This window comes from Apodemus sylvaticus, chromosome 14 (genome assembly GCF_947179515.1).
Source record: "Apodemus sylvaticus chromosome 14, mApoSyl1.1, whole genome shotgun sequence".
NCBI classification, from domain to species: Eukaryota; Metazoa; Chordata; class Mammalia; order Rodentia; family Muridae; genus Apodemus; species Apodemus sylvaticus.
Window position 1 is genome coordinate 82545518 of NC_067485.1, and position 144179 is coordinate 82689696.

The 144179-nt window shown below is 38.4% G+C and overlaps 2 protein-coding genes across 2 annotated transcripts; one reads left to right on the top strand and one right to left on the bottom strand.

The window, feature by feature from the left end:
• Positions 1-31522: 31522 nt before the first annotated feature.
• On the top strand, positions 31523-52743 carry LOC127665262 (estradiol 17 beta-dehydrogenase 5). The gene is made up of 9 exons (XM_052157724.1): positions 31523-31606; positions 33452-33619; positions 36288-36404; positions 37716-37793; positions 44318-44440; positions 46289-46398; positions 46655-46820; positions 49796-49878; positions 52601-52743. The coding sequence occupies exons 1-9, from the start codon at positions 31523-31525 to the stop codon at positions 52641-52643; spliced, it is 972 nt and encodes a 323-aa protein (XP_052013684.1). The 3' UTR covers positions 52644-52743.
• Positions 52744-94018: 41275 nt separating this feature from the next.
• Positions 94019-136805, bottom strand: LOC127664764 (estradiol 17 beta-dehydrogenase 5-like). The gene is made up of 9 exons (XM_052156923.1): positions 136722-136805; positions 118480-118647; positions 118034-118150; positions 116661-116738; positions 115951-116073; positions 111988-112097; positions 111584-111749; positions 97240-97322; positions 94019-94061 (listed from the first exon to the last, which is right to left on the bottom strand). The coding sequence occupies exons 1-9, from the start codon at positions 136803-136805 to the stop codon at positions 94019-94021; spliced, it is 972 nt and encodes a 323-aa protein (XP_052012883.1).
• Positions 136806-144179: the final 7374 nt, after the last annotated feature.

Here is a 144179-nt window from a genome sequence, read left to right on the forward strand (position 1 = left end):
TGCCTCACTTAGTATGATGTTCTCCAGATCCATCCATTTGTCTAAAATTTCATGAATTCATTGTTTCTAATGGCTGAATAGTACTCCATTGTGTAAATATACCACATTTTTTGTATCCATTCCTCCATTGAGGGACACCTGTGTTCTTTCCAACTTCTGGCTATTACAAACAGGGCTGCTATGAACATAGTGGAACATGTGTCCTTGTTGCATGCGGGGGAATCCTCTGGGTATATGCCCAGGAGTGGTATAGCAGGGTCTTCCTGAATTTATAAAGGCAAAAAATTACTTATGGCTATGTATTTCTTGCCTTTGTGTAATCAGGGACAAAGCACACATACTTTAATCAGGCATACATCCTGTCCATATGCAGTCAAGGGCAAATAAGCTTGTTTACAGAAGTGAAAACATAGGCAATTAGAAGAAAACCTCACAGTATTCTGGGATGTCATCTTAAGTGGGGCTTACAAGTCAGACATTTTCATTTTTATAGTTCTTTGAGACAGTATTTTAAAGCTTTTGAATATGATGTTCACTATCACAGTAGAACAATATATCTCCTTATCTCATTAATACTTTTAGTTAGGGCTTCTACTGGTGCAATGCAACATCATGACCAAAAGAGCAAGTTGGGGAGAAAAGGGTTTATTTAGCTTACACTTCCATATTTGTATTCATTGAAGGAAGTCAGGGCAGAAATGAAAACAGGGGAGAATCCTGCAGGCAGGAGCTGATGCAGAAGACATGAATGGGTGTCTTCACCTGGCCTGTTCAGCCTGTTTTTTTTTAATAGAACCCAGGACTTCCAGACCAGGGATGGTGATGATCACCATTGCCTGGGCATTCCTGATTGATCACTAAAAAAAAAAAAAAAAAAGAGAAAATTCCTTACAGCTGGGTCTCAGGGAGGCATTTCCTCAATGAAGGCTGCTTCCCCTCTTATGACTCTAACTTGTAAAGTTGAAACAAAAAACAGGTAAGTATAATACCCTATGACAATTCCCAGTGGAAAACAAACCAACCAACTTTAGGAGCATACTAAAAGACTTTTTTTTATAGTAGAAATACGTTTTTTCTTTTTCTTTTTTTCTAAATTCTTTGTTTACATTCCAAAACGCTTTCCCCTTTCCCAGTTCCCCCCTCCCCATATATCCCATAAGCCTTCTCTACACCCATACTCCAATCACCTCCCTCCTTTTTCTCTGTCCTGGTACTCCCCCACAATGCTGGATCAGGTCTTTTTATGATCAGGACTCTCTCCTTACTTCTTCATGGGAGTCATTTGATATGCTACTTGTGTCTTGGGTATTCAGAGCTTCTGGGCTAGTTAATATCCACTTATCAGTGATTGCATTCCATGTGTATTCTTTTGTGATTGGGTTACCTCACTTAGGATGATATTTTCCAGTTCCAACCATTTGCCTACAAATTTCATGAATTCATTGTTTTTAATTGCTGAGTAGTATTCCATTGTGTAAATATATCACATTTTCTGTATCCATTCCTCCATTGAGGGACATCTGGGTTCTTTCCAGCTTATGGCTATTATAAATAAGGCTGCTATGAACATAGTGGAGCATTGTTCAATGAAGTGAAATTTATTATTAGAATTCAAATCTCATTCAATGTACAAAGTTCTACCTATCAAAATATACTGCACTGGGGGGAAAAGTGGGAAGAACAAGTAATATCTCAATGCTGAAACCTCAACCACTGGATAAAATTTATCATTCTCTCATAATGAAAGAAATCATTCAGAATGCAGGAGTAGCTAGATCTTATCTGAATATACCCATCTTCACAAATGGAAAACCCACAATTGACATTATGCATACTGAATCCGTGTTTGATATTTTTACAAGTACTCAGCATGATATGGTGAGTTCTAGAAAGAACTGTTAGATAGCAAAAATATATTAAACGTGTTATGGGATGCCTACTAAAAAAGACCATTCAGACATACAGTTGAAAAACTCATTAAGACAGCTGGGATGCTACTTGGGCATTTTGGACTCAAATGTTGCATCGAGCACTTAAGGTGAAGTTTTTCTTTTGTTTTTTGTTTTTTGTTTTTGTTTTTGTTTTTTTTTTTTTACCGAAAGATCCAGATCATGGTATCTTAGTTGACTGTTACAAGAGATTTTACAAAGATAAGCAGCTGAAGTAAGAGGTGTGAAAAAGCAGGCAGTTTAACAGAAACTTAGTTGGGGCATCTTGATCTAAGGTTCTTAGAAGAAAGTTGGGTCATTTCCCAGGGGATTTTCCATCAAGGGAATTAAATTCTAGTTGAACCTGAAACTGTATCAGCAGCAATATGAGATGGGGATGAATGAAACAATCCCTTTCCTGTCCCGTCCCTGTTAAAAAAAATACTCAATGTGGAGAAAAACACATTTTATTTTGTCACAAAGAGCATGATCTTATATGTAGAAAACCTTGCAGATTCCACAAACAATTTTTTTTTCAGGATATTAAAGCTAATCTCTAAAGTTAAAAAAAAGTCAAGAAACAACAATCACCATCAAGTATTCATTCTTTAGAGTCACTGGAAACAAGCCAGTGACATCACAATGTAGGTCATATAGATTTGTTGTCACTCTACTTGTCAGCATCGATTGAAAACAGGCCAGCAGAGCACCCAGGCATGGGAAGTCATGGGGAAGCAGGGAAGGTGCCAATAGTGACCTAAATTGTTTTGATCAAAACAATCACCTTTACTTTCTTTCCTAATGTTTTCTTGGTTGATTTCTCATTCATTCTTGAACTGAAGGATTTTCCCTGAGTCTCCAGTTAGGGTGTATATGATGCTTTAAATCAGAAATGTTCCCTATAGATTCTGATATTTGAACACTTGCTCTTCTTGGCCATGGAGTTCAGAGAGGTAACAGGACCTTTATCATCTAAAGCTTTGCTGGAAGAAGAATGCTACTAGGGGAAAATGGAAAGCTCTGAGCTCTCTCTCTCTCTCTCAATCTCTCTCTCTCTCCTCTCTAGTTGTAGTTTTAAAATTTACACCCCAATAACACTGCATCTTCACTTCCCTCCTCTCCTTCCAGTTGCTCCCATCCCCGCACCCATCATTCCACCCTCTTTTTCTCCTCAGGAAAGGGGAGGCCTTTCATGCATATCAACCAACTTTTGCACATTAACTTGCAGTGGGACTAGGTGCTTCTTCTCTTATTGTGGCTATTCAAGACAGTCCGGTTAGCGGAAGGGATCTGAAGACAGACACCAGAGTCAGATACAGCCCCTATATTTGGAGTCCCACATGAAGACTGAATTGCACATCTGCTACATATGTTCAAAGGGCCTAAGTCTGTTTCATGCAAGCTCTCTGTTTGACAGTTCAGTCTTTGCGGGCCACTATGGGTCAAGCTTAGTTCCAGGTTAGTTTATTCTTTGTTTTCTTGTGGTGTCCTTGACCTCTCTGGCTCCTCTATTCTTCTTCCCTCTTTGAATAGGATTCTCCAAGCTTTACCTAATGTTTGGCCATGGGTCTTTACATCTGTTTCCATCAGTTGCTATGTGGAGCCTCTCAAATTACAGTTATGCTATCATCTAGGTGCCTGCCCACATGTTTAGCAGAATATCATTAATAGTGTCAGTGGTGGGCTCTCTCTGATGGTATGAGTCTCAAGCTGGGCCAGTCATTATTTGGTCATTCCATCAAATTCTGCTCCATCTTGTTCCCTGTAGATCTTGTAGTCAGAGCAAATTGTGGATCTAAAGTTTCATAGCTGGCTTGGTGTTCAAGTCACTCTATTGGTATTCATTTCTGGTTGCAAGAGATAGCTATTTTAGATTCTACATGTCTCAATTGCTAGGAGTCTTAGCTAGGGTTATCCTCATAGAGATCTGGGACATATCATTGTTGTAGTTTCTAGCTAATCCCAGAGTTTCTCTCCTCCATTCCAGTTTTCTCTCCCTGTATTCTTAAACTAAAGATCTTTTGTAAGGTGATTAATAGGATAAAACAGCAGCCTACAAAATGGGAATAGATCTTCAGCAATACTACATCTGACAGTAGGCTATCAAATATATGAAGAACTCAAGAAACTATATGTCAACATGAAAAATAATCCAAATAAAAACGGGGTATAGTTCTGAACAAAGAATTCTCATTGGAGGAACATGTAATGGTCAAAAATCATGAGGCGGGACCAGGAAGAGAACGCTTTTGGGATGTAAATAAATAAAATAATTAATTAATTATAAAAGAAAAATTCAACAACTTTTGTCAACAGGGGAATACAAATCAAAATGACTTTGAGATTACATCTTATATCCATCAGAATGGCCCAGATAAAAAACTCAAGTGTCTACACATGCTAGCAAAGATGTGGAACAAGGATAACATTTATCCATTGTTAGTGGGAGGACAAACTTATACAAGTACTTTGGGAATCAATTTGGTAGTATCTCAGAAAAGTAGGATAGTTCTACCTCAAAACCTAGCTATAGCACTCCTGAACATATATCCAAAAGATACTTTACCATACCACAAAGACACTTGCTTATCTATGGTCATAGCAGGTTTACTCATAATAGCCAGAAACTAACAACAACCTAGATAGCCCTACACAGAAGAATGGATAAAGAAAATGTGACACATTTCCAAAATGTAATATTACTCAGCCACTAAAGACAACATCGTGAAGTTTTTGCTGTTAAGTTCTTATTTGCAATTACAATCTCTCTTTATATTATTATTCTTTAATCTATTTTATAGTCCAGACTTTATCCCTCTTCTGGTACACCTACCAACTGTTCCACATCCCACATCTTCCCCCATCCCTGTCTCTAAGAGGATGTCTCCTGTCCCCACCAGACTTTCCCACACCCTGGTATCCCAAGTCTCTAAATGGTTATGTGCATCTTCTCTGACTGAGGCCAGACCAGGTAGCCCTCTGCTGTATATGTGTTGGGGGCCTCATATCAGCTTGTATATGCTGCCTGGTTGGTGACTCAGTGCCTGAGAGATCCTGGGGATCCAGGTTAATTGAGACTGCTGCTGTTTCTATGCTTACAAACAGGTACCTATCATGACTACCCTAAGAAAGGACTAACAAGCAGCAGCTGAAAGAGTCAGATGTAGATTTTTACACCAATGGACAGAAGCTGGTGATCCCTGTGAATGAGTTAGGGAAACATTGGAAGAAGATGAGGAGGAGGACACTCCTATAGGAAGACCAGCAATTATAATCTTTTTCATAATTTTATTATATATTTGCTTTATGTATATTTCAAATGTTTTCCCCCTTCCTCATTACCCCTCTGAAACCCCCCCTATCTCATCCCTTTCCCCCTGCTTACAATCCCCCTCCCACTTTCCTGACCTGGCATTTTCCTTTACTGGGGCATCAAGTCTTCACAGGACCTCCTCTCATTGATGTCTGAAAAGGCCATCCTCTGCTACATATGTAGCTGGAGCCATGGGATCCTCCATGTGGACTCTTTGGTTGGTTGTTTAGTCCCTGGGAGCTCTGGGAGTACTGGTTAGCCCAAAAGCTTAGAGTACACAAGATGCAATTCACAGACCACATGAAGCTCAAGAAGAAGGAAGATCAAAGTGTGGATTCTTTGGCTCTTCCTAGAAGGGGGATCAAAATACCCATGGTTCACAGCCAACCAAAGAACTGAAAATAGGAGGAGGAGCTAGAGAAAGGACCCAAGGAGCTAAAGAGGTTTGCAGGCCCATAGGAGAATCAATAATATGTACCAAGCAAGTATAATCTTTTTTTAATTTTTTATTTGATATATTCTGTATTTACATTTCAAATGATTTCTTCATTCCTTGCTCCCTGCTCCCTGAAAGTTCCATAACCCCTCTTCTTTTCCCCTGTACCCCCATCCACCCCTTCCCACTTCCCTGTTTTGGTATTCTTCTACACTGCTGAACTGAGTCTTTCCAGAACCAGGGGCCCCTCCTTCCTTCTTCTTGGACAACATTTGATATATGGATTATGTCTTGGGTATTCCAAGTTTCTAGGCTAATATGTACTTATCAGTGAGTGCATACCATTAGTGTTCTTTGAGACTGGGCTACTTCACTTAGGATGATGTTCTCCAACTCCATCTATTTGTCTAAGAATTTCATGAATTCATTGTTTCTAATGGCTGAATAGTACTCCATTGTTTATATATACCACATTTTTTTTTTATCCATTCCTCCATTGAGGGACATCTGGGTTCTTTCCAGCTTCTGGCTATTATAAATAGGGCTGCTATGAACATTGTGGAGCATGTATCCTTATTACATGCTGGGGAATCCTCTGGGTATATGTCCAGGAGTGGTATAGCAGGGTTCTCCAGAAGTGTTGTGCCCAGTTTTCTGAGGGACTGTCAGACTGATTTCCAGAGTGGTTGTACCAGTTTGCAATCCCACCAGCAGTGGAAATGAACCCACACACCTATTTCCATTTGATCTTGACAAAGGAGCTGAAAACATCCAGTGGAAAAAATATAGCCTTTTCAACAAATGGTGCTAACTCAATTGGAGATCAGCATGCAGAAGAATGAGAATTGATCCATTTTTAGCTCCCTGTACTAAGCTTAACTCCAAGTGGATCAAGGACCTCCACATAAAGTCAGATACACTGAAACTAATAGAAATGAAACTGGGGAAGATCCTTGAGGACATGGGCACAGGGGAAAAGTTCCTCAACAGAATACCACTAGCTTATGCTCTAAGATCAAGAATTGACAAATGGGACCTCATAAAATTACAAAGTTTGTGTAAGGCAAAGGACACCGTCAAAAGGACAAATCGGCAACCAACAAATTGGGAAAAGATCTTCCCCAACCCTACATATGAGAGAGGGCTAATATCCAATATATACAAAAAACTCAAGAACTTAGACCCTGTCTTAGTTAGGGTCTCTGTTCCTGCACAAACATCATGACCAAGAAACAAGTTGGGGAGGAAAGGGTTTATTGAGCTTACACTTCCACATTGTAGTTCATCACTAAAGGAAGTCAGGACTGGAACTCAAGCAGGTTAGGAAGCAGGAGCTGATGCAGACACCATGGAGGGATGTTTCTTACTGGTTTGCTTCCCCTGGCTTGCTCAGCCTGCTCTCTTATAGAACCCAAGAATCCCAGACTAAAGGTGGTACCACCCACAAGGGGCCCTCCCCACTTGATCACTAATTGAGAAAATGCCCCACAGCTGGATCTCATGGAGGCACTTCCCCAACTGAAACTCCTTTCTCTGTGATAACTCCAGCCTGTGTCAAGTTGACACACAATACTAGCCAGTACAATTGACTCCTTGTCAACTTGACACACAAACACATCACTATTAAGCCTCAACCCTTACTTTCTTATTCATCCTCAAGATCTAAATTACTTTAAAAGTCCCACAGTCTTTACATATTAAAAGTTCAATCACTTTAAAATGTCCAATATCTTTAAAATTCAGTCTTTTAAAAATTCAGTCTCAACTGTGGGCTCCACTAAAATACCTTCTTATTTCAAGAGGGAAACACATCAGGGCACAGTCACAACCAAAAGCAAAACTCAAACTCCAATAATTCAATGTCTGGGATCCAACTCACGATCTTCTGTGTTCCCCCAAGGCCTTGGATCACTTCTTTAGTACTGCCCTTTGTAGCACACAGCTTGTCTTCTAGGCTCCAGCTGCCTGTACTCCACTGCTGCTGCTGTTCTTGGTGGTCATAGCATGGTACTGGCATCTCCAAAATACCGCTATCTTCAACTGTAATTAGGCTTCACCAATGGCCTCTCATAGGCTCTCATCAGGGTGACAAGCCTCTGCTCCTATGCATGACTCCTTAATGTCCTGGGCCATCAATTGCAACTGAGGCTGCACCTTCACCAATGGCCTTCTATGGCCTCTCACTGTGCCAAGAGCCTCAGCTGCTCTTCATGACCCCTTCATGCCTTCAAAACCAGTACCATCTAGGTGACTCTTAGACAGTACCAAGTCCAGCCACAGCACAAAATACAACTGTGGCTATCTCTGGAACACACTCTCTGTGCTCTCAGAAAACATTGCCAAGAAGATTTCATCTCAGTGATGCTGGTCTCTTCTTAATCACCGCTAATTTCTTAGGTCCAGCTAACCAGCATCAATAGTCCCAGTAACACAAAGGTTTGCTTTAGTGGTCCTGGTATCTTGTTACTCACAGCTGATTCTTCAGCCCCAGCTAACCAAAACCACAGACTCTTCACAATCAAAATATGGCCACTGTAAGAGTCTTTAATCTTCCCTCTGAAATTTCACAAGCCCGGCCTCCATCTTTTGCACTACTCTTAACATTGTCTTCCAAGCTCCTACAGAACTTTCCACCAAGCTCTTAATATTTTAATGGCTTTTCTAGTTCAAAGTTCCAAAGTCCTTCCACAGTCCTCCCCAAAACATGATCAGGTTGTCGCAGGAATAGCCCACTACGCTGGTACCAATTGTCTTAGTCAGGGTTTCTATTCCTGCACAAACATCATGACCAAGAAGCAAGTTGGGGAGGAAAGGGTTTATTGAGCTTACACTTCCACATTGCAGTTGATCACTAAAGGAAGTCAGGACTGGAACTCAAGCAGGTCAGGAAGCAGGAGCTGATGCAGAGGCCATGGAGGGATGTTTCTTACTGGCTTGCTTCCCCTGGCTTGCTCAGCCTGCTCTCTTATAGAACCCAAGAACCCCAGCCCAAAGGTGGTACCACCCACAAGGGGCCCTCCCCACTTGATCACTAATTGAGAAAATGCCCCACAGCTGGATCTCATGGAGGTACTTCTCCAACGGAAATTCCTTTCTCTGTGATAACTCCAGCCTGTGTCAAGTTGACACACAAAACTAGCCAGTACAGACCCCAAAGAACCAGCTCCTACTCTTGTTGATTCTTTGTATAGTTCTTTTTGTTTCAACTTGTCCGATTTCAGCCCTGATTTTCATGATTTCCTGCCTTCTACTCCTCTTGGGTGTATTAGCTTCTTTTTGTTCTAAAGCTTTCAGGTGTTCTGTTGATCTGCTAGTGTATGCTCTCTCTCTCCAGCTTCTTTTTGTAGGCACTCAGAGCTATGAGCTTTCCTCTTAGCACTGCTTTCATTGTGTCCCATAAATTTGGGTATGTTGTGCCTTATTTTCATTAAATTCTAAAAAGTCTTTGATTTCTTTTCTTATTTCTTCCTTGACCAAGATATCATTGAGTAGAGAATTGTTAAGCTTCCATGTCTATGTGGGCTTTTTATTATTTTTGTTGCTATCGAAGTTGACCCTTATTCTATAGTGATCTGATAGGAGGCATGGAATTAGTTCAATCATCTTATATCTGTTGAGGTCTGTTTTGTGACCAATTATATGGTTGATTTTGGAGAAGGCACCATGAGGTGTTGAGAAGACGTTATATCCTTTTCATTTAGGATGAAATGTTCTATAGATATTTATTAAGTGCATTTAGTCCAAAACTTCTGTTAGTTTCACTGTGACTCTGTTTAGTTTGAGTTTTCCTGATCTGTCCATTGAAGAGTGTGGGGTGTTTAAGTCCCCCACAATTATTGTGTGGGGTGCAATGTATGCTTTAAGCTTTAGTAAGGTTTCCATTATGAATGCAGGTGCCCTTGTATTTGGGGCATAGATGTTTAAAATTGAGAGTTCTTCCTGGTAGATTTTTCCTTTGGTGAGTATAAAGTGGCCTTCTGTGTCTTTTTTGATGATTTTTGGTTTACAGTCTATTTTATCTGATATTAGAATGGCTGCTCCAGCTTGTTTCCTGGGATGATTTGCTTGGAGAACTGTTTTCCAGTCTTTTACTTTTAGGTAGTGTTTGTCTTTGACACTGAGATGCATTTCCTCTATGCAACAAAATGTTGGGTCTTGTTTACAAATCCATTCTGTTAGTCTATGTCTTTTTATTTGGGAATTGAGTCCATTGCTGTTAAGAGATATTAAGGAATAGTGATTGTTGCTTCCTGGTGGTTTTGATGCAATTTTTATGTTTGGGAGATTATCTTCTTTTGGATTTGGTGAAAGAAGATACCTTTAGCCAGACTAATTGGAAGGCACGGAGACAGTAACCAAATTAACAAAACTAGAAATGAAAACAGTGATATAACAGCAGAAACTGAGGAAATCCAAAAAATTATCATATCCTACTACAAAAGCCTATACTCAACAAAACTGGAAAATCTGGATGAAATGGACAATTTCCTACATATATACCAATTACCAAAATTTAATCAGGATCAGATAGACCATCTAAATGGATGCATAACCCCTAAAGAAATAGAAGGAGTAATAGAAAGTCTCCCAACCAAAAAAAGCACAGGACCAGATGGCTTTAGTGCAGAATTCTACCAGACATTCAAAGGAGACCTAATGCCAATACTCTTCAAACTATTCTACAAAATAGAAACAAAAGGAACATTACTGAACTCCTTCTATGAAGCCACAATTTTGCTGATACCAAAACCACACAAAGATCCAACAAAAAAAGAGAACCTTAGACCAATTTTCCTTATGAATATTGTTGCAAAAATCCTCAATAAAATTCTTGCCAACCGAATCCAAGAACATATCAAAACATTTATTCACCTCAATTAAGTAGGGAGGCAGGGATTGTTCAATATTCAGAAATCCATCAATGTAATCCGCTACATAAACAAACTTGAAGAAAAAAACACATGGTCATTTCATCAGATACTGAAAAAGCATTTGATAAAATTCAGCATCCTTTCATGTTAAAGGTCTTTGAAAAAACAGCAATTCAAGGCCAGAACCTAAACATAATAAAAGCAATGTACACCAAACCAGTAGCCAACATCAAACTAAATAGAGAGAAACTTGAAGTAATCCCACTAAAATCAGGAACTAGACAATTCTTCCATCTCTCTCCATATTTATTCAATATAGTACTCGAAGTTCTAGCTAGACCAATTAGACAACATAAGGAGTTCAAAGGGATACAAATTGGAAAGGAAGTGATCAAACTATCACTATTTGCAGATGATATGATAGTATACTTATGTGGTGAAAAAAACTCCACCAGAGAATTCCTACAGCTGATAAACAACTTCAGCAAGGTGTCTGCTTATAAAATTAACTCAAGCAAATCAGTAGCAATCCTATACTCAAAGGGTAAACAGGCTGCGAAGAAATTAGGGAAATGACACCCTTCACAATAGCCACAAACAATATAAAGTATCTTGGTGTGACTCTAACCAAACAACTGAAAGATCTGTATGACAGAAACTTCAATTTTTTGAAGAAAGAAATTGAAGAAGACCTCAGAAGATGGGAAAAATCTTCCTTGCTCTTAGATTGGCAGGATTAATATAGTAAAAATGGCCATCTTGCCAAAAGCAATCTACAGATTCAATACAATCCCCATCAAAAACCCAAGTCAATTCTTCATAGACTTAGAAAAAGCAATTCTCAAATTCATCTGGAATAACAAAAAACCCAGGATAGCTAAAACTATTCTCAACAGTAAAAGAACTTCTGGGAAAATCAGTATCTCTGACCTCAAGCAGTACTACAGAGCAATTGTGTTAAAAACTACATGGTATGTGTACAGTGACAGGCAAGCAGATCAATGGAATAGATTGCTGGAAAACTGAAGATGGAAAACTGAAGATTTGGAAATGAATCCACAGAATTATGGTCATTTGATCTTTGATAAAAGAGCTACAACCATGCAGTAGAAAAAAAGATAGCCTCTTCAACAAATGGTGCTGGTTCAACTGGAGGTCAGCATGCAAAAGAATGCAAATTGATCCACTCTTATCTCTTTGTACTAAGCTCAAGTCCTAGTGGATCAAGAACCTCCACATAAGATCAGACACACTGAAACTAATAGAAAAGAAAGTGGGGAAGACCCTTGAGGACATGGGCACAGGGGAAAAGTTCCTCAACAGAACACCATTTGCTTATGCTCTAAGTTCAAGAATTGATAAATGAGACCTCATAAAACTACAAAGTTTCTGTAAGGCAAAGGACATTGTCAAAAGGACAAAATGGCAACCAACAAATTGGGAAAAGATCTTTACCAACACTATATCCAACAGAGGGCTTATATCCAAGATATACAAACAACTCAAGAAGGTAGACTCCAGAGAGCCAAATATCCCCCTTAAAAATGGGGTATAGATCTAAACAAAGAATTTTCACCTGAGGAATACCAAATGGCTGAGAAGCACTTAGAGAAATGTTCAACATCCTTAGTCATCAGGGAAATGCAAATCAAAACACCCTGAGATTTCACCTCACACCAGTCAGAATGACTAAGATCAAAAAGTCAGGAGAAAACAGGTGCTGTGGAGGATGTGGAGAAAGAGGAACACTCCTCCACTGCTGATGGGTTTGTAAGCTGGTACTACACTCTGGAAGTCAGTCTTATGGTTCCTCAGAATACTAGCAATGACACTTCCAGAGGAACCCACTATACCACTCCTGGGCATATACCCAGAGGATTCCTCAGTAATAAGGACACATGCTCCACTATGTTCATATCAGCACTATTTATAATAGCCAGAAGCTGGAAAGATCCCAGATGTCCCTCAATGGAGGAATGGATACAGAGAATGTGGTATATATACACAATAGAGTATTCAGCCATTAGAAACAATGAATTTGTGAAATTCTTAGACAGATGGATGGAACTGGAGAACATCATCCTAAATGAAGTAACCCAGTCTCAAAAGAACATTCATGGTATGCAGTCACTGATAAGCAGATATTAGCCTAGAAGCTTGGACTCCCCAAGACACAATGCACAAATGGTGCCCAAGAAGAAGGAAGTAGTGGCCCCCGGTTCTGGAAAAGCTCAGTACAGCAGTGTCTGGGAATACCAGGACAGGGAAGTGGGAAGGGGTTGATTGGGGAACAGTGAGAGGGAAGAGGGCTTATGGGACTTTTGGGGAGGGGGGATCCAGGAAAGGGAAAATCACTTGAAATGTAAGTAAAGAATATATGGAATAATATATATATGTATATATATATATGTATATGTGTATATATATATATATGTATATATGTATATGTGTGTATATATATACATAAGTTAGGCCCCAGAAAACCAAATAACCCTATTAAAAATGGTATACAGAGATAAACAGAGAATTTTCACCTGAAGAACTTCAGATGGCTGATAAGCACCTTAAGAAATGTTCAACATCATTAGTCATTAGGGAAATGCAAATCAAAACAACCCTGAGATTTCACCTCACACCAGTCAGAATGGTTAAGATTAAAAACTCAGGAGACAGCAGGTGTTGGAGAGGATGTATAGAAAGAAGCAATTATAATCTTAATGACAATGACAACTTACCAATCAGGAAATGGGTAAAGAAATAGCACCACCTTCTGGAAGGAGATATGCATGGAGATATGAAAATCAGTTGAGAATGGAAGATGGCTAATACTGTGAATGTACATTTTATAATCAATTTATCATATATATGTACACTTATACATGTATATATTCCTAGAATATTTTCTACCAAATTCCATTTATATTTTTGTCTTTCCTTGTTTTATTTTTATGATTAACTCTGCCTCCCACCAGAGAGTAAAACAATTAACTTTGATTTTTATTATCAATTCCAGAGATGTCACATTTTATGTGTTTGCTGTCAGTTCTCCATTTTCTGATGAATATTAAATGGGGTGTTGTCATGAATTCTGACCAAAGTCCCTAAATGTGGACATAGATGAGGGCAGTGACATCCCAAACATGACATATTGAGTGGACATATTCCTTTTCATTAATGCATCATTTAAACTCACTAAAATGTGGCTACTTTCACTAACCTGGATGAGAAGGTCTTCTACTCTCACTATACTTTACAATAAATAAAACAGACTTTTCTTCGATCTAAGGTCTGTTGGTTACTTCTCTGCTTTTAATTTTCCCTCTTTTGAATCACTATTCCCTAAGCATATTTTGGTGGAATTTATGGTCAGGGCTTGGGAGAAGGTAATTCCCATTTTACAGGTTTTTCAGGGATGAAGTGCTTGGAGTCAACAAACTCCAGGAAAATGACATTCCAGTGGTGCTTATGTGGCAGTATACCAATAATCCAGCAAACAATAGTTGTTTTTTTTTTGTCACATGTATATGCAAGGTATAATTCTACATTTCTTAATAAGGTGCTCCTGTTTGATGGTGTTATTTTGTGTACCTTATAAATTATTTGCCATGTAATACTTATATAACATAGAAGAAAGCACACCTAATGGGTAGATAAGAGATGAGAAAATTGGAGGCCCATTTTCTTTCTTCCTTTCTTTCTTTCTTTCTTTCTTTCTTTCTTTCTTTCTTTCTTTCTTTCTTTCTTTCTTTCTTTCTTTCTTTCTTTCTTTCTTTCTTCCTTCCTTTCTTTCTTTCTTTCTTCCTTCCTTCCTTCCTTTCTTCCTTCCTTTCTTCCTCCTTTCCTTCCTTCCTTCCTTCCTCCTTTCCTTCCTTCCTTCCTTCCTTCCTTCCTTCCTTCCTTCCTCCCTCCCTCCCTCCCTCCCTCCCTCCCTCCCTCCCTCCCTCCCTCCCTCCCTCCTTTCTTTCTTTCTTTCTTTCTTTCTTTCTTTCTTTCTTTCTTTCTTTCTTTCTTTCTTTCTTTCTTTCTTTCTTTCCCCTCATTTCTTTTTTGTATAAGCTAAGATAGGTATGTAGCTTTAAGTAAACACATTGGCTGATGTGTTGATCTTTCTCCAATATATAATTTTGGCATATTTATTGAGAATCAAGTGATTGAAATTCCAAAAAATTCATGCCTGTTTCCAATGCTGGTTTATTCAGCTAGTATGATGCTTCAAAAATATTACTGCTCTTGGTCAGTATTAGCAGTTCTGAGTCTTCAGTGCTTCCATAATAATAGGATTGATTTTTTTAGTTGACTATTGAGGGTATAGATTGGGTTTCTATTGCTGTGAAGAGACCCTATGTTCAAGGCAACTCTTACCAAGGAAAAACACTTAATTTGAGCTGCCTTACAGCTTGAAAGATAAGTCCATTATCATCATGGTGGGAAGCATGGTGGCATACAGGCAGAGGCAGCTGAGAGGTTTACATCTGAATCTGCAGGATGTAGGAAACGAACTATGAGCCACTAGGCCTAGTGTGAGTTTATGAGACTGCAAAGTGTATCATCCCATAGTGATGCTCTTCCTCCAACAAAATCATGCCTATTCCAACATGATGACACTCCTGAATACTGCCACTATTCATGACCTGTAAGGGCCCTTTTAATCCAAACCAGCACAGGAACTTACTGTTTTCTATGCTAATTTTCATCCTACATTATCACTGAATTTATGAGTTCTAGTAGATGTTTTTTTTGACAAAAATGTTAGGATTTTCAACATATTGAATTATGTCAACAAATAGAGATAGTTGGACTTTTTATTTCCTCCCTATTTATAATTTCATTTCTTTCTCTTTCCTTACGGAATCTTGCTGAAATTTCTAGTACTGTTTTAATACTCATGAAAAGAGGCAAAGACATTATTCTTGCTTTTAGAGACATGAGTCCAGTCACTTTTGCCATTTGATGTGATTCTGGCCTTTGAATCAAGTGAAATATGTATCCCATAGAATGAGTTTGAAAGGTTTCCTTTTGCATTGATATTCATAAAGAAATTGTTCTGAAGTTCTCTTTCTTTGTTGGATCTTTGTGTGGTTTATGTATAAGTGTAATTCTGGCTTCATAGAAAGAGTTGGGAAGTGTTCCTTCTATTTCTGTTTCATGAAATAGTGTGAAGAGTATTGGTATTAGGTCTTCTTTGAAGGTCTGATAAAATTCTGCATGAAAACCATCTGGTCCTGGAAATTTTTTGGTTAGGAGACCTTTAATGACTGCTTCTATTTGCTTTGTAGTTATGTGACTGTTTAGATGGTTTATCTGATCCTGATTTGAGTTTGGTACCTTGTATCTGTCTAGAAAAATTTCCATTTCATCCAGATTTTCTAGTTTTGTTGAGTATAGGCTTTTGTAATAGGACCTGATCATTTTTTAAATTTCCTCAGTTTCTGTTGTTATATCATCCTTTTCATTTCTGATCTTGCTAATGTGGATACTGTATCTGTGCTCTCTGGTTAGTCTAGCTAAGGATTTATCTATCCTATTGATTTTCTCAAAGAGCCAGCTCTTGGTTTGATTGATATTTTGTATAATATTTTTTGTTTCTACTTGGTTGATTTCAGCCATGAATTTGATTATTTCCTGCCATCTTCTCCTCTTGGGTGTATTTGCTTCTTCTTGTTCTAGTGGTTTCAGGTGTGCTGCTAAGCTGCTAGTGTGTGTTCTCTCCAGTTTCTTTATGGAGGCACTTAGAGCTTTGAGTTTTCCTCTTAGCACTGCTTTCATTGTGTCCCACATGAAATTCTTAGGAAAATGTATGGAACTAGAAAATATCATCCTGAGTGAGGTAACTCAATTATAAAAGAACACACATGGCATACACTCACTGATAAGTGTATATTAGCCTCAAAGCTTGGAATTTGCAAGATAACAATTGACAGATTATGTGAAGCTCAAGAAGAAGGAAGACCAGTATATGGATGCTGCAGGCCTTTTAAGAAAGGGGAAAAATACTCACAGGAGGAAACACAGGGACAAAGTATGGTGAAGAGACAGAAGGAGAGGCCATCTAGAGACTGCCCCACCTGGGGTTCCATCTCATATACAGACACTAAACCTAGATACTATTGCTGATACCAAGAAGTGCTTGCTGACAGGACATGATATAGCTGTCTCCTGAGAGGTTCTGTCAGAACTGACCAATACAGATACAGATGCTCCCAGCCAACCATTGGACAGAGCACGGAACCTTTAGAGAAGGGACTGAAGGAGCTGAAGGGGATTGCAAACCCATAGGACAAACAACAGCATCAACTAACTAGACACCCCAGCATTCCCAGGGACTAAACCATGAACCAAAAGTACACATGAAGGGACCTGTGGATCCAGCTGCAAATATAGCAGAGGATGGTCTTATCTGGCATCATTATACACTGAAGAGGCCCTTGGACTTGTGAAGGCTCTATGCCCTAGTGTATGTGAATGCCAGGGTGGTGAGGTAGAAGTGCGTGGGTGAATGGGGAGAAGCAGGGTGAGAGGGGATGGGTTAGGGTGTTTGTGGAGTGGAAATCAGGAAATGGAATAACATTTGAAATGTAAATAAATAAAATATCCAATTAAAATGCAAAAATGTATTTACTTGGCATTTTTTAATTTTCATAACAACTTTAGGAATATTTAATCTCACATTGTCTGTATAACTGCAAATAACATAAAAAACGAATAGGGCTTCCTTTCTTTGTCATTTTGTTTTCTCCAAGTATTTGCATTGATGTGTGCTCATTTTCTATTGTGTTGTATCATATACACAATTTCAAGTAAATACACTATTAAGATAATATTATCTCCGCTTTGGCCCTCCCAAGTTTAGAGTTTTTATTCTATATGTCATATAATATTTTGTAAGTACAGATATTATTAGACTTTTCAGACTTTTACTTTACACATTAAAACTCTCATGTATTTAAATGCTTTTGATTAACATTAAATGTATTTCTTTTTTAATTGCTTCATAGTATTTCATTTTCCCAGTGTATCAAAGATTATCCATCTATTTAAACATTTGAAAACATATTTTTCAGTTTTTTCTTTCAGGAACATAAAGTAGTAGGTGGATCATATTAAATATTTATCAGTACTGTAAATGTTATTTTTAATATAAATGTAGTAAATTAATACAGAAGTGTATTTTTTTATCCTAGATTTTTCCCAATAATACCATAGAGAGACAATTATTTATTTTAAAGCTTCATTTCAATACATGGGCAGTCTATTAGTTTACATTAAATTTCCTAAGCTAATATGGCTACCTCCCAGCCAAGAATCCCAATAATATTTGCAATTACGGCTTTTCATGCTTTTGCTAAATTCTCAGGGACTCTTTCCTCCTCCTCCTGATGGCTAATCTGCCTCTCACTTCTATTCATTTCTTCCCCTGACTGGTGGACATCCTACCTTATTCTTTCTTCTGCCCAGCCATTAGGTGATCAACATTTATTGACAAGGCAGAAAATAAATTGTAAGAATTGAAACAGGAGATTCTTGACAATGCTATATTCAGATGGAAACAAGATGTAAGAAGAGAGAAATATGCATTTGAATAATTCAAGGATAACCTTTACCCAAATGCACAAACACATTATGCCTACACTGCATTGTTGTTCTTTAGTTATTGGAAATATATATGTTTTAACCACTGAAGATATAATAAACTCCAGTTTTCTGATTGTGCTTTCAAAACAGTTCCCTGCTCTCCACAGCCTGCTGTGTTGCCCTTTGGCAGCCCAATTATTCTTACTGTGCCTTATCTGAGTGTAGTACTTACAAAGCAAGAAAGAAAGTCAACTTTTTCTGCAATGGGAATGTTAAAAATGTTTTCTCTCAAAAAGTTTAGCTCTTGAATTCCAATTTATAGTAAAATTTTTGAGAAATACCCAATGATCATTACTTATTACTGTGTGCACTACAGGGCACTAATAGGTTCAAATAATGCAATATTAAAAACCTTTCTAATAAAAAAATGCAAAAGTCAAGAAAATGGGAGTTTGAGTGGTTTTAATTTAATGCCATGTGAGTAATTAATCTCCAGAATATTTATGACAATTTTCAGGAAAGTAAATAGCAAATTTTGCTTACCTACTATTTTCTGTGTCATTATAAAATTATGTTACAGGACTTCATTTATAGAAAGGAACAGATTGATTTTTATTTGTTCACTATCCTCACACTGTTCCCAAAAGTTGAATGTCAAACAGTTAATAGGAATCTCAATTTCTTGTTATTCTTGGGCTGCATGAAGGGCAAAAGGAAGGAGATTGTATTAACCCATATGAATGACAAGCAATGAATTTCACAAATCAGCATATGGAACTAAATATTATACTCTTTAGTTTTATCAAGCTTAAGCTTGTAAGAACCTAGACTGGTAATGACAGAAGTGATATGAATGAGGATTAAAAGAAAATAAATTAAAATTAAAGATGAATGTAGTTAATATATCAACAAAAATAGTCAATAAAAATTCAAGAACCAGGGGTCTCTCCTCCATTCTTCTTGTACATCATTTGATGTGTGGATTATGTTTTGGGTATTCCAATTTTCTAGGCTAATATGCAGTTATTAGTGAGTGCATACAATGATTGATGTTTTGAGACTGGGTTACCTCACTTGTGTAGCAGTATAGGGCAATACCAGAACAGTGAACTAGGAAGGGGTGGAAGGTGTGAACAGGGGAAGGGAAGAGGGCTTATGGGACTTTCGGGGAGTGGGGGGGGGCAGAAAAGGGAAATCATTTAAAATGTAAATAAAAAATATATCGAATAAAAAAAGTCAAGAAAATGGGATTCTGAGTGGTTTTTAATTTAACACAATGTCAGTAATTAATCTCCTAATTAATGTCCAGTCAACAACTGTGTGAATCTTGAGGCCTTGCTTGGTTCCTAGTTATTCTGCTGGCTACAACTGTTTCATATTAAGAGAGAAAACAAATCATCCTGTGTCTGGCATCACTGTTATACCATCGCCTGTTGTAGAGAAATTGAGCAGGGCCTGCTTATTCATATAGGGATGGTGGACACCTCAGTACCTGCAGAGGGAGGCTGTCTGGCTAATGGGAAGGTCCTTTCCCAGAATGTGTGGCCGTTCTGTGCGGGCCCCATGTCCCTGTAGAGGAATCCTGGCCAGGCAGGGAAGTTCTAGGTCCTTTCTGGCCACTGGAGACACTGAGGACTGTTCTATTGCTCCTAGGGCAGGTTTTGATAAGAAGAGGCTGTCCATGGTTTTAAAGCTTTATTTTGGGAAAGGAAAAGGAAAAGATAGAGAAGTAAAGAGAGAAAGAAAAGATTGAGAGGTGAGAGCTGGCCATGATCACATGGAAAGAGGGGAGAAAATGGGGAGAGAATGGGAATGGGGCAAGAGAGAGAGAGGGGAGTAAAAGAGAAGGGGCAAGAGAGAAGGGGCAAGAGAGCTAGGAGGAGCCAAGAATCTCCCTTTTATAGTGGGCTGGGTTACCTGGCTATTGCCAGGTAATTGTGGGCAGGGAAAACCTGACTCTAACCAGGTGGCTATGGGGGCAGAGTCCAGCCAGAATACTATTGACCTGGCCCTACATGGCTGATGGCCACAGGATTATGAAGTTGAGGAGTCAAGATAAAAAAAAAGAAAAGAATATGGAGTTGGAGTCAGGAGCCTAGGTATCTGGAAGCATTGCTCATGTTCCGCCCCCTTGTAGAATATTCTATTGGGTCTCCAGAGTAAGTCTTGCTCAACCAGGCCTTTCACGGTCCCACAACATGTTGCTTGCTCTGAGCAGTGAGCTTCCCCTGTTCCAGAGTGCTAAACAGGCTGGTCGGAAAAAAAGTGAACATGGGCTGTCAAGAACACTTTCTGTCATCTTCTTCACATGGATTTTACTTGTAGTGGGAATGTCTTCTCTGTTTCTAAAGTTCAAGAAGTCTTTCTTACTTATAAAGAGATAAAAACACAGAAATCATTGTGTCCAAGGTTACTAGAAACTAGAGTTAAGTTGCTGTTTTGTTCTAACATTACCTTCAGTGTCTCAAAACAAACAAACCAAACCAACCAAACAAAACCAAAACCAAATAATCCTACCTACAAGAAATGCAGGGATGGGGGATGAAACAAAGACTGAGAGACTGAGACAAGCAACAACTTGCCATCCCACAGGCAAGCACCATTCCATGACACTATTAATGAGACTCTGATACACTTTCAGACAGGAACCTAACATGGCTGTCCTCTGAGAGTCTCTACTCACCAGCTGATCTCACAGATGCAGAGACCCATAGCCAAGCATTGGACTGGACTGTTGGACTGAGCTCTAGGACTCTCCTCCTCCTCCTCCTCCTCCTCCTCCTCCTCCTCCTCCTCCTCCTCCTCCTCCTCCTCCTCCTCTTCTTCTCCTCCTCCTCCTCTTCCTCCTCCTCCTCCTCCTCCTCTTCTTCTTCTCCTCCTCCTCCTCCTCTTCCTCCTCCTCCTCCTCCTCTTCCTCCTCCTCCTCCTCTTCCTCCTCCTCCTTCTCCTCCTCCTCCTGCTCTTCCTCCACTCCCTCCTCCCCCCTCCTCCTCCCCCTCACCTCCTCTTCCTCCTCCTCCTTCTTCTCCTCCTTCTCCTCCTTCTCATCCTCTTTCTACTCCCCCCTTCTTCATATCCAATGGTCACAAACTGATGAATATATATTATCAGGGAATTGTTTTCTTTTTATTAGATTTTTTATTTACATTTCAGATGTTAACCATTTTCCTAGTTTCCCCTCCCCAAAACACCCTATCCCACCCCCTCCTCCTCCTGCTCAACAACCCACCCACTCCTGCTTCCCTGTCCTGCCATTCCCCTATACTGGAGCATCTATCCTTCTCAGGACCAAGATATCTCTCCTCCCTTTGAAGGCCATCCACTGCTACATATGTAGCTGGAGCCATGGGTCTCTCCATGTGTACTCTTTGGCTGGTGGTTTAGTCCCTGTGAGCTCTGGGGCTACTGGTTATTTCAAATAGATCTTCCTCCTAAGGGACTGCAAAATCCTTCAGCTCCTTGGGTCCTTTCTCTAGCTCCTCCTTTGGGGACCTTGTGTTCAGTCAAATGGCTGACTGAGAGTACACACCTTTGTATTTGTCAGGTACTGGCAGATCCTTCCAGGTTATAGCTATATCAGGCTCCAGTAAGCAAGCGCTTGTTGGCATCCATGGTAGTGTCTGGGTTTGGTGACTGTATATGAGATGGATTCCCAGGTGTGGCAGTCTCTGGATGGCCTTTCCTTCAGTCTCTGCTCCACACATTTTTTCTGTATCTGCTCCCATGTGTATTTTGTTCTCTCTTCTAAGAAGGACCAAAGTATTCATAGTATTCATACTTTGGTCTTTCTTCTTGTGGTGGTACTTGCCTTTTAATCCCAGCACTTGGAAGGCAGAGACAGGCAGATTTCTGATTTCAAGGCCAGCTTGGTCTACAGAGTGAGTTCCAGGAGAGCCAGGGGCTACACAGAGAAATCCTGTCTTGAAAACAACAACAACAACAACACAAAAAAACAAAAATATAAAAAGCTCTACTACTCTTTTGAAAGAGCTGTTGGAAAGGATTGAAGGCCCCATCGCTGATAGGAACTGGAAGACCATAGTCAACCCTTGGGGACTTTCAGAGACTGAATCACCAACCAAAGAGCATATATAGGCTAGACTTAGGCTCCTGCACTCATGTAGTAGATGTACAGCTTGGCCTTCATGTGGGTCTGGAACAACTGGAGCAGGGTTGTTCTGAAAGCTGTTGTCTATCTGCGGACTCTGTTCCCCTAACTGAGGTGTCTTGTCTGGACCCAGTGGGAGAAGATCCCAGCCTTGCAAAGACTTGATGTGCTACAGTGAGGGGGAAGCTGGGGGCCTCCACTCTCTCAGAAAAGAAGAGGAGGGGGGATGAGGGTAGGGTCTTGGGAAGGAGGTCCAGGAGTAAGGAACATCAATCAGCATGTAAAGTGAATAATAATAAAAAAGACATGAAACTGGAAGGGGAATGCCTTGAGGGAGATACAAGAAGAGTTGTAGGGGAGAATGGTAGATAATTTTGCTTATATTTCAGTATACATATGTATGAACTTTTCAAGAATAAAGAAATATTATTTAAATTACTATAGTTACGTAATCATATATGAACTAGAACAAGGAAATCTGCCTTTAATGTGATTACTCATTGAAAAACTCTTACATAAAATGGATATTTCTTACTTACAAATCAATAATACTGTGCATGTATCTTTACAGCCGGTATTCAATTCTTTCAAGTGGAGTTAATGATTATTACGAAGAGAGTTAATCTAGCTAGCTCTTCTGTCTGTTCAAGGTCTTGTCATTCATGTAACTGATTTGGTATGCAGAAACTTTGACCTTTCATCATTTCAAATCAGATAAGGACAGTGGCTGGGCCTGAATGGTTTGCATAGTTTAATTTGTGCAGTGTTATTTTTACCTTCCATTGCAAGAGCAGAATTTTAGTGTGTTCTTGAAATCTCCAATGAAAACCTCAGAAAAAAATATTTCAATAGCTTTCCTTGTAGATTTCAATTTCCATGAGCTTTAAAACCCACTTGCACTGGCTGGTTTTCTGTGTCAACTTGACACAGGCTGGAGTTATCACAGAGAAAGGAGCTTCAGTTGGGGACGTGCCTCCATGAGATACAGTTGTGGGGCATTTTCTCAATTAGTGATCAAGGGAGGAGGGCCCCTTGTGAGTGGCACCATCTCTGGGCTGGTATTCTTGGGTTCTATAAGAGAGCAGGCTAAGCAAGCCAGGGAAATCAAGCCAGTAAGAAAAATCCCTCCATGGCCTTTACATCAGCTCCTGCTTCCTGACCTGCTTGTGTTCCATTCCTGACTTCCTTTAGTAATGAACAGAAGCATGGAAGTATAAGCTTAGTAAACCCTTTCCTCTCCAACTTGCTTCTTGGTCATGATGCTTGTACGGGAATAGAAACCCTGACTAAGACACCACTATAAGGCGACATTAGTGTACCCTCTGTGTCTTTCTTAAATAATACTCGTGAAAGCATTCTCTTTTACTTCTTGCTTTTAATTTCTATTTTTTAAAAGTTGAGATTATAATTACAATATTTTCCCTTCCCTTGTATTCCTTTAAACCAAATGGCAGTCAACCTCCTCAATGTTGTGACATTTAAGTAGAGTTCTCTATGTTGTGGTGACCCCCCCCCCAGTCATAACATTACTTTTGTTGCTTTCCCTGTAGATTACAATTTCCATGTGCTTTAAAACCCACTGTAGGGAGATATTAGTGTGCTCTCTGTGTCTTTCCTGGATAGGACTTATGAAAACATTCTCATTCACTTTTTATTTTTAATTTCTATTTTTAAAAAATGTTGGGATTATAATTACAATATTTCTCCCTTCCCTTTTCTTCTTTTAAACCAAATGGAGGTCAACCTCATTAATGTTGTGTCTCTTTAACAGAGTTCTCCATGTTGTGGTGATCCCCAACCATAACATATTTGTTGCTACTTCATAACCATAATTTTTCTACTATCATGAAAATATCTGTGTTTTCTCATGGTTTTAGGCAACTCCCGCGAAAGCGTCATTTGACTCACAAAAATGTCATGACCCACAGGTTGAAAGCAGCTGCTCTACACCCTTTAATATACCCCTTTCAACTCTCCTTTAAATTCATGTCTTCTCTGTAAACTAATTGCTATTGCATGCATATATGAATATATACAAATATTCTTTAAGATAATTCAACATGTATGCATGTGTATATATTCAAGTGTATATACAGGTTGTCATTGGACAACTGTTTGGTGTGTTCTTCTTTGGGAAAGGCAAACTCACTCTCCCGGCTTTCCTAAGTTGCCTCTTTGTGTATAGTTGAGACCCCATGAACCTTTTCCTGTTCAATGTAGCATGCTTATTGCTGTGATTTTTGTTCAGCTTATCTTTAGGCAGTCCTGTTGGTGACACCTTATAGATAAATAGCTTCTGACATAACTAGGGACAGAAGGTCACAGTAAACTACCTGATTCTCTGGTTCTTAAAATATCTTTTGCAGTGTTTTTTGAGCCTTAGGTACAGATGTGTTTTGTAGATGTATCCACTGGGACTCCTATCCACAATTGTTGGTTTTGTTTGGAGTTTTCTGTCATGGTCTCTGTAGCAAAGAGAATTTTCTTTGAGTAGGGGATCAAAAACAGACACAAAAGAATACTAAAATTTTCTCTTGAGAGCATATCCCTTATGCTGAAATTATAAGCTATTATCTGAATGAACAAATCAAACTTGTGCCCAGCTAGAAATTTCACCCCTAATGACTAGCATTCTTGGAACTGGAAAGTAGTTTGTATGTTCCTAGATTGGAAAAGTAATCATTAACATCACACAGCTACAAAACAGTGACCTTCAACAGTGACCTGCCTGCAAAATATATTGATGGAGCAGAGATTAATTACTCATTCGAATTTGGACTTAAGGTCCACTCCATCAAGTGGAGCTTACACCTGACTTTATGAAAGTAGGTAAGAACCTGTGACTAGAGAGGCAATAGACCCTAGAGGGAAATTTACTCTTATTCTGATAAAGAAACAGCAACAAAAAGACTCCTAATCACATATTGCTATACTAGTAGATCAGTGCATCACTGAACCTTTACCTGACAAGGTTATCCTGTCAGTAGATTGAAATTAACACATAGACCTGTAATTTGACAATGTACAGAGTTGAAGATAAGGGAGCACTAATCTTAAACAGGATTTGTTCATCAAGTCCCACTCATCAAGGTTTAATGATATATGTAAAAGAGAAGATACAAAGATTACAGCATCCACTAGTGACAAATGACTCCAAGGAAACAGTGTTTCCCTAATACACTTACAGAGAGTATGACAACTCACACAAGACCTGGACAGGCTCTTGCCAAACTTCCAGCACTAACAAGTGAAAGTTAAAACAGCTCTATACCTAACCAAGTGGCTATTTACAATTGCTATTTGTTGGTTAAGGGAAATAAAACTTCTCCAATGGAGTATCACTGGTACATAAACCACATGCCAAGGCTGAAGGTGTAGTTAGCCAACCCCAAACAGATTCTATCTCTTGTTTCTGTATCTGTCTCTCTGTCTCTTTCTGTCTCAATATCTGTCTTTCTCTGTCTCTTTTTGTTTCTCTGTTTCTGTCTCTCTGTCTCTGTCTCTCTCCCTCTCTCTCTCCCCCCCCTCTCTCTCTGTGTGTGTGTGTTTGTGTGTGTTTGTGTGTTCCTTTTTTGTTTTTTATTTTTATGGTTTTATTTTTTCCAGGGGCAGGGGAGAGAGGAGAACATGAAGTTGGATTGGTAGATACATGGGGAGGATCTAAGTAGAGTTGCAGAAGGAATACCATAATAAAAATTTGTATGAAAAAATAATTAAAAGAAACTGGCTCTTCTCCCTCCAGAGACCAGTTACTAACAGCCTTTATATCCTTGGTGAGGAAAGAATCTCCTAAGGTCCTCCTTACCTATGAACTGAATGTTATAGGGCCCAGTGTAGCTCTGTATTTTTACAGCTGACCACAATTGCTGTATGTTGAGGGAGCATTGATCTTGGCATTCCCAGACAACAGCAGGGTCTACATCATTTATTCCCTCCAATTAACATTATATAAAGGTTCCCTTTTCCCCATATCCTAAGTCAGCATTTACTGTTATTTCTGTTATTCATGATAGCCATTCTGACTGGGGTAAGAAGGAACCTGAATGTATTTTTAATCAACATTTCCATGGTAGATGATGAAGTTGATACTTTAAAAATGTTTACTAGCAAATTGCAATTGCAGTTCTCCTGAGAAACTTTTCAGTTTCATAACCCAGTTTCAAAATTGGAAGTTTGTTTTCTTGGTCTTCAGTTCTTTTATCTATATTGTAGATACCAAATCTCAGTCATATCTCTATCTCTATCTCTTCTATCTCTATCTCTGTCTCTATCTCTATCTCTATCTCTATCTGTCTGTCTGTCTGTCTATCTATATCTATATATCTACACACATACCACAGATTTTCTCTTTTTCTGTGAACTGTTAATTCATTTGACTGCTTCCTTAGTATAGAAAGGTTTTAGTTTCATAAGATACCATTTGTTAACTGTTGGTCTTTCCCCCTAAGACAATTGGTGTCCTATTCAGAAAACTGTTACCAGTGCCTGTAATTTGACATTTAATACCTGTTCTCTTTCTCAAACAGTTTCAATGTATCTCGTGATGTATTGGGGGTCTGTAGGACCTCCTTTTGGGGAGACCCCTACTCCATTCTCAGGATAGCATACACCGAAGGAAGTGCGAGAGACAGACTTGATGCAAACACATGAGGCAGTTTATTCTCAGAGCTCCGGACCGACACTTATCTCACATAGGAGACAGAGGAGTCAACCCTGAGGCTCAAAAGTTAGGGGTTTATATAGGAAAAGTCAGGGGGTTTTGGCATGGTTACACATGATTTGCTGATTTAAACATTGGCGGGGGGATTCTGGCACGCAGGGTGGGCTTTTTGGCATACGTGCAGATCGGGCCATCAGCAATGTAGGAGGGCAGTTTATTTTTGTTAACAGGAAGCTCACTTTGACATTAGTAAATTGCATCCAAGGGACAGGAGACAGAAGACTCCAGTCCAGATGGTGTATGACCCATAGGAGATTGGCCAGGCATGCCCCTTATCCTTTATCTGTTTGTGCAATGATTCAACCACAACCTTGCTTCAAGCTTGTCTGGTGTGCCCAGGCTCTAAGTCTGCTTGCTGCCTCAACTATATATTCTGAAAGGTCCTAACTCCCTTCATTTCCCCTCTTCTTTTCTTATTAGGAGATCTAATCTTAGAACTATAGAACTAAATCTCTGACTCTATATATTCTGGATTGTCCTGCCCTAATCTCTGATATTGTTGGCATAGCATAAGAATCTGCACAGCACTTATATATTCTCTAATAAAAACTATTAACCGGTTAATCACACAGGTTCCAATTGTAAGCAAAAGGAGTAAAATTACAAAAGGGTCTCATCAAAGCAGAAAGCATGGTGGTCAAGAGTATAAGATAAGGGCTTTTCCACCCCGTCTCAAGGTATACTGTGCAGTGGCGTCTAATGTAGACTGAATCTTGAACTTGGAAATGGTGTGGGACTACCAAGTCTCCTCCTGAGTAGGCTATCTTTTTTCCACTGGATGTTTTCAGCTCCTTTGTCTAAGATCAAGTGACCATAGTTGTGTGAATTCATTTCTGGGTCTTCAATTCTATTCCATTGGTCCAGTTGCCTGTCCCTGTGCCAATACCATGCAGTTTTTTAACACTATTGCTCTGTAGTATTGCTTGAGGTCAGGGATGCTGATTTCCCCAGAATTACAGCAGGTGTTGGCAAGGATGTGGAGAAAGAGGAACACTCCTCCACTGCTGGTGGGATTGTAAGATAGTACAACCACTATGGAAAACAGTCTGGTGGTTCCTAAGACAACTGGACATGACACTTACGAAGGACCATGCTATACCTCTCCTGGGCATATACCCAGAGGACTCCCCAGCATGCAATAAGGACACATGCTCCACTATGTTTATAGCAGCCTTATTTATAATAGCCAGAAACTGGAAAGAACCTAGATATCCCTCAATGGAGGAATGGATACAGAAAATGTTGTATATATACACAATGGAGTACTATTCAGCAATTAAAAACAATGAATTCATGAATTTTCAGGCAAATGGATGGAACTGGAAAATATCCTAAGCAAGGTAACGCAATCACAAAAGAATACACATAAAATGCAATCATTGATAAGTGGATATTAATTAGCCCGGAAGCTCTGAATACTGAAGATACAATTAGCATATCAAATGATTCCCATGAAGAAGGAAGAAGAGGGCCCTAATCCTGGAAAGGCTTGATCCAGCCTTGTAGGGGAGTAGCAGGACAGAGAAAAGGGAGGGGGAAAAGATAGGAGAATGGATGGAGAGAAGAGGACTTATGGGACATATGGGGAGGGGGGAACTGGGAAAGAGGAAAGCTTTTGGATTGTAAACAAAGAATATAGAAAACAAAAATATATAAAAAAAAAATAGAGAAAACCCCCCCAAAAATGCTGCATAATCTCTCTCACAGGTGATTCTTATATTCAAATCTAGTTTTGTGTGGCTAAAATAGAGTTCACTTGGAAGCTGGAAAACAAGAAAGGTCATTAGAAGTAGTAAGTACCTAGGCAAGGCAAATGGTAAAATATCAGAGAAAATAGAAGGGAAAATATTGGGGACAGGATGGTATGAACATGTAGTACAAAAATGGGGAAGGAGAAATAAGGTTCCAGGGGAAGGGTCAAGTAGAATACAATGTGCATAAAGAAGATATTTGGGTCTTAAAATTGTGCAGCGCAAATAAACATATAAATGGTATAGTCAAACATGAGATATGAAAGAATTGGAGGGGATACAGGAAGTTGAAGGTTTAATTAGGAAAGGAGGAAGGTAGCTGATAAAAAAGACAGGTAGAAAGAATATTAACAAATATTAAGTGTGTTAAAAGGTCTTATGATGCCCCTAGTCTGTATGCTAATTAAAGGTAAAATTAAAAAAGTAAAAAAGAACTTGACAAGTCATAACCCATGTAGTTAGCTCTAAACTCACTACAGGTTATTAAATGAAAATCTCATTGCTTATCACTGTTTATGTGCATATGAATTATTTTTCAGGAAATTCCCAGAAGCAGTCTATTGCCATTGTGCTTCATGTGAACTACAGCTAGATGGTAAGGCTCTATTACTGAGTACACCATATACTTTTGCTGCAAGACACAGAGAAATTATATTTCAACTGTTGAGGAAACTTTGTACCCACTAGCTAGCTTTAACAGTACTGGAAGATGCGAGGCAAAGGAAAATGGGGTTTTTAAGTCCTAGAAAGTCATCAGACCTAGAGGAACATCAACTGATTTTGGTTTTCTAAATGGTTATGTTGTAAAACTACCTTCTTAATATTTATGCTTATATCAATGAGCATGGGAGATCATTCTCTCTTCTGATATTTTCAATTTATTTAAAGACTTGAACCTTTTTGTCATATCAATCTTTTATTTTTTTGGTTAGGGCTAGCTCAAGATATTTGATATTATTGTGGCTATTGTGAAAGGTGGAGTTGAAACAGGAAAGTGTTCATGAGTTAGAGTTTAGCTTGAGTTACAGAGTGGAGCCTTGCCCTCATATAACAAAAGAAAACTTTCTCACAGGACACTATAATTCTGGTCTTTAGAATTTATACATAGAGAAGTTTTTGATTGTGTACTTTGTAATTTTCTTGTTATGGTTGTAACCACAACTTTATGACCAAGTTCAAAGGCCTATGATCAAACAAGGAAAGATCAATAACATTGAACCTTCATTAAGTTGAGCAATATTTCTTAATTATTTTATTTGGGTAATGATAATATTCTGCACTTTTATGTAAAAATATCTTCAGGACCCTGTTTGAATGGGAAATTTTTTTTTTCATCTTGGAAGCTTGATTGCCCTAACAATGTTACAGTAAATCATCATTTATTCTTAAATTCTTAGTCAATTGTAGGGAAACCTTTGTACATTTCTTTTTATTCTCCATTCACTTTCTGATGTTAAAATCTCCAGGATGGTTCATGTTGTTGCCTACCATGACACTAATGTAAAATGTAGGACTGACAGCTACAGGCCTGTAGATTAGGTAGATCTGCATGGACCTAAAAACTTGGGTCATTAGATGTGCAGTAGAAATCAATTGTTAACTAGGAGACTTAGATGTATTCTGTGACACAGCAGATTCCTCTCCTAATATACTCCACAAATTAGTAAGCTTGAAGTCATTCCAATCTAGGTCATTATGAAGCTATGAGCATTCAGATTTATTTACTGAGTTTCAAGAACATTATTAATAGGTTTATGGTTCTTTTCTTTTTGTTAAAAATTGTCCTTGGTAAAAAGTACTTTGGAGATTTTCAGTAATGTGATGATTTGCACTGCATATTTGTAAGAACTACACCTGTATCACTAGGTATTCTAATAAGATACAGAGAAGGAAGATACAGGATGTACTTCACTAATGGGCATGTTCTATTCCCTATCTTTTTCAGTTCTAACATTTGTTGATAATTCATTTTAATGTTTAGTACTATTTAAATTCTCTGCGTATATTCATATGAACAAGTGTGTTTCATAAGATAGGTAATTGCTTTCATAAGAAGAATCTTTGTAACAACTGCCACCACAACAAAGATAATAAGGAAACAGGTATGTGGCATTTCATAGTCTGAGATATCATCAGCATAGTTCACTGATTTTTAATAATTTAAAAGAATACATAGGAGATTCTAATACAGATGTAGTATAAAATATTAGTGTTTTGGAATCATCAGTAGCCTCCTTCCTTCCATTCTCTTTGACCCCCCCCCCACACACACACACTTATTCTCTGCTCTCATTCCCTTCTCTTCTGCTTTCTCTGTGGTGTTTGGAAAGAACTCAGCATTATGCACATGATCGGCAAGGCTTTTGCCACTGAGCTGTATTCTAGCTTTTTAATTATCTTAAGACATTGTCATTCATGAAAAGTTGGGGCTGGATGGCTCAGAGATTAAGAGCACTGGCTGCTATTCCAGAGCTCCTGGGTTTGGTCATCAATACCCACATGGCAGTTAATAACTATCAGTAACTCCAGCTTAGAAGACTGTATGCACTTCTCTGACCTCCATAAGAATCAGTCATGCATGTAGTGCATGACACAGATGTAGAAAAAGTACATATAAATATAAAATTAGTATAAATATATCACAGAAATTTAAAACAGAATTGGTTCCAGTTTCCCCTTTATCTGTGCAAAACTGCTTTCTTATCTTTTGCCAAATACATTGGTTACTCATTACAAGGACAGGTGGAACAAGGCCAATCGTTTATTAGCTGTCCTGTGAATGAAGCCAGAGCAGTATCTTCTCAGTTGGAGGATTGAGAAGCCATGACTTCTAAGCAGCAGACAGTGCGATTGAATGATGGTCACTTCATTCCTGTACTGGGGTTTGGTACCTATGCACCTAAAGAGGTAACGGTAGCAGTTGGGGTTGAGGGGGTAGGGGGGCTAATATAGTAGGTACACACAGTGAATTCTGATGTGATTCTTCAGGGCTAACCTGGTTCTCTGTTTTAGCCATCTATAGTTATTACTTGTGCAAGTAAAAGGCAGATAACATTAAGCATCAGGGATTGATCCAAGAGCCTAGCCCCAGATTATTGTGGGCACCAGTTTTTCCCTTCCATTTCTCTCCATCTCAGTTAGGTAAGAAAAATGAAGTTAAGCCAGCAAGAGTACTGCATGATGAACACTGTTACTGAGCATATTTTTAAAAGGAGCTTGCTGATCAATTGCAGTTCTTTTGTTGAGATGTATATTTACATATTCACCTGTTTTAAAACTGTGAAGTTCTTGTATATGTGCTGGGTAATTTTTCATCTACTTGACTTAACCTAAAGTCATTTGAAAGGAGGATATTTAAATTAAGGAAATACCTCCATAAGATCAGGCTGTAGAGAATTTTCTAAATTCCTGGGAAAGCCCAGTCTATTGTGGGTAATACCATCACTGGGCTGGTGGCCCTGAGTTCCATAAGAAAGCACAGTGAACAAGACAAAAAGAGGAAACTGGTAAGCACTCCCCTCCATCACCTTTTCATTAGCTCCTTCCTCCAAGAGGAATTTATTGAGTTTCTGCCTTGACTTCCCTAAGAGATGGAGTGTGACATGAGTGTTGTAAGAAGAAATGAACTCTGTACTCTACCATTGCTTTTGGTCATGCTGTTTTATCATAGGAATAGAAACTCAAATACAATAAACACTGGAGAAAAAATTCCACTTTTTTTCTAAATTGCCTTCAGTTTTATAGAAGAAAGTAAAAATTCTTATGTGCTTACAACATTACTATTTTATTTTCATCCTTTAATGCAATTCTGTATTTTTAATTAAAATTTAGCAAGTAGACAAAAAAAACCCTTAATTTTACTCCAATCACAATTTGTACAAAATAAGGAATTGTAGCTGAATAGAGGGCATATGTATAGATAACTTTTTTTGTGTATGATGTTCTTAATTTCCTAGATATAGATCTCACCTTTTGACAATACATCTTGTTGAAAGCCTTAGTATTTATTATGCATATAAAGACGCTGTGTAAAAACTTTATAGCATACCACTATCTCCTCAAGTTCCTTTTGACAACTTTAGATGATCCCTAGGCATCTTCTAATTTTATAACATTGTCTTGTTATGATATTGTTGACATCTTCTTCATCCATAACAGAAGGATGGAAGTTTTTCATGAACTGCCTGTGCAAACACTAGGTGTTGTTTGTATGTGCTTTTATCTAGGATGCAAAATGTCAGGGTACTTAGGTAAAAGTAATAAATGAACATCTTAGAAATGAAGAATTGTAGCCAATGTAAATTGGTTCTATTTAAACACCAGAATTTTTACAAATTCAGTTTTAGAGCCTTTGATATAGTCTCTGTGACTTCCCTGGGAGAAGGTTCATAGAGCATTCTACAGTGTTTCTTCTTTATGTGGTACCATGTTCTTTTTTCATGTACAAATTTCAGGGCTTAATTCACCTAGGTATTCTTCTAGCAAATGTCAGTTCCTGGGGTACAAGTGGGAACCCTGAATGCCAGTGACTAATCTGTAATTGGCTGTACTAAAGTGGTTCCTGGGATGCTTTACTCTTGTGACTCAGTAGGAAATGTCCAGACAAACTTGGTTGCCTTCTTTACTGCAAATGAACACCTCACTGAAGATATGGGGAAATTTGATGCCAAAAAAGATGTTTCTTTTGTTCGTGTGCCCTAAACATTCTAAGTCATATCTATTTCTAAATGCTGCTTTTTGTTGCCTTTTTAGGTACCTAAAAGTAAGGCTACAGAAGCCACCAAAATAGCTATAGATGCTGGCTTCCGCCATATTGATTCTGCTGCTCTGTATCAAAATGAAAAGGAGGTTGGACTAGCCATCCAAAGCAAGATTGCAGATGGCACTGTGAAGAGGGAAGATATATTTTATACATCAAAGGTATTGGGAATATGGTATACAAGTGAATGTACCATGATGCATTGAAATAATCTTTATATGATTAGGTCAGTGAAGGTTGGTGAATTAAACATAGACAAAATTGTGAGCTTCATCTTTCTTGACTTTAAATTCATCAATGGATTGGTAACTACCTTCTTCTCGGAGTCTCAGTTCACCAGTGTATGATTTAGAATGGGCAAGAAAACTGGCTTTTTTAAAATTTTCTGAATAACTATACACATTTCTCATTACTCTGAAAACTATTTCTCTTTCACCAATAAGATACTATATTATAAGAAAGCACTTTCTTTGTTAAAAAAGATATAAGTAATTAATGTTCCTTCTATATCTAGGGAGTAATGGATGTTCAATATATTTTCCATTCAGACATATAAATGAGACATGAATTCTTCCAGTTTTGATTGACTAATCCACTAGACTCTTATTTTCTTCAGTAAAAATATTTTTTACAATTAGAACAAAAATAGTAGAAAAATTAAGAATTATATAAAAGTACACTCATAAGTCACTAGCAGAATCATTATTTATTATTATGTTCTCTATATAATTGTGAATGTCATATTTTTTCTGAGACTGCAACCATCACCACAGAACACTGAAAAATATATTGTGTTATAATATTATGATGACTATGAAGTTGGTGCATAATTTTAAAATTCATGCTTGCTCCTTGACCAGTGCTGACAATGGCCATGTCATCCAATTCCCAGAGCTATCTTTGACAACCATATAATGACTGTCTCATGACTGGTCTGTGTCCTTTCTCCTGCCCACCTGAGTCCCATTGGATGGAAAATACCAGGCAGCCTCAATATTTTAAAACCAGTCAGATAACACAAGTGCTGGGTGAAGAATTTCCTATTATAATCTATTAATAGCCTTTTCCATGCTCTTTGGCTTCTTCCTGTGGGAGATGCCTCTTACTATAGGTACCCTGAGAGACCTACATGTCTGATGCTTCCTATCTGCTCCATAGCCTGATCCAAGTTCTCTGTTTCCTTCTCTCTCCTCCTCCTCCTTCTCTTTCTCCAGTGCTTGGAAATCCCACCTTATCTTTTGCCCAGCGATTAGCTTCTGCTGTCTTTATTTACCAATTAAAATGAGAAGGTTCACATTGAATCCCTTGAGTAAATGATCCACTACTCATCAGAGAAGCCCCTCTTGAGTCAGCAGAATTAGCACCAATATGTAAGCCACACCAGGGTAATCCAAACAATGGGAAAATTCAGCTCAATAAATGTCTGATTGGCCACCATTGTAAGCATGGTTCTTTGCTAAACTATACTTTGTTATGGAGCACATAGCTATGTGCTCTAGAATTATATTTTAGTGTTTGTTTCCTAAGTAATTTTCTATACACCAAAATTGCATATTTTCTTCATTTTTGAATTTTTGTAATTACAAAAAGGCATGATTTCAATGTGAAAGGTCACGCCATGTCTATATTTTAATATTTTTCTTAAATAACTTTAGTGATGACAATGTTCATTCTGCCACTTTTTATTAAGGAGTTCAACTATAGAGATGGGAAATATCTACATCTCAGTATTAGCCTAAATAATATTTTACAATCTTCCTAAATGCATGTTCTCTGACTAATAAAACTGTACGTTATCTTTCTTCCTCTATGTGTGATTTTAAAAATATTTATTTATTGTAAGTGCATTTGTTTCTTGACTACATGGGTGTATGTGTACGATGAGTTATCCTGCAGAGGTACCTGCAGAGACCAGAACAGGCATCAGATCCCCTCTGAGTATCAGATCCCCTATAACTAGAGTGAAAGAAGATTATGAGCTAACAGTGAATGCTGGGAAATAAATCCAGGTTGTCTACAAATGGAGCAAGTGCTCTCTTACTAACACTTCTCTCTAGCCCCCCCCCCCATGAATTATTTTGAGTTTGCATAGTTTTATTCAGTTTCTTTTTTTTTCTAGAGAGAGCAGCATTGCTGTCTGTTCAGGTAAAGGTTAGAGATGCTCGAAAGCACGCATGACAATTAATCATTTCATCATCAGCCATTTTCCTAAAGAGACTTGGGACTCAAAATTAACCCCAACTAACAATACAGAGAAAGCAAATGCAGGACACCCAGTTTTACTACTGCTAACAAAATCTGTCATTTTTCAAGGATTTAAAATGGCTATTTTCACCTAGAAGAGCACAAAGCACTATGTTCTACAGAACAATTGCTTCCTTATTGCTGCTTTTCTATAAAGTAACTGACCCATAGTGTTCTTGGGCAGCTTGGGACTTCCCCAAGACATTTACACAAAGATTATTTATATCAAAAACAGTAGTTATAGGTGAGGTGAGAGTTCCTTCATTTAGGTTAACCAAACACAGTACATCATAATGCATATTCAAGAACAGTTATCATGTTCTAGTTTCTTAAAGTCTTTTATAAATTCAGTGAAATACAAGTTTGAGGATAAATTATCATTACTTGAAAGCTCTGGGGACTTGAGTAACTTTCTAGATTAACTAATAATAAATAAACATTGAAAAGAGTTTTGTGGCTTGTTCAGGTGGAAAAATTCAAGAACATTTTCTCCTATGGTTGTCAATGTCTTTATTTAGTAAAGAGATTGAGCAGACTCTGAAAATTCTATAACTCGATGTAAGATCCATTCTTCAACTTTTGCAGGTTTGGTGTACTTTTCTTCGTCCAGAACTGGTGCGGGTCTGCTTGGAACAGTCATTGAAGCAGCTCCAGTTGAACTATGTGGACTTGTACCTCATTCATTTCCCAATGGCCATGAAGGTATGCAGGTTGGATCACCAACTCATTTCAGTTCTAATTTAGATGTTTTCTGGTTGGCTGAGTTATATAAAGTTTAAAAACATAGTGCAGTTAATTTTAGAAAACTTTCCAAATGTTTTATGCAAGGAGTTGATAAGATTACATAACTGAAGTGTCTAAATCATTAATAGGTTGGTATTCTAAGTAGTCTTTAAAATGTCTCTGCTTTTCCATTCCTGTATTACTATAAAATTGCTAAAGTTTTTTAAAAGTTTTTTTTTTATTTTATTTCATTAGTGTGGTTTGTGCATGTATATCTTACTTGTATTTTTACTTGTACCCAGTACCCAGTGAGTTGAAAAGATGGTATTAACTCCCCTGGTCTAAGAGTTACAAATAGTTATGAAATGCCTCATGGGTGCTAGAAATTGAACCTTTATCCTCTGGAAGAACAAGTGCTCTTAATCATTGAGTCATCCAGCTCCATATTTGCTTAGTTTTTATTGCAGTAAATTCCACTGGTGACAAATTTAGCCTTGAGGTAGTTTGAAGTTCTAGTTCTTTGACATCTGTTGGATTCACTGTATATTAAATCAAAAATTTTAAATGTACAACCAGAGAGATGGCTCAGTGGTTAAGGTCACTTGCTGGTCTCACCAAGGACCTTAGCTCAGTTCCCAGCTCCCACTTCAGGCAGTTCCTAAGTGCCTGTAAGTTCAGCTCCAAGGGACCTCACTTTTCATGGCCTTTATCAGCACCTTCACAGTTGTGTCATACACATACAGGCACATACACACACACACACACACACACACAGAAACACAGACACAGACACACACACACACACACACACACACACACACACACACACACACACACCCCAAACAAAGATAGAAGGAAAAGAACACAAAAGCCAACAGCCCTGTCTTCTCATCTTTTGTTCATCTACCAGGCTTGAATCTCCCTTAAGCATGAGAAAAACTTATTATTATTTACTGTGGGTCAGTAGTGGAATATATTGTTGGTGGAAATCTCAGACATGTTCTTGCCAAGTTTCTAAGTGAAGGCACTGAACAGAAACATAAGTCAAGCAAGATAGTCTAAGTACCCAGTAATAGTTTCTTTATTAAAACAAACTTATGTTAAAAAGAGAGAACTGTGGTTCTCCAGAACATTCTTTAAAACTCTACACCCAGTTCACGTGACACATGTTACATGAAATACAATACCACGTGATAGAAGGTCTAGGCATTGACCTCTCTTTGGACCAGCTTTGTTATTGTGGGGAAATGCATTTGTTGAGAGATTACTTGACATTTGTCTCTATTCCAGCCTGGAGATGATTATCTTCCAGTAGATGAGAATGGGAAACTTATAACTGATGAAGTGGATATCTGTGACACCTGGGAAGTGAGTATTGGGGTTAGAGAGCACAGCAGGAAGTAGAGTGAGGGAATGGAGAGTCAGAACTTGTGAGAGTGAGGTGTGCATGCTGCTATAAAAACTAATGCTCTTTATGAGATCTGGTTTACTTTAGATGGGGGGACCATGTGTCACTCTGCTATAATAGAAGTGAAAGGATAGGTTTGCCTAAAATGATGATAAAGAATCTAATTGACTAGGGATAGCCCAGGGTCTTCTTAATAATTGATAGTGTCATTTTCTTTACTTTTTATTTTTCCTAAAATGCAATGCCAAGAGTTTTAATTTTTATTTCTTTATAGTATTCTTTCTAACATTATGATTTTTCCTTTAATAATTTTTAGTAGATACTTGGTTTAATAATATTTCAAATGGTATCCCCTTTCCACATTACCCATCAGAAAATCCCCTATCCCAATTCCCCTTCCCCTTCTCACCCCACCACCCCAATTTCCTGAATGCATTCCCCTATTCTGTGGAATTGAGCCTTCACAGCACCCATGTTCTCTCCTCTCATTGATGTCTGAAATGCATCTACATACATAGTTGGAGCCATGGGTCCTTCCATGTGTACTCTTTGGTTGGTGGTTTAGCCCTGGGAGCTCTGGGGATACTGGTTGGTACATATTATTGTTCTGCCTGCAGGTCTGCAAACCTCTCCAGCTCTTTGGGTCCTTTCTCTAGCTGCTCTATTGGGGACCTATGGTCATTTTATCAGTTGGCTGTGAGCCATGGTTATTTTGATCCACTTTCTTTTCTTTTTATTTATTTTTTACATTTTCTGCCAATGTTTTTTTAATTATTTATTTCTTTATTTATTTTCTATATTCTTTATTTACATTCCAAATGCAATCCCCTTTCATGGTTCCCCCTTCCCCATCAGTCTCATAAGCCCTCCTTCCTCCACCCATTTCCCAATTACCTCCACCCATTTCTCTGTCCTGGTACTCCCCTACAATGCTGAATCAAGTCTTTTCAGAATCAGGACCCTTTCCTTCCCTCTTCTTGGGTATTATTTGATAGGCTATTTGTGTCTTAAGAATTCAGAGCTTCTGGGCTAATTAATATCCACTTATCAGTGATTACATTCCATGTGTATTCTTTTGTGGGTGGGTTACCTCACTTAGGATGATATTTTCTAGTTCCAACCATTTGCCAAGAATTTCACAAATTCATTGTTTTTAATTGCTGAGTAGTATTCCATTGTGTAAATATACCACATTTTCTGTATCCATTCCTCCATTGAGGGACATCTGGGTTCTTTCCAGCTTCTGGCTATTATAAATAAGGCTGCTATGAACATAGTGGAGCATGTGTCCTTATTGCATGCTGGAGAATCTTCTGGATATATGCCCAGGAGAGGTATAGCAGGGCCCTCCAGAAGTGTCATGTCCAGTGTTCTGAGGAACTGCCAGGCTAATTTCCAAAGTGGTTGTACCATCTTGCAATCCCACCAGCAGTGGAGGAATGTTCCTCTTTCTCCACATCATCACCAACACCTGCTGTATCCTGAGTTTTTAATCTTAGCCATTCTCACTGGTGTGAGGTGAAATCTCAGGGTTATTTTGATTTGCATTTCCCTAATAATCAATCATTTTTAACATTTCTTAAGGTGCTTCTCAGCCATCCAGAAGTTCTTCAGGGGAAAATTCTTTGTTTAACTCTTTACCCTATTTTTTAATAGGGTTATTAGGTTCTCTGGGGTCTAACTTCTTGAGTTCTTTGTATATATTGGATATTAGCCCTCTGTCAGATTTAGGACTGCTGACGATCCTTTCCCAATTTGTTGGTTGTTGTTTTGTCCTTTTGACGGTGTCCTTTGCCTTACAAAAACTTTGTAATTTTATGAGGTTTCATTTGTCAATTCTTGATCTTAGAGCATAAGCTATTGGTGTTCTGTTCAGGAAATTTTCCCCTGTGCCCATATCCTCAAGGGTCTACCCCAGTTACTTTTCTATTACTTTCAGTGTGTCAGGTTTTATGTGGAGGTCCTTGATCCACTTGGAGTTGAGCTTAGTACAAGGGATAAGAATGGATCAATTCGCATTCTTCTGCATGCTGACCTCCAATTGAACCAGCACCATTTGTTGAAAAGGCAACGTTTTATCCACTGGATGTAGTAACAAAAACAACCCAGATTAGCTAAAACTATTCTCAACAGTAAAAGAACTTCTGGGGGAATCAGTTTCCTAGAACTCAAACATTACTACAGAGCAATAGTGTTAAAAACTGCATGGCATTCGTACAATGACAGGCAAGTGGATCAATGGAATAGGATTGAAGACCCAGAAATGAACCCACACACAGTCACTAGGTCCAATTTCTAATAAGAATCAAATTATCCACACTTTAGTCTTCCATCTTCTTAAGCTTCATTGTGGTCTGTGAGTTGTATCTTGGATGCTACAAGGTTTGGGGCTAGTATCCAATTATCATTAAGTGCATACCATATGTGTTCACTTGTGATTCAGTTACCTCACTCAGGATGATATTTTATAGCTTTATCCATTTGCCTAAGAATTTCATGAATTCATTGTTTTTAATAGCTGATTAGTACTCCATTGTGAAAATGTACCACATTTTCTGTATCCATTCCTCGTTTGAGGGACATCTGGGTTCTTTCCAGCTTCAGGCTATTATAAATAAAGTCACTATGAACATAGTGGAGCATGTGTCCTTATGACATATTGGAACATCTTCTGAGTATATGCCCAGGAGTGGTATAGCTGGGTCCTCAGGTAGTGTTATGTCCAATTTTCTGAGGAACTGCTAAACTTATTTCCAGAGTGGTTTTACCAGCTTATTTCCCACTAGCAATGGAAGAATGTTCCTCTTTCTTCATATCCTCTCCAGCATTTGCTGTCCCCTGAGTTTTTGATCCTGGCCTTTCTGACTGGTGTGAGGTGGAATCTCAGGGTTGTTTTTATTTGCATTTCCTTGATGACTAAGGATGTTGAACATTTCTTTAGGTTCTCAGCTATCCGCTATTCCTCAATTGAAATTGTTTGTTTAGTTCTGTACACAAATTTTTAATAGGATTCTTTGTTTCTCTAAAGTCTAACTTATTAAGTTCTTTGGATATCTTGGATTTTACCTGTCTATCAGATGTAGGATTGGAAAAGATTTTTCCCAATATGTTGGTTGCCATTTTGTCCTATTGACAGTGTCCTTTGCCTTATAGAAGCTTTGCAATTTTATGAGGTCCCATTTGTCAAATCTTGATCTTAGAGCATAAGCCATTAGTGTTTTATTTCAGAAAATTTCCCCTGTGCCCATGTGCCCCAAGTCCTTCCCCACTTTCTCTTTTGTTAGATTCAGTGTATTTGATTTTATGTGGAGGTCCTTTATACACTTGGACTTGAGCTTTGTGCAAGGAGATAAGAATGGATCAATTTGCATCCTTCTACATGTTGACTGCCAGTTGACCCAGCATCATTTGTTGAAAATGCTGTCTTTTTTCCACTGGATGGCTTTAGCTTTTTTGTCAAAGATCAAGTGACCATAGGTGTGTGAGTTCATTTTTGGGTCTTCAATTCTATTCCATTTATCTTCCTGCCAGTCTGTACTAATATCTTACAGTTTTGTATCACTATTATTCTGTAGTAGAGCTTGAGGTTGGGGATGATGATTCCACCAGAAGTTCGTTTATTGTTGAGAATAGTTTTCACTTGCCTAGGTTTTTTGTTATTCCAGATAAATTTGGAAATTGTTCTTCTACCTCTATGAAGAATTGAGTTGAATTTTGATGGGGATTGCATTGAATCTGTAGATTGCTTTAGACAAGATGGCCATTTTTACTATATTATCCCTGCCAATCCATGACCATGGGAGATATTTTCATCTTCTGAGATCTTATTCAATTTCTTTCTCCAGAGATGTGAAGTTCTTGTTATACAGATTTTTCACTTGCTTGATTAGAGTCACACCAAGGTATTTTATATTATTTGTGATTATTGTGAAGGGTGTCATTTCCCTAATTTCTTTCTCAGCTTCTTTATCCTTTGCATATAGAATGTCTACTTATTTTTTTGAGTTAATATTATATCCAGCCACTTTGCTGAAGTTGTATCAGGATTAGGAGTTCTCTGGTGGAATTTTTGGGATCACTTAAGTATACTATCATATCATCTGCAAATAGTGATACTTTGGCTTCTTTCTTTCCCATTTGAATCCCTTTGACCTTTTGTTGTCTAATTGTTCTGGCTAGGACTTCAAGTTCTATATTGAACAGGTAGGGAGAGAGTGTAGTCCTTGTGTAGTCCTTGATTTTAGTGGTATTACTTCAAGTTTCTCCCCACTTAGTTTGAAGCTGGCTACTGGATTACTGTGTATTGCTTTTACTATGATTAGAAAAGGGCCTTGAATTCCTGACCTTTCCAAGGTTTTTATCATGTAAAGGTGTTAGATTTTGTCAAATGCTTTCTCAGAATCTAATGAAATGATCATGTGGGTTTTTTTTCTTTGAGTTTGTATATGTAGTGGATTACATTGATGGATTTCTGTATATTTGACCATCCCTATATCCCTGGAATGAAGCCTACTTGATCATGATGGGTGATCATTTTGATGGTTCTTGGATTCAGTTGGCAAACATTTTATTGAGTATTTTTGCATCAATATTCATAAGGGAAAGTGGTCTAAAATTCTCTTTCTTTGTTGGGTATTTGTGTGGTTTAGCTATCAGAGTAATTGTTGCTTCATAAAATGAGTTGGGTAGTGTTTCTTCTGTTTCTATTTTGTGGAATAGTTTGAAGAGTATTGGTGTTAAGTCTTCTTTGAAGGCCTGGTACAATTTTGCATTGAACCCATCTGGTCCTGGGCTTTTCTTGGTTGGGTGACTATTATTATTATTATTGACTGCTTCTATTTCTTTAGGGGTTGTTTAGATAATTTCTCTGAGCCTGATTTAACTTTGGTACCTGGTATCTGTCTAGAAAATTGTCCATTTTATCTATATTTTCCACTTTTGTTAAGTATAGACTTTTGTAGTAGGATCTGATAATTTATTTTGGATTTCCTTAGTATCTGTTGTTATGTCTCCCTTTTCTTTTCTGATTTTGCTGATTTTGCCACTGTCTCTCTGCCCTCTGGTTAGATTGGCTAAGGGTTAATCTATCTTGTTGGTTTTTTCAATGAACCAGCTCCTGGTTTTGTTGATTCTTTGTATGGTTCATTTCAGCCCAGAGTTTGATTATTTCCTGCTGTCTAATCGTCTTGGGTGTATTTGGTTCTTTTTGTTCTAGAGTCTTCAGCTGTGCTGTTAAGCTGTTGATGTATGCTCTCTTCACTTTTGTTTTGGAGACACTCAGAGCTCTAAGTTTTCCACTTAGCACAGCTTTCATTGTGTTCTGTAAGTTTGGGTATGTTGTGCCTTTGTTTTCATTAAATTCTAAAAAGTCCTTAATTTTTTTTTTATTTTTTCCTTGTCCATGTTATTGTTGAATAGAGTATTATTCAGTTTCCATGTGTTTGTGGGCTTTCTTGTGTTTTAGTTGTTATTGAAGACCTGCCTGAGTCTTTGGTGATTTGATAGGGTGCGTTGAATTATTTCAGTCTTCTTATATCTGTTGAGTTCTGTTTTGTGATTGAGTATATGGTCAGTTTTGGAAAAGGTACCATGAGTTGCTGAGAAGAAGGTATATTCTTTTGTTTTAGGATGAAATGTTCTATAGGTATCTGTTAAATCCATTTGCTCCATAACTTCTGTTAGTTACACTGTGCCTGTGCTTAGTTTGGGTTTACCTGATCTGTCCATTGATGAGAGTGGGGTGTTGGATTCACCCATAATCATTGTGTAAGATGCAATGTGTGCTTTGAGCTTTATTAAAGTTTATTTTATGAATGTTGGTGCCCTTGTATTTGGAGAATATATGTTCAGAATTGAGAGTTCATCTTTCTAGATTTTTCCTTTGATGAGTATGAAATGTCCTTCCTTATCTTTTTTGATTACTTTAGGTTGAGAGTTGATTTTATTTGATCTTAGCATGGCTACACCATCTTGTTTCTTGGGACAATTTTGTTAGAAAATTGCTTTCCAGCCTTTTATTCTCAGGTAGTGTCTGTCTTTGTGCCTGAGGTGGGTTTCCTGTGTGCAGCAAAATGTTGGGTCCTGGTTAAGTATCCTGTCTGTTAGTTTATGCCTTTTTATTGGAGAATTGAGTCCATTGATATTAAGAGATTTTAAGGGAAGTGATTGTTGCTTTCTGTTATTTTTATTATTAGAGGTGGAGTTATGTTTGTCTGGCTCTCTTCCTTTTGGTTTGTTAAAAGATAATTTTTTTTTTACTTTTTCTAATGTGTATTTTCCCTCCTTTTGTTGGTGTTTTCCATTTAGTATCATTTGAAGGGCTGGATTTGTGGAAAGATATTATGTAGGTTTGTTTTTGTCATGAATACCTTGATTTCTCCATCTATTGTAATTGAGAGATTTGCTGGGTATAGTAACCTGGGTTGGCATTTGTGATTCCTTTTCATTTAAATTAATTTACATTTTGGCATATTTTCCTCTCTAGGCCATGGAGAAGTGTAAGGATGCAGGATTGGCCAAGTCCATCGGGGTGTCCAACTTTAACCGCAGGCAGCTGGAGAAGATCCTGAACAAGCCGGGGCTCAAGCACAAGCCTGTGTGCAATCAGGTGGGGATGCTCAGGCTCCCTTCTTCCTGTTCATTCGTTTCTTCCTTTCCTGCTGCCAGGTGCCAGCTGGGTGGAAGATATAACTCTAGAAACTGAGTGATGCTTTGAGATGATCCGTTCCTTAGCATCATTGAATTTCTCTGGTTCCTGCCATCAGAAGCCGTTTATTGTGTCAATGCCTTGTCCCTACAATTATTTTTTGACACATTAAGGGAAATATGCCACACTGTGACCTAAATCACACTTTACATTTGGAATATGTTTCATATACAATTCTCTTGTTGTATTTGGGAATCCATCAATGATTTTGCCTGAGTCAATCTCTGTAGTTTGGAAAACATTTCATTTTTAACTACTTTGTTAACATTTCTTACCTGAGACTTCCTTCAAAAATTTTAGTCTAGTAAAATTATTTCTGCAAGACAGAGTAATCTTTAACAATTTTCCTAATTGTTGTTTTGAGAAAGAAAGCTACTATAGTGATTACTACTGACTGGGGACTATGAGTCTCCTTTATGTGTGTTCATGTCTCATTTCTTCTCTATCATTTCTTCCCTACAAATCCTCACAGATGCCCATTTTTTCCTCATTCAATTTCAGTTTGTATCCCCTTATTTGTCACATATGTTCGTGTCTTTGTACATGACTATATACCTATATGTAAATCCATGAATACAACCTGCTTGGTCTGCATATGTATGTGATTTAAGGATAGATCATTCGGTATGACATAACTGATTGGTATGCCTTTCATTGGGCAAGAATAGTTCTATTTTCAGAATTCCTTAGTTGCCTATTGTTCTTTTTGCATTTTAATAAGAAATCATATATTGTTATTTTTGCATGCACTTGGATAGATTTATCTTTTCCTTTTAATATGGAGATATACATAAATTACACTATTGGGTACTCCACGTAAGTGTTTTTTGCTTTCCCTTATGAATGATTATCAGTATTTGTTTTAGTTTTTTATTTAATAATCAAAATTCAGTGAGTGCATTCCCTACCCCATATCTGAAATCAGTCATGACTCACCATAGAAAAAGCAGGTCATTGTATCTTTCAAGTAGGATATGGACCTCATTCACTTCTTCAGCTGTTTTGTCCAGTGCAAATCCTAATTTAATTATGTAAATTTGGAGCAATTAATAGCAGGGAACATTAAGAATGTGAACATGCTCAAAATGTGGCATGCTTTATTTTTAAAATGGATCTGAAATTTGTCAATATGTGCAGTGACTATAAGCTAATTATAGTGATTATTATAGCTAATTATTAGTAATTATAATTAGATAGTGAATTATCTAATTATAAACCTGCCAAGTTGGCTCAATAGGTAAAGAAAGGGTTTTTGTCCCCAAGCCTTTTGATTCGTGGGACCCACATGGTAGAAGGAAAGAACCGATTCCACAAGTTATCTTCTGACCACCACATGTTCACTATAACATGCACACAAACATCTACCATGCCACAAAAATACATAAATAAAGGCAAAATATATAGTATTGTGAAGTTGTTCATATTTCCTTTTTTTCTATTTTACACTCCTCCTTCTCTAGCTTCTTCATAATCTATTTTTCTCCTTTGTTTGATTTATGGAACATAGTCTCTATGTGTAGAGCAAGTTCATCTGAAATTATTATAGCCTAGAATGACCTCAAGTTCATTGAAATTTTCATAATTCAGCATTCCAATAGGCTGTGCTATGGGCATGGTTGACCACACCAGGCCTGAGAGTGATATACTCATTTCAAACTCCATGAAATAAGCTGTATAATATTTTTAATTTTTTATATTAAATGTAGAACTTTGTATACATTGGCAGATTTCTATTTCCTCCATCTACAGGTAGAATGTCATCCTTATCTCAATCAGAGAAAACTTCTGGATTTCTGCAAGTCTAAGGACATTGTTCTGGTTGCTTATAGTGCTTTGGGAACTCAACGTGAAAAACAATGGTAATATGGACAATGAAAGTCAAACAGAAGGGAAATATTGTTGAATAAACATTTTTTATCTTATAATTTCTCATAGCTTTTCCTAAAATGAACCAAAAGCATGAAGAAATTTAATTTAGATGAGAATAAAATCCACAATGGCTTTATAATTCCCTGCACTGGAAACCTGGGCCTATATACCAGCCTTCCTATGTATAAGAAGTCTTCTAACAAATCAAAGAGGAAAGGCAATTTAACATTTTTGCCTCTCTTCCAGGGTGGACCAGAGATCTCCTGTTCTTTTGGATGATCCAGTTCTTGGTTCCATGGCAAAAAAGTACAATCGAACTCCTGCCTTGATTGCTCTTCGCTACCAGCTGCAACGTGGGGTTGTGGTCCTGGCCAAGAGTTTCACTGAGAAGAGGATAAAAGAGAATATGCAGGTGAACTGCTGCTGGTGTTTAGACACCTACACAGAACTGTCCTATGTACTTTCTTGATAGCCCTATAAACATAGAGAGTCTTTTTACATTTCCTGTGCATCTGCACTTTAAGGGCATCTCCAGGATCCTTAAATCATGTTCCACAGAAAGACCACTATCTATAGTAAGATTTTATCTTAGCATTACATTGAAAATTTACCCTTAAGTGATTGGCATGTTTTCTTCTTCATTTTCTGAAATGAAGCCACTAAGACTAGGTCACGATCATTTTTTATATGTGGTACATTTTATATTTTCCTATACACACTCATAATTTATTTAATATTCAGATCTTTAGTCACTTCCTAGGGAGTTTTTATCAACTCTTTTTCACCTCTTGCCTCATTTTAGGGTACTTGTATGATCATTGCAAGTAAGGCATCAAATATTCCACTAATACCAGTAGTGCTAAAATCAACCCATTCCTATGGATAGGATCTTTTTGAAAAGTTACTAATGTAGCTTACCAGTTTATGGATAGAGACTTGTGTGGGATAGTCTGATCCCAGTCAGGCTATTCTAATCTTGGCCAGGCTCTCTCTTGTTCTACAGTGAAGTTGCTCACACATGTGATGAGCAGTCAGGTGTCAGCTCTAGGATACAGACTTTACTGAGTTTACTTGAGCTACTCTCTCCTCTGTACTGCTATCATCTTCTCAGCCAGTGCCCTCACACAACAAAATATCAAGTATTTAATGAATTCTATACAATGTTTTCATGTGTAATCTCATATCAGGCACACCATTCATTCCTTTTCATAATACAACTGAGGATATGCCTACAATTCTTCCACATCAGTTCATTAATTACAGAGTAAACCCTGGAAAATATAAATAAGAGGAATTGTTCCTGTAGTCTGTTTCATTTTTTCATTCTGTAAATTCACTGCTCTTACATTCTGTTTTTGCTGAAATACCCCATGACACAATATACCATTTCCCCATTACATTAAATATTGTAAATAGGAGTTCCTTCTCTACATATTCCAATTCTTCATGGCTTCTTCCTTCCTTCCTTGTTTCCTTCCTTCCTTGTTTCCTTCCTTCCTTGTTTTCTTCTTCCTTTCTTCCTTTCTCAATCTCTCTCTCTCTCTCTCTCTCTCTCTCTCTCTCTCTCTCTCTCTCTCTCTCTCTCTCTCTCTCCTTATTTTCTTCTTTTTGTGGTTGACTGGTGTTAAGCTCTCCTGTATGAAGCATACCCAAATTCTTCTCCATTACCTTAAAAAACTTCACTCTCTGTACTTGCCAGGTTATTTTTATGTTTGACCAGAATCTCTGATTATTATTTCACATATTGACTAAAGCACCCTTATAATTTAAAAATGGATCAACAATTTGTTATCACTTTCTACACATTGTAGAACTCTCAGTAAGCACGTTAATTAGTATCAACTTCATGAATCCTCTCTTATGATGCTTTGATCCATGGGTGTAGAAATATATCATTTGGAGTCATTTTATTGAGATATTCCAGCCACAAAAGGACTAAAGTACATATAAATTCACAGAGACTTATAAATTCATATAAATCTCAATACATATAAATTCAGAAAACTGGACATGACACTTCCGGAGGACCCTGCTATAACTCTACTGGGCATATAGCCAAAGGATTCCCCGGCATGCAATAAAGACACATGCTCCATTATGTTCATAGCAGCCTTATTTATAATAGCCAGAAGCTGGAAAGAACCCAGATGCCCCACAAAGGAGGAATGGATACAGAAAATGTGGTATATTCACACAATGGAATACTACTCAGCAATTAGAAACAATGAATTTACAAAATTTTTAGGCAAATGGTTTGATCTGGAAAATATCATCCTAAGTGAGGTAACCCAGTCACAAAAGAATACACATGGAATGCAATCTCTGATAAGTGGATATTAATTAGCCCAGAAGCCCTGAATACACAAGGCACAAAAGATTTTCAGTTTCATGAGGTCCAATTTGTCAATTGTTGTTCTTCGAGCCTGAGTCATTGGTATTCTGTTCAGGAAAATTTCCCGTGACCATGTGTCCAAGGGTATGTCTCACTTTCTCTTCTATTAGATTCAGTGTATCTGGTTTTATGTGGATGTCCTTGATCTACTTGGACTTGAGCCCCGTACAAGGAACTAAGTATGGATCAATTTGAATTCTTCTACAGGCAGACTGAGTTAGAACAGCACAAAGACAAAACAATACAGAGAAGAAAAGAAAGCACCATTTGTTGAAGATGCTTGTTTTTCTTCTCTGTATTTTGTGTTTGTCAAAGATTTGTCCATAGATGTGTGAGTATATTCCTTGGCCTTCAGTCTCATTCCATTGATCGAACTGTTTGTCTCTGTACCAATAAGATTTGATTTTTCAAACACTGTTACTCTATAGAACAGCTTGAAGTCACGATGTTGATTTCCCCAGAAGTTTTCTTATTGTTGAGAATTAGTCTTGCAATCTTGGATTTTTTCATTATTCCTCATGAAGTTGAAAATTTCTAACTCTGAGAAGAATTTAGTTGGAATTTTGATAGGGATTGCATTGAAGCTATAGATTACCTTTGGTAAGATGGCAATTTTCACTATATTAATCCTATGGATCCATTACTATGGAAGTTCTTTCCATCTTCTGAGGTCTTCTTCAATTTCTTTCTTCAGAGACTTGAAGTTCTTTTCATACAGATCTTTCACTTGCTGGGTTAGAACTACACCAAAATATTTCATATTATCTGTGACTATTGTGAAGGGTGTTTTTTCCCTAATTTCTGTTTGCCCTCTGTATAGAGGAAGACTAGTGTCATAAGTGGTATCCATTACTTGATGCTTTGTTGTATATGTGTTTGCTTTCTTGAATATATGAAAACAGTTTATTTGCACCATTAATGTGGTACATTTGTAATAGACAAACTGACAAAAAATGCAGTATGAATGTAATAATAAAGTTTCTTTTGTATGATAGGTTTTTGAATTTCAGTTGACTTCAGAGGACATGAAAGTGCTGGATGGCCTGAATAAAAATATGCGATACATAAATATTTCTGGGTAAGTAATTTCTTTTTTAAATTAATTTTTATTATTTAATTATTTTATTTATTTACATGCCAAATGTTGCCCCCTTCCTGGTCTCTGCTTGAAGAGTTCTTCCTCCCTTCCTGCCAGTCATAATTTCTGAGTAAATTCCTCCCTATACTCCCATCCTGGGCTATCAAGTCTCTACAGGATTAGGTACATCCTCTCTCACTGAGGCCAAACAAGGCAGTCTTCTGCTAGATAGTGCTGGGGGCTTGGATACGGCCAGTATATGTTCTTTGACTGGTAACTTACACCTGGGACTTTCCACGGGCCCAGGTTATTTGTCACTGTTTGCCTTCCTATGAGGTTGCTAACTGCTTCAATTCCTTCAGTCCTCCAAACTATTCCACTGGGATCCCAACTTCCAACCAATACTTTGCTATGAGTATCTGAATCTTTCTCCATCAGCTGTTCCATAGATCCTCTCAAAGGGCAGTCATGCTAGTTTCCTGTCTGCAAGAACAACACAGGATCAGTAGTAGTGGTAGGCTTTGGTGCTTGTTCATCAGATCGATATCAAATTGGGCTGATATCTCTGCTCCAGATTGTTCCCTGTATTTCTTTTAGATGGAACAATTTGGGATCAAAAGCTTTGTAGGTGGGTTGCTGTCCCATTCCCTTCACTGGTGTCCTATCTAAATACTGAAGGTGGTCACTTCAGGTTCCATATCCCCAATGTTGGATATTTCAGGCAAGGTCACCCATTCTGAGCCTTGGAGGCTTCCCCATGCCAGGTCTCTGGGATTTCCTCAAGGTTCCCCCCAAACCCCACTCCAGTAACTATATATTTCCATTCATTCTCCTGGACCTTAGTAAACATATTTTACTCCAATTTTTTTCCTGAGGTGAGTATAACGTGTTAGTAGTTTCCTTAATTTGAAGAAGTCCAGAGACAACGTTAGTCAGAAAAGAGCCAAAAGCTTTAGCAACTCTTTCTACCTCCTGTAAATTCTGTCTTCTGTGACCTGAGTAGGAGGTGTGGAGCCTGGCTTAGGCTGACCTACTGAACTTACTGTTTTCCTCCAGTTTTCCAGAAAGTTCTGTGCTATCAGTGGTGAAGGATCTGTATCCTTCATTTAGGCTTCTGAATTGGTGTGTCCTAGGATTTACACTTAAGGCAATTCAGCAAGCCTGTTGAAACATTTTCATTTTAACATCATGTTATTTGCCCTATCACCTGCTCAATCCCTAATTATTTTTATATCTGTGACCATCCATTCTGTGGTTTGTGATATTTTCTCCTGGTGAAACTCTTCATTTAATTCAGGTAATTTAATGTTTGCAATGGACTGCAATTTCTCCTTTTTCATATTACATTCCCAGGCCTGATCAGTGTGTTTGTGATAATAATCATGGGCTTAATGATTTCTGTAGCTCATTTGGTATTGGAATAAGATTATAGCCAACACTATATCATGTAGAATACAGACACACCTGTTGAAGAACTTGCAGAAAAGAAGAAATTTTACTCTTCTTTGATACCCCATATATTTTATGAATTTGAGATAGAAAATGAATATGAATAACAGTTTATATATACATACTTCCTATATAATATTATACACACATATATGTATGTTTGCAAAGTCAATAAAGAAAGAATATAATGTATAATTCTTGTCATATTGGAAAATTAATTTTAAATCACCTAAATATGAGAAAAGCTTAATGAATAATAGTATATAACAAATATTTCTAGTAAATTTTTATCATTATTGATACGTTTATTGTTATGAAGAAGGTGAATATTATAGACCAAGCACCAAGAAATCACTTATATCATTATTGTGTAAAATTAACAAGTAAACAAATTTTATTCCTTTATAGCTTGAATGATTATTACTCAGTGGTGATCTTCTATAGTTATCTTATTGGATATAGCATTTCTTATTATACACTCATCTTTTAGTTACTTTCTGTGGGTTGCCTTGTATGATATGGTATTTATTTATTGGTCTGTGTGAATAAGAGCACATGCGTCTACATACCAATCCACGCATCTGGTGGTCAGAGGGCAACCTTGGGTGTCTTTTTCACCTTCCATTTTGTTTGGGGCAGAACATTTTGTTTCCACTGTGAATCCCAGACTGCCTGTGGGTTTTCAGGAAAATGCCTGTCTGCACTTCCGATTCCACCATGGAGATCTGTAATAGAGGCATCCATGCTACCTACCATGCCCAGCTTTTGCGGGTACTGAGCATACAAACTCATACCACATATTTGTATCAAAGGCATTGATTTCCTCTTAACCATGTCTCGAGTCCAGTTTTCTACTTCTGAATTACAACTACTATATTAGAATTAGTAGACAGATAGCAATTAATTGATCAATTAGAAAAATGAAATAAAAATAATACCATTGGTCTGTATCTCACTGAAGTGTTTCTTAGTAAGAAATGTGCAACTTGGTTTCTTCTTTTCATACCTAGGTAATCAGTTTCTATTTTCATTAAGAAATTGCAGTTAAGAGAACTGATTACCTTTTTTTGATAGATGTGCATTTGACTTTCTATTTTTTGTGTAAGTCTCAGGAGGAGCAGCATGGTATGAATTTAATCTTTGTTCAACCATTTATAAAATAATGCTTAAGGTAGATGGTATGAATTACTAGAAAATATTTTTGTGTATTTTAACACTAATAACAATTTCAAAGTAGTCACTATAACCTAATATGATTTACTTGTCTTTCTAGGAGTGAGGACCACCCTGAGTTTCCATTTTTGGATGAATATTAATGTGGGGGGTCCATATTCTGCCTTATGCCAGAAGTCAATTCCTGGGAAGAGTATATAGGAAAGGGTATGTTCAAGAAACAATGATTACATAGCACCCTAATCCAAGCATCTGGGCAATTCTGGCTCTGCTGAATCTACAATCTTATGCAAGAAAGCAAAAACTATGTATATTTCCCTTTTCTAAGAAATAAAAGAATCTTCTTTGCTAGTTTATATAATTAACATGTTTGAACTTATTCTGAGCCATTTGCATCCTGTAATGATTTTCTTAGAAATGTGTGTGTAGAAGAGGGGCTTCTGGGCGGCCAGCGGGGAGAAGTCGGTGTGCTCCAGTGAATCCAGCGGGCGCCAGCAGGAGCCTTCATGTGCCTGCTTTGGGATCTGAACAGCCTGGGCCACAGCACTCGGTCTCCAGGAAGTGCGGGAGACGTGGTGTGCACCCAGAGGCAGTCTGGGAGCTCATAGCACAGCTTGCTCCTGTGGCACAGAGCTTAGGTTCCAGTCCTGAGGCCTCTGGCGGAAGCCCTCAGACTTCTCCACTTCCGGATCCAGATCAGCCTGGGCTGCAACACCACATCTCCAGATCCTACAAGAGGCAAGAGGGGCTTCCGGACGGCCAGCGGGGAGAAGTCTGTGTGGTCCGGGGAATCCAGCAGGCCCCAGCGGGAGCCTTCAGGTGTCTGCTTCAGGATCTGAACAGCCTGGGCAACAGCACCCTGTCTCCAGGCAGTGCAGGAGGTAAGCTGTGCACCAGAGGCCACCTGGGAAGGAGCAGCTTGCACTGGTGAGTCCAGCATTGATAAGACCAACTAACACCAGTGAGAACTAGATGGCAAAAGGCAAACGTAGGAACGTCACTAACAGAAATCAAGACAATATGGCAACATCTGAACCCAATTCTCCTTTACCAGCATGTCCTGGATACCCCATCACACCAGTAAAACAAGATTTAGATTTAAAATCACTGGTCATGATGCTAGTACAGGAACACATGAAGGACATACTTAAAGAAATTCAGGAGAAAATGGATCAAAAGTTAGAAGCCCTTGCAAGGGAAACACAAAAATCATTGAAAGAAATCCAGGAGAATACTAAAGCCAATAATGAGGAAACGCAAAAAACACTTAAAGAAATACAGGAGAACTTTGGTCAACAGGCTGAGGTCGTGAAAGAGGAAACACAAAAAGCTCTTAAAGAATTACAGGAGAGCACAAACAAGCAAGTGAAGGAGCTAAGCAAAACCATCCAGGATCTAAAATCAGAAGTAGAAACAACTAAGAAAACTCAAAGGGAGACAACTTTGGAGATAGAAAGCCTTGGGAAGAAATCAGGGGACATAGGTGCAAATATCAACAACAGAATACAAGAGATAGAAGAAAGAATCTCAGATGCTGAAGATACCATAGAAACCATGGATTCAACAGTTAAAGAAAATGCAAAATGCAAAAAGCTTGTAACCCAAAATATCCAGGAAATCCAGGGCGCAATGAGAAGACCAAACCTAAGGATTATAGGCATAGATGAGAGTGAAGATTTACCACTTAAAGGGCCAGCAAATATCTTCAATAAAATTATGGAAGAAAACTTTCCTAACCTAAAGAGAGAGATGTCCATGAATATACAAGAAGCCTACAGAACTCCAAACAGACTGGACCAGAACAGAAATACCTCCCGTCACATAATAATCAAAACACCAAATGTACTAAAAAGAAAGAATATTAAAGGCAGTAAGAGAAAAAGGCCAAGTAACATATAAAGGAAGACCTATCAGAATCACAGCAGACTTTTCACCTGAGACTATGAAGGCTAGAAGATCCTGGGCAGATCTCATGCAGACTCTAAGAGAACACAAATGCCAACCAAAACTACTATATCCAGCAAAACTCTCAATCACCGTAGATGGAGAAACTAAGATATTCCATGACAAAACCAAGTTTACCCAATATCTATCCACAAACCCAGTTCTACAAAGGATAATAGGAGGAAAACACCAATACAAGGAGGGAAACTTCACCCTGGAAAAAGCAAGATAGTAACCTTTCATCAAACCCAAAAGAAGTTAAGCAATCAAATTAGAAAATAGCGTCAAAAATGACAGGAAGTAACAATCACTATTCCTTAATATCTCTTAACATCAATGGACTCAATGCCCCAATAAAAAGACATAGACTAACTGACTGGATACGTAAACAGGACCCTACATTTTGCTGCTTACAGGAAACACACCTCAGGGTCAAAGACAAACACTACCTTAGAGTAAAGGCTGGAAGACAATTTTACAAGCAAATGGTCTCAGGAAACAAGCTGGAGTAGCCATTTTAATATCAGATAAAATTGACTTTCAACCCAAAGTCATCAAAAGAGACTCTGAGGGACACTTCTTGCTGGTCAAAGGTAAAATTCAACAAGAAGAACTCTCAATCCTGAACATCTATGCTCCAAATGCAAGGGCACCCTCTTTAGTAAAAGAAACTTCATTAAAGCTCAAAGCACACATTGCACCTAACACAATAATTGTGGGTGACTTCAACACTGCACTTTCCTCAATGGACTGATCAGGAAAACAGAAACTAAACAGGGACACAATGAAACTAACTGAAGCTTTGGACCAATTAGATTTAACAGATATATATAGAACATTCTATCCTAAAGCAAAAGAATATACTTTTTTCTCAGCACCTCATGGTACCTTCTCCAAAATCGACCATATAATTGGTCACAAGACAGACCTCAACAAATATAAGAAGATCGAACTAATCCCATGCCTCCTATCAGATCACTATGGAGTAAAAGTGGTCTTCAATAGCAACAAAAGCAACAGAAAACCCACATACACGTGGAAACTGAACAATATTCTACTCAATGATACCTTGGTAAAGGAAGAAATAAAGAAAGAAATTAAAGACTTTTTAGAACACAATGAAAATGAAGACACAACGTACCCAAATCTATGGGACATAATGAAAGCAGTGCTAAGGGGAAAACTCCTAGCCCTGAGTGCCTCCAAAAAGAAAATGGAGAGAGCATACATTACCAGCTTAATGACACACCTGAAAGCCCTGGAACAAAAAGAAGCTATTTCACCCAGGAGGAGTAGAAGGCAGGAAATCATCAAACTCAGGGCTGAAATCAATAAAGTAGAAACAAAGAGAACCATACAAAGAATCAGCAAAACCAGGAGGTGGTTCTTTGAGAAAATCAACAAGATAGATAAACCCTTAGCCAGACTGACCAAAGGGCACAGAGAAAGTATCCAAATTAACAAACTTAGAAATGAAAAGGGAGATAAAACAACGGAAACAGAGGAAATCCAAAAAATCACCAGAACCTACTACAAGAGCCTCTACTCAACACAACTGGAGAATCTGGAGGAAATGGACAATTTCCTTGACAGATACCAAATACCAAAATTAAATCAGGACCAACTAGACTATCTAAACATTCCCATAATGCCTAAAGAAATAGATGGAGTCATAGAAAGTCTTCCAACCAAAAAAAGCACAGGACCAGATGGTTTCAGTGCAGAATTCTATCATACCTTCAAAGAAGAGTTAACACCAATACTCTTCAAACTATTCCACAAAATAGAAACCAAAGGAACACCACCCAATTCCTTCTACGAAGCCACAATTACGCTGATACCAAAGCCACACAAAGATCCAACAAAGAAAGAGAACTTCAGACCAATTTCCCTTATGAACATCGATGCAAAAATACTCAATAAAATTCTTGCCAACCGAATCCAAGAACACATCAAAACGATCATCCACCATGATCAAGTAGGCTTTATCCCGGGAATGCAGGGTTGGTTCAATATACGGAAATCCATCAATGCAATCCACTACATAAACAATCTCAAAGAACAAAATCACATGGTCATTTCATTGGATGCTGAAAAAGCATTTGACAAAAATCAGCATCCTTTCATGCTTAAAGTCTTGGAAAGAACAGGAATTCAAGGCCCATACCTAAACATAGTAAAAGCAATATACAGCAAACTGGTAGCCAGCATCAAACTAAATGGAGAGAGAGTCACCAGGGCGGCGGCGGCGGCGGCGGCGGCGGCGGCGGTAGCAGTGGCTGCTCCAGCTGAAGGGCCATCAGCGGTGGAACCAAGGTGACACAGGGTCCAGTTAGGCCCTGCGCCCACGACCACTGACCTTCGCTGACCAGCCGGGCGGCAAGCAACTGCGGTTCTGCGGAGCCTTTCGCTGCACGGAAGCCACTTCAGAACTCGGCTTCCCGCCAGTCAGGAGAGACTCACCTCCATCTTGATCCCGGGCTCCAGAGATCGGTCAGACTGAGGTACACAAACATAATCCTAGGCCCAACACCGCAGGGGTCTGAGCCAGACGGGCGTTGGCCTGCACCCAGGCCCTGGGCTGTTCGAGTGGCCATCGGGGCGCCAACCCAGCCAGGAGTTTTTTTTTTTTTGCCCCGGCCGGTGCATGCGCCGCCATTTTGCCTACAGGAGCCAGAGTGCTCGGGAGGGCAGAGACTGCTAACAAGCGTAGCCTGAGGCTAACAAAACGGGGGTCTAGGCCCCAAAAGGCACAGGACTGACCCCAAGAACTGGGCGACTTGGTGGGCCATCTGTGTGTCAACCCGCCCAGGAGGTTATTAGCACAACAGACTCTCCCGGTGCTTTCGGGGAGCGCGGACGCGCACGCCCGCCATCCGGGTCACCTGGCGGACCCAAATAACAGACATAGCCCTAGGGGAACTTTGCTCGGACCTTGGCCTCCCAGGCGTTTGCCTGGACTCAGGGCCCGGGCGACAAGGCTAACCTAGTGTGCGCCAGCCTGGTTGGGGAAATCGGCTGCCCAGCGGAGTGAGAGGAGCACAGGGGAGGTCACAGCAACATTCACCTTCGGAGCTCCCTGGGGGTGCACACGGGTTCCACCTGGTCCACAGACACAATCTGGGGCAAGGCCTCAGGCAGAAGCCCCCAGCTCAACTGTCTCCGCTTCAGATCAGCCTGGGTGGCCGCCACATCTCCAGGTCCCTCAAGAGGCTAGTGGGGGCTTCCGGGCGGCCAGCTGGGAGAAGTCGGTGTGCTCCAATAAATCCTGCGGGCCCCAGCGGGAGCCTTCAGGTGCCTGCTTCGGGATCTGAACAGCCTGGACAACAGCACCCTGTCTACAGGCAGTGCAGAGTGTAAGCTGTGCACCAGAGGCCAACGGGGAAGGGGCAGCTTGCACTGGTGAGTCCAGCACTGACAAGACCAAGTAACACCAGTGAGAGCTAGATGGCAAAAGGCAAACGCAGGAACGTCACTAACAGAAATCAAGGCAATATGGCAACATCTGAACCAAATTCTCCTCTACCAGCAAGTCCTGGATACCCCATCACACCAGTAAAACAAGATTTGGATTTAAAATCACTGGTCATGATGCTGGTACAGGAACACATGAAGGACATTCAGGAGAAAATGGATCAAAAGTTAGAAGCCCTTGCAAGGGAAACACAAAAATCATTGAAAGAAATCCAGGAGAATACAAAAGCCAACAAGGAGGAAATGCAAAAAACACTTAAAGAAATACAGGAGAACTTTGGTCAACAGGCTGAGGTCATGAAAGACGAAACACAAAAATCTCTTAAAGAAATACAGGAGAACTTTGGTCAACAGGCTGAGGTCATGAAAGAAAAAACACAAAAATCTCTTAAAGAATTACAGGAAAGCACAAACAAGCAAGTGAAGGAGCTAAGCAAAACCATCCAGGATCTAAAAACAGAAGTAGAAACAACTAAGAAAACTCAAAAGGAGACAACTTTGGAGATAGAAAGCCTTGGGAAGAAATCAGGGGACAGAGATGCAAATATCAACAACAGAATACAAGAAATAGAAGAAAGAATCTCAGATGCTGAAGATTCCATAGAAACCATGGACTCAACAGTTAAAGAAAATGCAAAATGCAAAAAGCTTGTAACCCAAAATATCCAGGAAATCCAGGACACAATGAGAAGACCAAACCTAAGGATTATAGGCATAGATGAGAGTGAAGATTTACAACTTAAAGGGCCAGCAAATATCTTCAATAAAATTATGGAAGAAAACTTCCCTAACCTAAAGAGAGAGATGCCCATGAATATACAAGAAGCCTACAGAACTCCAAACAGACTGGACCAGAACAGAAATACTTCCCGTCACATAATAATCAAAACACCAAATGTTCTAAACAAAGAAAGAATATTAAAGGCAGTAAGAGAAAAAGGCCAAGTAACATATAAAGGAAGACCTATCAGAATCACAGCAGACTTTTCACCTGAGACTATGAAGGCTAGAAGGTCCTGGGCAGATCTCATGCAGACTCTAAGAGAACACAAATGCCAACCAAAACTACTATATCCAGCAAAACTCTCAATCACCATAGATGGAGAAACTAAGATATTTCACGACAAAACCAAGTTCACCCAATATCTATCCACAAACCCAGCCCTAAAAAGGATAATAGGAGGACAACACCAATACAAGGAGGGAAACTTCACCCTGAAAAAAGCAAGATAGTAACCTTTCATCAAACCCAAAAGAAGTTAAGCAATCAAATTTAAAAAATAACGTCAAAAATGATAGGAAGTAACAATCACTATTCCTTAATATCTCTTAACATCAATGGACTCAATGCCCCAATAAAAAGACACAGACTAACTGACTGGTTACGTAAACAGGACCCTACATTTTGCTGCTTACAGGAAACACACCTCAGGGTCAAAGACAAACACTACCTTAGAGTAAAAGGCTGGAAGACAATTTTACAAGCAAATGGTCTCAGGAAACAAGCTGGAGTAGCCATTTTAATATCAGATAAAATTGACTTTCAACCCAAAGTCATCAAAAGAGACTCTGAGGGACACTTCTTGCTGGTCAAAGGAAAAATACAACAAGAAGAACTCTCAATCCTGAACATCTATGCTCCAAATGCAAGGGCACCCTCTTTCATAAAAGAAACTTTATTAAAACTCAAAGCACACATTGCACCTAACACAATAATTGTGGGTGACTTCAACACTGCACTTTCCTCAATGGACCGATCAGGAAAACAGAAACTAAACAAGGACACAATGAAACTAATTGAAGCTTTGGACCAATTAGATTTAACTGATATATATAGAACATTCTATCCTAAAACAAAAGAATATACCTTTTTTTCAGCACCTCATGGTACCTTCTCCAAAATCGACCATATAATTGGTCACAAGACAGACCTCAACAAATATAAGAAGATAGAACTAATCCCATGCCTCCTATCTGATCACTATGGAATAAAAGTGGTCTTCAATAGCAACAGAAACAACAGAAAACCCACATACACGTGGAAATTGAACAATACTCTACTCAATGACACCTTGGTCAAGGAAGAAATAAAGAAAGAAATTAAAGACTTTTTAGAACACAATGAAAATGAAAACACAACATACCCAAATCTATGGGACACAGTGAAAGCAGTGCTAAGAGGAAAACTCATAGCCCTGAGTGCCTCCAAAAAGAAAATGGAGAGAGCATACATTACCAACTTAATGACACACCTGAAAGCCCTAGAACAAAAAGAAGCTATTTCACCCAGGAGGAGTAGAAGGCAGGAAATCATCAAACTCAGGGCCGAAATCAATCAAGTAGAAACAAAGAGAACCATACAAAAAATCAACAAAACCAGGAGCTGGTTCTTTGAGAAAATCAACAAGATAGATAAACCCTTAGCCAGACTGACCAAAGGGCACAGAGAAAGTATCCAAATTAACAAACTTAGAAATGAAAAGGGAGACATAACAACGGAAACTGTGGAAATCCAAAAAATCATCAGATCCTACTACAAGAGCCTGTACTCAACACAACTGTAGAATCTGGAGGAAATGGACAATTTCCTTGACAGATACCAAATACCAAAATTAAATCAGGACCAACTAGACCATCTAAACAGTCCCATAAAGCCTAAAGAAATAGAAGGAGTCATAGAAAGTCTTCCAACCAAAAAAAGCACAGGACCAGATGGTTTCAGTGCAGAATTCTACCAGACCTTCAAAGAAGAGTTAACACCAATACTCTTCAAACTATTCCACAAAATAGAAACAGAAGGAACACTACCCAATTCCTTCTACGAAGCCACAATTACGCTGATACCAAAGCCACACAAAGATCCAACAAAGAAAGAGAACTTCAGACCAATTTCCCTTATGAACATCGATGCAAAAATACTCAATAAAATTCTTGCCAACCGAATCCAAGAACACATCAAAACGATCATCCACCATGATCAAGTAGGCTTTATCCCGGGAATGCAGGGTTGGTTCAATATACGGAAATCCATCAATACAATCCACTACATAAACAAACTCAAAGAACAAAACCACATGGTCATTTCATTGGATGCTGAAAAAGCATTTGACAAAATTCAGCATCCTTTCATGCTTAAAGTCTTGGAGAGAACAGGAATTCAAGGCCCATACCTAAACATAGTAAAAGCAATATACAGCAAACCGGTAGCCAGCATCAAACTAAACGGAGAGAAACTTGAAGCAATCCCACTGAAATCAGGGACCAGACAAGGCTGCCCCCTTTCTCCTTATCTTTTCAATATTGTACTTGAGGTACTAGCTCGGGCAATTCGACAACATAAGGAGGTCAAAGGGATACAAATTGGAAAGGAGGAAGTCAAACTATCATTATTTGCAGACGACATGATCGTCTACCTAAGTGACCCAAAGAACTCCACTAGAGAGCTCCTACAGCTGATAAACAACTTCAGCAAAGTGGCAGGTTACAAAATCAACTCAAGCAAATCAGTGGCCTTCCTATACTCAAAGGATAAGCAGGCTGAGAAAGAAATTAGGGAAATGACCCCCTTCACAATAGCCACAAACAGTATAAAGTATCTTGGGGTGACTCTTACCAAACATGCGAAAGATCTGTACGACAAGAACTTCAAGACTCTGAAGAAGGAAATGGAAGAAGACCTCAAAAAATGGGATAACCTCCCATGCTCATGGATCGGTAGAATCAATATAGTTAAAATGGCCATTTTGCCTAAAGCACTATACAGATTCAATGCAATACCCATCAAAATCCCAACTCAATTCTTCACAGAGTTAGAAAGAGCAATTATCAAATTCATCTGGAACAACAAAAAACCCAGGATAGCTAAAACTATTCTCAGCAACAAAAGAAAATCTGGGGGAATCAGTATCCCTGACCTCAAGCAATACTACAGAGCAATAGTGTTAAAAACGGCATGGTATTGGTACAGTGACAGGCAGGAGGATCAAGGGAACAGGATTGAAGATCCAGAAATGAACCCACACACCTATGGCCACTTGATCCTCGACAAAGAGGCTGAAAACATCCAATGGAAAAAAGATAGCCTTTTCAACAAATGGTGCTGGTTCAACTGGAGGTCAGCATGCAGAAGAATGCGAATTGATCCATCCTTGTCTCCTTGTACTAAGCTCAAATCCAAATGGATCAAGGACCTCCACATAAAGCCAGACACTCTGAAGCTAATAGAAAAGAAACTGGGGAAGACCCTTGAGGACATCGGTACAGGGAGAAAGTTTCTGAACAGAACACCAATAGCGTATGCTCTAAGAGCAAGAATTGACAAATGGGACCTCATAAGGTTACAGAGTTTCTGTAAGGCAAAGGACACCATCAAGAGGACAGATCGGCAACCAACAAATTGGGAAAAGATCTTCACCAATCCTACATCAGATAGAGGGCTAATATCCAATATATATAAAGAACTCAAGAAGTTAGACTCCAGAAAACCGAACAACCCTATTAAAAAATGGGGTACAGAGTTAAACAAAGAATTCTCACCTGAAGAACTTCGGATGGCGGAGAAGCATCTTAAAAAATGCTCAACTTCATTAGTCATTAGGGAAATGCAAATCAAAACAACCCTAAGATTTCATCTTACACCAGTCAGAATGTCTAAGATTAAAAATTCAGGAAGCAGCAGGTGTTGGAGAGGGTGCGGAGAAAGAGGAACACTCCTCCACTGCTGGTGGGGTTGCAAATTGGTACAACCACTCTGGAAAGCAGTCTGGCGGTTCCTCCGAAAACTGGGCACCTCACTTCCAGAAGATCCTGCTATACCACTCCTGGGCATATACCCAGAGGATTCCCCACCATGTAATAAGGATACATGCTCTACTATGTTCATAGCAGCCCTATTTCCAGATGCTGGAAAGAACCCAGGTATCCCTCAACAGAAGAGTGGATACAAAAAATGTGGTATATCTACACAATGGAGTACTATTCAGCCATTAGAAACAATGAATTCATGAAATTCTTAGGCAAATGGATGGAGCTAGAGAACATCATACTAAGTGAGGTAACCCAGACTCAAAAGGTGAATCATGGTATGCACTCACTAATAAGTGGTTATTAACCTAGAAAACTGGAATACCCAAAACATAATCCACACATCAAATGAGATACAAGAAGAAAGCAGGACTGGTCCCTGGTTCTGGAAAGACTCAGTGAAACTGTATTTGGCAAAACCAGAACGGGGAACTGGGAAGGGGTGGGAGGGAGGACAGGGGAAGAGAAGGGGGCTTACGGGACTTTCGGGGAGTGGGGGGGGCTAGAAAAGGGGAAATCATTTGAAATGTAAATAAATTATATCGAATAAAAAAAAAAAGAAAAAATAATAATAATAAATAAATCTGGAGCAAGCGGGGACCGAGCGAGCAAGGTTAACTGGAGTGAGTGGGGCTGACTGGAGCGAGCAGAGGTCCTAAAATTCAATCCCCAGCAACCACAGGAAGGCTCACAAGCATCTGTACAGCTACAGTGTACTCATATACATAAAATAAATAAATCTTTAAAAAAAAAAAAAACTAAATGGAGAGAAACTTGAAGCAATCCCACTGAAATCAGGGACCAGACAAGGCTGCCCCTTTCTCCTTATCTTTTCAATATTGTGCTTGAGGTACTAGCTCGGGCAATTCGACAACATAAGGAGGTCAAAGGGATACAAATTGGAAAGGAAGAAGTCAAACTGTCATTATTTGCAGATGACATGATAGTCTACCTGAGTGACCCAAAAAACTCCACTAGAGAGCTCCTACAGCTGATAAACAACTTCAGCAAAGTGGCAGGTTATAAAATCAACACAAGCAAATCAGTGGCCTTCCTTTACTCAAAGGATAAGCAGGCTGAGAAAGAAATTAGGGAAATGACCCCCTTCACAATAGCCACAAACAGTATAAAGTATCTTGGGGTGAATCTTACCAAACATGTGAAAGATCTGTATGACAAGAACTTAAAGACTCTGAAGAAGGAAATGGAAGAAGACCTCAAAAAATAGGAAAACCTCCCATGCTCATGGACCGGTAGAATCAATATAGTTAAAATGGCCATTTTGCCAAAAGCAATATACAGATTCAATGCAATCCCCATCTAAATCCCAACTCAATTCTTCAAAGAGTTAGAAAGAGCAATTACCAAATTCATCTGGATTAACAAAAAACCCAGGATAGCTAAAACTATTCTCAGCAACAAAAGAAAATCTGGGGGAATCAGTATCCCTGACCTCAAGCAATACTACAGAGCAATAGTGTTAAAAACTGCATGGTATTGGTACAGTGACAGGCAGGAGGATCAATGGAACAGGATTGAAGATCCAGAAATGAACCCACACACCTATGGCCAGTTGATCCTCGACAAAGAGGCTGAAAACATCCAATGGAAAAAAGATAGCCTTTTCAACAAATTGTGCTGGTTCAACTGGAGGTCAGCATGCAGAAGAATGCGAATTGATCCATCCTTGTCTCCTTGTACTAAGCTCAAATCCAAATGGATCAAGGACCTCCACATAAAGCCAGACACTCTGAAGCTAATAGAAAAGAAACTGGGGAAGATCCTTGAGGATATCGGTACAGGGAGAAAGTTTCTGAACAGAACACCAATAGTGTATGCTCTAAGAGCAAGAATTGACAAATGGGACCTCATAAAATTTCAAAGTTTCTGTAAGGCAAAGGACACCATCAAGAAGACAAATCGGCAACCAACAAATTGGGAAAAGATCTTCACCAATCCTACATCAGATAGAGGGCTAATATCCAATATATATAAAGAAATCAAGAAGTTAGAATCCAGAAAACCGAACAACCCTATTAAAAAATGGAGTACAGAGTTAAACAAAGAATTCTCACCTGAAGAACTTTGGATGGCGGAGAAGCATCTTAAAAAATGCTCAACCTCATTAGTCATTATGGAAATGCAAATCAAAACAATCCTGAGATTTCACCTTACACAAGTCAGAATGGCTAAGATTAAAAATTCAGGAGACAGCAGGTGTTGGAGAGGGTATGGAGAAAGAGGAACACTCCTCCACTGCTGGTGGGGTTGCAAATTGGTACAACCACTCTGGAAATCAGTCTGGCGGTTCCTCCGATCACTTCCAGAAGATCCTGCTATACCACTCCTGGGCATATACCCAGAGGATTCCCCACCATGTAATAAGGATACATGCTCTACTATGTTCATAGCAGCCCTATTTATAATTGCCAGATGCTGGAAAGAACCCAGGTATCCCTCAACAGAAGAGTGGATGCAAAAAATGTGGTATATCTACACAATGGAGTACTATTCAGCCATTAGAAACAATGAATTCATGAAATTCATAGGCAAATGGAGGATCTAGAGAACATCATACTAAGTGAGGTAACCCAGACTCAAAAGGTGAATCATGGTATGCACTCACTAATAAGTGGATATTAACCTAGAAAATGGAATACCCAAAACATAATCCACACATCAAATGAGGTACAAGAAGAAAGGAGGAGTGGCCCCTGGTTCTGGAAAGACTCAGTGAAGCAGTATTCGGCAAAACCAGAACAGGGAATTGGGAAGGGGTGGGTGGGAGGACAGGGGGAGAGAAGGAGGTTTACAGGACCTTCGGGGAATGGGGGGCTAGAAAAGGAGAAATCATTTGAAATGTAAATAAAAATATATGAAATAATAAAAAAGAAATGTGTGTGTAGGGATTGAAATAATAACGACATTTTACTAACATATGTGATATAATGATGAACAGAATTATTATCTTCCGAGAAATAGTAGTTGGGAAGAATTTAATAATAGTTTTTTCTCTAGTATTTCAAGAAAAAATAAGCATATCATGTATAGTCTAGAAAGTGAGCCATACATTTGAAAGGTAACCTTGAGTCCCAATGTTTCTCCAGGAACTCAGACTGAAGTATCCCTTTGGAAGTATTGACAGGAGGTGAGGGGAAACCAACCATCAAAACACATGAAAATTCTGATGAAGTAAAAGTTAGGAGATACATGCCCAGCATTTCTCTTGTTGGAAAACATGGACCAATATAGTTAATTACGTATACCCAACTAACAACCTTTTGTTTGCACACAGAACTCCCTCAATCTAGTAATGTGCATCAATTGTGGAGATTAGAATGTGCCCAGGAAAAGCAATGCATTGTTCATGATTAAGGACCCCAATTCAAACTCTTTAATATCTTTTTAAAATAATTGTTATAAGTATTTTTATTTATTATTTCTGTTTTATTATCCTCCTCACATCCTGCTCACTGCCCTACTTCCAGTCATCCCCTCCTATAATCCCTCCACCATTCTTCTACTTGTCCTTCGAGCCAGTGGGAGCCCCTTTTGTATCCTTCCACCTTATCACACCAAGTCCTAGTGGAGCTAGGGACATCCTCTCCCACTGAGGTCACACAAGGCAACCTTGCTTGAATAACATTTCCTACTGAGAGGCAGTAGCTTTTGAGACAGGCCAATTGTTTGGAACCCACAAGATGACCAAGCTTCACATCTGCTACATATGTGTAGGGAGGCCTAGGAACAGCCTGTGCATGTTCTTTGGTTTGTGGTTCAGTCTCTGAGATTCCTCAGGGTCCAGCTTGGCTGACTCTGTTGGTCTTCCTATGGAGTTCCTATCCACTTAGAAGCCACAGTGCTACCTATCCTATACTTCTAATAATCCCCTAATCTTGGTCTACTGTTTGGCTGTGGGTATCTGAATCTGGCTGAGTCAGCTGCTGGACAGAGATTTTCAGAGGCCATCCATGATAGTACTGCAAACATAACAGAGTATCATTAAGTGTCAGGGATTGGGGCTTGAACATGGTTCTCAAGTTGAGTAAAGTATACATTGGCTGTTCCCTCAGTCTCTGCTTTATCACTTATTACTGCATTTCTTTTAGAAAGAAAAAATTGGGATGAAAAGTTTTGTGGGTAGGTTGGTGGGCCTATCACTCCTTTGGGGTTTTTGCCTGGCTACAGGAGGACGATTCTTCAGGTTCCATATCTCCAGTTATGAGTCACACTTAAGGACAACCCTATTTATTCTTGGTTTTTATCATTATCTCATATCTCTACGTCTTCCTGGAGATGGAACTTACCTCCACACCTCATCATCTGTTGTAGATTTCCATTAATTATCATAGTTATCTAGTTATCCCTCCTGTCCATCCCAACACATGATCCTGAACCTCCCCCCACCAATTCCATTCCTCATCCCCTCTGCCTCCAAGTTCCCTCTCTGAATCTTCATCTTATGACTTTTCTATTCCATTTTTAAGTGATATTCAAATCTCTTGTACCCTATTTCCTGCTTAGCTTCCTTGGTTCCTTGGTGTATAGCATGGCTATCTTGTAGTTTATGCTTAATATCCTCTTATAAGTTAGTACATACCATGCATGTCCCTTTGGAAGTTGGTTATCTCACTCAGGATGATGTTCACTAGTTCCATCCATTTGCCTGCAGAAGAAAAAACACTACATTTTTGTTTTCAGTAGCTAAATAGAATCTCATTGTGTAGATACACCACATTTTCTTTATCCATTCTTCAGTTGAGGGACATCTGGGTTGTTTCCAGCTGTTACGAATAAAGCTGCTATGAGCATAGTTGAGTCAGTGTCTTTGTGGATGAAAAGATGGTGGGGCATCTTTTGGTTATATGCCCAGGTCTGCTCTTAGCTGGGTCTTGAGGTAGAACTATTGCCAGTTTTTGAAGTAAATACCAAATTGATTTCCAATGTGGTTGTATAAGTTTGTGGTCCCACCAGCAATAGAGGAACACATTGCTCAGCATACTTGCCAGCATGTGCTATCACTTGAGTGTTTGATCTTATTGATTCTGATAGGTGTAAGATGGAATCTCAGAACTGTTTGGATTTGCATTTCTCTGAGGACTAAAGACTGAACATTTCTTTGAGTGCTTATCAGCCATTTGCGATTCAACAGTTGAGAATTCTCTGTTTAGGTCTGTGCTCCATTTTCTAGTTGGGTTATTTGTCCCCCCCCCCACCCCCACTGGATTCAATCACCTTACATGAGTAAAGGGAAACTTCTACTAAACTTAAGAGGATAAATGATGTGCTGAGATAATAAGAAAAATAATTAAAGGTTCAAGAGATACATAATTTAGCTAATTTAGAGTTGTTCACAAATTATTTCCAATTTTAAATCTGACAGTTAAGTGGGATTTTACCACCTATTGGCTCACATTGAAGAAGGTAACAAACCAATGCAAGTTCTTAAAACACCAGGCCTTGTGTCAAATTCCTTGCCTGAAAATCAAGGAGAACAGAAGCATTGAACTCATGGCATTCATATATTTTTCTTCATGTCCTTAATAAGAAAGCTAATACAGTAAGTAATGATTTAAGATTTTTAAGGCTTACTGTACCTGAAAGAATGGGAAGATGTATCCCATCATCTCTCTTGACTTTTTTATTTTTATTTTTTTATTCCACATATTCTTTATTTACATTTCTAATGATTTCCCCTTTCCTAGATTCCCCCTCCTCCAAAGTCCTATAAGCCCTCTTCCCTTCCCTTGTTCCCCAATCCACCCCTTCCTGTTTCCCTGTCCTGGTATTTCCCCTACACTGCTGCACTGAGCCTTTCCAGGTCAAGGGGCCTTTCCTTCTTTCTTTTTGGGCTATATTTGATATGTGAATTGTGTCTTGGGTATTCCAAGCTTCTAGGCTAATATCCACTAATCAATGAGTGCATACCATGCGTGTTCTTTTGTGATTCAGTTACATTACTTAGGATGATATACTCCAGTTCCATCCATTTGTTTAAGAATTTCATGAATTCATTGTTTTTTTATGGCTGAATTGTACTCCATTGTGTATATGTATCACATTTTCTGTATTCATTCCTCTGCTGAGGGACATCTGGGTTCTTCCCAGCTTCTCGCTAATATAAATAGGGCTGTGATGAACATAGTGGAACATGTATCCTTATTACATGCTGGGGAATTCTCTGAGTATATGCCCAAGAGTGGTATAGCAGGATCCTCCAGTAGTATCATACCCAGTTTTCTGAGGAACTGCCAGACTGATTTCCAGAGTGGTTTTAACAACTTGCAATCCCACCAGCAGTGGAGTAGTGTTCCTCTTTCTCCACATCCTCTCTAGCACCTGTTTTCTCCTGACATTTTTATCTTAGCACTTCTGACTGGTGTGAGGTGAAATCTCAGGGTAGCTTTGATTTGCATTTTCCTGATGACTAAGGTTGTTGAACATTTCTTTGGGCATTTCTCCATGATTTGATATTCCTTAGGTGAAAATTCTTTGTTTAGCTCTGTACCCCATTTGTTAGTGGGGTTATTTGATTCTGGTGTCTGCCTTCTTGAGTTCTTTGAATATCATGGATATACGCCCTCTGTTGCATGTAGGGTTGGTAAACATCTTTTCCCAATTTGTTAGTTGCCATTTTGTTCTTTTTGACAATGTCCTTTGCCTTACAGAAACTTTGTAATTTTGTGAAGTCCCATTTGTCAATTCTTGATCTTAGAGCATAAGCTATTGGTGTTTTGTTCAGGAATTTTTTCCCTGTGCCCATGTGCTCAAGGCTCTTCCCGAGTTTCTTTTCTATTAGGTTCAGTGTGTCTGGTTTTATGTGGTGGTCTTTGACCCACTTGGACTTTAGTGTAGTACAAGGAGATAAGAATAGACCAATTTTCATTCTTCTGCATGCTGACCTCCAGTTGAAACATCACCATTTGTTGGAAAGGCTTCCTTTTTTTCAACTGGATGGTTGTAGCTCCTTTGTCAAAGATCAAGTGACTATAGGTGTGTGGGTTCATTTGCAGGTCATCAATTGTATTCCATTGGTGTACGAATACCATGCAATTATTAAAGACAATTGCTCTGTAGTAATACTTGAGATCAGGGATACTGATTCCCCCAGAAATTCTTTTACAGTTGAGGATAGTTTGAGCTATCCTGGGTTTTTTGTTATTCCAGATGAATTTGAGAATTGATCTTTCTAACTCTATGAAGAAAAGAGTTGGGATTTTGATGGGGATTGCATTAAATCTGTATATTTCTTTTGACAGGATGGCCATTTTTTTTTTAAACTTTTTTTCCAGGGCCAGGTAAGTGCCTTTTTTTTTTCTTTTTTCTTTTTTTTTTATTCGATATAATTTATTTACATTTCAAATGATTTCCCCTTTTCTAGCCCCCCCCCCCACTCCCCGAAAGTCCCGTAAGCCCCCTTCTCTTCCCCTGTCCTCCCTCCCACCCCTTTCCAGTTCCCCGTTCTGGTTTTGCCAAATACTGTTTCACTGAGTCTTTCCAGAACCAGGGACCACTCCTGCTTTCTTCTTGTATCTCATTTGATGTGTGGATTATGTTTTGGGTATTCCATTTTTCTAGGTTAATAACCACTTATTAGTGAGTGCATACCATGATTCACCTTTTGAGTCTGGGTTACCTCACTTAGTATGATGTTCTCTAGCTCCATCCATTTGCCTAAGAATTTCATGAATTCATTGTTTCTAATGGCTGAATAGTACTCCATTGTGTAGATATACCACATTTTTTGCATCCACTCTTCTGTTGAGGGATACCTGGGTTCTTTCCAGCATCTGGCAATTATAAATAGGGCTGCTATGAACATAGTAGAGCATGTATCCTTATTACATGGTGGGGAATCCTCTGGGTATATGCCCAGGAGTGGTATAGCAGGATCTTCTGGAAGTGAGGTGCCCACTTTTCGGAGGAACCGCGAGACTGCTTTCCAGAGTGGTTGTACCAATTTGCAACCCCACCAGCAGTGGAGGAGTGTTCCTCTTTCTCCGCACCCTCTCCAACACCTGCTGTCTCCTGAATTTTTAATCTTAGCCATTCTGACTGGTGTAAGATGAAATCTTAGGGTTGTTTTGATTTGCATTTCCCTAATGACTAATGAAGTTGAGCATTTTTTAAGATGCTTCTCCAGGATGGCCATTTTTAATATATTAATCCTGCAAATCCAAGAGCATGGAAGGTTTTTCCATCTACTGACGTCTTTGATTTCTTTCTTTAAAGACTTGAAGTTCCTGTCAGACATATATTTCACTTGTTTGGTTAGATACTTTAGATTGTTTGTGGCTATTGTGAAGGGTGACATTTCCCTAATTTCTTTCTCCTCCTGTTTATCCTTTGAGTATATGAAGGCTACTGATTTGCCTGAGTTAATATTATATCCAGCCACTTTTCTGAGTTAATTTTATATCCAGCCACTTTGCTGAAGTTGTTTATCAGCTATAGGAGATCTCTGGTGCAGTTTTTTGGGTCACTTAAGTATACTATCATATAATCTGCAAATAGTAATAATTTGACTCCTTTGTATACCCAGTTTGTATCTCTTTGACTTCCTTATGTTGTCTAATTGCTCTAGCTAGAACTTCAAGTGCTATATTGAATAAATATGGAGAGAGAGGTCAGCCTTGTCTAGTACTTGATTTTAGTGGGATTGCTTCAAGTTTCTCTCCATTTAGTTTGATGTTGGTTACTGGTTTGCTGTATATTGCTTTTATTATGTTTAGGTGTGGAGCTTGAATTCCTGTTCTTTCCAAGACCTTTAACATGAAAGGATGCTGAATTTTGTCAAATGATTTCTCAGCATCTAGTAAAATGACCATGAGGTTTTTTTCTTTGGCTATGTTTATGTAGTGGATTACATTAAGGGATTTCTGTATATTGAACCATCCCTTCATCCTGGGATGAAGCCTACTTGATAATGGTGAATTATCATTTTTATGTGTTCTAGGATTCCATTGGCAAGAATTTTATTGAGTATTTTTCCATCAATATTCATAAGGGATATTGGTCTAAAGTTCTCTTTCTTTGTTGGATCTTTATGAGGTTGTTGGTATCAGTGAAATTGTGGCTTCATAGAGTTGGGTAATGTCCCTTCTGTTTCTATTTGTGGAATAGTATTGAAGAGTATTGGTATTAAGTCTCCTTTGAAAGTCTGGTAGAATTCTGTACTAAAACCATCAGGCCCTGTGATTTTTTTGGTTGGGAGACTGTCAATGACCACTTCTATTTCTTTAGGGGTTAGGGTACCATTTAGATGGTCTATCTGATCCTGATTAAATTTTGGTAGTTGGTATCGGTGTAGGAAATTGTCAATTTCATCCAGATTTTCCAGTTGTGTTGAGTATAGGCTTTTGTGGTAGTATATGGTAAATTTTTGAGTTTCCTTGGTTTGTGTTGTTATTTCTCCCTTTTCATTTCTGGTTTTGTTAATTTGGATACTGTTTCTGTGCCCTCTGGTTAGTCTGGCTAAAGGTTTACTTATCTTGATTTTCTCAAAGAACCAGCTCCTGGTTTTGTTGATTCTTTATATAGTTCTTTCTGATTCTACTTGGTTGATTTCAGCCCTGAGTTTGATGATTTCCTTCCTTCTACTCCTCTTGGGTGTATTATCTTCTTTATGTTATAAAGCTTTCAGGTGTGCTGTTAAGCTGCTAGTGTATGCTCTCTCCAGCTCCTTTTTGGAGGCACTCAGAGCGGTGCGTTTTCCTCTTAGCACTGCTTTCATTGTGTCCCATAAATTTGGGTATGTTGTGCCTTCATTTTCATTAAATTCTAAAAAGGTTTGATTTCTTTCCTTATTTGTTCCTTGACCAAGCTATCATTGAGTAGAGCCTTGTTCAGTTTCCTTGTGTATGTGGGCTTTCTGTTGTTTTTGTTGCTATTGAAAACAACCCTTACTCCATAGTGATCTGACTGGAGGCAAGGAATTAGTGCAATCTTCTTATATCTCTTGAGGTCTGTTTTGTGGCCAATTATATGGTCAGTTTTGAAGAAAGTACCATGATGTACTAAGAGGAAGGCATATTCTTTTGATTTAGAATGAGTGGGGTGTTAAAACCACCCACAATTTTTGTGGGGGTTGCAATGTGTGCTTTAAGCTTTAGTAAAGTTTCCTTTACAAATGAGGGTTTCCTTGTATTTGGTGCATAGCTGTTTAAAATTGAGAGTTCTTTCTGGTAGATTTTTCCTTTGATGGGTATAAAGTGTCCTTCTGTGTCTTTTTTGATGACTTTTGGTTGAAAGTCTATTTTACTGAATATTAGAATGTCTACTCCAGCTTGTTTCCTGGGACCATTTTCTTCGAAAACTGTTTCCTAGTCTTTTACTCTAAGGTATTGTTTGTCTTTAACTCTGAGATGTGTTTCTTGTATGCAGCAAAATGTTGGGTCTTGTTTATGAATCCAGTCTGTTAGTCTATGTCTTTTTATTGGGGAATTGAGTCTATTGATGTTAAGAGATATTAAAGAATAGTGATGGGTGCTTCCTGCTAATTTTGATGTAATTTTTATGTTCATGTGGTTATCTTCTTTTAGGTTTGTTGAGAGAAAATTAATTTATTGCTTTTTCTAGTGTGTAATTTCCCTCCTTTTGTTGGTGTTTTCCATTCATTATCCTTTGAAGGGCTGGATTTGTGGAAAGATACTGTGTAAATTTGTTTTTGTCATGGAATACTTTGGTTTCTCCATATAGGGTAATTGAGAAATTTTCTGGATATAGCAGTCTGGGTTGGCATTTCTCTTCCCTTAGGGGCTGCATTGCATCAGCCCAGACTCTACTGGCTTTCATTGTCTCTGGTGAGAAGTCCTGTGTAATTATGATAGGCCTACCTTTATATGTTACTTGACCTTTTCCCCTTCTTTTAATATTCTTTGTTTAATACATTTGTTGTTTTAATTTTTATGTGACAGGAGGAATTTCTTTTCTGATCAAATCTATTTGGAATTCTGTATGCTTCTTGCATGTTCAAGGGCATTTCTTTCTTTAGATTAGGGAACTTTTCTTCTATAATTTTGTTGAAGACATTTACTGGTCCTTTAAGTTGGAAATCTTAACTCTCTTCTACACCTATAATCCTTAGGTTTGGTCTTCTCCTTTTGTTCTGGATTTCGTGGATGTTTTGGTTCAGGAGCTTCTCACATTTTTCATTTTCTTTGACTGATCTATCAATGCATTATGTGGTATCTTCTCCATCTGAGATTCTCTCTTCTATCTCTTGTATTCTGTTTTTGATGCTTGGATCCATGACTCCTGACTTCTTTCCTAGGTTTTCTATGTCTTGAGTTGTTTCCCTTTGTGATTTCATTATTGTTTCTACCTCCTTCTTTAGATACTGGATGGCTTTGCTTAATTCCTTCATCTGTTTTGTTGTGTTTTCCCTTAATTCTTCAAGGGCTTTACCCTGTTTGCTTGTGTTCTCCTGTATTTCTTTAAGGGAGTTGTGTCCTTCTTGAAGCTCTCCATGAAGCCCTCCATCAGCATCATGACCTGCGATTTTAAATCCAAATCTTGTTTTCCTGGTATGTTGGGTTATCCATGGCGTGCTGTTTTGGGAAAATTGGGTTCAGATGCTGCAATATTGCCTTGATTACTGTTAGCAACTTTCCTACATTTGCCTTTTGCCATCTGGTTATCTCTGGTATTAGTTGGTCCTGCTGTCACTGGCTGGTGTTTGCCCCTCCTGTGTGCCTGCAGGCCTATCTCAGCAACCCTGGGTGACCTCCTTCCCCCTGACACAAATTGCTGTGGTGCTGCTGAGTTCCTGGGTGCAGTTCAAATCCTGGTTGAGTGTGTCCCAAGAGATACTCTACTCTGGTGATCCCTGCCTACCAATCTGTTACACAGTCACACGAGCAAAGATGGCAACTGAGTCCCACTCTCTTGTAGTTGTATGTGGGTATGTAGCTCTGTGGCCCAGATCAACTTTGGATGCAGGCTGTTCTGGCTGTCTCCTCTACACAGCTGGGTGTATAGCTGGCTGCCTGAGCCACTTGGAGATGGCTTGCTGTGGCAGAGGATGTTCCCAATGTGTAGGAGGAAACTGGAAGGCTTCTGCCAGAGGTCTTCTGGCAGGATCCTCAGATCTGCAGGTCTGGTCTCACCTGTGCAGGCTGCCTCCTCTGCGCTGGCTGCTGGGTGGATCATAGCTTTTGGTTTCAATGGTCAGGAGATAATACACATAACAATTCTCCCACCAGTCTTCCAGACAGGTTATTTTGCATGGTACTAGGAGGTTTATAGGACAGCCAATGGGTACAACAGCACTGACTCCTTGTTGGACTGCAGGACACTTACTCTGCCTTCTACTTTAATATTCAGCAGAAGGGTGCAACAAGACCACAGACGATTGAGGCTGAAACAGCTGACTCTTGCATTATTAATGGATTAGAAGGCTCTAGGATGAACCAATGGAAGTGAGAAGACAGACCAAAAACATACAAGGAGAAACATTATATTCTTAAATTTGTAGATGCAGTAATTAGGAAGTACATACCACATCTCAAACATATTTACCAACAAAGCACACCCATGACCTATATTCTTTCATCATTATTGTGTCTTGCATATTCTACACTTAGCAAAAAAGCTCACAATATGCAAGAAAGTCTTAATAGTTAAAGCAAATATAACACCCCAGAAGATATTCTAGAGGTTTTGGGACAATGTGACTGAAATTAAATGGCTATTGACTCTAGTTAAAAAAGCATAATAAGGGATCAAAATAAGTACAAAGTAACTGTAGAGGTTGAAATCTTAAGGAAGGTCAGAGAGACTAAACTTCAAAAACAGTGACAGATGTTCAGACTATTTGACAGGATGTTATAATTTTTTTGGTGTGGGGGATAGATAAACAAATGTTCACTTACTAAATAAAGTACACCAAAGGCAGGCCAGAAGAATAATGCCTTCTAAGTTCTGCCTTGCAAGATAGTCCCACTTCAGGAGAGAGGATGGTCTTCAAAAGCAGCTTGGATGGAATGTTCCCTTCAGTTAACCTTTTTCTTCCTATAGAGTAACTTCCAAGGCCCAAAGGCTGGAGAAGAATCACATGCATCACATATGGGGGATGTGGAGATAAGCTTTTTGAAGGAAAAAGTGGAATTGAGATTGAGGTGCCACAGGATTCTGCAATTCCTCAAAGAGTACTGATCTTCTGTATACTGGCATTAGATCAAAGGTGAATACCAAGGCCAGGGAGGAGGCTGCTTCTCTCAATTTGGAAGTTGTAACAGGTGAGGATACTCCCTCCTCCTCTGCTCATCTATAACCTCATCAGGAAGGGCTTTAATTGTGGCACAGTGACAGTGTGGCAAGATACAATTGGCGAAAGAGATTGGGGTTTGGGATTGAGCCAAAAACTGTATTTAAGCTCTGTTGCACAATAAATATAGATCTGCACCCTGATGCTGGTCTCCGGAATCTGATTTTCCTATAACACCCATTATCATTATTTTCTAAAAGGACTCATGAGACTTTTTAAATTAGGCTGTAGTTATTTTATACAACAATATGAAAGCATGACATTTATACTGAAAAAAAATGTACAAAAGATGGCCACAAGAGGAATCAATGTACAATCTTGTCTGAACCTTCCCAATGAAATGCGCTGTATTCCCCAAACACTGTCATTATAGAATCTGTGCTGAGCTTGTTTAAAGCCTCTACACCAAGTCTTTAATTGACAAGTTATAATGTCAAATGCTTGACTTAACACATCCCCACATCTCTCAAAAGAAAACATGTACAAATGACCTTCATTGTATGGCATGTCTATATACTGCTGCAGTCCTTATGTTATGGAATGGGAAGAACTCCACAGTCCCAAGTCCTAAGATTCAGTCTGTTATTATAAACTGCAGTACACAGCCTGTATGATGTCAACTTTCCAATGACACCATTCTCTCTACATAATAGACTTTAATGCCATGCAGTGTGTTTTCAAAGGCATAGGACAATAAATAATTTGGTAATCCCTCCTACATGTTGGAGCCAGCCTTTAAGCAAAGGTAAATTTTTCACGGAAACTATGAATACATTGAAATTTGTAATTGCTGTCTTATACATCAAAATTTAAGACAAACTGTACTGCTTAGCGGAGGTATAAATAGTCTGTTAAAAAAAGTGGATTATAAAACTATAATCCAGTGAGTGCAGTGGACCCCACCTCCCAATTTAATTTCTGAAAACCTCTGAACTTTGAGCTGCAAATAAAACATCATTTCCACATATACATGTCCCTTTGGTACCAGCTCCAGGAAGATTATAGATGAGGTGAGCATCAAAGAGAACGTTCAGGTGATGGCTGAGGCTGTGGGTTTCCCTCACCCACACAAATTTGCCATACATAGTACATATTCAGCTCAAGACACTTTTCTAATTAGTCTTTCTATTTTATATTTTCCAGTATGTATACTTTTTAAGAGTTTCTATTCTTAATAAATTGCCCTTGTTTGCATGGTTACCTTGAGTGAAGATTGGGTTGAAGATTAGACCTTGGTCTTAGCATTGCATTGAACTCTTCTGCTTAGTTTTAACCCAACTTAGTTTAAGTAACCCAAACTAGAATTGCCTAGAAAGGGAATCTTAATGAGGAGTTATCTAGACTATTTATAACAGTAGCAGCAATGAAATGAGAAGAGGAATGTTAGCAGTATTCCCATGTAAACAGCATGTCCCTTTCTTCACATTAAAGATGAGACACCTGGACTAAGTGATTTCTAATTAGTTGTGCTTTACTTTGCAGTTTCTTGCACACGTGTCTAGGAACACTCAACAACTTTGCATTTATCTTATGTCAAGCATCCATTCAACTCCTGTCGCTATAGGGACTTAATTGCCTTTTCATCTAAAATAGATATTTTTTTAACCAACAATAAAAATTTTTAGTTAAATGTGATAACCTAGGCCTTTGCAGAGACTCCAAATAAAACTTATCCATATAGGTTATTGTTCGAATAATAGAAATTTTACCCTGGCATATCAGGTCCAGTAATGTCAGTCTGTTCATGGCTAGTTCTCTTATACCAGCAGTGATATATCTCAAGCACTGGAGGATTATACAGGCCCCTTTTGTAGAGGAGTAGAATACATTGTTTTCTGAACAGCTACTATATTTTCTGTTGTCTCTGAATTTCTTAACTCCCTTGACAATTGGCCTCAGCTTTGTCACACCACATTGCACAATTTCAAGATAATTTCTGATTTCATGGAAACTGCTTTCACATTTAATTTTAGATCAGGAACATCATCCTTTTTGGAAAATTCAGCTGGCCAACTGGACTGCCAGCCAGGGAGGTATCAAAACATAAAAACTAACTTTTCCACATTTGAGTGTAAGCAGCCTTGCATTCACAAATCACTGTGGACATGCTTCCCTTTTGTCAATCCATTAAATACTCTTTTGTACTCTAGGAAATCAATGATCTAAACTTCTGATATGTTTGCTGAAATATCTCCTTACAAACTCTGTTTATTTTTTATTAATTATTGTCATGCTAAAGAATTCCTTTTCCACATGTTCAAGTTCTCTGTGTCTTTGGTTGTTAATTGCTGCTACTTCTTCCTTTGTGGAACATACCAACAGTCTTTGCCATTTCCAAATCATTGTTTTTCTTTCCTGTTTCTATGAAGGTGCTCCTCCACTCACCCACCCACTCCCTTCTAACTGCGCTGGTGTTCCCCTATGCAGGGGGAACAAGCCTTCACAGGACCAAGGGCCTGCCCTCTCAGCCAGATACATATGCATCTGGAGCTATGGGTCCCTCCATGTGTACTCTTTGGTTGGTGGTTTAGTCCCTAGGAGCTCTGGAGAAGTCTGGTTGTTTGATATTGTTGTTCTTCCTTTGTGGTTGAAAATTCCTTCAGCTCTTTCAGTCCTTCCCCTATCTCCTCTGTCAGGACCTGCATTTTCTTTAGACAGGAGCAATTCTTGGTTAAATTTGGTGAATGGTTGGTGGCAATACCCTCAACTTTGGGCAGTGGTTAACGTCTGGATATGGTCTCTGTATGTTGCTTCTCTGCGTTTTTGAGTATTTCAGCTAATGTCATCTCCCATTGTGTCCTTTGAGCCTTTTACTTTGCTAGCATCTGGGACTTTCTGTTAGTTAACCCCTGTTCCCAACCTCATTGCTACACACCTCTGTTCAATTTTCTGATCCATCTGTATATCTCCCCATCTCCTCACACAGCTGATCTTGCCCCCATTTTTCCTCACCTGATTTTCTCTTCCTCCAAAGTCCCTCCCACCCTCTTTCTCCCATGATTATTTTTCCCATTTCTAAGTAGGCCAGAAGGATTCACACTTTGTTCTTCCTTCTTTCTGAGCTTCATATGTTCCATAAACTGTACCTTGTGTATTCTGAGGGCTTTTTTGTCTAATATACACTGATCAGTGAGTACATACCATGTGTGTTATTTTGTGATTGGGTTACCACACCCAGGATGATATTTTCTAGTTCGATACATTGGCCTGCAAATTTCATGAAGGCGTTGTTTTAAATGGCTGAGTAGTACTCCATTGTGTGAATGTACCATGTTTTCGGTATCCATTCCTCCATTGAGGAACATCTCAGTTGTTTCCCGATTTTGACTTTTATAAATAAGACTGCTATGAACATGGTGAAGCATGTGTCCTTGTTATAAGTTGGAGCATCATTTGGGTATATGCCTGAGAGTGGCATAGCTGGGTCGTCAGGTAAGACTATGTCTTATTTTCTGAGAAGCTGCCGGAGTGATTTCCAGAATGGTTGGACAGGCTTTGAATCCCATCAGAAAGGGAGGAGTGTTACTCTTTCTCCACATTCTTGCCAGTGTCTACTGTCACCTAAGTTTTTGATCTTAGCCTTTCTGACTGATGTGAGGTGGAATCTCAGGCTTATTTTGATTTGCATTTCTCTGATAACTAAAGATGTTGAACATTTCTTTAGGTCATTCTCAGCACTTTGAGTTTCCTCAGTTGAAAATTCTTAGTTTATGTCTCTTCCCCATTTTAATAAGGTTATTTATTCCTCTGGATTCTAACTTCTTGAGTTCTTTGTATATTTTGGATATTAGCACTTATTTATAAGAGCCAAATGGTGGAAAGAACCCAGATTTCCTTCAACAGTGGAATGCATACAGAAAATGTGGTACATTTACACAACTGAGTACTATAGGTCTTAAAAACAATGACTTCATGAAATTCTTAGGCAAATGGATGGAAGTAGACAATACCATCCGGAGTGAGGTAACCAAATCACAAAAGAACATATATGGTATGGACTCACTGATAAGTAGATATTAGCTCAAATGCTCAGAATACCCAAGATACAATTCACAGACCACAAGAAGCACACTTAGAAGGATGACCAAAGTATGGGTGTTTAGGTCCTTCTTATAAGGGATAATAAAGTATTCATGGGAGCAAATTCAGAGACAAAGTGTGGAACAGAGACTGAAGGAAAGGCCATACAGAGACTGTCTCACCTGAGGACCCATCCTGCATTTAGCCAACAAACCCAGATACTATTGTTGATGCCATGAAGTACTTATTGACAGGAGCCAGATATAGCTGTCTCCTGTGAGGTTCGCCCAGAACCTGACAAATACAGAGACGGTTGCTCACAGTCAACCACTGAACTGAGCACATGGTCCCCAATGGAGGAGTTAGAGAAAAAAACTGAAGGAACTGAATGGGTTTGCAACCCCATGGGAGGAACAAAAATATCAAACAACCAGACACCCTAGAACTCCCAGGGACTACAACACCAACCAATGAGTACACATGGAAGGAAACATTGCTCCAGCCACATATGTAGCAGAAGATGGACTTTTCCGTCATCAATGGGAAGGGAGGCCCTTGGTTCTCTGAAGGCCCAATATAGGGGAAAGTGAGTATGGGGAGGAGGCAGGAGTGTGTGGGTGAGTGGAGGAACGCCCTTATAGAAGCAGGGGGACAATATTGGGTGTTACTGGGTAGGGGGTATGAAGGAAAGGGGGTTAACATTTGAAATGTAAATAGCAAAAATATCCAATAAAAAAGAAGCAAATACATCCAAGAGAAGTAGACAGCAGGAAATAAAGTCAGGGCTGAAACTAGGCAAGTAGAAACCTAAAGAATTATACAACAAATCAAGAAAAACAGGAGCTGAATATTGATGCAAAAAATCCTCAATAAAATTCTTGCAAACTGAATCCAAGAAAACATCAAAATAATCATTCACCACAATCAAGTAGGCTTCATCCCAGGGATGCAGGGATGGTTCAATATATGGAAATCCATCAACATAATCTACTACCTTAACAAACTCAAAGAGAAAACCCCACATGATCATTTCATTAGATGCTGAAAAAGCATTTGACAAAATTCAACAGCACTTCATGGTAAAAGTCTTGAAATGATCAGGAAATCAAGGCCCATACCTAAACATAGTAAAAACAACATAAAGCAATCCAGTAGCCAACGTCAAACAAAATGGAGAGGAACTTGAAGGAATCACACTAAAATCAGAGACTAGATAAGGCTGCCCTCTCTCTCCCTATCTATTCAATATAATAACTGAAAGTCTAGCTAGAGCAATTAGACAACAAAAGGAGATCAAAGGCATATTAATTGGAAAGGAACAAGTCAAAATATCACTATTTGCAGTTGATAATATATTATAATTATGTGTTCCCAAAAATTCCACCTGAAAATTCCTACAACTGATAAACTACTTCAGCAAATTGCATGGTTATAAAAGTAATGGAAACAAATCAATATCCTTCCCATACTCAAAGGATAAACAGGATGAGAAAGAACTTAGGGAAATGGCATCCTTCACAATATTCATAAGCAATATAAAATACCTTGGTGTGACTCAAACCAAACAAGAGAAAGGTTTTAACAAGAATGTCAGGTCTCTAAAGACAGAGATCAAAGCTTTCAGAAATATAAAGATTTCCCATGCCAGTGTATTGGCAGGATTAATATGGTAAAAATGATCATCTCATTGAAAGATATACAGATGCAATGCAATCCCCATTTAAATTCCAACTCAATTCTTCATAGAGCTGGAAAGAGTAATTCTCAAATTCATTTGAAATAACAATAAACAAAGATAGGGAAAACTAGACAACAAAAGAACCTCTGCTGAAATCTCAATTACTGACCTCAAGCTGTAATCCAAAACAATAATGACAAATGACTGCATAGTATCGGTACAGTGACAATCAGGTAAATCAATGGAATAGAACTGAAGACCCAGAAATGAAGCCATACACCTATGGTCACTCGATCTTTGACAAAGTAGCTAAAAGCATCCAGCAGGGGAAAAAACAGCATTTTTTATTCGATATATTTTTATTTACATTTCAAATGATTTCCCATTTTATAGATCCCCACTCCCCAAAAGCCCCATCAGCCCCCTACCCTCCCCCTGTTTTCCCACCAACCCTTCCCACTTCCCTGTTCTAGTTTTGCCCTATACTGCTTCACTGAGTCTTTCCAGAACAAGGGGCCACTCCTCCGATCTTCTTGTACCTCATTTTTTTTGATTTTTTTTATTCGATATATTTTTTATTTACATTTCAAATGATTTCCCCTTTCCTAGCCCACCCACTCCCAGAAAGTCCCGTAAGTCCCCTTCTCTCCCCCTGTCCTCCCACCCACCCCTTCCCACTTCCCCGTTCTGGTTTTGCTGAATACTGCTTCACTGAGTCTTTCCAGAACAGGGTGCCACTCTTCCTTTCTTCTTGTACCTCATTTGATGTGTGGATTATGTTTTGGGTATTCCAGGTTTCTAGGTTAATATCCACTTATTAGTGAGTGCATACCAAGATTCACCTTTTGAGTCTGGGTTACCTCACTTAGTATGATGTTCTCTAGCTCCATCCATTTGCCTAAGAATTTCATGAATTCATTGTTTCTTTTTTTTTTCTTTTGCAGTCTTTTTTTAAATTTTTTTTATTCGATATAATTTATTTACATTTCAAATGATTTCCCCTTTCTAGCCCCCCACTCCCTGAAAGTCCCTTAAGCCCCCTTCTCTTCCCCTGTCCTTCCACCCACCCCTTCCCACTTCCCCGTTCTGGTTTTGTCGAATACTGCTTCACTGAGTCTTTCCAGAACCAGGGGCCACTCCTCCTTTCTTCTTGTACCTCATTTGATGTGTGGATTATGTTTTGGGTATTCCAGTTTTCTAGGTTAATATCCAATTATTAGTGAGTGCATACCATGATTCACCTTTTGAGTCTGGGTTACCTCACTTAGTATGATGTTCTCTAGCTCCATCCATTTGCCTAAGAATTTCATGAATTCATTGTTTCTAATGGCTGAATAGTACTGCATTGTGTAGATATACCACATTTTTTGCATCCACTCTTCTGTTGAGGGATACCTGGGTCCTTTCCAGCATCTGGCAATTATAAATAGGGCTGCTATGAACATAATAGAGCATGTGTACTTATTACATGGTGGGGAATCCTCTGGATATATGTCCAGGAGTGGTATAGCAGGATCTTCTGGAAGTGAGGTGCCCAGTTTTCAGAGGAACTGCCAGACTGATTTCCAGAGTGGTTGTACCAAATTGCAACCTCACCAGCAGTGGAGGAGTGTTCCTCTTTCTCCACATCCTCGCCAACACCTGCTGTCTCCTGATTTTTAATCTTAGTCATTCTGACAAGTGTAAGGTGAAATCTCAGGGTTGTTTTGATTTGCATTTCCCTAATGACTAATGAAGGTGAGCATTTTTTTTAAGATCCTTTCATGCTTAAAGTCTTGGAAAGAACAGGAATTCAAGACCCATACCTAAACATAGTAAAAGCAATATACAGCAAACCGGTAGCCAGCATCAAACCATCAAAATGGAGAGAAACTTGAAGCAATCCCTCTAAAATCAGGGACTAGACAGGGTTGCCCCCTTTCTCCTTATCTTTTCAATATTGTACTTGAGGTACTAGCTCAGGCAATTCGACAACATAAAGAGGTCAAAGGGATACAAATTGGAAAGGAAGAAGTCAAACTATCATTATTTGCAGATGATATGATAGTCCACCTAAGTGACCCAAAAAACTCCACTAGAGAACTCCTACAGCTGATAAACAACTTCAGCAAAGTGGCAGGTTATAAAATCAACTCAAGCAAATCAGTAGCCTTCCTATACTCAAAGGAAAAGCAGGCTGAGAAAGAAATTAGGGAAATGACCCCCTTCACAATAGCCACAAACAGCATAAAGTATCTTGGGGTGACTCTTACCAAACATGTGAAAGATCTGTATGACAAGAACTTCAAGACTATGAGGAAGGAAATGGAAGAAGACCTCAAAAAATTGAAAAAGCTCCCATGCTCATGGATCAGCAGGATTAATATAGTTAAAATGGCCATTTTGCCAAAAGCAATATACAGATTCAACACAATATCCATCAAAATCCCAACTCAATTCTTCACAGAGTTAGAAAAAACAGCATTTTTAACACATGGTTCTGGTTCAACTGGCAGTCAACATACAGAAGAATGCAAATTGATCCTACTTATCTCCCTGTACAAAGCTCAAATCCAAGTGGATCAAGGACTTCCATATATAACCAGATACACTGAATCTAATAGAATGGAATGTGGTGAAGTTCCTGGAACACAGGGTAACAGAGGTAATGTACCTTAAAGGAATACCAATGGCTCAGGCTCTAAGATCCACAATTGACAAATGGGATCTCATGAAACTGAAAATCTTTTGCAAGTCAAAGGAAACTGTTAATAGGATAAAATGACAACCTACAGATTGGAAAAAGGTCTTTACCAATCCCACATCCTATAGATGGCTAATATTTAATATATTCAAAGAACTCAAGAAGTTCCACTCCAGAGAACCAAATAACCCTATTAAAAATGGGGAACAGACTTAAACAGAGAATTCCCAAGTGAGGAAACTCGAATGGCCAAGAAACACCTAAAGAAATGCTCAACATCTTTAGTAATCAGGGAAATGCAAATAAAAACAATCCTGAGATTCTGGCTCACATTAGTCAGAATGGCTCAGATCAAAAATTTAGGTGACAGCTGATGCTAGCAAGAATGTGGAGAAAGTAGAATACCTTATTGCTGGCGGGATTACATGCTGTTACAACTACTCTGGAAATCAGTCCAGCAGTTCCTCAGAACACTGGACATATTACTACCTGAGGACCCAGCTATACCACGCATGGGCATATACACAGAAGATGCTCCAACATGTTATAAGGACACATATTCCATTATATTCAGAGCATCCACATTTATATTAATCAGAAGCTGGAAACAACCCAGATTTTCCTCAACAGAAGAATGGATACAGAAAATGTGGTACATTTATACAAAGAATACTACTCAGCTATTAAAGATAATGACTTCATGAAATTCGTAGGCAATTGGATCAAACTTCAAAATATTATCCTGAGTGAGATATCTCAGTTACAAAGGAAACACATGATATCCACTCACTGATAAGTGGTTATTAGCCCCAAAGTTTAGAATACCCAAGATTCAATTTACAGACCATATGAAACCTAAGAAGAAGGAAGAACAAAGTCTGGATGCCTCAGTGCATCCTGGAAGAGGGGACAAAATACTCACAGGAGGACACGTGAAGACTAAGTGTGGAGTAGAGTCTAATGGAAAGGCCTTCCAGAGACTGTAGCACCTGGAGATCCATCCCATATACAGTCACCAAACCCCAAAAGTGTATGCTATTGTGGAGTCCAGTACTTGTTGACACGAAACTGATATAGCTGTCTGCAGAAAGGCCCCACCAGAGCCTGACAAATACATATGTGTATGCTTGCAGCCAACCATTGGACCATTGGACTGAGTGAGTGGTGCCCAATGTAGGAGTAGGAGAATGGACTGAAGGAGCTGAAGGGGTTTCAATCCCATAGAGGGAGCAACAGTGTCAACTGTCCAGATTCCTGGAGCTCCTGGGCATTGTACCACCAATTAAAGAGGGTCCCATGACTCTGGCTGCATATGTGGCAGAGGATGGCTTTGTTGGACACTAGTGTGCTCGATGCCCTAGTATAGAGAAATATCAGGGCAGGAAGTTGATAGTGGGTGGGTGGGGAGGTGGGGAAGGGAGAATGGGATATGGGGTTTCTGAAGGGGAGAGCTGGTGAAGGGGAAACATTTGAAATGTAAATAAAGAAAATATCCAATAAAAACATACCAATAAAAACATAAAATGTATCATTAAATAAATACTTATAAATAATATATTTTTAAAAGATATTAAAGAGTTTTAAATAAGGATCCTTAATCAGGAACAATGCATTGGTTTTCTTGGGCACATTCTGATCTCCAGAACTGATGCACATCACTAAATTGAAGGAGTTCTTTGTGCAAAAGAAACTTTATTTATTAGATACATATTGCAAAGTATATTGATCCATATATTGCAAGAAGAGGCATTCTTGGCATGTATCTCCTAAATTTCCCTTCACCAGAATCTTCATGTATTTTGATGGTTAATTTCCCCTCTCATCCTATCAAATTACCCACAAGGATACCTTAGTCTGAATTCCTGGAGAAATATTGGGACTAAGGTTACCTTTCATATAGATGGCTTACTTTCTAGACTAAACATCCTTATTCTTTAAATACTAGAGAAAAAATACTTCACTAACTGCTACTTCCCAAAAGATGATAACTCTGTTCACCATTATATCAGGTATGTCTGTAAAATGACTTTTATTATTTCAATACCTACACACATATTTAGATAAACCCTTAGCCAGACTGACCAAAGGGCACAGAGAAAGTATCCAAATTAACAAACTTAGAAATGAAAAGGGAGATATAACAACAGAAACTGAGGAAATCCAAAAAATCATCAGATCCTACTACAAGAGCCTATACTCAACACAACTGGAGAATCTGGAGGAAATGGACAATTTCCTTGACAGATACCAAATACCAAAATTAAATCAGGTCCAAATAGATCATCTAAACAGTCCCATAATGCCTAAAGAAATAGAAGGAGTCATAGAAAGTCTTCCAACCAAAAAAAAAGCACAGGACCAGATGGTTTCAGTGCAGAATTCTATCAGACCTTCAAAGAAGAGTTAACACCAATACTCTTCAAACTATTCCACAAAATAGAAACAGAAGGAACACTACCCAATTCCTTCTATGAAGCCACAATTACGCTGATACCAAAACCACACAAAGATCGAACAAAGAAAGAGAACTTCAGACCAATTTCCCTTATGAACATCGATGCAAAATATTCAATAAAATTCTTGCCAAGAACACATCAAAACGATCATCCACCATGATCAAGTAGGCTTTTTTTTAAGAAATCATTAGTTCACTTTTCTTTTACATTATAAAATATAAAGTTTTTATTCATATATGGCTTAATTATCAGACTAAATTTTTTCAACTCAGAAGAATGACTTTTTTTTCTTTTCTTTTTTTTTATTCGATATAATTTATTTACATTTCAAATGATTTCCCCTTTTCTAGCCCCCCCACTCCCCGAAAGTCCCGTAAGCCCCCTTCTCTTCCCCTGTCCTCCCACCCACCCCTTCCCACTTCCTCGTTCTGGTTTTGCTGAATACTGTTTCACTGAGTCTTTCCAGAACCAGGGACCACTCCTCCTTTCTTCTTGTACCTCATTTGATGTGTGGATTATGTTTTGGGTATTCCAGTTTTCTAGGTTAATATCCACTTATTAGTGAGTGCATACCATGATTCACCTTTTGAGTCTGGGTTACCTCACTTAGTATGATATTCTCTAGCTCCATCCATTTGCCTAAGAATTTCATGAATTCATTGTTTCTAATGGCTGAATAGTACTCCATTGTGTAGATATACCACATTTTTTGCATCCACTCTTCTGTTGAGGGATACCTGGGTTCTTTCCAGCATCTGGCATCAAGTAGGCTTTATCCCGGGAATGCGGGGCTGGTTCAATATACGGAAATCCATCAATGCAATCCACTACATAAACAAACTCAAAGAAAAAAACCACATGGTCCTTTCATTGGATGCTGAAAAAGCATTTGACAAAATTCAGCATCCTTTCATGCTTAAAGTCTTGGAAAGAACAGGAATTCAAGGCCCATACCTAAGCATAGTAAAAGCAATATACAGCAAACCGAGAGCCAGCATTAAACTAAATGGAGAGGTACTTGAAGCAATCCCACTGAAATCAGGGACTAGACAGGGCTGCCCCCTCTCTCCTTATCTTTTCAATATTGTACTTGAGGTACTAGCTCGGGCAATTCGACAACATAAGGAGGTCAAAGGGATACAAATTGGAAAGGAAGAAGTCAAACTATCATTATTTGCAGACGACATGATCGTCTACCTAAGTGACCCAAAGAACTCCACTAGAGAGCTCCTACAGCTGATAAACAACTTCAGCAAAGTGGCAGGTTATAAAATCAACACAAGCAAATCAGTGGCCTTACTATACTCAAAGGATAAGCAGGCTGAGAAAGAAATTAGGGAAATGACCCCCTTCACAGTAGCCACAAACAGTATAAAGTATCTTGGGGTGACTCTTACCAAACATGTGAAAGATCTGTATGACAACAACTTCAAGACTCTGAAGAAGGAAATGGAAGAAGACCTCAAAAAATGGGAAAACCTCCCATGCTCATGGATCGGCAGAAACAATATAGTTATAATGGCCATTTTGCCAAAAGCAATATACAGATTCAATGCAATCCCCATCAAAATCCCAACTCAATTCTTCACAGAGTTAGAAAGAGCAATTAACAAATTCATCTGGAATAACAAAAAACCCAGGATAGCTAAAACTATTCTCAGCAACAAAAGAAAATCTGAGGGAATCAGTATCCCTGACCTGAAGCAAAACTACAGAGCAATAGTGTTAAAAACTGCATGGTATTGGTACAGTGACAGGCAGGCAGATCAATGGAACAGGATTGAAGATCCAGAAATGAACCTACACACCTATGACCACTTGATCCTCGACAAAGAGGCTGAAAACATCCAATGGAAAAAAGATAGCCTTTTCAACAAATGGTGCTGGTTCAACTGGAGGTCAGCATGCAGAAGAATGGGAATTGATCCATCCTTGTCTCCTTGTACTAAGCTCAAATCCAAATGGATCAAGGACCTCCACATAAAGCCAGACACTCTGAAGCTAATAGAAAAGAAACTGGGGAAGACCCTTGAGGACATTGGTACAGGGAGAAAATTTCTGAACAGAACACTAATAGCATATGCTCTAAGATCAAGAATTGACAAATGGGAGCTCATAAAATTACAAAGTTTCTGTACGGCAAAGGACACCATCAAAAGGACAAATCGGCAACCAACAAATTTGCTAAAGATCTTCACCAATCCTACATCAGATAGAGAGCTAATATCCAATATATATAAAGAACTCAAGAAGTTAGACTGCAGAAAATCAAACAACCCTATTAAAAAATGGGGTACAGAGTTAAACAAAGAATTCTCACCTGAAGAACTTCGGATGGCAGAGAAGCATCTTAAAAAATGCTCAACTTCATTAGTCATTAGGGAAATGCAAATCAAAACAACCCTGAGATTTCACCTTACACCAGTCAGAATGGCTAAGATTAAAAATTCAGGAGACAGCAGGTGTTCGAGAGGGTGTGGAAAAAAAGGAACACTCCTCCACTGCTGGTGGGGTTGCAAATTGGTACAACCACTCTGGAAATCAGTCTGGTGGTTCCTCAAAAACTGGGAACCTCTCTTCCAGAAGATCCTGCTATACCACTCCTGGGCATATACCCAGAGGATTCCCCACCATGTAATAAGGATACATGCTCTACTATGTTCATAGCAGCCCTATTTATAATTGCCAGATGCTGGAAAGAACCCAGGTATACCTCAACAGAAGAGTGGATGCCAAAAATGTGGTATATCTACATAATGGAGTACTATTCAGCCATTAGAAATAATGAATTCATGAAATTCTTAGGCAAATGGATGGAGCTAGAAAACATCATACTAAGTGAGGTAACCCAGACTCAAAAGGTGACTCATGGTATGCACTCACTAATAAGTGGATATTAACCTAGAAAATTGGAATACCCCAAACATAATCCATACATCAAATGAGGTACAAGAAGAAAGGAGGAGTGGTCCCTTGTTCTGGAAAGACTCAGTGAAGCAGTATAGGACAAAACCAGAATGGGTAAGTGGGAAGGAGTGGGTAGGAGGACAGGGGGAGAGAAGGGGGCTTGTGGGACTTTCGGGGAGTGGGGGGCTAGAAAAGGGGAAATCATTTGAATTGTAAATAAAAAATATATCGAATAAAAAACATGTAACAAAAAAAGAATATTTGGTATGTGTCAAGGAAATTGTCCATTTCCTCCAGATTCTCCAGTTGTGTTGAGTACAGGCTCTTGTAGTAGGATCTGATGATTTTTTGGATTTCCTCAGTTTCCGTTGTTATATCTCCCTTTTCAGTTCTAAGTTTGTTAATTTGGATACTTTCTCTGTGCCCTTTGGTCAGTCTGGCTAAGGGTTTATCTATCTTGTTGATTTTCTCAAAGAACCAGCTCCTGGTTTTGTTGATTTTTTGTATGGTTCTCTTTTTTTCTACTTGATTGATTTCAGCCCTGAGTTTGATGATTTCCTGCCTTCTACTCCTCCTGGGCGAAATAGCTTCTTTTTGTTCTAGGGCTTTCAGGTGTGTCATTAAGCTGGTAATGTATGCTCTCTCCATTTTCTTTTTGGAGGCACTCAGGGCTATGAGTTTTCCCCTTAGCACTGCTTTCATTGTGTCCCATAGATTTGGGTATGTTGTGTTTTCATTTTCATTATGCTCTAAAAAGTCTTTAATTTCTTTCTTTATTTCTTCCTTGACCAAGGTATCATTGAGTAGAGTATTGTTCAGTTTCCACGTGTATGTGGGTTTTCTGTTGTTTCTGTTGCTATTGAAGACCACTTTTACTCCATAGTGATCAGATAGGAGGCATGGGATTAGTTCTATCTTCTTATATTTGTTGAGGTCTGTCTTGTGACCAATTATATGGTCGATTTTGGAGAAGGTACCATGAGGTGCTGAGAAAAAGGTATATTCTTTTGTTTTAGGATAGAATGTTCTATATATATCTGTTAAATCTAATTGGTCCAAAGCTTCAATTAGTTTCATTGTGTCCCTGTTTAGTTTCTGAAATCAGGACCAACTAGACCATCTAAACAGTCCCATAATGCCTAAAGAAATAGAAGGAGTCATAGAAAGTCTTCCAACCAAAAAAAGCACAGGACCAGATGGCTTCAGTTCAGAATTCTACCAGACCTTCAAAGAAGAGTTAACACCAATACTCTTCAAACTATTCCACAAAATAGAAACAGAAGGAACACTACCCAATTCCTTCTACGAAGCCACAATTACGCTGATACCAAAGCCACAAAAAGATCCAACAAAGAAAGAGAACTTCAGACCAATTTCCCTTATGAACATAGATGCAAAAATACTCAATAGAATTCTTGCCAACCGAATCCAAGAACACATCAAAACGATCATCCACCATGATCAAGTAGGCTTTATCCCGGGAATGCAGGGTTGGTTCAATATAGGGAAATCCATCAATACAATCCACTACATAAACAAACTCAAAGAACAAAACCACATGGTCATTTCATTGGATGCTGAAAAAGCATTTGACAAAATTCAGCATCCCTTCATGCTTAAAGTCTTGGAGAGAACAGGAATTCAAGGCCCATACCTAAACATAGTAAAAGCAATATACAGCAAACCGGTAGCCAGCATCAAACTAAATGGAGAGAAACTTGAAGCAATCCCACTGAAATCAGGGACCAGACAAGGCTGCCCCCTTTCTCCTTATCGTTTCAATATTGTACTTGAGGTACTAGCTTGGACAATTCGACAACATAAGGAGGTCAAAGGGATACAAATTGGAAAGGAGGAAGTCAAACTATCATTATTTGCAGACGACATGATCGTCTACCTAAGTGACCCAAAGAACTCCACTAGAGAGCTCCTACAGCTGATAAACAACTTCAGCAAAGTGGCAGGTTATAAAATCAACTCCAGCAAATCAGTGGCCTTCCTATACTCAAAGGATAAGCAGGCTGAGAAAGAAATTAGGGAAATGACCCCCTTCACAATAGCCACAAACAGTATAAAGTATCTTGCGGTGACTCTTACCAAACATGTGAAAGATCTGTATGACAAGAACTTCAAGACTCTGAAGAAGGAAATGGAAGAAGACCTCAAAAAATGGGAAACCTCCCATGCTCATGGATCGGTAGAATCAATATAGTTAAAATGGCCTTTTTGCCTAAAGCACTATACAGATTCAATGCAATACCCATCAAAATCCCAACTCAATTCTTCACAGAGTTAGAAAGAGCAATTATCAAATTCATCTGGAACAACAAAAAACCCAGGATAGCTAAAACTATTCTCAGCAACAAAAGAAAAGCTGGGGGAATCAGTATCCCTGACCAATACTACAGAGCAATAGTGTTAAAAACTGCATGGTATTGGTACAGTGACAGGCAGGAGGATCAATGGAACAGGATTGAAGATCCAGAAATGAACCCACACACCTATGGCCACTTGATCCTCGACAAAGAGGCTGAAAACATCCAATGGAAAAAAGATAGCCTTTTCAACAAATGGTGCTGGTTCAACTGGAGGTCAGCATGCAGAAGAATGCGAATTGATCCATCCTTGTCTCCTTGTACTAAGCTCAAATCCAAATGGATCAAGGACCTCCACATAAAGCCAGACACTCTGAAGCTAATAGAAAAGAAACTGGGGAAGACCCTTGAGGACATCGGTACAGGGAGAAAGTTTCTGAACAGAACACCAATAGCGTATGCTCTAAGAGCAAGAATTGACAAATGGGACCTCATAAGGTTACAGAGTTTCTGTAAGGCAAAGGACACCATCAAGAGGACAAATCGGCAACCAACAAATTGGGAAAAGATCTTCACCAATCCTACATCAGATAGAGGGCTAATATTCAATATATATAAAGAACTCAAGAAGTTAGACTCCAGAAAACCGAACAACCCTATTAAAAAATGGGGTACAGAGTTAAACAAAGAATTCTCCCCTGAAGAACTTCGGATGGCAGAGAAGCATCATAAAAAATGCTCAACTTCATTAGTCATTAGGGAAATTCAAATCAAAACAACCCTAAGATTTCATCTTACACCAGTCAGAATGGCTAAGATTAAAAATTCAGGAGACAGCAGGTGTTGGAGAGGGTGTGGAGAAAGAGGAACACTCCTCCACTGCTGGTGGGGTTGCAAATTGGTACAACCACTCTGGAAATCAGTCTGGCGGTTCCTCCGAAAACTGGGCACCTCACTTCCAGAAGATCCTGCTATACCACTCCTGGGCATATATCCAGAGGATTCCCCACCATGTAATAAGGATACATGCTCTACTATGTTCATAGCAGCCCTATATATAATTGCCAGATGCTGGAAAGAACCCAGGTATCCCTCAACAGAAGAGTGGATGCAAAAAATGTGGTATATCTACACAATGGAGTACTATTCAGCCATTAGAAACAATGAATTCATGAAATTCTTAGGCAAATGGATGGAGCTAGAGAACATCATACTAAGTGAGGTAACCCAGACTCAAAAGGTGACTCATGGTATGCACTCACTAATAAGTGGTTATTAACCTAGAAAACTGGAATACCCAAAACATAATCCACACATCAAATGAGATACAAGAAGAAAGGAGGAGTGGCCCCTGGTTCTGGAAAGACTCAGTGAAACAGTATTCGGCAAAACCAGAACGGGGAAGTGGGAAGGGGTGGGAGGGAGGACAGGGGAAGAGAAGGGACTATCGGGGAGTGGGGGGGCTAGAAAAGGGGAAATCATTTGAAATGTAAATAAATTATATCGAATAAAAAAAAGAATATATCTAATAAAAAAAAGAAAAGATGTAGTTTCATATTTTAAAAAAAAAACTAGAGAAAAAATATTAAAAAATACTTGGCTAACTGCTACTTCCCAAAAGATGATAACTCTGTTCACCATTATATCAGGTATGTATGTAAAATGACTTTTATTATTTCAATACCTACACACATATTTCTAAGTAAATCCTTCCAGGATGCGAATGGCTCAGGACAATAAGTGAATTATGCAAACTGGCCAAGATCAATGCTAAAGAAAATAATTCTTTTATTTCTTAGAGGAATATACATAGTTTTGCTTTCATGCTTAAGATTATAGATTCAGCAGAGCCAGAAGTGCTCCAAAGCTTTGATTAGGGTGATAGGTAAATATCAGTTTTTGAAAGTACCATTCCTCTATACTCTTCCCATGCAGTGAATTCTGGCACAAGGCACGACATGGACATCCACGTTAGTATTCATCCAAAAATGGAAAATCAGGGTGGTCATCAAACCTAGAAAGACAAGTAAATCATATTAGATCTTAGTGACTACTTTGAAATTGTTATTAGTGTGAAAATAAACAAAAATATTTTCAAGTAATTCATCCCATCTGTCTTAAGTATTATTGTATAAATGGTCGAACAAAAACTAAATTCATATCATGCTGCTTTTTCTGGGACTTTCACAGAAAATATAAAGTCAAATGCACATCTATCAAAAAAGGTAGTCATTCTCTTAATTACAATTTCATAAAGAAATTGAACCTGATCACCTTGGTTTGAAAAGAAGAAGTCAAGTTGCTCATTCCTTACTAAGAAAGTCTTCAGGGAGATACAGATAAATGGTGTCATTTTCATTTCATTTTACAAACTGGTCAATTAATTGCTAGCTGACTACTTCATATACTATACTAGTTGTGAGTCAGAAGTAGAAAAATGGACTGGAGACATGGTTGAGTTGAAAAACTGCTTTTGGTACATATATGTGGTATGAGTTTTTATCCTCAGTCCACACATAAAGCTAGATATGGTAGCATGCATGGAGATCTGTAATAGATCTCCACATTGGAATGGGAGGCAGAGAAAGGAATTTTCCTGAAAACCCACAGGGAGCCTGTAATATGAAGTGGAAACAAAATGTTCTGCCCCAAACAAGATGGATGGTGAAGAAGACACCAAAGATGGTGAAGAGACGCCAAATGTATGCAATGGGAAACTCAAGTGCTCTCATTCACTTATACACATACATACGTACAATATCATACAAAGTATTGCACAGAAGATAACTGGAAGATGAGTGTATAAGATGAGATTTCGTATCCAAAAAGGTAACTATAGAAGATGACCACTCAATAATAATCATTTAAACTATAAAGGAAGCCAGGCAGTGGTCGCGCACACCTGTAATCCCAGCACTCTGGTAGGCAGAGGCAGGCAGATTTCTGAGTTCGAGGCCAGCCTGGTCTACAGAATGAGTTCCAGGACAGCCAAAACTTTACAGAGAAGCCGGGCGCGGTGGCGCACCCCTGTAATCCCAGCACTTGGGAGGCAGAGGCAGGCGGATTTCTGAGTTCGAGGCCAGCCTGGGCTATAGAGTGAGTTCCAGGACAGCCAGGACTACACAGAGAAACCCTGTCTCAAAAAACAAAAAAACAAAAAAACAAAAAAAAAACAACAAAAAAAAAAGTTTACAGAGAAACCCTGTCTGGAAAAAACCAAATTCAAAATACCAAAAGAAAAAACTATAAAGGAATAAAACTTGGTTTTATACCTTATTAATTTTACATGATGATTGTATAAGTGTTTTCTTAGTGCTCAGTCTGTAATATTAACATGTGTTTTTCACTTTCTTTATAATAATAATAATATTAATAATAAAAAATTAAGAGAAATTTTCATTATATACTATTATTCAATAAGCTTGTCAACTTTAATAAATTCTCATATTTATGTACTTTTAGAACTAATTTTCCAATAGGTCAAGAAATATATATGATATTCTTTTTTATTGGTTTAAATAACTATGTGCGTATGTGTGTGTATAATATTATATAGAAAGTTTATACATATGTAAACTATTATACATATACATTTTCTATCTCAAATTCATAAAATATATGGAGAATCAAAATAGAGTAAAATTTCTTGTTGTCTACAAGTTCTTCATCACATGTGTCTATCTTCTACAAGATATTGTGTTAGCTATAACCTTATTCTCTATAACTTTTCAATCTTCAACACTGAGATCTTGATATTCTAGAAAACCAATGCCAAATCAGCTACAGAATTCACTAATCCAGTTATTATTAACACAAACAGAGTGATTTAGCCTGGAAGGTGCAATATAAACAAAGTAGAGCTTTCAGTCCGTTGCCTGAATTAAATTAAACAATTTCGCCAGGAGGAAATATCACAGACAACAGGATGGATGATCACACATTTAAAATAATTAGGGATTAGGCAGGTGATAAGGCATATGATATGATGTTGAATTGAAAATATTTCAACAGGCTTGTTGAGTTGCCTCAAGTGTAAATGCCAGGACATGCCAATTCAGAAGTCTAAATATAGGATACAGATTCCTCACCACTGATGACACAGAACTTTCCATAAAACTGGAAGACAGTAGTAAGCTTATTAGGTCAGCCTGACCCAGGCTCCATTCCTAATGCTCAGGTCATAGAGGAAAGAATTCACAGGTCACTAGAAATAGTTGCTAAAGCTTTTGTCTCTTTTTTGACTAATGTGGTCTCTGGAATTCTTTAAATTAAGGAAACTGCTAACACTTATGTTATATTCACATCAGGAAAAAAGTTGGAGTAAAATATGTTTAATAATGGCTAGGAGAATGAATGGAAATATAGAGACGCTGAAGTGGATTTTAGTGGGATACACGAGGAAATCCCAGAGAACTGACATGAAGTAGCCTTCAAGGTTCTATGTGTGTGACTTTGCCTGAAATGCCCAACATCGGAGATATGTAACCTGAAGTGACCATCTTCAGTATTCAAACAGGACACCAGTGAAGGGAAGAGGACAGCAACCTACCTACAAAGCTTTGACCCAATATTGCTCCATCTAAAAGAAATGCAGTGACAAAAAATGGAGCAGAGACTGAATGGGCGACAAATGACTAGCCCATCTTGGGATCCATCATATGGACAGCACCAATCCACAATACTATCCCTGATTCTATGTTGTGGTTGCAGATAGGAGATTAGCATGACAGTCCTTTGAAAAGCTACCCAGCAGCTGATGGAGACAGAGGTAGGTACTCACAGTAAGGTATTTGATCGAGGTTGGGATCCTAGTGGAAGAGTTTGTGGAAGGATTGAATACAGAGAAGGGGTTGGCAACTCCATAGGAAGACCAAGAGTGACAACCTGGGCCCTGGGAAGTCTCAGGGACTAACTTACCAACCAAAGAACATACATTGGCTGATCCAAGGCCACCACCTCTATGTATGTAACAGAGGACTTCCTGGTCTGGCCTCAGAGGGGGAATATGGGCCTAATCCAGTAGAGACTTAAAGGTCCAGAATGGGAATATATGGGGGTACTTTCTCAGAGTATAAGAGAGGCAGGAGAGGAGGAAGATGTCTTTGGCAAGGACCAGGAAGGGTGCAACATTGGGGAGATAAATAAATAAAATAATTAATTAATAAAATTAATTTAAAAAAGAAATTACTTACATGTTACCATTTACGTATCGGATATTTTTATTTAGACCTTCAATGATTTTCATGTCCTCTGAAGACAACTGAAATTCAAAAACCTATCAGACAAAATAACCTTGATTATTATATTTGTACTGCATATTTGTCAGCCTGCTTACTATAAGTGTACCACGCTAAGTAGTACAGATAAACTCTTTAATATATTAAAGAAAGTAAACACATTCATAAAAGCAATTAAGTGATGAATACTATATATGAAAGTGGCTTTCCTCTACACAGATGATAAGCAGGCTAAGAAAGATTTAGGGGAAAAACTCCCTTCACATTAGTCACAAATCACATAAAATATCTTGGTGTAGTTCTAACCAAGCAAGTGAAAGGTCTTTATGACAAGAATTTCAGGTCTCTGAAGAAAGAAATCCAAGAAGACTGTAGAAGATGGAAAGCTCATCCATGGTTATAGATCAGTAGGGTCAACATAGTGAAAATCTCCATCTTACCAAAGGCAATCTATAGGTTCAATGCAATACCCATCAAAATTCCAACTAAATTCTTCTCAGAGACAGAAAGAGCAATAGTCAACTTCATATAGAAAAACAACAATTCCAGGATAGTGAAAAGAATTCTCAACATTAAAGAACTTCTGATGTATCCACCATCACTGATCTCAGGTTGTACTATAGAGCAATAGTGATAAAAATCACATATTGGTACAGAGAGAAAGAGGTCAATCAATGGAATAGATTGACAACCAAGAAATAATCCAAATATCTATGGACACTTGATCATTGACAAAGAAGACAAAATCATACAGTGAAGAAAAAAAGCATCTTCAATAAATGGTGTTGGTCTAAATAGACATCTGACTGTAGAAGAATCCAAATTTGTCCACATGTATCTCCTTTTACAAAGCTCAAATCTAAGTGGTTCAAGGACCTCCACATAAAACCATACACTCTGAATATAATAGAAGCAAAATTGTGAAATATCCTTGAACACATTGGCACAGGGGAAATTTTTCTGAATAGAGTAACAATCGCTCAGGTTTTAAGATCCACAATTGACAAATGGTACTTGTTGAAATTGACAATCTTTTGTAAGTCAAAGGAAACTGTCAGTAGAACAAAACAACTACTTACAGATTTGAAAAAAATCTTTACTAACCCTACATCTGATAGAGAGCTAAAATACAAAATATATATAGAACTTGGTAAGTTAGTCTCCAGAAAATCAAATAATTCATCTTAAAATGGGCTACAGAACTAAACTGAGAAATCTTAACAGAGGAATCTCAAATGACTGATAAGCACCTAAATAAATGTTCAACATCCTTCATCATCAGGGAAATGCAAATCAAAACAATCTTACACCTATCAGAATGGTTAAGAAAAAAAACCCAGGTAACAGCAGATGCTGGTGAGAATGTGGAGAAAGAGCAACACTCCTCCATTGCTGGTGGGATTGTAAACTGGCACAGCCACTCTGCGAATCAATCTGGAGGTTCCTCTGGAGGAAATGAAAATAGTTTAAACTGAAGACTCTGTTACACTACTTTTGGGCATATATCCAACCTATGCTTTACCATATCACAAGGACATGTGCTCCTTTATGTTCAGAGCAGTATTATTTATAATTGCCAGAAGGTAGAAATAACTCAGATGTACCTCAACTGAAGAATGTATACAGAAATCTCTGATACATTCACACAATGGAATACTACTCAGCTATTGAAAATGAGGACATTATGACATTTGCAGACAAATGGATGGAACTAGAAACTATAGTCCTGACTGAGGTAACCCAGACCTAAAAGGACATACATGGGATGTACTCACTGATGAGTGGATAATAGCCAAAATGTTCAGAATAACCACAATACACTGCACAGACCATATGAAGCTTAACATAAAGGAAGGCCAAAATGTGGATGCTTCAAACCCATTTAGAAGGAATAATATAATAATCAAGGGAGGCAGAAGCAGGGAGGGACATGGGTGGACAAAGGGATGTGGAGGGAAAATAAAAAGGGAGTCAAGATCAGGTGTGTGTGTGGGGGGGGGGGGAGTCATGTGAGAAGCCCAGGGAGTCGGGAGAATGAATAGAAATGTGCAGCAGTTTGGGGTGGGGAATTGCGAGGGTGGGAACTACTAGAAAGTCGCAGACACCAGGGATGTAAGATGCTCCCAGAAGCTGATGGGGATAACCAAAATGCCTAACAACTGAGAGATAGAACTTGAAGAGACCACTTCTAATAGATAGACATGGCTCCCAGTAGATGGGTGGGGACACCCAGCTACCTCAAAATTTTTAAATCAGGATTGTTCCTGTCTAAGAGAAATGCAGGGAGGAAGTGGGAAGCAGAGACCATCCAGAAAGGCCATTCAGAAGGAAAGGCCATCCAGAGACTGCCCCACCTTGGGATCCATGTTATCCATAGACACTACTGCTGATGCCAAAAAGTGCTTGCTGAAAGCCTCATATGGCTGTCCACTAAGAGGCTCTGCCAGCACTTGACTGAGAGATGCAAATACTTACAGTCAGCCATTGGACTAAGGACATAGACCCCCATGGAAGAGTTAGAGGAAGGACTGAATGAGTTGAAGGGAATTGGTAACCCCATAGGAAGAAAAAGAATATCAACTCACCTGGACTCCTGTGGTCTCCCAGGTACTAAGCCATATAAATAATATATATGGGCAAATCCATGTCTCCAGCTACATACAAAACACAGGGTTGCCTTATCTGGCATCAGTGGGAGGGGATGTTCTTGGTTCTGTGGAGGCTTGATGCCCCAGAGAAGGGGGAAACTAGAGAAGTGAGGTTGGAGTGGATGTATGCATGTAGAAATACCCTCTTAGAGCGAAGGGACTTGGAAAGTGGGATGGAGGCTTGTGAAGGAGGTGCTGGGAATGGGGACAACATTTGAAATGTAAATAAAGTAAATAATAATATAATATAATATATATAATATAATAATAATAAATAATAATAATAAAATATAGGAGAGAGAGGGAGAAGGAGAGGAAGATGGAGAGAAAGAAAGGGAAAGGAAGAGATTGAGAGGGAAAGGGAGAGGGAGATGGAGAGAAAGAAATGGAAAGGAAGAGATTGACAGGGAGAGGGAGAGGGAGAGGGAGAGGGAGAGGGAGAGGGAGAGGGAGAGGGAGAGGGAGAGGGAGAGGGAGAGGGAGAGGGAGAGGGAGAGGGAGAGGGAGAGGGAGAGGGAGAGGGAGAGGGAGAGGGAGAGGGAGAGGGAGAGGGAGAGGGAGAGGGAGAGAATGAATTCTGGAGAATAATTCCTGAGTTAAAATATACATTCTCATACAGAAAGGTGTTAACAAGTAAGCTAAAGAAGGAACAAACCCACTATAATTACAACCATGATCTTTTTTTTTCAAACTCTAAGTGAAATAAAACTTTTATTTATTAAAAAGTTAGTATTTCAAATATATTCATAGTGCTGGAGGGCTTAGTAACACAAATGTCTTTATGCAAAATTAAATTATGAAATGTCAGTTTTGGACTCATACATACACCCCCCAAAATTATCTGAAATTACAAAGGTATGAGAAAAGTAGTGCAATTTTCCTACCATTTCAGAATATTCTGTACATGGTCTTTCCTTTTTTTTTCTTTTTTCTTTTTCTCTTTTTTTATTGAATATATTCTTCATTTACATTTCAAATGTTATACCCTTTCCCTGTTCTACCCCCCCCCAGAAAAACCCTAACCCATCCTCCCTCCCCTTGCCTCCAAGAAGATGCCCCTCCACCCAACACACTCCCACTTACACCCCTCAATGCCCCCATGCTGAGGCATCTATCAATCCTTCACAGGAACAAATACCTCTCCTCCCACTGATGCCCAAGGCATCCCTCCACCACAATTGCAGCTGGGACCAAGTGTATCCCTTGTACAACCATGATCTTAATCATATTCTTCATAGGTTCAAAACAAAATAAGCACAGTAGTTTAGATGTTTAACATAATTTAGTAGTTTTCATTAATAAAATTTTTTCTTTATTTTAATTTAAAAATTTTTATACAATATTTTGAATACATTTCCACTTCCCTAACTTTTCCTAATACCTCTCACCTCCCCACCTATAAAATTTCATCTCTAACAAAATAAATGAATAAAAATAACACAAATGCCAGCCAAAACTACTATACCGAGCACAACTCTCAATCACCATAGATGGAGAAACCAAGATATTCCATGGCAAAACCAAGTTTACCCAATATCTTACCACAAACCCAGCCCTACAAAAGATAACAGGAGGAAAACACCAATACAAGGAGGGAAACTTCACCCTGGAAAAAGCAAGATAGTAACTTCCTTCATAAAACCCAAAAGAAGATAACCAATCAAATATAATAAATAACATAAAAAATGACAGGAAGTAATAATCACTATTCCTTAATATCTCTTAACATCAATGGACTCAATTCCCCAATAAAAGGCATAGACTAACGGACTGGATATGTAAACAGGACCCTACATTTTGCTGCATACAGGAAACACACCTCAGTGTCAAAGACAAACACTACCTTAAAGTAAAAGGCTGGTAGACAATTTTACAAGCCAATGGTCTCAGGAAACGAGCCAGAGTAGCCTTTCTAATATCAGATAAAATTGACTTTCAACCTAAAGTCATCAAAAGAGACATGGAAGGACACTTCTTGCTGGTCAAAGGAAAAATCCACCAAGAAGAACTCTCAATTCTGAACATCTATGTACCAAATGCAAGGGCACCCTCATTCATAAAAGAAACTTTACTAAAGCTCAAAGCACACATTGCACCAAACACAATAATTGTGGGTGACTTCAACACACCACTCTCCTCAGTGGACCGATCAGGAAAACAGAAACTAAACAGGGACACAGTAAAACTAATTGAAGCTTTGGACCAATTGGATTTAACTGATATTTATAGAACATTTCACCCTAAAGCAAAGAATATACCTTTTCCTCAGCACCTCATGGTACCTTCTCCAAAATCGACCAAAACAGACCTCAACATATATAAGAGATCAAAATAATACCATGCCTCCTACCCGATCACTATGGAGTACGAGCGGACTTCAATAGCAACAAAAACAACAGAAATCCCACATATACATGGAGGCTGAACAATACTCTACTCAATGACACCTTGGTCAAAGAAGAAATAAAGAAATCAGAGACTTTTTAGAATTTAATGAAAATGAAGGCACAACATACCCAAATCTTTGGGACACAATGAAAGCAGTGCTAAGAGGACAACTTATAGCCCTGGGTGCCTCCAAAAAGAAATGGGAGAGAGCATACACTAGCAGCTTAATGGCACACATGAAAGCTCTGGAACAAAATGAAGCTAATTCACCTAGGAGGAGAAGAAGACAGGAAATCATCAAACTCAGGGCTGAAATAAGTCAAGTGGAAACAAAGAGAACCATACAGAGTCAACAATTCCAGGAGCTAGTTCTTTGAGAAAATCAACAGATAGATAAACCCTTAGCCAGACTGACCAAAGGGCACAGAGACAGTATCCAAATTAACAAAATTAGAAATGAAAAGGGGGCTATAACAACAGAATCTGAGGAAATTCAAAAAATCATAAGTTCCTACTACAAAAGCCTATACTCAACACAACTGGAGAATCTGGAGGAAATGGACAATTTCCTAGAGAGATACCAAATACCAAAATAAAATCAGGACCAAACAGATCATCTAAACAGTACCAAAGGCCCTAAAGAAATAGAAGGGATCATAGAAAGTCTTCCAACCAAAAAAGCACAGGACCAGATGGTTTCAGTACAGAATTCTATCAGACCTTCAAAAAAGACCTAACACCAATACTCTTCAAACTATTCCACAAAATTGAAACAGAAGGAACACTACCCAACTCGTTCTATGAAGCCACAATTATGCTGACACCAAAACCATACAATGATCCAACAAAGAAAGAGAAGTCCAGACCAATTTCCCTTATGAATATCGATGCAAAAATACTCAATAAAATAAAATTCTTGCCAACCGAATCCAAGCACACATCAAAATGATCATCCATCATGATCAAGTAGGCTTTATCCCATGGATGCAGGAATGGTTTAATATACGGCAATTCATCAATGCAATCCACTACATAAACAAACTCAAAGAAAAAAAAAAACCACATGGTCATTACATTGGATGCTGAAAAAGCATTTGCCAAAATTCAGCATCCTTTCATGTTTAAAGTCTTGGAAAGAACAGGAATGCAAGGCCCATATCTAAACATAGTAAAACCAATATACAGCAAACCAGTAGCCAGCATCAAACTAAATAGAGAGAAAGTTGAAGCAATCCCACTAAAATCAGGGACTAGACAAGGCTGCCCCATCTCTCCTTATCTTTTCAATATTGTGCTTGTGGTACTAGCTAGGGCAATTAGACAACATAAGGAGGTCAAAGGGTTCCAAATTGGAAAGGAAGAAGTCAAACTATCACTGTTTGCAAATGATATGATAGTCTATCTAAGTGACCCAAAAAACTCCACCAGAGAACTCCTACAGCTGATAAACAACTTCAGCAAAGTGGCAGGTTATAAAACCAACTCAAGCAAATTAGTAGCCTTCCTATACTCAAAGGACAAACAGGCTGAGAAAGAAATTAGGGAAATGACCCCCTTCACAATACCCACAAACAATATAAAGTACCTTGGTGTGAGTCTGACCAAACAAGTGAAAGATCTGTATGACAAGAACTTCAAGTCTCTGAAGAAGGAAATGGAAGACCACAGAAAATGGAAAAATCTCCCATGCTCATGGATTGGTAGGAATAATATAGTTAAAATGACCATTTTGCCAAAAGCAATATACAGATTCAACGCATAGAGTTAGAGCAATTCTTAAATTAATCTGCAATAACAAGAAACCAAGTATAGCTAAAACTATTCTCAACAATAAAAGAAATTCTGGGGGAATCTGTATCCCTGACCTCAAGCAATACTACAGAGCAGTAGTGTTAAAAACTGCATGGTATTGGTACAGTGGCAGGCAAGCAGATCAATGGAATATGATTGAAGATCAAGAAATGAACTCACACACCTATGGCCACTTGATCCTTGACAAAGGTGCTGAAAACATAAAGTGGAAAAGAGATAGCCTTTGCAATAAATGGTGCTGGTTCAATTGGAGGTCAGCATGCAGAAGAATGCAAATTGACCCATCCTTATCTCCTTGTACTAAACTCAACTCCAAATGAATCAAGCACATTCACATAAAGCCAGACACTCTGAAGCTAATAGAAAAGAACCTGGGGAAGACCCTTGAGGACATCGGTACAGGGGGAAGGTTCCTGAGCAGAACACCAATAGCTTATGCTCTAAGATCAAGAACTGACAAATGGGACCTCATAAAATTACAACGTTTCTGTAAGGCAAAGGACACCATGAAAAGGACAAATCGGCAGCCAACAAATTGGGAAAAGATCTTCACCAACCCTACATCTGACAGAGGGATAATATCCAATATATACAAAGAACTCAGGAAGTTAGACACCAGAGAAACAAATAACCCTATTAAAAATGGGGTACAGAGCTAAACAAAGAATTTTCACCCGAAGAACTTCGGATGGCTGAGAAGCATCTTAAAAATGCTCAAAATAATTCGTCATTAGGGAAATGCAAATCAAATCAACCCTGAGATTTCACCTTACACCAGTCAGAATGGCTAAGATTAAAAACTCAGGAGACAGCAGGTGTTGCCGAGGATGTGGAGAAAGAGGAATGCTCCTCCACTGCTGGAGGGGTTGCAAATTGGTACAACCTCTCTGGAAATCAGTCTGGCAATTCCCAAGAAAACTCACACACCAATTCTGGAGGATCCTGCTATACCACTCCTGGGCATATACCCAGAGGATTCCCCAGCATGTAATAAGGATATGTGCTCCACTATGTTCATAGTAGCCCTATTTATAATAGCCAGAAGCTGGAAAGAACCCAGGTATCCTTCAACGGAGGAATGGATACAAAAAAGTGTGATATATATATTCAGAATGGAGTACTATTCAGCCATTAGGAACAATGAATTCATGAAATTCTTAGACAAATGGATGGAGTTGGAGAACATCATACTAAGTGAGGTAACCCAGACTCAAAAGTTCAATCACAGTATGCACTCACTAATAAGTGGATATTAGCCTAGAAAATTGGAATACCCAAAACATAATCCACACATCAAATGATGTCCAAGAAGAATGGAGGAGTGGGCCCTGGTTATGGAAAGAGTCCGTGTAGCAGTATAGAGCAAAACCAGAATGGGGAAAGGGGAGGGGGTGGATGGGAGAGTAGGGGGAGGGAAGAGGGCTTATAAGACTTTCAGGGAGTGGGAAGCAAGAAAATGTGAAATCATTTGAAATGTAAATAAAAATGTATCAAATACAAAAATAAATGAATAAAAAATAAGAAGAACAAAATAAACTAAATCTCAATGAGACAAAAATATCAATGCAGAATCTCAGGGAAAAAATAGAGTTCATTTTTTGTTGGTCAATTTTTCCTGGGCATGGAGCCTGCTCTGGTGTGCTGTTGATATTCCTTGGAGAAACCTCATTATCTCCAGCATACTTCAGTGGCAAATAGCTTCTGATTGCTTAGGTGTGGGACTCTGCATCTACTTCCCCATTTTTATTCTGATGTTCTTTTTTCTTGCTTGAACCTGGGCAGATCTTTTCATGCTTTGACAGTCTCTGTGAATTTATATGTACTTCAGTCCTTTTGTGGCTGGAATATCTCAATAAAATTACTCCTAATGATATATTTTTAAACATAGATCAAAGCATTATTCATCTATCAAAGAGAGGCTTCATGAAGCTGGTGCTAATTATTGTGGTGACCCTGAATTATATCATGTGCAGACAGTGAACGACTAGTGAATGTTCACACATTTTTGAGAGCCTCTTCATTAAACCCTTCCTCTCACAGCACAGAGTCTATGTGGAAGGCCAGGAACAAAGCTGTACGAGCAAGAACTGGAGGATAACTCCAAGTGAATCTTCTCATCATCACAGTTTTATTCTATGCCTAAAATGTGAGCAATCAGAATATAAAAATATTATCTTAATGCAATTCAAAGTAAGAGTCCTCTAAAAACTATTAACTAATCTTCAAAGAACAAAGAAGTACCATCAAGAAAACTGCCTTTTATAAAATGTGGTCTACTCAATCAACATGATGGTCTCATATTTTTAAAAAATGGAAATGAATGGACTCATGAAACCTAAAGTTCTCTGAGTGCTAACACTGAGAAAAAAGATTACTGAAACACTTTAAGATCAATCATATTAAGTAACAGACACTTATTTCAAAATTCCTTTATCTTATCAGGAAGCTATCAATAAAAAACAGGTTTTCTCTGACTCAATAGGAGAAAACAATAATTATGAATTCATCTGTTCGAAACTTACTGAAGCCAGCAATTCATACAGAAATATACTTGAATAATAGGAAAATTATATTTAATTAGATATATTCTTTATTTATATTTCGAAATTGTCCCCTTTCCTGGTCTCCCCCAAAATCCCATAACCCATCTTCTCTACCCCTGTTTCCCAATCAACCCACTCATGCTTCCCAGTCCTGCTATTCCCCTACACTCTGTCATCTAGCATTCCCAGGACCAAGGGCCTTTCCTCTCTTTGATGTCCAACAAGATCATTCTCTGTTGCCTATGAGTCTGGAGTCATGGATAACTCCATGTGTACTCTTTGGTTGATTGTTTAGTCCTTGGGAGCTCCAGGGTACTGGCTGGCTAATACTGTTCTTTCTCCTATAGCATTGCAAACCTCTTCAGCTCCTTTGAAACTTTCTCTAGCTCTTCTTTTGGGGACCCTGTGCTAATTTCAGTGTCTGGCTAAGAGTGTCCCCCTCTGTATTTGTCATGCACTAGCAGAGCATCTCAGGTGAGAGCTATATCAGGCTCTGGTCATCAAGCATTTGCAGGCATCCACAATAGTGTCTGGGTTTTGTAGCTGTATATGGGATGGATCCCTAGGTGGGGCACTCTTGAGATGGTCTTTCCCTCAGATTCTGATCCACATTTTGTCTCTGTATCTCCTTTTGTGGGTATTTTGTTAGCCCTTCTAAGAAGGACCAGAACATCCATACTTTTTTCTTCCTTCTTCTTGAGCTTCCTTGGATCTGTGAATTGTATCTTGGGTATTCCAAGCTTCTGGGCTACTATTCACTTATTAGTGAGTGCATACTATGTGTGATTTTTTGTGTGTGTGATTGGGTTACCATATTGAAGATGGTATTTTCTAGTGCCACCCATTTGCCAAGGAATTTCATGAATTCGAGGGGCTCTCCGATGACATCTTCGCTCCCAGTTGGACAGGACAGGCAGTTCCACGTCCTGAGATATCCCAAGTTTAACATCTCTTGGGACACAGACCTCCAGGCTTGTGCCTAAGCCCAAGATCTGGGCAGCTCTGTGGTTCATCTGTGTACCAGCCTGTTGTGGGTCCTTTGCTCTGCAGAGTAATCAGCATTTGGAGGGGCTCCCTGCCACCATCTTCACACCCAGTTGGACAGGACAGGCAGCTCCAGATACACAGAGACAACCCCAAGTATAACATTGCTTGGTCCAAGGCACACTAGGGTTCCAAAGGCACCCAAGAGTAGGGCAGCCCATCAGTAATCTGTGCCAGGGGAAACCCAGTCATTCAGAGGAGCAGAAATAGCCTTACAGGCTTTCAGGAGGTTGAAGCACCAGACAGTAACAGCATGCCCAACTAATACCAGAGATAACTAGATGGCAAAAGGCAAATGTAGGAACGTTACTAACTGAAATAAAGGCAATATGGCAGCATCTGAACCCAATTCTCCGACAACAGCAAGTCCTGGTTACCTCAACACACAAGGAAAGCAAGATTTGGATTTAAAATCACAGGTCATGTTGCTGATGGAGGGCATCATGGAGAGCTTCAAGAAGGACATAAATAACTCCCTTAAAAAAGAACACAAGTAAACAGGGAGAAGCCCTTGAAGAACTAAGGGAAAATACAACAAAACAGGTGAAGGAATTAAACAAAGTCATCCAGGATCTAAAGAAGGAGGTAGAAACAATAACAAAATCACAAAGGGAGACAACTCGGGACATAGAAAAGCTAGGAAAGAAGTCAGGAGTCATGGATCCAAGCATCAACAACAGAATACAAGAGATAGAAGAGAGAATCTCAAATGCAGAAGATACCATAGCCATTGATAGCATTGATACAATAGCCAAAGAAAATGAAAAAGTGCAAAAAGTTCCAGACCCAAAATATCCAGGATATCCAGGACAAAATGAGAAGACCAAACCTAAGGATTATAGGCATAGAAGAGAGTTAAGATTTCCAACTTAAAAGGCCAGTAAATGTCTTCAATAAAATTGTAGAAGAAAACTCAGTTCTTTGTAGAGTTAGAAAGAGCAATTCTCAAATTCATCTGGAATGACAAAAAAACCCAGGATACCTAAAACTATTCTCAACAGTAAAAGATCTTCTGGGGGAATCAGTATCCTGGACATCAAGCAGTACTACAGAGCAATAGTGTTAAAAACTGCATGGTATTGGTACAGTGACAGGTAAGTAGGTCAATGGAATAGAATTGAAGACCCAGAAATGAAACCACACATCTATCATCACTTGCTCATTGACAAAGGAGCTAAAACCATCCAGTGGAAAAAAGATAGCCTTTTCAACAAATGGTGCTGGTTCAACTGGAGGTCAGCATGCAGAAGAATGCAAATTGATCCATTCTCATCTCCTTGTACTAAGCTCAACTCCAAGTGGATCAAGGACTTCCACATAAAACCAGACACACTGAAAGTAATAGAAAAGAAACTGGGGAAGACACTTGAGGACATGGGGAGAGGGGAACATTTCCTGAACAGAACACCAACAACTTATGCTCTAAGATCAAGAATTGACAAATGGGACCTCATAAAACTGCAAAGTTTCTGTAAGGCAAAGGACACTGTCAAAAGAACAAAACGACAACCAACAAATTGGGAAAAGATCTTCACCAACCCTACATCCTACTAATATCCAATATATACAAAATCTCAAGAAGGTAGACTCCAGAGAGCCAAATAACCCTATTAAAAATGGGGTACAGAGCTAAACAAAGAATTTTTACCTGAAGAATTTTGAATGTCTGAGAAGCACCTTAAGAAATGTTCAACATCATTACTCATTAGGGAAATGCAAATCAAAACAACCCTGAGATTTCACCTCACACCAGTCAGAATGGCTAAGATTAAAAACAGCAGGTGTTGGCAAGGATGTGGAGAAAGAGGAACGCTCCTCTACTGTTGGTGCGATTACAAGCTGGTACAACCACTCTGGAAATTAATCTTGCTGTTCCTCTGAAAACTGGTAATGACACGTCTGGAGTACTCTGTTATACCACTCCTGGGCATATACCCAGGATTCCCCAGCATGCAATAAGGACACATCCTTCACTATGTTCATAGCAGCCTTACTTATGATAGCCAGAAGCTGGAAAGAACCCAGATGTCCCTCAATGGAGGAATGTATACAGAAAATGTGGTATATTTACACAATAGAATACTACTCAGCAATTAAAAACAATGAATTCATGAAATTCATAAGTAAATGGTTGGAACTGGAAAATATAATGCTAAGTAAGGTAACCCTATCACAAAAGAATACACATGCAATGTAGTCACTGATAAGGGATATTAATTAGCCCAGAAGCTCGGAATACTGAAGACACAACTGACATATCAAATGATTCCCAAGAAGAAGATAGGAGAGGGCCCTGGTACTGGAAACTCTTGATGCAGCATTGTAGGGGAGTACCAGGACAGAGAAATAGTAGGGGGTGATTTGAGAATGAGCAGAGGGAAGAGGGCTTATGGAACTTCTGGGGAGGGTGGAACCCAGAAAGGGAAATCATTTGGAATGTAAACAAAGAATAAAGAAAATAAAAAAATAAAAAACTTTTTATCCATTTTAAATCATAAATGTGTTTTAGTCAATATGCGAAATGTTAAACAGTAACTCCGGACAACTGAAAATAACCTGGAAAGGAAATAGAGTGATGTTTTTTAAGGTAATGGAGAAGAATTTGGGTGTGTTTCATGCAGGAGAGCTTAACACCAGTCTATCACAGAAAAAAAGAAAGAAAGAAAGAATGAAAGAAAGAAAGAAAGAAATGAAGGAAGGAAGGAAGGAAGGAAGAAGAAAGAAAGAAGAAAGAAAGAGAAAGGAAGGAAAGGAAAGGAAAGAAAGAAGAAAGGAAGGAAGAAAAGTGAAAGAAGGAAAGAAAGAAAGAAGCAATGAAGAATCTGAATATGTAGAGAAGGAACCCCTGTTCATGATAATATTTATTTAAAGTAATGGAAATGGTATATTTTGGAAATAAGGTATTTCAGCAAAAACAAAATCTAATAGTAGTAAACTTACATAATGAGAAAGAGAAACAGATAAACTACAAGAACATCTCCTATTACTTGTGTCTGCTAGGGTTCACTTTATAATTAATGAATGTAGCACTGCCCACATTAGGATGTGGAAGAATTGTAGCCACATCTTGAGTCTCAGTTGTCGTATAAGAAGGGATGGTGTACCTTCTGTATGATTACATGTGGAAATATTGTACAGTATTCAGAAACTACTGGTGATTGTGTAATATTAGTGCACTGGCTGGCAGTATGATAACAGTACAACAAAGAGACTAGCTCCAGTAAGCTCAGTGAAGTCTATCCTGGAGCAGACACCCGACAGCTCATTGCATGTGTGAGCAACTTCACTGCAGAATAAGGGAGAGCCTGACCAAGATTAGAATAGCCTGACTGGGGTCAGACTGTCCCACACAAAACTCTATCCATAAACCAGTAAGCCTCCTTAGTGACTTTTCATAAAGATCCAATATATAGGTGTGGGTTGATTTTGGCACTACTGGTATCAATGGCATACTTGATTCCTTACTTGCAATGAGCAGACAATTGCCCCTAAAGGATCCAGTAGGTGATAAAAGAGTTGATATAAACTCAATAGAAAGCAATTAAAGACCTGAATATTCAATAAAATATGAGTGTGTACAGGAAAATATAAAATATACCACATATAATTTAAAGAACGACACTAACCTAGTCTCAGTGACCTCCTCTCAGAAAATGAAGAAGAAAACATGCCACTCCCTTAAGGTTAAGTTTCCAATGTAATGCTAACATAAAATCTTACTCTAAATTGTGTTTTTCTGTTGAACAGGATTTAAGATTCTTGGAGATACCCTTAAAGCCCAGATGGACAGGAAATGTAAAAAGAATCACTAGGGTTCTATTAACGATTCTTTGTAGATGCCTAACATCTACAACAACTCATCACCTGTATATTCTCTTTTATCCTCTTCTCAGTGAAACTCTTGGCCAAGGCCACAACCCCCCGTTGCAGCTGGTAGCGAAGGACAATCAGGGCAGGAGTTCGATTGTACTTTTTTGCCATGGAACCAAGAACTGGATCATCCAAAAGAACAGGAAATCGCTTATCCACCCTAGAAGAGAGGCAGAAATTTTAAACTTTGATATGTTAGGAGTCTTCTGATACATAGGAAGTAATACATTAGCCATGCTTTCCAGTGCATGGAATTATAAATCTATTTTGGCTTTTATTCTCCCCCAAATTAAATTTCTCCATGCTTCCAGTTCATTGCAGAATAAACTATAAGAAAATATAAGATAGAAATATTTATTCAACAATATTTTTCTTTGATTTGACTCTCATTGTATTACCATTCTTTTTCACGGTTACTTCCCAGAGCTCCATAAGCAACCAGAACAATGTCTTTAGACTTGCAGAAATCCAGAAGTTTTTCCTGGTTGAGATAAGGATGACATTCTACCTGTAGATGGAGGAAATAACGTGCCAAATTTACAAAATTTTACATCCAATGTAAAAAAAATGTTGAAGTATTACACAGCTGAGTTAATGAAGTTTGAAATGAGTATATCACTCTCGGGCCTGGTGTGGTGACTCATGCCCATAACACAGCATTTTGCAATGTCGAAGCATGAAGAGTGCAATGAACTTGAGGCCATTCATGGCTATAATGTATTTCAGATGAATTAGGGCTTCACATAGAGTCTGTGTCTCATTAATCAATCAAAGGAGAAAATACAATATGATAAGCAAGAGAAGGAGGAGTATAAAATGCAAGAAAATATGAACATTTTCATAGTAAGATATATCTTACATTTATGTACGTATTTTTGAGGAGTAGTATATGTTTGTGTGCATGTTACAATGAACATATGGTAGTCAGAAGATAAGTTGTGGAATGCTTCTACCATGTGGGTCCCAAGCATCAAAGGGCTTAGAGACAAGATCCTTTACCCATTGAGGCATCTTGGTAGGGCCATTGTTAAATAATTTAGTTACCATGTATTCATTGCACATATTGAGAAATTTCAGATCCATTTTTAATAAAGCATGTCATATATTTTAAGCATGCTCACCTTCTTGATGTGCCCTCCTTTTAATTGCTCCAGATTTACATGTTAAAACTAATACTTGCCTAGGAGCCAACAGTTGAAGGAGTAACACTTCTGAAGTGAGTGAACTCCATATCCTGCTTGATAGATACAACTAGCTGTTTTGCTATGGCGAGTCATGACTGATTTCACATGTGGGGAAAGAATGGACTCCCTGAATTTTGACCATTAAATAAAAACTAAAACAAATACTGATAATTATTCATAAGTGAAAGCGAAAACAATTAAGTGGACTAACCAATAATGTCATTTATGTATATTTCATTATTAAAAGGAAAAAATTAAATCTATCCAAATACAAGCAAAAAATAACAATAAATAATTTCTTATTAAAATGCAAAAAGAACAACAGGCAACTAAGGAATTCTGAGAATAGGAGAAATACTCTTCCCCAATGAAGGGCATACCAATCAGTATTATGGTACCAAATGATCCGTCCTTAAAACATATACATGTAAATATATGCACACTGAGAAGGTTATATTCATGGATTTGTATATAGGTATATATTTATGCACAAACACACATAATAGCAACCAAACAGAATACAGGATTATAAACTGAATTTGAATGAGAAAAATGGGTATCTAGGAGGATATGTGGGGAAAGAAAGGTTATAGAAGAAATAAAAAATAAACACACATAAAGAGCACTCATACTCCCAAGTCAGTACTAATCACTAAAGTAGCATTCTTTCTCAAAACAACAATTATGAAAATTATTGAAGTTTTGACGGGGTTTGCAACTCCATAGGTAGAATAACAGTATCAATCAACCAGCCCCACCCCCAACCCCCAGAGCCCCAAGTGACTAAGCCAACAAGCAAGGAGTACACATGGCTCTGGCTACATATGCAGCAGAGGACAGCCTTGTCAGACATCAATAGGGGAAGAGGTCATTGTTCCTAAGGAGGTTTGATGGTGTAGGGGAATCAAGAGTAGGGAGGTGGGAGTTGGTGGACATGTGTGGGGAGGAACATCCTCATAGAAGCATGGGGAGGTGGGATAGGAGAGAGGGTTTCCAGGAGAGGGGGAAACCAGGAAAGGGTATACCACTTGAAATTTAAATAAATTAAAAATAAAACAATTAAAAAACAGTTTAATCTCTCATGCTCAAATAATTTTATCAGACTAAAATGTTCACAGGATGTCTCAGGTAAGAAATGCCAACAAAATATTGAAAAATGAAATGTATCCCAAATCACCAAAATTGAGTGATGGATTCTCACATATGACATGAGAACCAACGCTGCATTCCCGGGATAAAGCCTACTTGATCATGGTGGATGATCGTTTTGATGTGTTCTTGGATTCGGTTGGCAAGAATTTTATTGAGTATTTTTGCATCGATGTTCATAAGGGAAATTGGTCGGAAGTTCTCTTTCTTTGTTGGATCTTTGTGTGGCTTTGGTATCAGCGTAATTGTGGCTTCGTAGAAGGAATTGGGAAGTGTTCCTTCTGTTTCTATTTTGTGGAATAGTTTGAAGAGTATTGGTGTTAACTCTTCTTTGAAGGTCTGGTAGAATTCTGCACTGAAGCCATCTGGTCCTGTGCTTTTTTTGGTTGGAAGACTTTCTATGACTCCTTCTATTTCTTTAGGCATTATGGGACTGTTTAGATGGTCTAGTTGGTCCTGATTTAATTTTGGTATTTGGTATCTGTCAAGGAAATTGTCCATTCCCTCCAGATTCTCCAGTTGTGTTGAGTACAGGCTCTTGTAGTAGGATCTGATGATTTTTTGGATTTCCTCAGTTTCCGTTGTTATATCTCCCTTTTCATTTCTAAGTTTGTTAATTTGGATACTTTCTCTGTGCCCTTTGGTCAGTCTGGCTAAGGGTTTATCTATCTTGTTGATTTTCTCAAAGAACCAGCTCCTGGTTTTGTTGATTTTTTGTATGGTTCTCATTGTTTCTACTTGATTGATTTCGGCCCTGAGTTTGATGATTTCCTGCCTTCTACTCCTCCTGGGTGAAATAGCTTCTTTTTGTTCTAGGGCTTTCAGGTGTGTCATTAAGCTGGTAATGTATGCTCTCTCCATTTTCTTTTTGGAGGCACTCAGGGCTATGAGTTTTCTTCTTAGCACTGCTTTCATTGTGTCCCATAGATTTGGGTATGTTGTGTTTTTATTTTCATTGTGTTCTAAAAAGTCTTTAATTTCTTTCTTTATTTCTTCCTTGACCAAGGTATCATTGAGTAGAGTATTGTTCAGTTTCCACGTGTATGTGGGTTTTCTGTTGTTTCTGATGCTATTGAAGACCACTTTTACTCCATAGTGATCAGATAGGAGGCATGGGATTAGTTCTATTTTCTTATATTTGTTGAGGTCTGTCTTGTGACCAATTATATGGTCAATTTTGGAGAAGGTACCATGAGGTGCTGAGAAAAAGGTATATTCTTTTGTTTTAGGATAGAATGTTCTATATATATCTGTTAAATCTAATTGGTCCAAAGCTTCAATTAGTTTCATTGTGTCCCTGTATAGTTTCTGTTTTCCTGATCGGTCCATTGAGGAAAGTGCAGTGTTGAAGTCACCCACAATTATTGTGTTAGGTGCAATGTGTGCTTTTAGTTTTAATAAAGTTTCTTTTACAAAAGAGGGTGCCCTTGCATTTGGGGCATAGATGTTCTGGATTGACAGTTCTTCTTTTTGTATTTTTCCTTTGACCAGCAAGAAGTGTCCCTCAGAGTCTCTTTTGATGACTTTGGGTTGAAAGTCAGTTTTATCTGATATTAAAATGGCTACTCCAGCTTGTTTCCTGAGACCATTTGCTTGTAAAATTGTCTTCCAGCCTTTTACTCTAAGGTAGTGTTTGTCTTTGACCCTGAGGTGTGTTTCCTGTAAGCAGCAAAATGTAGGGTCCTGTTTACGTATCCAGTCAGTTAGTCTGTGTCTTTTTATTGGGGCATTAAGTCCATTTTGTGAAACATATTCCAAATATGTGTATGATTTAGGTCACAGTTTGCAATAAAGTAACTTTATTATTTCCCTTAATGTCACTAAACATAATTCTGGGGATAACGTATTGACTCAATAAATATGCTTCTAGTGGCAGAAACCCAAGGAATTCAACGATGCTAAGAAATGGACCATCTCAAAGCTTCACTAATTTTCTAGAGTTATTTCTCCCCCCCACCCCAGTTGGCACCTGGCAGCAGGAGAGGAATAAAGGAGTGAATAGGAAGAAGTTAGGCTGAGGATCCCCACCTGGTTGCACACAGGCTTGTGCTTGATCCCTGGCTTGTTCAGGATCTTCTCCAGCTGCCTGCGGTTAAAGTTGGACACGCCGATGGACTTGGCCAATCCTGCATCCTTACACTTCTCCATGGCCTAGAGAGCAAAATATGCTAAAATATAAACCAGTATAAATGAAAAACTGAGGGCTGAATAGATGGCCCAGCTGCAAGGAAAACTAGCTGCTCTTCCAGAGGAGCCAGGTTTAATTCCCAGCACCCACATGATGGCTTTAAACTGACTAACTCCAATTCCATGGGACCTAACACCATCACACAGATTTATCCTACACAAACATGAGCGCTAATCCCACTGCACATAAAAATAATTCAATTATTAAGTGAAAAATATCATAATGTTAGAAATAATACTGTAAAGAAATAAAAGGTAAAATTCTTGGTGGCATTGCATTTTAGGAAAAACAAAACAGTAAGGAAAATGATTCTATCAATTATTAAGAGGACCCTGAGCTATCCCTAGTCAATTAGATTCTTTATCATCATTTTAGGCAAACCTCCCCCTTCTCTTATAGCAGAGTGACACATGGTCCCTACATCTAAAGTAAACCAGACCTCATAAAGAGCATTAGTTTTTATAGCAGCATGCACACCTCACTCTCACAAGTTCTGACTCTCCATTCCCTCACTCTACTTCCTGCTGTGCTCTCTAACCCCAGTACTCACTTCCCAGGTGTCACAGATATCCACTTCATCAGTTATGAATTTCCCATTCTCATCTATTGGAAAATAATCATCTCCTGGCTGAAATAGAGACAAATGTCATGTAATCTCTCAATATATTCATTTCTCCACAATAGCAAAGCTGGTCTAAAGAGAAGGCTATAACCTTATGTCATATGCTTAGACCTTCTGAAAGGTGGTGATCATATTTCATGAAACACTTGTCATATGATCTGGATATAGAGTTGTAAAGAATGTTCCTGTGAAAAAGAGTTATTTCTTTTTAACATACTTTTGTTTTAATAAAGAAATTATTTCTGGGTACTTGGACTATATTGCTTGACTTATGTTTCTGTTCAATACCACCTTCACTTAGAAATTTGGCAAGAATGTGGCAATGATTTTGAACAAAAATAAATTCCACTATTGACCTACAGTAAACAATCATTCTTCTTCATGCTTGTAGGTGCTGCAGGCCTGGTAAATGAGCAAAAGATGAGAAGAGAGGGTTGTCATGTTTTGTTTTGTTGTTTTGTTTCTATGTTTGTTTGGTGTGTGTGGTGTGTGTGTGTGTGTGTGTGTGTGTGTGTGTGTGTGAGAATGTATGTGCATGTATGTATGTTTATGAGACAATGTGAAGATGCTGATTAAGACCCCAAGAAGTGAAGAGTTTTGGAGCTGAATTTACAAGTACTTCTGTACTGCCTGAAGTGGGAGCTGGAAACTGAACTAAGGTCCTTGGTAAAATCAGCAAGTGCTCTTCACCACTGAGCCATCTCTCCAACACTAGAGTTGTATATTAAAATTTTTTTGATGATGTAAAATACATGGAATCTAACAAATGTTAAATAACTAGAACTTCAAGGCTAAATGTGTCACCAATAGAAATTGCATGAATAAAAACTAAGCAAATATGGAGCTGGATTGCTCAATGAATAAGGGTACTTGGTGCTCTTCCAGAGGACGAAGGTTCAATTTCTTGCACCTGTGATTCATTTCACAACTGTTTATATCCCCTAGCATACAGGAGTTAATATCTCTTTTGGACTCATTGGGTACTAGGTACAGACATGTTACAAGATATACATGTATATAACACACACACCCATAAAATAAAATAAAAACCACTTTATAAAAACCTTAGCAATTTTATAATAATATAGGAATTGAAAAGCAGAGACATTTTATACAGTAGTAGAATGACAAGGTATTAATGACTTAGACTCTTCAGTTACATAATTTTATCAACTCCTTGAATAAGACATTTGGAATGTTTTTTTAATATTAACCGAACTGTTTTTAATCTTTATAAAATTCAACCAACCAGAAAACTTCTAAGTTAGAGGTGAAAGTTGTTGGTGATCCAAACTGCATACCTTCATGGCTATTGGGAAATGAATGAGGTACAAGTCCACATAGTCCAACTGAAGTTGGTTTAATGATTTTTCCAAGCAGACCCGCACCAGTTCTGGACGATTAAAAGTACACCAAACCTGAAAAGGTCAAAGAATTGCTCTGACATTAAATTATTGAATTTCCAGATTTTCCTCAGTTACTTTACATAAAACACAGAGATTAGTGTGACATTGAAAACCATGGGAGAAAATATCCATCTTCTTAATTTTTTTTCATTCTGAACAAGCCACAAAACTCTCTTTAATGTTTATTTATTATTTACCATTCCATTGATGAACTTAAAGATGAGAAGACTAAAGCTCACAACTTTGTCTATGTTTAGTTTGCTAACCTTCACTGACCTCATCATATAAAGAGTATTTCAATGCATCATGGTCCATTCACTTGTATACCATATCCCCAATACCTTTGATGTGTAAAATATATCTTCCCTCTTCACAGTGCCATCTGCAATCTTGCTTCGGATGGCTAGTCCAACCTCCTTTTCATTTTGATACAGAGCAGCAGAATCAATATGGCGGAAGCCAGCATCTATAGCTATTTTGGTGGCTTCTGCAGCCTTATTCTTAGGTACCTAAAAGGGCAACCAAAGCAGAATTTGGAAACAGATATGACTTAGAATTTTTATCACATAAAAACTAAAGAAATATCTTCTTTAGCATGAAGATACCCTGTGTCTTCAGTGAGGTTTTCATTTGCAGTGATGAAGGCACCCAAGTTTGTCTGGATCTTTCCCACTGACTTAAAAGAGTAAAGCATCCCAGCAACCACTTTAGCCAAGCCAATCACAGATTAGTCATTGGCATTAAGGTTTCCCACTTGTACCCCATAAACTGACATTTGCTAGAAGACTGCCTAGGTAAATGGAGCCATGGAGTTTATACAGTAATAAAGGACATGATACCACATAAAGAAGAAACACTGTAGAATTCTCTATGAGCCTTCTCCCAGGGAAGTCATAGAGACTATATCAAAGTCCCTAACACTGAATTTCAAAAATATAAGCGTTTAAATAGAAACATTTTTGTCTTCATTTCTAAGATGTTCATTTAAAACTTGTTACACACCCACCCTGAATTACTACATTCTAGAAGAAAACACTTATACATGAGACCTACTGTTTACACAGGCAGTTAATGGAAAACATCCATCCTTCTGGTATGCAATAAGATGTCAGCAATATCATAACAATATAATGTTACAGAATTAGAAGATGCATAGGAATCATTTAAATTGCCAAATGGTACTTGAGAAGATGGTGATATGATATAAAGCCTTTTATACAGCCATTTTATCTGCATTACAAATATTAAAACTATCAGCATGATGTATATTGAAATTGTTGGATTCTGACCCCACACCCAGTCCCACAGCACACAGAGGAAGCTCAGATCTCAGGTGCTCTAACATGCCCAGGATCATAGGTGCTCTAAAATGACCAGGATCACAGGATCTCAGGAGCTTGCTCACAAGAAGATTTCAGGATACCAGAGGCAGCTTGACTCTCAGGAGCTTTGACACACCCAGAAGCTTAGTATCATACAATCACAGAATCAAAGGATGAGAGAAACAGCTGGACTCTGAGGAGATCTGACACATCCAGGATCACAGGAGGAATATGCTCCACTGAGAGACAGCTAGGGCAGATAGCACTAGAGATAATCAGATGGAGAGGCAAGCATAAGAACATAAGGAACAGAATCCAAGGTTGCTTAGCATCATCCGATCTCATTTCTCCCAATATAGCATGTCATAGATACCCCATCATCTGGAAAAGCAAGATTTGGGTTTAAAATCACTACTCATGATGATGATAGAGAACTTTCAGAATGACATAAATAACTCTCTTGAAGAAATATAGGAGAACACAGGTGAAAAGGAGAAGCACTTAAAGAAGAAACACAAAAATATGTTGAAGAATTACAGAAAAACACATCCAAGCAGGTGGTAGAATTGAACAAAACCATGCAAAATCTAAAAATGGAAATACAACAAGAAATCCCAAAGGGTTCAGGAAAGAGATTAGGAGTCATAGATCTAAAAGATCCCTGTGTCACCACAGAATACAAGTGATAGAAGAGAGAAACTCAGGTACAGAAGATACCATAGAAAACATTGACAAAACAGTCAAAATGCAAAATGCCAAAACCTCCTAATGAAAACCATTCAGGAACTCGAGGACACAATGGGAACTCTGATTCTGAATATCTATGCTCCAAATGTAAGAACACCCCTATTCATAAAAGAAACTTTGCTATAGCTCAAAGTGCATTGAGCTTCACACAATAATAATGAGAATGGGGTGTTGAAGTCTTCCACTCTCAGCAATGGACAGGCCTTGAAGCAGAAATTAAACAGAGACAAGGTGAAACTAACAGAAATTATGAATGAAATGGATTTAACAGATATCTTTAAAATATTTCACCCTAATATATGAGAATATACCTTCTTCCAAACACTTCATGGTTCCTTCTAAAAAAATTAACCATATCAATGGTCACAAAACAGGCCTTCCAAATACAAGAAGATTGAATCAATCCCATGCATGGTATAGATCACCACAAACTAAAGCTCATCTTCATAACAACAAAAACAATGGAAAGATCATGTACACATACAAGTTGAACAATGCTCAACTCAATGATAATTTGGACAAGGATGAAATCAGAAAGGAAATTAAATATTTTTAGAATTTAATGAAAATGAAGGCACATCATGCCAATACTTATGGGATACAATGAAAGCACTGCTAAGAGGAAAACTCATTGTGCTGAGTGCTTCCAAACTGAACTGCAGAGAGCATACACTAGCAGCTTGAAACCTAAAAGCTCTAGAACAAAAGGAAACAAATAAACCAAAGAGGAGTAGACAGCATGAAATAATCAAATTCAGGGCAGAAATCAATGAAGTATAAACAAAAAGAACTATACAAAGATTCAACAAAACCAGGAGCTGTTTGAGAAAGTCAACAAGAGAGGTAAACCCTTAGCCAGACTAACCAGAGGGGACAGAAACAATATCCAATTTAACAAAATTAGAAATTAAAGGAGACATGAGAACAGAAACTATAGAAATTAAAAAAAAAAATCTGATCCTACTACAAAAGCCTATACTCAACAAAACTGGAAAATCAGGGTGAAATGGACAATTTTCTACACAGTTGCAAAATAATGAAGTTAAATCAGAACCAGATAAACCATCTGAACAATCCCATAATCCCTAAAGTAATAACTGCAGTCATTAAAATATCCCCCCCAAAAAAGCCCAGGACCAGATGGGTTTAGTGCAGAATTCAATTGGACCTTCAAAGAAGACCTAATACCAATATGCTTCAAACTATTCCACAAAATAAAATCTCAAGGAGCATTAAGCCATTTGTTTTATGAAGCCACAATTACACTTATACTTAAACCATACAAAGACCCAACAAAGAAAGAGAACTTGATACTACTTTCCCCTATGAATAGCAATACAAAAATAATCAATTATATTCTCACAAACCCAATCCAAGAACACACCAAAATGATCATCCATCATGATCAAGTAGACTTAATGTCAGCGATTCAGGGATTGTTCAGTATATGGAAATCCATCAACACAGTCCACTACATAAACAAACTCAAAGAAAAAAAACTGCATGATCATTTTTATAAGAGTCTGAAAAAGCATTTGACAAAATTCAACACACTTTCAGGGTAAAAGTCTTGAAAATATCAGGAATTCAAGGCCCATACCTAAACATAGTAAAAGCAATAATCAGTAAACCAGTAGCCAACATCACAGAGGAAACCTGAAGCAATCACACTAAAATTACAGACTAGACAAGGTTGCCCACTCTCTTCCTACCTATTCAATATAATACTAAAAGTCCTAGACAGAGCAATTAAACAACAAAAGGAGGCCGAAGGGATACAAATTGGAAAGGAAGAAGTCAAAATATCACTATTTGTAGATGATATAATGTTATACTTAAGTGACCTCAAAAGTTCCACCAAAGAACTTCTAAACCTGATAAAAACAGCTTATCTTTAGAAAAGTGGCTAGATATAAAATTAACTCAAAGAAATCACTAGCCTTCCTCTATTCAAAGGAGAAAGAGGCTGAAAAAGATATTAGGGAAATTACACCTTTCACCAAAGTCACAAATAATATGAAATATCTTGGTGTGACTTTAAACAAGTAAAAGATCTGTATGACAAGAACTTCATGTCTCTGAAGAAAGAAATCAAAGAAGAACTTAGAAAATGGAAAGATCTCCTATGCTTATGAATTGGCAGGATTGCTATCGCCAAAATGGTCATCTTGCCCAAAGCAATCAACATATTCAATGCAATCCCCATCAAAATTTCAACTCAATTCTTCATAGAGTTAGAAAGAGCAATTTGCAAATTTATTTTTTTCCAATTTGTTTTTTATTTGATATATTCTTTATTTACATTTCAAATGATTTCTCCTTTCCTGGATCTTCCCTCCCTAAAAGTCCCGTAAGCACTCTTCCCCCCAGTCCTGTTCCCACTTCTCTGTCCTGGTATTCCCCTACACTGCTGCACTGAGCCTTTCCAGGAACAGGGACCTTTCCTTTCTTCTTCTTGGGCATCATGTGATATGTGAATTGTTTCTTGGGTATTTCAAGATTCTGGGTTAATAGTCACTTATCAATGAGTATATACCATGTGAGTTATTTTGTGATTGGGCCACCCCACTCAGGATGACATTCTCCAGTTCCACCCACTTGCTTAAGAATTTCGTGAATTCATTGTTTTTAATAGCGGAGTAGTATTCCATTGTGTAAATATACCACATTTCCTGTATCTATTCCTCCATTGATGGACATCTGGTTTTTTTTCCAAATTCTGGCTATTATAAATAGGGCTACTATGAACACAGTGGAGCATGTGTCCTTATTACATGCTGGGTAATCCTCTGAGTATATGCCCACAAGTGGTATAGCAGGGTCCTCCAGTGGTATCATGCCCAGTTTTCTGAGGAATAACCAGACTGATATCCCAAGTGGTTGTACCAGCTTGCAACCCCACCAGCAGTGGAGGAGTGTTCCTCTTTCTCCACATCCTCACCAGCACCTGTTTTCTCCTGACTTTTTGATTTTAGCCATTCTGACTGGTGTGAGGTAGAATCTCAGGGTTTTGTTTTGCATTTCCCTGATGACTAAGGATGTTGAACATTTCTTTACATGCTTCTCTGCCATTTGATATTCCTCAGGTGAAAATTCTTTGTTTAGCTTTGTACCCCATTTTTATAGGGTTATTGGGCTCTCTGCAGTCTACCTTCTTGAGTTCTTTGTATATCTTGGATATAAGCCTTCTGTCAGATGTAGGGTTGGTAAAGATCTTTTCCCAATTTGTTGGTTGCTGTTTTGTCCCTTTGACAATGTCCTTTGCCTTACAGAATCTTCATAATTTTATAATGTCCCATTCGTCAATTCTTGATCTTAGAGTATAAGCTATTGGATTGTAATTCCTATCAAAATCCCAACTCAGTTCTTCATAATTCTCACTCATCTGGAATAACAAAAAAAAAGGAGAGCTAAAACTGTTTTCAACAGTAAAAGAACTTCTGCGGGAATCAGTATCCTGGACCTCAAGCAGTATTGCAGACCAATAGTGATAAAAACTGCATGGTATTGGTACAGTGACAGGCAGGTAGATCAATGGAATAGAATTGAAGACCCAGAAATGAACCCACACGCCTATGGTCACTCAGTCTTCGACAATGCAGCAAAAACCATCCAGTGGAAAAAAGATAGTCTTTTCAATAAATGGTGCCGGTTCAACTGGAGGTCAGTATGTAGAAGAATGGAAGTTGATCCATTCTTATCTCCTTGTAGTAAGCTCAACTCCAAGTGGATCAAGGACCTCCACATAATAACAGACACACTGAAACTTATAGAAATGAAACTGGGGAAGAGCCTTGAGCACATGGGCACAGGAGAAAATTTCCTGAACAGAATACAAATATATTAGTAATAACAGAAATCCCAGGATAGTGAAAACTATTCTCAACAATAAAAGCACTTCTGGGGGAATTGCCATCCATGACCTCAAGCTGGATTACAGAGCAGTAGTGATAAATACTATATGCTTTTACTAGAGACAGTCAGGAAGATCAATGGAATAGAATTGAAGACCCAGAAATAAACCCACATACCTATGATCATTTGATTTTTGTCAAAGGTGTTGAAACCATCCAGTGGAAAAAAGACAGCATGTTCAACAAATGGTTCTGGGTCAACTGGCAGTCATCATGTAGAAGAATGCAAATTGATTCACTTTTATCATCTTGTACAAAGCTCAAATCCAAGTGGATTAAGGACCTCAACATAAAACCAGATACACTGAAACTACTAGAAAAGAAATTGGGCAAGAGTCTAGAACACATGGGCACAGCAGAAAAGTTCCTGAACAGAACACCAATGAGTTATGCTCTGAATCAACAATAGATAAATGAGACTTCATAAATTAAAAAGCTTTTGTAAGGCAAAAGACACTATCAATAAGAGAAAATGGCAGTCAGCAGATTGGGAAAAGATCTGTACACATCCTACATCTGAGAGAGGGCTAATATCCAATATAATCAAAGAACTCAAGAAGTTAGATTCCAAAGAATCAAATAACCCTATTAAAATGGGTTACAGAGCTTAACAAAGAATTCACAACTGGAGACTATGGAATGGCTGAGAAGCACCTAAGGAAAGGTACATCTTTAGTGATCAAAAAATGCAAACCAAAACAACCCTGAGATTCCAGCTCATACCATTCAGAATGACTAAGGTCAAAAACTCATGTGACAATTGATTCTGGCATGGATATGGAGAAAGAGAAAGACTCCTCCATTGTTGGTATGTTTGCAATCTGGTAAAACTACTCTGGAAATCAGTCTTGTTCCTCAGAAAATTGGGCATAGTATTACTTTAGGACCCCAGTGTAACACTCCTGGACATATTCCCAAATGTTGCTTCAACATAACAAGAACACATGCTCCACTATGTTCATAGCAGCCTTTTTTATAATAGCCAGAAGTTGGAAAGAACCCAGTTGTCCTTCAACAGAGAAATGCATAAAGAAAATGCCGTACATTTACACAATGGAGCACTACTCACCTATTTAAAACAATGATTTCATGAAATTCCTAGGCAAATGGATGGAACTAGAAAGTATCATCCTGTGTGAGGTAACCCAATCACAAAATCAAAGCAGAAATGTATATTCAAGCAATTTATTCCTGGGAAATTAAGAACATCATACAGAAAAAAAATCCTTGTTTATGCCCTCTGTCAAGCTATAATTCCATATTTGGAAGGAATTGTATTGGAGTAAAATTAAGTTTTTCAAGTTGGCTGGATTTTAATTAAAAATACAGAACCACATTAGTTAAAGCATGAAAATTAAATGGTAATGTAGTAATGAAGGAAACAAAATACCTTCATAGATAGCTGTACAGCAAGGTTTTGGGAATATGAACATGAGGCTTTGTGGTCGTAGTGACCAGGCTTAGTTGAGACTAGCCAAGACAAACATATCTGTTCTTGAAAAAGATCCCCCTACCCTTCGTCTTGATAAGTTCTGAGAAGGAAGTATGTCGGTCTAATCTTCTCCTAGACTACCCAGTTCTTCCTCCTCTAAGGAACTTATCAGCCTGGCTCTCTCTCAAGGACTTTTTAGGCCAGGTGCAGAGTGAAATGAGAAAAATTGACTGATTTAGCCAAGAACACCCCCTTGAGTAATCCAACCAGTGCCCGAAGAGATCCTTTGTCTTGTTCACCAATCAGAGTAAGCCAACTAGCCCTGTTGCTGGGGACTGCCCTCTACAAAGTATAAAAAGTGTGTGCTTTGTTTGTTCATGGTTGTTGCCTCTCTTTGTGATGTGGAGCAACCCCACATGTGTGGATCAATCAATAAAGCTATGGTCTGTGGGACTGTACACCTGAGCTGAGACCCTGGAAGGTCTGCTAGTTATAACAGTTGGTGCATTGGCTGGGAAACTACGCTCCCCTGGACTCACAATTGGTGTGGATGGGGGTAAGCAGCTAGAGCTTGTTTGTGTTATATGTTCTGTGTTTCTGTTATTTGAATTTGTGTCTACTGATTGAATCTAGTTTTGGCTTTGATTCTGGTTCTGGTTTTGGGGTTTTGAAAGACAAACGACTGGGTGGTCACTGTAAGCACAGTGAGGGGCTTATAGCTGTGATGGTTAGATGTGCTGGAAATGTCACACCACAAGATTCTGGAGGCACTGTAACCTGTCTGGGGATCTCAGGAGAGATCCATCTGGGTGGTTGTTGTAGGCTCCTTGAGGGGCTTATAGCAGTGATGGGCAGACATGCCAGGGACATTACCAGAATCCCACTGGGGAGTGCGATGGGAAATGGTCCTTCTCCATCTAGAGGCAACTAGGGTTCAGCAGCTGCCATCTGTGCCTGGTACTGAGAGTCTCAGGCTTCTGTGGAAATCATGTATAGGACTCTCTGTTTCAGTTTTGCCTGCCTTATCTGTTCTCTGAAATATGGTTGCGATTTGATATTTGGACGAGTTGATGGGATGGACAACTTTGACCCCTCTGACTGGACTCTTGATTTTTAGAAGGATGTTAAGGCTAGGGCATAAAATTTATCTGTTAAAGTCAAAAAGAGAAGGTGACGGGCTCTGTGTGCTTCAGAGTGGCTGTCCTTTCACACCGGTTGGCCACCTGAGGGTTCTTTTTGTTTGTCCAAGATAGAGGAGATTAAAGACAAACTTTTCCTGAGCCCACTCCCTGACCAGGTCCCCTATATTGTTGCCTGGGAGGACCGGGTCTGTTTGCCCCCTCCGTGGGCTCGCCCTTTTGTTTTACTTTCAGATTCAGACCTGCAAAGTGTTTCTATCATGAAAACTGAGAAGGAAAAGAAAACTGTCCTGCCTCCTGGAGATGCAGAATTCCTCCTCTCTTAGATTCTCCCTTTCCTCCTGCCTTGTGTCCAGAGGAGCAGTTGCCTACAGCTCCTCCCCTAGCTCTGCCAGCATGGGCTCCCCATGGGCCTGAATCAGGGGAAGGTAGGGAGCAGGGCCCTGCATCTGGGACACAGAGTAAGTGGGTGGGGGACTCCTGATTCCATCCCAGATCCCATCATTTTACCCCTCCTAACCTATGGCCCCCAGATAATCAAGGAAGCTAGGAAGAATGTGCCTGGACCAGATGGGAACCCTCCCTTCTGTCTAATGAGAGAGATACTAGATTTTCCCTTGCAAGGCCTTTGTGAGAATAGGGAGCACCTAAAGGTCTATCACCAGACTCTAATGGTGGGTCTCCAAGGGGCAACACGATGCCCCACTAATTTGGCTAAAGTAAAAGAAACAGTTGAAGGGCCGACTGACTTGCCCTCAGTATTTCTAGAATGCTTGATGGCTATGTTCTGTCAGTTTACATCCTACAACCCCATAGCAAATGAGCATAAAGCTACTGTTACTGTAGCCTTCATAGACCAGTCAGCCAGAGATATTTAAAAAAAAAAAACTAAAAAAATTAGAAGGGTTACAGGTTAAGATGTTGAGAGAGCTAGTGCAAGTGGCTGAAAAAGTGTTTTATAATAGAAAAACAAAAACAAACAAAAAACAAAAAGAACAGGAGGTTAGAAAATTAAGGAGAAAAAAAGATCCAAAAAAGAAATCTTCATAGGATCCTGGCCACCATGGTAGAGGAAACTAAGGAGCCACAAGGATTTAATAAGGCAATGCAAAAAAAAAAAAAAAAAAAAAAAGAGAGAGAGAGAGAGAGCTCCTGGCTAAGGCTCAGCCTGAGTACTGCAAGGAGAGAGGACACTGGAAAACAGAATGTCCTAATAGGCCAAAGAAGAGAGCCCCATGCCCCCAAGTAACAGCAAAGGGTGGAGAGTGGCAGAGATATGAAGGAGATGCTATGCTACTTCCTGACACTCTGTAGAGAACTGGCAGGAGCAGGTTATTCTGTAAGAATCACCCCCACCCCTAGAGGCCCAAAGTGGCTCTGGGACTCACTACCTAGCAACTTCCAGATCACCACTCCCCTTCCTGCCCTTCTATCCCTCCTGCCTCCACCCCCCCATGCCCCATTCCATCGGATGTGGTAGACCTGCACCTCTTCTGACACAGGGAGGATCCTACTTCCTGATACTCTCTAGAGAACGGGCAGGAGCAGGGCATTCAAGAACTGGCAGGAGCAGGTCATTCGAGAATTGGCACCAGTAGGACATTCGAACTGGTAGAAGCAGGGCATTTGAGAAGCAGTATTAGCAGAACATTCGAGATCTGGCAGCAGCAGAACATTTGGGAAATAGCAGCCTGCAGGGCATTTGACCCTTGCCAAGTCTGCTACAGGGGAGACCCCATCACCTGATACTTCCTGGAGAACCAGCTGTTTGCAGGGCATTAGAGAGGAAGGCAATCCCAGGAGTACAGAAACACACTCCTGCAGGACAGAGAAGATAGAGACAGCAAGAACAGCTAACACCAGAGATAAAGAAATGGCCAAAGGCAAACACAAGATCATTACCAACAGAAACCAAGGCAACATGGCACCAACAGCAAATCCTGCATACTCTGTCACATCAGAAAAGAAAGAGCTAGATTTAAAATCACATCTCATATTGCTGATGGAAGACTTCAAGAAGGACCTAAATAACTCCCTTAAAGAAATACAGGAGAGCATGGGTCAACAGGTAGAAGTCCTTAAAGAGGCAATACAAAAATCTCATAGGGAATTATAGGAGAACATGGGTCAACATGAAGAAGTCCTTAAAGAGGAACTACAGAAATTCCTAAAAGAAACACAGGAGAACATGGGTTAACAGGTAGAAGCCCTTAAAAAGGAAACACAAAAATTACTTAAAGAATTTCAGGGAAAACAAACAAACAAACAAACAAACAAACAAGTAAAGGAATTGAACAAAACTATCCAGGTTCTAAAACTGGAAATAGAATCAATAAAGAAATTGAAAAATAAGATATCTCTGAAGATAGAACCTTGGAAAGAATTCAGGAGTCATAGATACAAGCATCAACAACAGAATACAAGAGATAGAAGAAAGAATCTCTGATGCTGAAGATTCCTTAGAAAACATTGACTCAACAGTCAAAGGAAATGCAAAATGCAAAAAGCTTGTAACCCAAAGCATCCAGGAAATCCAGAACACGATGAGAAGACCAAACCTAAGGATTATAGGTATAGAAGAAAACAAGGATTTACATCTTAAAGACCCAGTAAATATCTTCAACAAAACTATAGATGAAAACTTCCCTAACCTAAAGGAAGATATGTCCAAGAACATACAAGAAGCCAAAGAACTCCAAACAGATTGGACCAGAGCAGAAATTCCTCCCATCACATAATAACCAAAACATCAAATGCACTAAACAAAGAAAGAATATTAAAAAGCAGTGAGAGAAAAAGGTCATATAACATATAAAGGCAGACCTATCAGAATTACACCAGACTTCTCACCAGAGACTATGAAAGCTAGAAGAGTCTGGGAAAATGACATACAGACCCTAAGAAAACATAGATGCTAGTCCAGACTACTATACCCAGCAAAACTTTCAATTACCGTAGATAGAGAAAGCAAGACATTCCATGACAAAATCAAATTTACACAATATCTTTCCACAAATCCAACTTTGCAAAGGATAATTGGTGGAAAATACCAACACAAGGCAGGAAACCACACCATAGAAAAATCAATAAGGTAATTTTTTAAAAAACCCAATTGAAGATAGCTACACAATCAAAAGAAGATAACAGTAAGCCACAAAACCTTTTCCTTAATATCTCTTAATATCAATGGTCTCAATTCCCCTATAAAAAGACATAGACTAACAGACTTCATTCATAAACAGGACCCAACATTTTGCTGCATACAAGAAACCCACCTCAGTGACAAAGACACTTTTTATGTGTCAAAGGTTGGAAAACAATTTTCCAAGCAAATGGTCCCAAGAAACAAGCTGGAGTGGCCATTCTTATATTGGATAAAATTGACTTTCAACCAAAAGTTGTCAAAAAAGATAAGGAGGGACACTTTATACTGGTCAGAGGAAAAGTCTACCAAGATGAATTCTTAACTCTGAACATCTATGTTCCGAACTCAATGGCACCCACATTTGTAAAATAAACTTTAAAAACACTCAAAGCACCAATTGCACCCTATAATACTGGGAGACTTCAACACCTCACTCTCAAAAATGGACAAATCGTGGAATCAGAAACTAAACAGAGATACAGTGAAACTAACTGAAGTTATGGACCAAATGGATCTAACAGATATTTATAGAACATTCCATCCTAAAGCAAAAGAATATACCTTCTTCTCAGCACCTCATGGTACCTTCTCCAAAACTGGCCATATAATTGGTCAAAAAACAAGCCTCAACGGAAATATTGAAATTATTCCATATATCTTATCAGATCACCACGGCCTAAGTCTGGTCTTAAGCTCAGACAAAAGAAATGGAAAGCACACATACACATGGATTTTGAAGAATTCTTTTCTCAATGATACCTTGGTCAAGGAAGGAATAAAGAAAGAAATTAAAGACTTTGTAGAATTTAATGAAAATGGAGACAAATCATACCAAAATTTATGGGACACAACAAAAGCAATGCTAAGAAAACTCATAGTTCTGAGTGCCTCCAAAAGGAGAATGGAGAGAGCTTACACTAACAGCTTGACAGTGCACTTGAACGCTCTAGAACAAAAGAAAGCAAATACCCCCAAGAGGAGTAGACAGCAGGAAATAATCAAACTTAGGGCCAAAATCAACCAAACAGAAACAAAAGAATTATACAAAGAATCAACAAAACAAGGAGCTGGTTCTTTGAAAAAATCAACAAGCTAGATAAGCCCTTAGCCAGACTAACCAGAGGGCACAGAGACAGTATTCAAATTAATAAAAAGGAAGACATAACAACACCAACTGTTGAAATTCAAAAAATCATCAGATCCTACTAAAAGAGTTTATACTCAACAAAGTTTGAAAACCTGGATGAAATGGACAAATTTCTAGTTAAATACAAGGTTCCAACTTTAAAACAGGATCAGATAAACCATCTAAAGAGTCCCATAAGTACTGAGGAAATAGAAGCAGTCATTAATAGTCTCCAAAAAAAAGCCCAGGATGAGATAGGTTTAGAGGGGAATTCTATCAGCTCTTCAAAGAAGAGTTAATGCTGATATTCTTCAAACTTTTCCATGAAATAGAAACTCAAGGAACACCACCCAACTCATTTTATGAAGCCACAATAACACTTATACCTAAACCAAACAAAGACCAGACAAGGAAGGAGAACTTCAGACCAATCTCCCTCATGAACATTGTTGCAAAAATATTGAACAACATCCTGGCCAACTAAATACAAGAATGCATCAGAAATATAATTCACCACAATCAGGTAGGCTTTTTCCCAGGGATTCAGGGATGGTTCAATATATGGAAATCTGTCAATGTAATCCACTACATAAACAAACTAAAGGAAACATGATCATTTCATTAGATGCTGAAAAGGCTTTTGACAAAATTCAGCATCCCTTCATGATAAAAGTCTTGGAGAGATTTGGAATCCAAGGCCCATACCTAAACATAGTGAAAGCAATATACTGCAAACTGGTAGCCAACATCAAGTTAAATGGAGAGAAACTTGAAACAAACCCACTAAAATCAAGGACCAGACAAGGCTGCCCAATCTCTCCTTAACGATTCAATCTAGTCCTGGAAGTCCTAGCCAGAGCAATCAGGCAGCAAAAGGAGGTCAAATGTATACAAATTGGAAAGGAAGAAGTCAAAATATCACTATTTGCAGATGATATGATAGTATACTTAAGCAACCCCAAGATTTCCACCAGAGAACTCCTAAAGATGATAAACAACTTCAGCAAAGAGGCTGGATATAAAATTAACTGAAGCAAATCAGTAGCCTTCCTATACTCAGAGGATAAACAAGATGAGAAAGAAATTAGGGAAATGACACCCTTCACAATAGTCCCAAATAATATTTCATACCTAATTGTGACCCTAATGAAAGCAATATGACAAGAACTTCAAGCCTCTGAAGAAAGAAATTGAAGAATGTCTCAGAAGATGGTAAGATCTCCCATGTCCATGGATTGGCAGAAACAATATAGTAAAAGTGGTCAATTTGCCGAAAGCAATCTACAGAATCAATGCAATCCCCATCAAAATACCAAATCAATTCTTCATAGATCTAGAAAGAGCAATTCTCAAATTCATCTGGCATAACAAAAAATCCGGGATAGCAAAAGCTATTCTCCACAACAAAAGATCTTCTGGGGGAATCACCATCCCTGATCTCAAGCTCTACTAGAAAACAATAGTGATTAAAAACAGTTTGGTAATGGTGTGCAGACAGGCAGAAGAGCAATGGAATAGAATTGAAGACCCAGAAAAGAACCCACAGACTTATAGTCACTTGATATTTGACAAAGGAGCTAAAAACATCCAATGGAAAAAAGACAGCATTTTTAACAAGTGGTACTGGAGCAACTGGAGGTCTGCATGTAAAAAACTGCAAATAGACCCATTCTTATCTCCTTGTACAAAGCTCAAGTCCAAGTGGATCAAGGATCTACACATAAAACCAGACACACTAAAGCTTATAGAGGAGAAAGTAGGGATGAATCTGAAACACATGGGTACAGGGGAAAAGTTCCTGGACAGAACACCAATGGTTTATGCTCTAAGAACAAGAATCAACAAATGGGACCTCATAAAACTGCAAACCTTCTGTAAGGCAAAGGACAAGGTCAATAGGACAAAATGGCAACCAACAAATTGGGAAAATATTTTTACTAGTAGAGGGCTAATATCCAATGTATACAAAGAACTCAAGAAGTCTCCAGAGAATCAAATTCTTAGGGAAATAGATGGAACTAGAAAGTGTCATGCTAAGTGAGGTAACCCAATCACAAAAGAACACACATGGTATGCACTCACTAATAAGTGGATGTTAGCCCAAAAGTTCAAAATAAACAAGTTACAATTCACAGACCACAGGAATCTCAAGAAGAAGGGCTGAAGTCAGGGGTGTTTTGGCTCTTCTGAGAAAGGGAAGAAAATACGCATATCCACTGGCTTTTTTAAGGTATAAATAAGTTCTACATGTCTTAGTCATAAAATATTCACTTATAAGTTATTAAATATGATTAAAAATGTATAACATTGGTAACAAAAAGTTAACTTAAAATTAAAAACTAAGGGTTGGAGTTACAAAAAAACACGTGACATAAGCCAACCCCAAAAACCAGGTGTCTAAAGACACTTCTAAATTGAGACAATATTTTATGCAATTCTTATCCTAGAAACTAGACTTATAAAAGATAAAATTCAGAGCAATGTCTCTTTAGTGATACATTAAACACTACACTGTCATACATTCATATATAAGAACTGGCAGTCAAACTTTATATGTAAAAGTAATAATCTTATTATTAATTTTAAAAATTGATTATTTAAAACTAAGTTTTGTTCTTTAAAATTATATAAAATTTAATAAATATATATATATATATATAAATTGAATAGTTTATTATACAGCATATAAAATTATGCTCTAATATTACAGAAAAATTAAAAATATAGTTAAACTGCCAATGTTCCATTAGTTTCAGTTTACAATTCAATCACAAGTTCAAGATTTTAAATTATCCATATTTATAATTAAAACATATATCAGGCAAGTAAATCAGTTATATTCTAGACAAATTATGACATAAAAATTCAAATGGTTTATTTGATTTAAGTTTGCCACAGGAGAACTTAAGCCTCTGTTTAATAGTCTCAATGAAAATATAAATCCTAATCCCCTGGACAATTAACTGATGAAAGATGAAGTAACTTCACAAAAAAGTCAATTGTTGGCTGTTTCACAACAGTTCTTTGACAAAAGACACCATTAATGTAAATCATCTTTCTTCATCTCCAAGTTAAGTTTAAACACCTTATTATGAGTCTGTGTTCCTGTGTTAGTCTTTGATCTGGACAGCAGTTACATTGGTTATTGCACAATGCTGATTTTGGCCTATTACATAACAAGGTTTTTGCACAAATTCCAAGGACAAGATATTATAAAGCAGACCCATGAAACTTTAAAACAATACTTTTATAAAATTAAAAAAATCCTATCCCCATACACCACAAAATTTTTAGAATTTCAATGCCAGGAGACTCTCTAAATGTGGGAAAGAGGATATGTTTGTGTTTTTTCTACAGGATGCTAAAGGAGCATGCTAGCTGCCAGAGTGGTTAAGGAGAGATGTTAATCATTAAAACCGGCCATGGTCCTTGACACCTTTAGACACCTCCTACTAATGCTGACACTACAGACATCTCCAGACTCAATGTCTCCCTACAAAATTTATGATGTTTTCTGAACATTTCAGAAGAGAGAAACATACATTCCCTTTATAGTCTGCCTTTCCCTGACTACCTCTGTGGTGGCCCCTGTATTGACAAGTGGATGATCAGGACATTCCATTATAATCACCAATAAGTTATTTAAGCAATTTCAATTAGCTATGGAGGGTTCTACTAAATCTTTGGCTTCTCTGTAAGGGCAAATAGCTTCACTTACCCAAGTTGCCTTGCAGAATCGTCATGCTTTTGACCTTCTCAGAGCAGCGAAGGAGAAAGCCTGTCTTTTTCTTAAGAATGTTGCTATTATCTTAATGAATCTGTCCTAATAGAATTAGAGGTACATAAACTTCATAAGCTGAGTGAAGATCTTCAGAGACAAAAATTTTCTAGAGCTGCCACTGATTTGTGGCATGTTTTCCCTCCTGATGCCCCCTTATTGGGCCTTTACTTATATATAAAAATTATTAGACAACGGGTTGACTCTGTGACATTCAAAACTATATAGGTACATTATCGTCAACTTGATTTGCCTGATAGAGGCCTGACTAAGCCATGCAATAGTCTCATCCCCACTGAGGATACATCAAAACTCAAAGTTATGCACACTCATTTTGCATGGTGCAAACTCAGTGTGGAAACCTATAAGGGGTATAAGACAAAGCACTACAGGGAAAGGACCCAATTGTACCCTTCTGAGTCCCCTGTGAAGCACACCTGATTTGCATAGGAGTTGGTGTCTGTCCTCAGATCACTATACACAATGTGGTGGTTCTCCCACCGAGATAGGCTCTGCCTGTCCTCTCAAAAAGACATCAAGAGCTACCTAAAATATAGCAAAAACAATCCTCTGTTCCCCCACAAGAGGAATTAGGTCAGTTCTTCCTCTCTCTGGTTAAAGCCCACTCTGCTGGTGCATCAAGGAAACCTGAACATGTTCACTTGCTTGCTGGCCTTACAAAAATTAAAAAAGAAAAAATGCCAGGAGCCAAACTGACTGCTTTCCATTTCAAAGATAGACAACAGTATAGGTCCATTGCCAGTGGGGAAAACCAAATTATAATTTTACCATTAAAACCATACCAAAACAAAAAGGCAGTGGGAGGGGGCATGAAGGAAACAAAACAAGCTTCATAGATAGCTATAAAGCAAGGTTTGGGGAATATGAACATGAGGTTTTGTGGTCGTAGTTACCAGGCTTAGTTGAGACTAGCCAGGACAAACATAGCTGTTCTTGAAAAAGATCCCCCTACCCCTTGTCTTGATAAGTTCCGAGAAGGAAGTATGTCTGCCTAATCTTCTCCTAGACTACACAGTTCTTCCTCCTCTGAGGAACTTATCAGCCTAGCTCTCTCTCTCAAGGACTTTTTAGGCCAGGTGCATAGTGGGATGAGAAAAATTGACTAACTTAGCCAAGAACACCCCCTTGAGTAATCCAACCAATGCCTGAAGAGATCCTTTGTCTTATATTTCATCAGAGTAAGCCAACTAGCCCTGTTGCTGGGGACTGCCCTCTACAAAGTATAAAGTATGTGCTTTCTTTGTCTGTGGTTGTTGCCTCTCTCTGTGAGGTAGAGCAACCCCACACGTGTGGATGAATCAATAAACCTCATGCTTTTACAGTGATCTTTCTTCAAGCTATGGTCTGTGGGGTTGCACACCTGAGCTGAGACCCTGGAGGGTCTGCTAGTTACAAAAGTAAACCACATTAGAAAGTATATTTTCTTATATAAAATTGAAGGAAATTTAGAAAAAATGTGGGACATAAATCCCTAATTTAGAAAATCCCTACATCCTGATAATATGGAGCTGTTTTCTTAATTGACAAACCCCTGTCTCAAATGGCATTAGCTTGTGTTGACTTCAGGTAAAACTTCCCAGCACATGAACAGAAACAGCAGTTTTTAAATCAGGTGAATATGTAAACACACATCTCAACAGAAGAACTGCAGTGACCAACAAGCACTGTTCAAAAATATTCTCACTATCAGTGTTCATAAGGCAGTGCTCTTGCTGGCTTTTTTTCCAGGAGAGAAATGGAAGGGGAAATGAGTTCCCACAATAATCTGGGGCTAGGCTCGTGGATGCTGAATGACATCTGCCATTTATGTGCACAAGAAATCACTCTAGATGGCTAAAACAGAAAACCAGGTTAGCCCTAAAGAATCACATCAGAATTCAATGACTGCATATACCATATCTGCCCACCTACACAATCTCACCATTTGTTTTAACCATCAACTCCAACTTCTATTATTACCTCTTGAGGTGCAGAGGTACCAAAACCCAGTACAGGCATGAAGTGACCATCACTCAATCGCACTGTCTGCTGCTTAGAATCCATGGCTTCTCCAGTCCTCCAACTGAGAAGATACTGTTCTGATTTCTTTCCCAGGACAGAAAATAAATGCTTGGTCTTATTCCAGCTGTCCTTGTAATGAGTAACCAATGCAGTCTGGTGAAAGAAATGAAAACTGCTTTGCACACATAAAGAGGAAACTGGAAGAAATTCTGTTTTAAATTTCTGTAATTTATTTACATTTATTTCATGTTTATAGGCATTTATTCTACATCTATGTCATGCACTACATATATGACTGATGCCCATGGTGGTCAGAGAAGATAATACAATCTTCTAAACTGGAGTTACTGATTGTTGTTAGTTGCCAAGTGTGTGTTGATGATCAAAACCAGGACATCTGGAATAGCAGCCAATGCTCTTAATCTGTGAGCAATCTGTCCAGCCCCTACTTTTAATGAATGAGAAATTCATTTAAGATAATTAAAAAACTGAAATGCAGCTCAGTGGCAAAAACATTGCCTATCATGTGTATAATGCTGGGCTCATTCCAAACACCATAGAGAAAGCAGAAGGGAAGGGAATGGGAGTAGAGAATTGGGGGTGGGGAGGAAAATGGAATGAAGGAGGCTACTGATGATTCCAAAACACTATTTTTTTTTAATAATACAACTGTATTAGAATCTCCCATGTATTCTTTAAATCATTACAAATGAATGAACTGTGCTTATGACATTTCACACTACGGAATGCCATTATTCCTCTTATTAGCTTTGATGTAGTCTTGTTTGTTATGATTCTTCTTATTAAAGCAATTACCTATCTTATGAAATATGCTTGTTCATATGTATATACACAACAAATTTCAGGGTTGGAGCTCAAAAAGCAGTCTGTGTTCTTGTTGAGTGAGGCTTACAGTGGAGACCCAGTAGAGAATTCTACAAGGGCTGAAACTGCGAGCCACAGCCCCAGACACTGACTCCTGACACCACAAGGCCCGCAACTCCATAATTCTGTGGTCATCAGTCACATAGAGCCACACCCCAAGCCCCTAGCATTCTGGCTGGACTCCAACCCCTCAGTCACTTGGTAACAGCCCCTCCCCACGATTTCCTGGCAGTAGTCAAGTAGTCTGGCTTAATATAAAAGGGCCTGGTTGCCCCCTCCCCTCTCTCTTACTCTCTCACTCTCTTGTTCTATTTCTTGTCCCCCTGCTCCTCCTCTCTCCCCATTTCCTTTCCCCTCTCTCCATGTGTCCATGGCCAGCTTCTACTTTCTCCCTCTCTCTACTTCTAATAAGTGCTAAAACTATCTGGACTTGCTGAGCTGGAGCAATGGAATAGGCCTTTCCCTAGAGAGCCGTGTCAAATCTCCCCCAGTATTTTCAGTTGCAGCTGCCAGAACAGACCAAGGACTTGACTGTGCAGAAACCGCTCAGTGTCTTCCCCCAGCCCTTTTCCCTTCAGCCCAGGTCATTGCTGTCCCGGGCTCTCAACTGTTCTCAGCTCTTCCTTGATATCTAGCAGCATCCTGTGATACCCGAGAGAGAGAGAGAGAGAGCTAGAACCTGTCCTCCCTGCCTCCGTGAGGCCCAGGAACCCTCAAGACTGCATACTTTCCCACCAGCTAGAACAGGATCCAGCGACCTCACAAGACCTGATGCCCATCCTGTAGTGGCCCGTGGAGTCACAGGACAGTCTCCCACGTCACTGAGCTCTGATGGGACTTGGGTTTTTTCCCCAACCCCTTTGCCCACTTCCTGTGCCCTACATTTAAATACTGCTAAACGTTAAAATAAATTATTTTCATGTTTCAGAATTAAAATTAGATAAATTAGACATGCTCATTTGTGAAGTACATCCTCCTTTTGTGCATCTCAATAGAATACACTGTGACACAGGTGCAGTTCTTACAACTATGCAGTGCAAATCATCACATTACTGAAAGATGAAAGCTGTGTCCAAAGTACCTTTTACCAAGGACAATTTACAACATATACACAAAAAATCATAAATATATTAATGATATTCTTGAAATGCATTTAATACATCTCAGTGCTTATAGCTTCATAATGACTTAGATTGGAATTATTTCCAGACTGTTAATTTCTGGAAAATATTAGGAGCTTAATCTGTTGTGTCACAGATAAGAAGTCTCTTAGCTTCCAATCCATTTCTACAACACATCTATTGATCTAAATTTCTTGGTCCATACAGATCTACCTAATCTATATTCCTATAGCTGTCAGTCCTACGTTTTAGGTTAGTATCATGCTAGACAAAAACATGGACCCTCCCTGGTGATTGTTACATTAGAAAGGAAATGGAGAATAAAACTAAATTCATATAAGTGTACCTACAGTTTACTGAGACTTGAAGAATAAAGGATGATTCACTGCAACTTCATGAAAGGAAATGAGTTTCCATGATGAAAAAAAAATCCCATTAAGCAGTGTCCTGAAGATATTTTACATAAGTGCAGAATATCATTATTAGCAAAACAAAAAATTAAGAAATATTGCTCAACTGTACTAAAGTATAAATGTATAGATATTTCCTAATTTGATCATAGGCCTTTGAAGTTGATCCTAAGTTTGTGGATATAACCATAACAAGAAAATTCAAAAGTACACAATTAAAATCTTCTCTATGTATAAAATGTAAGGACCAGAAATAAAAATATCATATAGCTTCCTGTTTTCATTTGTTATAAGAGGAAAAGTCTCCACTCTGTAACTCAAACTAGATTCCAACTCATCAACATTCACCTGTTTTAACTTCACCTTTCACAGTAGCCAAATAATATCAAATATCTTGATCTCACCCTAAGCAACAATATGAATAACTTATATGGCAAAAAGGTTTAAGTTTTTAAAGAAAAATTGAAGATATCAAAAATAGAATTATTTCCCATGCTCATTGATATAATCATAAGTAATCAGAAGGTAGTTTTACAAAATAATGATTCAAACCAAAATCAGTTGATGTTCCTTTAGGGACTATGACTTTCTAGTACTTAATAACACCATTTTTTTCTGCCACTTGCCTAGTATCTTCCGGTTCTGTTAAAGCTAACTAGTGGGTAAAAAGTTTCCTCAACAGTTGAAAACTTATTTCTTTATGTCTTGTAGCCAAAGTACATGGTGTATTCAGCAATAGAACCTTACCTCCTAGCTATAGTCAACTTAAAGAACAATGGCAATAGGTTGCTTCTGGGAGTTTCCAGAACAATAATTTGTAAGCAGGTAAAATGTGCTAAACAATGAGATTTTCATTCAATGACCTTCATGTTTAGAGTTAACTACGTGAGACATCTCTGTTCAAATGCTATTGCACTTTTTAATTACCTTTAATTAGCTTACAAACTAGTGGGAGGTCATAAGATCTCTTCCTACACCCTTAATGTTTGTAAATATACTTTCTACATTTTTAAAATCAGGTACCTTTCCTCTTTCCCAATTAAATCATCAGCTTCCAGTATCCCCTCCAATTTTTTTCATATTACATGTTTGATTATATCATTCATTTATATTTTTATTTGTGTTGATCAATTTTAAGACCCAAATAGCTTCTTTATGAACATTGCATTTTGATTGATCCTTCCCTTGGAACCTCATTTCTCCTTCCCCATTATTGTACTACATGCTCATACCTTCCTGGACCTTATAATTTTTCCTTCTATTTTCTTGTATATTTTACCATTTGCCTTTCCTAAATACTTACTGCTTCCAATGACCTTCCCTGGGTTTTAGTATCCAAATGAGCTCTATGATAAGCACACAAAACTAGATTTGAATATACAGATCACCTATGAGGGAAAGCATGCAGCATTTTTCTTTTGTGGCTTGGGTGACCCGACTTAGTATAATTTTCTGCAGTTGTATCCATTTACCTGAAAATTTTATGATTTTATTACACTATACCAGAAAAACCCTTAGATCCTTAAATATGTTCAGAAAAGTAGAAGAATATAAGTTATATTTAGTCATCTTCCTGTGGCAAATACATTTTAAATGAATTAATGGACACAATCACACACACACACACACACACACACACACACACGGAGAGAGAGAGAGAGAGAGAGAGAGAGAGAGAGAGAGAGAGAGAGAGAGAGAGAGAGAGAGAGGGAGGGAGAGGGAAAGGGAGAGGCAGAGGGAGAGGGAGAGGGAGAGGGAGAGGGAGAGGGAGAGGGAGAGGGAGAGAAAGGAGAACATGCAGTTGGATGGGAAGTTAGATGGGGAGGATCTAAGTAAAGTCAGAGAAGAAATAATAAATTGGAATAGAAATATAATTTATGACAAAATTAATTAAAGGAAACTAACTCTTCTCCCTCCTGTAAATGAATGTTTGAGGGCCCAATATAGCTTGGATTTTTACAGTTGACCACAATTGCTGTACATTCATGGGGCATTGATCTTGGCATGCCCAGTGGACAACAGAGTCTACAACACTTATTCACTCCAATTAATAATATCTAAGGATTCCATTTTCCCCACGTCCCAAGACAGCATGTACTGTTACCTCTGCTATTCATGATAGCTGTTCTGACTGAGGTAAGAGGGACATTTAAAGTATTTTTAATTTTCATTTCCATGGTAGATGATGAAGTTGACACTTGAAAAATGTTTACTAGAAAATTGCATTTCTTCTGAGAAACTTATTTTGAATTTCATAATCCATTTGGGAATTTTGTATTCTTGGTCTTTGGTTCTTTTAGTAATTTCTATATTCCAGATACCTGTATTCAGTCATGTATAAAACTACCTCAGATTTTCTCCTATTCTGTGGAGTGTTGAATCATTTGACAGTTTCTTTGTATAGAATGATTTTAGTTTCATGAAATACCATTTGTTAACTGTTAGTCTTTCCCCCTGAGATAATTGTTGCCCTATTCAGAAAAGTGTTACCAGAGCCTATAAGTTGACATTTACAAAAGTTGCTCCTTTTCCCTAACAGTTTCAATGTCTCCGGTGATCTAGTAAGGCCTGTGGTCCATATTGACTTGATAGGAGGTAAGGATATAATTTTATTTTCTAAAAGCTGAAATCCTGTTTTCTAAACACCACTTATTGAAAATTCTGTCTTTTACCTGAAGTTTGATTGTATGTGTGTGTGTGTGTGTGTGTGCGTGTGCGTGTGCATGTGTGTGTGTGTGTGTGTGTGTGTGTGTGTGTGTGCGCACGTGTGTGTATGTATAATTGAACAACTTGAAACCAAATCAGGTATGATGAAAACACGAAGATTGTTCTTTCTATTTAAGATTTCTTTCTTGATTGTTGAACATTTGTACTACTAATGCACTTTGAGACTGTTATTTTCTATGCTTATGAAGAAATGTCCTGATAAGTTAATTGGGATTACATCAAATCTATTGGCTTCTTTTGGTAGGAATGCAATAATCACAATATTATTTCCTCCTAAACATGTAGTTTAGGAGGGTTTTTTTTTTTATATTTTTCTGTACTCAATTTCTTAAGTGTCGTAATATTTCCATTGTAGAAGTCTTTTCATTGGTTAGGTTTATTTCTAGATATTTGAGTTCATGCATACATCTCTCTCTCTCTCTCTCTCTCTCTCTCTCTCTCTCTCTCTCTCTCTCTGTGTGTGTGTGTGTGTGTGTGTGTGTGTCCCCCTCTCTGTCTCTCTGTCTCTGTCTCTCTCTCCTTCTCTTTCTCTCTCTCTGTATGTGTGTGTGTGTGTGTGTGTGTGTGTGTATGTTGTGGATGGGATTGCTTCCATGAATTCTCTTCCAAAGTGTTTGCCATAGGAATATGACTGATCTTTGGATTTTATTTATATCCTACCAATTTGCTGAAAATAGTTATAGGATCTAAGGATTTTTCTGGTATAGTCTAATGAAATCATAAAATACTCAGGTAAATGGAAAGAACTGGAGAAAATTATCCTAAATTAGGTCATCCACGCCACAAAAGAAAAATGCTGCATGCTCTCTCTCATAGGTGAGATATATGATCCTTATCTTCAAATTTTGGTTTGTGTGGTTAGCCTAGAGTTCACATGAAAGTTAAAAAACTAGAAAGGTCATTGGAATAAGTATGTATTTAGGAAAGGAAAATGGTAAAATATAGGAGAAATTAGAAAGGAAATACATTGGGGACAGAAAGGTATGAGCATGTAGTACAATAATGGGGAAGGATAAATGAGGTTCCAGGGGAAGGACCAATCAAAATACAATGTGAATAAAGAAGCTATTTGGGTCTTAAAATTGATCAACACAAATAAAAAGTACAAATTAATGATATAATCAAACATGTAATATGAAAAAATTGGAGGGGATACTGGAAGCTGATGATTTAATTGGGAAAGAGGAAATGTACCTGATTTAGAAAATGTAGAAAGAATATTTACAAACATTAAGGGTGTAGGAAGAGGTCTTATGACTTCCCACTAGTTTGTAAGCTAATTAAAAGTATAATTAAGAAGTACAAAATTGTCTGTAGAGCGATGACCCATGTAGTTATCTCTAAAGATAGAAGCCATTAAATGCAAATCTAATTGCTTAGCACAGTTTACCTTCATATGAACTATTTTTCAGGAAATTCCCAGAAGTCATCTAAGCTATTGTTTTCATGTAAACTATATAACTAGATGGTAAGGCTCTATTACTGAATATGCCATGTACTTTGGCTACAAGGCCTAGAGAAGTACGTTTTTAACATTTAAGGAAACTTTTTTACCCACTACGTAGCTTTAACAGTACTGGAAGATGCTAGGCAGATGGCGAAGGAAAATGCTGTTATTAAGTATTAGAAAGCCATAGGTCTTAGAAGAGCATGAACTGATTTTGGTTTTCTAAATGCCTATGCTTTAAAATTACTTTCTGAATTTTTATGCTTATATTGGTAAGCATGGGAGATGATTCTATATCTTCAATTTCTTCTTTAAAGACTTGAAGCTTTTTGTCATTTCAGTCTTTAATATTCTTGGTTAGGGCTAGCTCAAGATATTTGATATTCTGTGGCTATTTTGAAAGGTAAAGTTGAAACAGGAGAAGGTTCATGAGTTTGAGTCTTGCTTGACATACAGAGTGGATTCTTGACCTCATACAACAAAAGAAAACATGCACTCAGGAAGCTAAATGTTATGTTTATTTTTGGTCTTTAGATTTTATACATAGGGAAGTTTTTAATTGTGTGCTTTGTGGTTTTCTTGTTATGATTGCATCCACAACTTTAGAACAAACTTCAAAATCCTATGATCAAACAAGAAAACATTGAAACTTCAATAAAATTGAGCAATATTTCTTAATTTTTTGTTTCTTAATATGGCATAATTTTTCTTTAATTTTTGGTAATGATTATATACTGTACTTATGTAAGAATATCTTCAGAACACTGTTTTAATGTGAAATTATTTTCACTATGGGAACTCATTTCCCTTTGCCATGTTACAGTGA

Bases quoted from the DNA above. Each gene is read 5' to 3' on its own strand.
- LOC127665262 (XM_052157724.1), top strand. From the start codon at position 31,523: ATGACTTCTAAGCAGCAGACAGTGCGATTGAATGATGGTCACTTCATT. The intron at 36,405-37,715 runs GTATGCAGGTTG...TCTCTATTCCAG, and splicing joins ATTTCCCAATGGCCATGAAG to CCTGGAGATGATTATCTTCC. The intron at 37,794-44,317 runs GTGAGTATTGGG...TTTCCTCTCTAG, and splicing joins ATATCTGTGACACCTGGGAA to GCCATGGAGAAGTGTAAGGA.
- LOC127664764 (XM_052156923.1), bottom strand. From the start codon at position 136,805: ATGGATTCTAAGCAGCAGACAGTGCGATTGAGTGATGGTCACTTCATG. The intron at 118,648-136,721 runs GTAATAATAGAA...TTGCCCTTTTAG, and splicing joins GTACCTCTGCACCTCAAGAG to GTACCTAAGAATAAGGCTGC. The intron at 97,323-111,583 runs GTGATGAGTTGT...TTTGTCTGATAG, and splicing joins GGATAAAAGAGAATATACAG to GTTTTTGAATTTCAGTTGTC.